General features: G+C 44.8%; 1 protein-coding gene across 3 annotated transcripts; it reads left to right on the forward strand.

Annotated features, from left to right (window-relative positions):
- The first annotated feature begins 7236 nt into the window (after window positions 1-7236).
- MBD2 (methyl-CpG binding domain protein 2) lies at window positions 7237-82372 on the forward strand. Of its 3 annotated transcripts, none has more exons than XR_012851045.1 (7): window positions 7237-7639; window positions 36972-37131; window positions 45100-45237; window positions 59559-59649; window positions 65092-65269; window positions 73640-73911; window positions 76406-76482. XR_012851045.1 is itself a non-coding variant. In XM_075841424.1 (7 exons), the coding sequence occupies exons 1-6, from the start codon at window positions 7530-7532 to the stop codon at window positions 76521-76523; spliced, it is 795 nt and encodes a 264-aa protein (XP_075697539.1). In that variant the 5' UTR covers window positions 7252-7529; the 3' UTR covers window positions 76524-76536; window positions 82307-82372. The 3 variants fall into 3 exon arrangements, 2 of the variants coding, with proteins under 2 accessions (XP_075697539.1, XP_075697532.1); XM_075841424.1 differs by lacking the exon at window positions 73640-73911 and adding an exon at window positions 82307-82372 and having other exon boundaries at window positions 7252-7639; window positions 76406-76536; XM_075841417.1 differs by lacking the exon at window positions 73640-73911 and adding an exon at window positions 81829-82214 and having other exon boundaries at window positions 7259-7639; window positions 76406-76536.
- The last annotated feature ends 61807 nt before the right edge of the window (window positions 82373-144179 follow it).

Consider the following 144179-nt stretch of genomic DNA (forward strand, 5'->3'; position numbering starts at 1 on the left):
TGTTTCTTTTCTGCTCTCGGACTTATTTATGACGAGACTGACAGGACTGCCTTTGCCGAGAGTCAGCTGGTGACCTTAAGTCAGGGTAAGAGACCTGTTGAGGAGTATTGCTCTGACTTTCGGAAGTGGTGCGTAGCTTCTCGGTGGAATGACCCTGCCTTAAGGTGCCAGTTTAGGTTGGGTCTGTCGAATGCCCTGAAAGACCTGCTAGTTAGCTATCCCTCTTCTGACTCCCTAGACCAGGTTATGGCTTTAGCGGTACGACTTGACCGACGTCTCAGGGAACGACAACGTGAACGTTTATGTGTTTTCTCCTCCGACTCCCCCATGATGCCTCCCGAAGCTCCGTTGCTTCTTTCCTCCCCGAAAGATTCAGAGATACCTATGCAACTCGGGGCCTCCGTGTCCCCCCAACAACGTAGAGAATTCCGCAGGAAGAATGGTCTCTGCTTCTACTGTGGGGACGACAAGCATCAAGTGAACAACTGTCCTAAGCGTAAGATTGCAGCCAGAGAACTTCCGCGTCTAAGTGATCATCGGGGAGGTTACTTGGGCGCACAGGTATTTCCCGTAAATATGAAACGTACTAAGATCTTGCTTCCCTTTCAGGTTTCTTTTGGTGGTAGGTCTGCTACCGACAGTGCCCTCGTGGATTCAGGGTCCTCTACTAATATTATGTCTGTGGAATTTGCTATGTCCCTTGCTATGCCTCTGATTGATTTGCCTAAACCTGTCCCGGTAGTGGGTATCGACTCCACTCCTCTTGCTAATGGTTATTTTACACAGCATACCCCTGTTTTTGAACTCCTTGTTGGCTCCATGCATTTGGAGCAATGCTCTGTACTGTTGATGCAGGGATTATCGTACGATTTGGTTCTAGGTCTTCCCTGGTTGCAGTTGCATAATCCCACGTTTGACTGGAATACTGGGGAGCTAACCAAATGGGGTAATGAATGTTGTACGTCATGTTTTTCTGTTAATTCGATTTCTCCCCCTAAGGAGGTGAATACGCTACCCGAGTTTGTTCAGGACTTCGCTGATGTTTTCTCTAGGGAGGCCTCCGAAGTGTTACCTCCTCATAGAGAATACGATTGCGCTATCGAATTGGTACCAGGAGCTAAGCTTCCTAAGGGTAGGATATTTAATCTTTCTTGTCCCGAACGTGAAGCTATGAGAGTGTATATCCAGGAATCCCTGGCCAAGGGTTACATTCGTCCCTCTTCTTCTCCGGTAGGTGCTGGCTTCTTCTTCGTGGGGAAGAAGGATGGTGGTCTTAGGCCATGCATTGACTACCGTAGCCTGAATAAGGTCACGGTAAGGAACCAGTATCCCCTTCCTTTGATTCCTGATCTCTTTAATCAGGTTCAGAGGGCCCAATGGTTTTCTAAATTGGATCTACGGGGGGCGTATAACCTTATTCGCATCAAAGAGGGGGATGAGTGGAAGACTGCGTTTAACACGCCCGAAGGCCATTTCGAATACCTCGTCATGCCCTTTGGGTTGTGTAATGCCCCTGCGGTCTTCCAGAATTTCATAAATGAGATTTTGAGAAATTACCTGGGGATTTTTCTGGTAGTGTACCTTGATGACATACTGGTGTTTTCCAAGGACTGGTCCTCCCACATTGAGCATGTCAGGAAGGTGCTCCAGGTCCTTCGGGAAAACAAACTGTTTGCCAAAACCGAAAAATGTGTGTTTGGGGTACAGGAGATTCCATTTTTGGGTCAAATCCTCACTCCTCATGAATTCCGCATGGACACCGCCAAGGTTCAGGCTGTGGCGGAATGGGTCCAACCTGCCTCCCTGAAGGCGTTACAGTGTTTTTTGGGGTTCGCTAATTATTACAGGAGATTTATTGTTAACTTCTCGGTCATCGCTAAGCCCCTTACGGACCTCACTCGCAAAGGTGCTGATCTCCTCCACTGGCCTCCTGAGGCTGTCCAGGCTTTTGAGGTCCTTAAGAAGTGCTTTGTCTCGGCCCCGGTGCTGGTTCAGCCCAACCAAGTGGAGCCATTTATCGTGGAAGTTGACGCATCTGAGGTGGGAGTGGGGGCTGTCTTGTCCCAGGGTACCAGGTCCCTCACCCATCTCCGCCCCTGTGCCTACTTCTCGAGGAAGTTTTCGCCAACTGAAAGTAACTATGATATTGGCAACCGCGAACTCTTAGCCATAATGGGCATTTGAAGAGTGGCGCCACTTCCTGGAGGGGGCTAGGCACCAGGTAACGGTCCTTACCGACCACAAGAATCTGGTTTTCCTAGAATCTGCCCGGAGGCTAAACCCGAGACAAGCTCGATGGGCGTTATTTTTTACCAGATTCAATTTTTTGGTTACCTATAGGGCTGGGTCTAAAAATATTAAGGCCGATGCACTGTCGTGTAGCTTCATGGCCAGCCCTCCTTCGGAGGAAGATCCTGCTTGTATTTTGCCTCCAGGTATAATCATTTCCTCGATCGATTCTGATTTAGTCTCTGATATTGCTGCTGATCAAGGTGCAGCTCCCGGGAACCTTCCTGAGAACAACCTGTTTGTTCCCCTGCAATTCCGGCTAAGGGTACTTAGGGAAAATCATGACTCCGCACTATCTGGCCATCCAGGCATCCTGGGTACCAAACACCTCATTTCCAGAAATTATTGGTGGCCTGGGTTGCCTAAAGACGTTAAGGCCTACGTCGCCGCTTGTGAGGTTTGTGCTAGGTCCAAGACTCCCAGGTCCCGACCAGCGGGCTTACTGCGTTCGTTGCCCATTCCCCAGAGACCTTGGACACATATCTCCATGGATTTTATCACCGATTTACCTCCATCCCAAGGCAAGTCGGTGGTGTGGGTGGTGGTGGACCGCTTCAGTAAGATGTGCCACTTTGTGCCCCTCAAGAAACTACCCAACGCCAAAACGTTGGCTACCTTGTTTGTCAAACACATCCTGCGTCTCCATGGGGTCCCTGTCAATATTGTTTCGGACAGAGGGGTACAATTTGTTTCATTGTTTTGGAGAGCCTTCTGTATGAAGTTGGGGATTGATCTGTCCTTCTCCTCTGCCTTCCATCCTGAAACCAATGGCTAAACGGAGAGGACTAATCAATCTTTAGAACAATACTTAAGGTGTTTTGTCTCTGACTGTCAATTTGATTGGGTCTCTTTCATTCCCCTCGCCGAATTTTCCCTTAATAACCGGGTCAGTAACTCGTCAGGGGTCTCTCCTTTTTTTTGTAATTTTGGGTTTAATCCACGGTTCTCCTCCGTTTCACCTGGTAGTTCCAACAATCCCGAGGTAGAGGTCGTTCATCGGGAACTGTGCACAGTCTGGGCCCAGGTTCAGAAAAACCTAGAGGTGTCCCAGAGCGTACAAAAAACTCAGGCTGATAAAAAACGTTCTGATAACCCCCTGTTTATGGTCGGGGATCTGGTGTGGTTGTCGTCTAGGAGCTTGCGTCTCAAGGTTCCGTCCAAGAAGTTTGCTCCCCGGTTTATTGGGCCGTATAAGGTCATTGAGGTCCTCAATCCTGTCTCCTTCCGGCTGGAGTTACCCCCGTCTTTTCGGATACACGACGTGTTTCATGCCTCCCTCCTCAAACGCTGCTCCCCGTCCTTGGCTCCCTCAAGGAGACCTCCTGTTCCCGTTCTCACACCTGAGGGGGTGGAATTCGAGGTGGCCAAGATTGTGGACAGCAAGATGGTCCAAGGCTCCCTCCAGTACCTGGTCCATTGGAGAGGATACGGGCCTGAGGAGAGGACTTGGGCTCTCAATGGTGACGGATCCGATGCCCGTGGTTTACGTTTGTCTCTGGTGTCCACCGGATCCGTCGTTTTGCCGGAAGCAATATCAATGGCGATGGAAACGGAAACCTCTGTCAGTTTGTATCTGTTCAGGGTCCCGTTCTGTCGGAAAGCTCAGACGGAACCTCAGAACGGGACCCCAACGCAGATGTGAACGAAGCCTTAAAGATCCAAAAACACTGAAGCAACGAAATTTGTGAAAACCAAAATTTGTGTCAGTCTTAAAACTTTTGGCCAGGACTCCAGGCTGTAACTCAGGTTATACAGTGACTTAGAATTGATGGCCTACCCTCAGGATAAGCCATCAATATCAGATCGGCGGGTGTCCAACTCTCAGCCCTTATGACGATGAGCCGTTTCAAGTGGCGCTACTTCCCCTTCCTTGCTTACACAGCTCCGTACTGTATAACGCCGTTCACTTAAATGGGGGGAAGCTGTAATAAAGTGCACAGCTGCTGCGAATGTGACAGCGTTTTGTTGTACGGAGCTGCGTCAGCAATGAAGGGAAAGTAGAGCTCGCCGGACCAATGCAGTCCCTCAAACAGTGGATTGGCGCGGGTGCTGATAATTGGTCGACAACCGATCAGATGTTAATGGCCTATCCTGAGAATAGGCCATCAATTTTACGTCACTGCATAATTAATCCCTTTAACGGATAATGGACAATGACCAGGTATGTCTGGTCCCCCTCCCTACCAGGGAACAGAGATTGGGGTGAATAACTGCCAACAGTGTGACATTGCTCAGGTCTGCCCTCTGCTGGGGGAAACCCTACTTAACGCCAATGTTTGATGTCATAGGGTCTCTGGTCTTGGAGGCTGTTTTTAAAAAACGGATATAATAAATATATGTGGACAGTACAATGGCTCAGTGGTTAGCGCTGTTGTCTGGGATCCTGGGTTCAAATCCGACCAAGGACAATATCTGCAAGGGAAAAAAAAATAAGACTAAACTCATCAGTAAATATCATAATATCTGTAATATTTGTCACTATTTACTTGTATATACAATATGGTCCCCAATGCTGATTTCAAGGACCATCTCCCATCTGTTTGGACATCACTGAATTTTGATTCTTCTGATTGTATTGATTTCCCCCATGTAAGCGGCAGCGGAATTGAATAAGTGTAAGGGTATGTTCACGCGGCCTATTTTCGGCCGAAAAATCGGAAGCAGAACGCCTCCGAACATCTGCCCATTGATTTCAATGGGAAAAACGGCGTTCTTTTGCGTTGGGCCGTTTTTTTACGCGGCAGTTTTGAAGGACGGCCGTGAAAAAGAAGTGCAGGTCACTTATTGGGACGTTTTTGGAGGCGTTTTTCATTGAAAAACTGCTCCAAAAACGTCCGTAAAAAACGCAGCGAAAAACGCGAGTTGTTAAAAAAACTTCTGAAAATCAGGAGCTGTTTTCGCCTGAAAACAGCTCCGTATTTTCAGACGTTTTTGCTCACTGCGTGTGAACATACCCTCAGGTATAGCTGTTTTTCCATTGAGTCAATGAAAAACGGCTCCAAAAACAGCTCAAGAAGTGACATGCACTTCCTATTTACGGGGCATTTTTTACGCGCCATTTTAAAAAAGGGGCGCGTAAAAAACGCCCCGTGGGAACGGTACGTCGTTTTTCCCATTGAAATCAATGGGCACATGTTTGGAGGCGTTCAGCACCCGTATTCTTAACTGTTTTTCGTGGCGTTCACGGTCCAAAAAACGGCTGAAAATAGGTCGCGTGAACATACCCAAAGCCCTCTTGCACATGACCGAGTGCCACCAAAGTGGTACCCGATAGGTTTCACGGACCCATTCACTTTAGTGGGCGAATAGGGTCCATGAAAACAGACCGGACTCTTCGATCTGTGGAAAGATAGAACATATCCCATCTTTTCAAGGATCAACGGGACTCGGGCGGCAACCACGGTCGTGTGCATTAGGGATAATGCATCTCCTTTCTTAAAGGGAACCGGTCACCAGCATTTCACCTGTTGAACTTTACATATCCCTCACTGGCCGCTGCTATCAAAAGTTAATTGCCGTTATCCCCGCTCCTAAACTCCTCCTCCAAATGTAAATAACGGACTGCAAATATTTTGCGCCTTTTATCGTAATAATCCGGTGTCCCTTTGTGCGCACACCCCAGAAGAGGACATCAATGCACAAGCGCAGGATTTTGTCTGCTGTGGGAAGGCGAGGAGCTGTCAATCAGAAGTAAGGAGGCGGGGTTAACTCGGAAAGATTTGAGGAATGAAGATATGACTCTTATGCTCATTAGCATACGGTGCGGGAACACAAAAAAACTGAATACTAAGGCATCATGCACACGACCGTAGCCATGTGCACGGCCGTGATCTGCGGGTCGGCAGGCAGACGGAGTGACACCCGCGAGCCGGCAGCAAATCTCCTGAGGATAGGCCATCAATATTTACTGGTTGGAAAACCCTATGATGTGTTCACTCAAAATCTGCATCAAAACTGCATGTGTGTGACCCTTCACTTCTACAGCACCCCCTATAGGTACAGCTTGTGTTTACATGATCTGTCAATAGTCCAGACGTCTCTAAGGCCAGGGCTCCACGGCGACCCATCGCGCTGCAATCTAATGCAAGAGCGCAGCGCAAACTTGTCTGCCATATGCGTGCCGCAATTATATGAAGTCGGGGGAAGGATCCTCAATTGGATTTCTGTGATAATCGAAAAGTGTTGGATTTTTTTTGGGGTTGCGAAATTGCAGGTGCATGACATCGAATGTGAACATGTGACGTCACGCGTTCCATACAGCAACACCGCATGTAATATCTCCATGCAATTTACTGCGCAAGTGCAAAAATTGTGCGCGTTTAAACACCGTGGAGCCTCAGCCTAAAGTTAGAGGCATCAGGTGAGCGGCTGTCAGGACATGCTGGGAGTTGTAGTTTTGCACAAGCGTAAGATTACAAAAAAATACCACAAAAAATGAGTGTTTTCTATATTTCACTAAACTCTGGCCGCAGCGTTTTTGAACTAGAAAAAAACACTGTAAAAAAAACGCCATCAAAAACGCTGTGTGTGTATCCTACATACTTCTCACAGCTGAGGGTTTGTTACAGTTGTACCCACACTAGACAACCCTCTGTGAACTAAACAGCTTAGATGCAGACTGAAACATTGCGCTGATACATTGTAACGAATGAGGAAAATGAAAAAGCAAAAAATTTGTCGTGGAGAAAAAAATGAAAATAACCAGTTAATGCGCAACACAGAAAATTCAAGTGTTATTATGAATATTGCGAACAGTTATTCGGCTATCACAGGCTGTGAAAGGGTTAACATAGCACTGTTTCTGCTCCACAGAGAATAAATCCCTGGCCATTCCTGTCAACATGTCTAATTAGACCAAGGTACAGCAGAAGAACATAAAGATCAACGCCTATTCTGATTAACCTACATCTCCCAGGAGCGTCAAACATCGATGTGCACGACGTGGACTCATGGGATTTGTAGTTTATGAAACGAATAAACCGTCGAGGCGCTTACAACACATAACGTAAACCTCGGACTACTTTGTGTCACTTCACAGAGAAAGGGTTAAACAAGTGCCTGTCGCCGTGGGCACACCAGACCTGTTTCCTGGTCTGGTATATCCTTCCGCCCATCACGCCGGGACTAGTTTGCGGAAGAGTATTGCGTTGCTAGGGGGCGCTGCAGCGACTAGACAGCCCAGTGTGAGGCGGGGGACAGTGAGGAGGTGCCGGGCGATGGTGTAGGACATAAGCCGGTCCATGGAGAAGAGGAAGATGGACTGTCCGGCACTGCCGTCGGGCTGGAAGAAAGAAGAAGTCATCAGAAAGTCCGGGCTGAGCGCTGGCAAGAGCGATGTCTACTATTTCAGGTAATGTAGTGTAGTTGGCATGATGGGCTCAGGGGTATAATGGGATTGGGGAGCTGGCACTGGTGCCCACAAAGTCATGACCCTTTTTTTTTCTTTTTTTTCTTTTTTTATGATCCAATATTTATTCTGTTTGTGCGACACGACAAGGCAATTAAAGTCCGGCGACACAAGTTTAGTGTCGTTCTCCATGGCGGTTGGCACCATCCTCGTTGCATTAATTATACTTCAAATCTGGGCGTTAAATCCGTCGCGTATTTCTGTGGCAGAAATCCGAGGCATACGTTGGCATTTCTTCGAAAATACGCACAAAAATTAGCCCCGTCCGTCGTCATTCTCTGTTACGTATTTTTGCGGCTGATTATTTTTCCGCCATATGGATAAAAATCTGAGCAGAAATTTTGCGTGGCAAAGGAATCATCTTCTAATGAAAAGTTCTGCAACTTTCTAATATACTTTGTGTTTCAGTTCCCCACCATTTCTAAGATCTCGGCTTGCTGTCAGTGAATGAGAACATTCTGGTTTATATGCAGAGGCTGATAACCCGTACAGACCTCATTCTTCTCACAGCTAGTTTTTCCGTTTTTCTATTCCGTCATAGGAACAGAAAAACGCCCAAAAAAACAAAAACGGAACGGATCTGTCGCATGACGGACACCAACGGCGCCTTCAAAAACCCATTGACTTTAATGGGTTCTTTTGGGGTTTCTGTCGTGTTGCCGGACAAAATAGCGACATATCCTAACCACGCCTCCAACGCAGATGTGAACGCAGCCTCAGCTGCACTGATACATAGTAGCAAACTCTCAGGACCGAAGCTGGGAGAAGTATTAACCCATTGTCGACATGTCAGATACATATAAGTGGCAGCTGCGAGATCATAGATAACTGATCCCGTCCGTTTAACCACTTAGATGCTGCTGTCAATTTGCGACCACAGCATTTAAGTAGTTAAAAAAAGGGGGACGACCGCCTCTGACAGCCCATCGCGTCACCTCCCTCATCGCGCCCCCCCCCCTGCGGTATGCCGATGGTTGTCTTGGAAGGTTAGGGGCCTACCAAAGGCGCTCAGGTCTGCCATCTTTGTGCTCCTATTAAGCCATGGCAGGAGCCTGTAAAATTCATGATGTACGTTAGTATTGTAGTATATCGTGCATGCGATCCAAAAATCACCGGTTCAAGTCCCCTAGGGCACTAATAAAAAAAAAAGTAAATTTTTTTTGTAATGTACAATAAAATATTAAAAGTTAATAAAAAAAAAAGTTTTCTCATGTACAAAAAACTGAAATTAATATAACTGGTATCGCTACGTCCGTAAAAGTCAGAACTATTACAATATAAAATTATTTTTTTTAAAAATGTAAAAAAACCCCGGACGCTGTTTTTTGGTCACCTTATCTCCCCCAGAAAATTGAATAAAAAGTGATCAAAAATGTGCATGTTCCCCAAAATGGTACCCAAAAAAAACTACAACTCCTCCTGCAACAAATAAGCCCTCCCACCGTTCCATCGTCTGAAAAATAACAAAGATACGGGTCTCAGAATATGATGACACGTTTTTTTTTTTTTAATAAATAGTTTTTTTTTTCCTTTTGGAAAAGTAGTAAAACATTAAAAAAAAACTACCGTATATAAATATGGTATCACCGTAACCGTATTGACCCACAGAATAAATGTAGCATGCCGTTTTTACCGCACGGTGAACACCCAAAAAACTAAACCCAAAAAACAATGGCGGAATCGCTGTTAAAAAGAGGGGATCATCAGCCGCCCCACGACGCGATCACGGGGTGCCGACGGTTGTCATAGCAGCCCGGGAGCCCAATGAAGGTTTCCAGGTCTGCCTTCTTTCTGCCTGTAAAAATGACAACTGCAATACATTAGATCTGACACTCGCTGGACTAATAAAAATGTTAAAAAAACCCACAAAGTTTTCAGTAGTGATAAAAAAAATATATAAATCTAACAAAAATAAACAAAATTGCTATGACTGCATCCGTAAAACAACAAATAAGCTGTATTCACCCCTCCGATCCCACGCAAATGGTTGAGTGGTCCTCACAGTCTTTGATCACCAGTGACCAGCTTGTTACCGCTGCAGCCAATCAGTGGCCTCCGCGGTCACTTACCGTACTGCCGGAATTCCTGCTCAGTGATTGCTGAGGTCACTGATTTGCTGCAGCGGTAACAAGCCGGCTGCTGGTAATCGAAGGCTGAGAGGACCGCCGGACCATCCGTGCTGGATCGGGGAGGTGAATATTTTTTTGGTTATTTGACATTTGCTGCTGTTATTTATTTTAGAAATCTGATAATCCCTTTAAAGTTTTGTAACTATTTATTACTCAATGATTGAAGGGTTGTCCTAACCCCGTGTCCCTAAGGAGCACCCTCAATGGAGATTATCTGTTGTTGGGGGTGGTGGGGGGGGGGGGGGGGGGTTGTTGGGTCCTAATCTGGGGACCGCTCTAATACATCTACATGTCCTAATAAAGAATATGAATAGGGGCTCTCCTGACAACCCCTTTATGTTTTACTTACAAGAAGGTTTCGGACGCCATGTTACGGTCAGGTAGTCATGCGCATCCTGAAGTTCGGTCACATGATTGGTCACATGATGGTCGCTCTTCCACAAGTGCCCGTAGAAGAATGATTGCCTTGTATGAGGACAAAAGTAATGATGCCAAATATCACATCCAGGGAACTATGTTGGGCATCACATGGCATGTCACGTGTAGCTGGTGTTATATAAGGGGGTGGATTTGGTTGTATCGGGCAGCAGCCTTGGGTCTCAATTGACATGAAGGGCATAGTGCCCGGCAGAGCGGACAGGAGCTATTGATGATCTTGGTTGCATTGTACCCGCCTTATATTTGGTCTCTGATCTGGTATATTAGCCGCACTATTGCTTTGCATCAGGTGTGGTCCATAGTGGGTGTTGCGATACATTATCCATGATGCAGAGGGTTTTTAGTCATGTGATTTGTAGTGACAATGCCAAGCACAATGGCTTGATGGTGGTGCTGCCACTATGTCATGGAATATAACCTGCTACAACCATATCTAGTGTTGCCAACTTGAGTTCACTGTGCTACATCTTGATATAATGCCAGCACTTGGGCAACATGTGGACTACTGGTGGGTGCTGAATCCTCGACCAGCATGTGGGCGGGCACCACCGTAGTTGGTTCTTCTCAACTTCTTGGAGGCCACTATGGCTCTGGCACAACGTCTGCACACACTTTTATTTCAGCTGGTCCACCACTTTTTGGTTCGGGAGTTTGGCTGCAGACATTGTTTAGTTGAGTTGCATGTAGGAGGCCTTCGAGACAGTTCTTTCAAGAATGTTGACCATTCCTACACTGTAGAAGGGTTTTGTTGCACGTGATGTGCCATTTTTTGCCCCCCCTCGGTGAATATTCCCCGCTGTGAACTGGTGGCCATTTTTACCTGCTGACGTGCATGGAGCAGAAGTGGCGGTAGCAATAATTGACACCATGATGGTGTGTGGAGATCCAGGGTGGTCACCTCTGACAATAGGACTTGATGCTAAGCAGCAGCCGGACCTCATTCAATTCCTGGCCTATTCAATTGCTAAGGGCCATTTGCTCTTCTGCGTCTTGTTTTCCGGGCACTGGTGGATAAACCTTAGGGCAGGAATACTTTAAACAAGTCTGTACTTCATAGACGTCAATGTTCTCCACCAGATTTCCATTTATATCAGACAGAGAAGGCAGAGGTGGCAATACTTATTACAGACCCTATGCAGGTGTTCACAAATGCTGGCACAGACAAAAGAAACACAAAAAAAGAAGATGTTCACTGCCCTGTTATATGCCCTTCATGGGCTGGCACAATGTAGGGAAGCTGAGAATGTGTAATGGCGGATACCTGCTAGGAATTACTGCTTGTGTCTTTTACACACAGAAGATATTAAAGGAGTACTCCACTTGAAACAAACAGGGTTATATCTAAAAACACTAGATTTGCTGAAACTTTTCATTGTATACGGTATGATTTTTTTCCCAGAGCAATGATCTGGGGGGGGGGGGGGGGTACTGTAGGGATAGGAGTGTGTTGAGGCTATACTTTCATGTCCATATAGGGTGCCATAAGCGCGCAATAGGTATGTCTAGATCAGGGTTCTTAAGCACGCGACCTGCGGGGCATGCGGCCCCTGAGGCTGTCATCTGCGGCCCATGGGACACAGTATAGGCTCTGCTCCGGGACTCTGTGGAATCCCCTGACATCGCTGTCCATATATAGACACGCGATGTCTGGGGCTTCCCCAGAGCCAGAGTCCCGGGCAGAGTGCTAGTATGGGCTCTTCTCCGGGACTCTGTGGAATCCCCTGACATCCACATATGGACAGCGATGTCTAGGGCTTCCCCAGAGCTGGACAGTGATGTCAGGAGCACATCTAGAGTCCCAGTAGGAGCGCTACTAGCGCTCTGCCCGGGACTCCAGCTCTGGGGTTGCCCCTGACATCTGGGTCCATATTTGAACAGCGATGTCAGGAGCAGAGCTGGAATCCCAGGCAGAGTGCTAGAAGCGGCTCTGCTCCAGGACTCCAGCTCTGGGCAAGCCCCTGACATCACTGTATGGACACTGATGTCAGTGGCTTCCCCAGAGTTCCGGAGCAGAGCCTATACTAGTGCTCCACTCTGGGACTCCAGCTCTGGGGTTGCCCCTAACGACATTCCGGTCCAGGAGGATCCCCTGATGTCGCTGTGTATGGACAGTGACGTCAGGGGCTCCTCCAGCAGAGGAATCCCTGGCCAAAGCGTCGGCAACGCTCTGGCTGGGGATTCCACTCCTAGAGGGAGCCCCAATGGAGCTATCTACTGGGGGTGTCTGTGGTACTATCTACAAGGGTTGTGTGTGGCACTATCTACAGAGGGCACTGTGGCAGCATCTGCAGAGGGCACTGTGGCAGCATCTGCAGAAGGCACTGGCAGCATCTACAGAGGGCACTGTGGCAGCATCTACCGAGGGCACTGTGGCAGCATCTGCAGAGGGCACTGTGGCAGCATCTGCAGGGGGCACTGGCAGCATCTGCAGAGGACACTGTGGCAGCGTCTGCAGAGGGCACTGTGGCAGCATCTGCAGAGGGCACTGTGGCAGCATCTGCAGGGGGCACTGTGGCAGCATCTGCAGAGGGCACTGTGGCAGCATCTAATCTAATCTGACTCCTTTCCATGGCCCTCCTTCTAGATTAGTCATCAGAATAAGATTCCCTCACACTCCTTCTCTTCATGTCTGTCATACACGGATACTGGCTGGTGATCGGCTCATGCAGCTTTATGTGTCCTACCCCATTTGTATAAAAATGGCCGGACCATTGTACAGAACAAACACTATTACACTTTGTGTCTCCCTTATGTCCTCATAGATTGTAAGCTCTTGCGAGCAGGGTCCTCACTCCCCAGGTTTGAATTGTAAATGAACTTTGTCACTATGTAATGTCTGATATTGTCTGTTTATGTTCCCTCTAAATTGTAAAGCGCTGAGTAATATGTTGGCGCTATATAAAGATTATTATTATTATTATTATTATTATTATTAATGAGGCCACTGTGGAATTATCTACAGAGGGCACTGTGGCAGTATCTACAGAGGGCACTGTGGCAGTATCTACAGAGGGCACTGTGGCAGTATCTACAGAGGGTACTGTGACAGTATCTATAGAGGGCACTGTGGCAGTATCTATAGAGGACACTGTGACAGTATCTATAGAGGGCACTGTGGCAGTATCTACAGAGGGCACTGTGACAGTATCTATAGAGGGCACTGTGGCAGTATCTACAGAGGGCACTGTGGCAGTATCTATAGAGGGCTCTGTGGCACGATCTAAAAAGGGACTGCCCAATCTTGACATTTGTGTGTCTGCCAAACGCTGCCAACTGAGCCGCCGGACTGCATTTAGCATACACTTAAGCCCTGTTCACACTGATTTTTTTGCAGGCAGAAAATTCTGCCTCAAAATTTCATCAGGAATTTTGAGACAGATTTTGATCTGCCTGCATGCCGTTTGCTGCGTTTGTCGCTCGCGGCCATTGAGCAACGCGGGCAAAAACTCAGCGAAAAACGCTTTCTCTGCCTCCCATTGATGTCAATGGGAGATCAGAGACGTAAATGCCCGAAGATAGGGCATATTGCTTATTTTTCCCGCGAGACGGTTTTTCCGCTCGTGGGAAAAGAAGGCCTCCGCCTCCCATTGAAATCAATGGGAGGCATTTTCTGAAGTTTTTTGGCTCGTTTTTCATTTTTCCGCGTCAAAAAACTCTGTGTGAACAGGGCCTTAAACTGGAAAACTGGATTGTTGAAATAAGCACGTGGAGAAATCTCCGTTAAGTTTAAACCTAGCGCTATTATTATAGTAATGTAGTTCAAATAACGAATTGATTAACAATAATTTTGTAATGTATCAAATTTGAAATGCGGCGCGTCAACTTCACATTTTGTTCTATATGTGGCCCACTTACCCGTCCGAGTATGTCCATATAGCAGCACTAACCGCGGTTCCCATTTTAGTATTCATTGCCTCAAGCATGTCTAGTAATCTTTCTAGGATGTCCTAATTTTTTTTAACCCCTTAGTGATCTCCAGTACACCTTTTTACGCCAGTCACTAAGGCCCTAAGCACACGACCGTATATTTTGGGTACGTAATTATGGACCCATTCATTTCTATTGGCCACGGACACCTTTTAGTATTTTTACGGATGGGTGTCCGTGCTGAAAAAATGATAGAACCTGTCCTGTTCTTGTCCGTAGTTACGGAACGGACTCCCCCATAGAAGCCTATGGGCGCTTCTGTAAATAGGTGCATCTGTAAACCGTCAGTATTTAGTGAAACATGTTGGTGACATTATTTGCAGCCTCCCTCTTTTTTTACGGATCCGTATATACGGGTCAAATACGGATGCAATACAGACCTTATTTACTGACAGATGAAAATACGGTCGTGTGCATGGGGCCTAAGGGGCCTTAGGCTAGGCCGCCACTTTATTTATGGCCTGCCAACGCCGATCTCGGGCGGTTTAACCCTTTAGATGCCGCGGTCAAAAGCGACCGCAGCATCTTAATTGGTTTACAGAGGGAGGGGCTAATAGGCTTTCTATTGAGCCCGTACACGCTCCGAGAAAAGCCAATCAGAAATTAAACAGCACCGCGCTCCACCGAGTGTTCCTGCCGCTTCATTTTAGCAATCGGTGGGGGTCTCAGTGCTCGGAACCCAACTGATGAAAACCTCTAACCTGTCGCTATAACATGTCAATAGTTCTTTTAAAAGTTTAATTACCCTTTATAAAAATGTACTGAAGTACTTTGAAAAAACAAAAAGACAAGTAAAAATCACCAAAAACACCTTTTAACTAATCAAGACATTTATTTTTGAAAAAAACAAAACAAAAACTACACATAATTGACACTGCAGCGTCTGTAACGTACCAAACGATAAAATAAACATGTTATTCATCCTTCGTGGTGAACGTTGTAAACAAAAAAAAACATGCTAAAATTGATGGTTTTTGTTAAAAAGCATTCAGAGTCACATGTACCCCAAAACGGTACCAATAAAAACCACCACTGGTCCCACAAAAAAACAAGCACTCTGACAGCTATGTCAACAAAAAAAGTTAAAAAGTGACCGCTCTTGAAATGCGACGATGAAAAAAACCCGAAAAAAATTAATTTGGTCCTTAACCCCTTCAGGACCAAGCTCATTTTGGCCTTCAGGACCAGACCCATTTTTTCAAATCTGACATATTTCACTTTATGTGGTAATAACTCCGGAACGCTTTTACCTATCAAAGCGATTCTGAGATTGTTTTCTCGTGACACATTGGACTTTATGATAGTGGAAAAATGTGGTCGATAAATTCAATATTTACCAGTGAAAAACACCAAAATTTGGTGAAAAATTGCAAAAATTAGCATTTTTCTAAATGTATATGTATCTGCTTGTAAGACAGGCAGCTATACCACACAAAATTGTTGCTAATTAACATCCCCCATATGTCTACTTTAGATTGGCATCGTTTTTTGAACATTCTTTTATTTTTCTATGACATCACAAGGCTTAGAACTTTAGCAGCAATTTCTCACATTTTCAAGAAAATTTCAAAAGGCTATTTTTACAGGGGCCAGTTCAGTTGTGAAGCGGCTTTTAGGGCCTTATATATTAGAAACCGCCAAAAAGTCACCCCATTTTAAAATCTTCACCCCTCAAAGTATTCAAAACAGCATTTAGAAAGTTTCTTAACCCTTTAAACGTTTCACAGGAATTAAAGCAACGTAGAGCTGAAATTTTCAAATTTCATTTTTTTTTGCAGAAATTCATTTTTATTCTATTTTTTTTGTAACACAGAAGTTTTTACCAGAGAAACGCAACTCAATATTTATTGCCCAGATTCTGCAGTTTTTAGAAATATCCCACATGTGGCCCTAGTGCGGTAATGGACTGAAGCATCGGCCTCAGAAGCAAAGGAGCACCCAGTGGATTTTGGGCCTCCTTTTTATTAGAAAATATTTTAGGCACCATGTCAGGTTTCAAGGGCTCTTTCGGTGCCAAAACAGTGGAAATCCACCAAAAGTGACCCCATTTTGGAAACTACACCCCTTGAGGAAATTATCTAGGGGTATAGTGAGCATTTTGACCCCGCAGGTTTTTTGCAGAAATTATTGGAAGTAGGCCGTGAAAATAAAAATCGTCATTCTTTCAAAGATTATGTAGGTTTAGCTAATTTTTTCTAATTTCCACGAGGACTAAAGGAGAAAAAGCACCACAACATTTGTAAAGCAATTTCTCCCGAGTAAAACAATACCCCACATGTGGTTATAAACGGATGTTTGGACTCACGGCGGAGCTTAGAAGGGAAAGAGCGCCATTTGGCTTTTGGAGCTCAAATTTAGCAGGAATGGTTTGCGCAGGCCATGTCGCATTTGCAAAGCCCCTGAGGTACCAAAACAGTGAAAACGCCAAAAAAGTGACTCCATTGAGAAAACTACACCCCTTGAGGAATCCATCTAGGGGTGTAGTGAGCATTTTGCCCCCACAGGTGTTTCATAGATTTTATTAGAATTGGGCAGTGAAAATAAAAAAAATCCTTTTTCTTCAATAAGACGTAGCTTTAGCTCCAAATTTTTAATTTTCTCAACAAATAAAGGAAAAAAAGAACCCCAACGCTTGTAACGCAACTTCTCTGGAGTACGGCAATACCCCACACGTGGTCGTAAAATGCTGTTTGGGCACACGGCAGGGCTCAGAAGGGAAGGAGCGCCATTTGCTTTTGGTGTACAGATTTTGCTGCATTTGGTTTCTGGTCGCTATGTTGCATTTGCAAAGTCCCTGTGGGACCAAAACAGTGGATCCCCCCCAGAAGTGACCCCATTTTGGAAACAACACCCTCAAGGTATTCACCTAGGGGTGTAGTGAGCATGTTAACCCCACAGGTGTTTTGCAGAAATTCGTGTGCACACGATGTGGGAGAATGAAAATGGGAATTTTTCCTTAGATACGCCAATATGTGGTGCCCGGCTTGTGCCACCATAACAAGACAGCTCTCAATTATTATGCGGTGTTTCCCTGTTTTAGAATCACCCTACATGTGGCCCTAATCTTTTGCCTGGACATTCGACAGGGCTCAGGAGTGAAAGAGTACCATGTAAAATTGAGGCCTAATTTGGCGACTTATAAAGTATTGGTTCACAATTGCAGAGGCTTTGATGTGAAATAATAAAAGAAACCCCTGAGAAGTGACCCCATTTTGGAAACTGCACCCCTCAAGGCATTTATTAAGAGGTGTAGTGAGCATTTTCACCCCACGTGTCTTTTCCATAAATGATTGCGCTGCGGAAGGTACAAATTAAAATGTTTCCCTAGATATGCTAATTCAGTGTCAAATATGTCATGCCCAGCTTGTGCCACTTTTTTTTTTTATATACACCGTTCACCGTACGTTATAAACTACATGTTACCTTTATTCTGAGGGTCAGTACGATTCCGGCGATACCAAATTTATAGAACTTTTTTATAACTTTTTGCACAATAAAATTACTTTTGGAAAGAGAATGTATTTTTTCTGTCGCCAAGTTGTGAGAGCCATAACTTTTACATTTTTTCGTCGATGGAGCTGTGTGACGGCTTGTTTTTTTGCGAGACGAGGTATAGATTTTATCGGTACCATTTTTGGATACATGCGACTTTTTGATCACTTTTTATTTCAATTTTTGGAAGACAGTGACCAAAAAAACAGTAATTATGGCAGTGTTTTTGAGTTTTTTTTTTACGGCGTTCACTGCGCTGGATAAATAACATAATATTTTTATAGTTCAGGTCGTTACGGTCGCTGCGATACCAAATATGTATGGCTTTATTATTTTTTTCTATAATAAATGACTTGATAAGTGAAAAAGGGCGATTGTGTTTTGTGTTATTATTTGAAACTTTTATTGTATGTTTAACAACTTTTATTTTTACTTTTTGTACACTTTTTTTTACACTTTTCTTTAGTCTCACTACGGGACTTGAATGTCCAACTGTTTGTTTGATGTTCTAATACATTGCACTACCTATGTAGTGCAATGTATTGGAACTGTCAGTTGTTCACTGACAGCAAGCCGATCAGGCTCCGCCTCTGGGCGGGGCCTAATCAGCTTACGTAATGGCAGACAGGAGTCCATTGTTAGGGCTCCTGTTGCCATAGTAACAGTCGCCAGCCTTGCCATCGCATGGCAAGGCTGCCGATTTTCTTCAAACCTCTAGGATGCAGCGATCACAATGGATCGCTGCATCGAAGGGGTTAATGCCAGGAATCGGAGCTAGCTCCGGTTCCTAGCGATAGATCGGGGTGTCCGCTGTAACATACAGCGGACCCCCACTGCTGATGACGCCGGCTCAGCTTCTGAGCCGGAAGCTGAGCCGGCGCCATCTTGCCGATGGTACCGGAAGCCTCCTGGGCCCCGCCGACGACGGGGCATAGGAGGATTCCGTTACTGGCTGATCGGGAGGTAAGCATTAGCCCTCCGATCGCCTTTGCAGCCACCGGCAACCCAGCGATCACGTTGCTGGGGTGCCGGTGGCTATAAACTCCTCACATGCTGCGATCTCTATTGAACGCAGCATGTGAGGGGTTAAGCGGTCGGATCGGAGGCTAGCTCCGGTCCTGGCCGATACCTCAGGGTGCCAGCTGTAACATACAGCTGTCACCCGGTGGTGATGTCGCTGGCTCAACTCCTGAGCCAGCTTCATCTCCATGACGTACATTTACGTGAAAAGGCGGTACGCCACCGATTTTAATGACGTTTATATACGTGATCCGGCGGGAAGGGGTTAAGGGCTAAAATTGTCTCGTCGTTAAAGCGGAATTCCACCCATCGTCTCGCACATTATATTGTCAGTGATGGAAATTTCCAAGCAGCTGTGGTGACTGGGGGTACTGCAGGGCATCGTGCTTCTTTGTTTTGGATGTTGGTGGGGACCCTCATGGAACCTCGTCAAAGTTTTTGGAGCAAAACCTGTTTTTTTTTAGCTGCCTTTCTGTGATTTGACCATTGTGGCCGATTAAATGTCTGTCGGATTGTCCAAAGTGGTCGAAATTTGGACATTTCGGACAACTTTTCATATCGTGTATGGCCAGCTTTAGGCCGGGTTTCCACGGGTCGGATACACTGCATAAAACTACACAGCGTATCCGACTTAGAACCAGCAGCACATTCCCTCCGAAAAACTGCACCACATTGTGGTGCAGTTTTGAGGGCGGCATTACCGCTGTGGAAAGCAGCGCTAGAAAACCCCCCAAAACGTTCATATTTACGCTGGCCGTAGTAATAGCGACGAGTCCCTCTGTTGAGGTGCATTCTGTCCTCCCGGGATGGCGCTGCAGCCCATGTGACCGCTGCAGCCTGTGATTGGCTGCAGCGGTCACATGGGATGAAATGTCATCCCTGTAGGTTGGCCTGGAGGAAGAACAGAAGAAAGAGTTTGTTATAACAACGCTCAGGTTACAAATATAAACTTTTAAACTTTTTCTCTTACGAGTTGTGATTGTTGCAGTGGAATCACTGTGATTCTGCCGCAAAAGTCGCAACACTTGACTAATTGTTGCTGGTTTTACATCCCCATTGAATTCAATGAGGAGAACCCGCAAAGGAAAAGCAACGAAAAATGTAAAATCCGCACATCTATAAATTTTCTGCTACTGTAAGGGTATGTTCACACGCTTACAAAAAACGTCTGAAAATTACGGAGCTGTTTTCAGAGAAAACAGCCTCTGATTTTCAGATGTTTTTGAAGCTGAAAATACGTCCGAAAATAGCGCCTCAATAGCACTGACAAACATCTGCCCATTGAAAGCAATGGGCAGACGTTTGTCTGTTCACACGAGGCGTAATTTACGCGCCGCTGTCAAATGACGGCGCGTAAATAGACGCCTGCGTCAAAGAAGTGACCTGTCACTTCTTTGGCCGTATTTGGAGCCGTTATTCATTGACTCCAATGAATAGCAGCGCCAATTACGTCCATAATGGACGCTGCGTTCAAGCGCCTGCACATGCCGTTACGGCTGAAATTACGGGGATGTTTTCAGGCTGAAACATCCCCGTAATTTCAGCCGTTACGGACGCCCTCGTGTGAACATACCCTTAATTTGGAGCTTCTTTTCATTTGGAGCTTCTTTTGAGGCGTTTTTTTTAAGCGTTTTTCATAGTATTCAATGGAAAATCAGCTCCAAAAAACGCCTCAAGAAGCGACATGCCACTTCGTTTTACAGAGCGTCTTTTTACGCTCCGTTTTTTAAAACAGCGGCGTAAAAAGACGCCCCGTATGAACTAAATGCTGTTTTTCCCATTGATTTCAATGGGCAGATGTTTGTAGGCGTTCAGCTTCCGTTTTTTCAGGCGTTTTTCGAGGCGTAAACACTCCGAAATACGCATGAAAACACTGCGTGTGAACATACACTAAATGCTGCAGGAACTTCCGCACAGAATTCACTTGTGGAAATTCCGCAGCGTTTACGCTACGCGGGATCCCGGCCTTATAGATGAAGGTTTTCATTGGGGAACTCCGTCTATATGTCCTGGTTGAGTGTATACAAAAGGGTTGTCCAAAGCGGGAAACCCCTGGAAGAAATATCGAGATGTTTTTCTGATTGTGGCCTATTATTTGCGTCTAAGGCCAAGTGCCCTGCGATTGGTGACGTCTGTTGGGGTGCAGTCACGCGGCTGATTTTGTTGCGGAAATTCATGCACCTGCTGCAGAAACAACCACATTCAATGAATAGAAATGATTTTCAGTTGCAGAGATTTCTACAACAAAATCTGCCGCATGTGACTGCACGCTTTTAGGTCAAAATGCAGCGTGTTTGGTGCGTCTCTGCGTTATTTGCGCACGTATGCCATCCTTATGTCAAGCGGTTTTGACGTTTACAAAATGAAATGAAGGAGGTGGTTTTCTTTTTCCCGTCATTTCTTGATCTACTGTTGTGCGAATCACGCACAGCACACGGATGTGCGTCCGTGTGCTGTCCGTGATTTTCACGCACCCATTGACTTTAATGGGTGCGTGATGCGCAAAAAAACGCTCAAGTATAGGACATGCAGTGAGTTTCACGCACCGGACACACGCTGCGTGAAAAACACGGAATGTCTGAACGGCCCCATTGACTTGAATAGGTCCGTGCGACCGTATCACGGACGAGAAATACGCTCGTGTATAGGCCTTACATGCAAATTTGCTGTGCAGATAATACAGAACCTGAAAAGTCAATTTCAAGTAATCTCATCTATGTGTTGAATAATTTTTCCGCACGGAAATTGACCTGCAGTGTGGACTTCAAAATATCCCCAACATGACAATTTATCTGACGCACCTAAAAATTCACAGCAGATAATCCGCACCTGTTTCCGCATCAAAATGTAAAATCTGCATCTAAAAAGTTATGAAAAAACGCAATATCAAGTGCAGATTTCCCTGCAGAATAATCTGTTTTTATCTGCGGTTTTGATGCAGCTTTCCTGCATCAAATTCTGCAACGTGTGCATGGAGCCTTAGGGTATGTGCACACGATAACAACCATTACGGCTGAAATTACGGAGCTGTTTTCAGGAGAAAACAGCTCCGTCATTTCAGACGTAATTGCTCGTACTCGCATTTTGCGAGGCGTCTTTGACGGCCGTAATTTGGAGCTGTTCTTCATTGGATTCAATGAAAAACGGCTCAAATTACATCCAAAGAAGTGTCCTGTACTCCTTTGACGAGGCTGTTATTTTACGCACCGTCTTTTGACAGCGACGCGTAAAATGTCAGGTCGTCGGCACAGTACATCGGCAAACCCATTCAAGTGAATGGGCAGATGTTTGCCGACGTATTGTAGCCGTATTTTCAGGCGTAAATCGAGGCATAATACGCCTCGTTTACGCCTGAAAATAGGTCGTGTGAACCCAGCCTTAGGGTATGTGCACACGTAGTCAACAAAAACGTCTGAAAATCCAGAGCTGTTTTCAAGGGAAAACAGACCCTGCTTTTCAGACGTTTTTTTACCAACCCGCATTTTTCGCGGCGTTTTCACGCAGTTTTCGCTGCGTTTTTTACGTCCGTTTTTGGAGCTGTTTTCATTGGAGTCTATGAGAAAACAGCTCCAAAAACGTCCAAAGAAGTGTCCTGCACTTCTTTTGACGAGGCTGTATTTTTACGCGTCGTCGTTTGACAGCTGTCAAACGACGACGCGTAAATAACAGGTCGTCTGCACAGTACGTCGGCAAACCCATTCAAATGAATGGGCAGATGTTTGCTGACGTATTGTAGCCCTATTTTCAGACGTAAAACGAGGCAAAATACGCCTCGTATACGTCTGAAATTTGGCCGTGTGAACATACCCTTAATGTTTATGGTGCGTTGCCCTCGCTTTTGTGCGGTCGGGATCATCTGTTGTGTTTGGAAGTTGAACATCTGCTATTAGGTGAGAACGGCAGTGATCTAATCCCCAGTCACTCCAGCAACAATGGCTGTTCGTTACAACATGTGGACGGATAATTAGGTTATAGAGGATCCAAGATTTTAGGGGGTCGGAGGAGTCTTAATCTGTCTAAAGCCTAGTGCACATCCTGTTTTAGCCCTACGTTTAGCATGTACGTTGGGTAAGTTCCCAAAGCACATGCTAAATGTGTCTATAGGGCTCCAATAACCCGACAGAGACCAAAAGAGGGTCCTTTTGGCCTCTGTCAGGCTGGTATATGTCGGTCTACCCTTTTTAATTATTGAAAATTTTTTTAAGGATTGAATAATGTCAGTCCCCAGGTAGAGCAACAGGTTGTGTTTGGCCTGGGGCTTCCAGCCCTAGGGAATCCCCTGATGTCATGGTCTATATATAGGAAGTGACCTCAATATCTCATCCTCATGTCTCTCTAATAATCCATCAGTAATTGTGATCCATTATATTCATTAGCTCAGGCACTTACATTCCGCACAGGTTGCACCAATGATATGTCTGCCCCTAATTTTTGTTATGGTGACACACCAGTGAATGCTCTGACTCACACTTATTGTGACCGGGACCATCCTGAGGGGCTTCATGATCCTTTCCCATTAGCACCCTATAGATGGAAAATGTAAATTGTGCTGATATACTGTGGTCACATCCTCTGCCCGATTGTTTTTTGGAAGGCCCCAAGGCCAGGAAGCCCTAAATCACAATACATTTTTGTCCTACGTCAGACGTTCTCATAGGTTTCAATGTTGGAAGGCCAATGTTAAAGGGATTCTCCAGGCATTTTATATCGATAGCCTATTTTTAGGATAGGAAATCAATATCAGACTGGTGGGGGACTGAGCCCCACTGATCAGCTGATTAATGGGGCCGCAGCCTTTTTCCAGTTTACAGTCACAACGCCGTACACATTCGTAGTGGCTGTGCATGGAATTGCAGGTCCGGACCCATTCAAGTGAAAAGGACTGAGCTGCAAAATCCCGGGCTGTGCCTGGTAAACAGTGAAGATGCCGCGGCATTCGTCAGTTGATTGGCAGGGGTGCCGGGAGTCGGACCCTCACTGTTCTGATATCAATGGCCTATCCTATATATAGTGATGAATATGGACAAAAAAGTTTATGATAAAAGAAGAAATAACAGCAATACAAGATCAATACCATTCAATGTTTAGATGCCGTAACATTGGGCAAAACAATATAAAAAAGAGCCACAGTGAATAAAGACTACCCACCACATGCCATAATGTACGCCCGCACCACACTACTCCGCACATGGTGACATTTTGTGCGCATTTCCTAAAAATATATAAAGATTTTTCCTGTACTGTATGGTTATTTATTTATTTTTAACCCTCAGGGATTTATAAATATCTTCTTCTGGTTGCATTCATTTCCTGCACTATGGACGTGCGTCACGTATTGTGTGTAATGTGCGGATATCTGCTGTACTATTGTGCTGGGAGGCTCAGTAACACATAGGCCAGGACCCCATTATCTGTCTCCTTGTGTTGTAGATGTCTTTTATAATGACTGTTACCTCCGCACCTCTTGTGTCTCCTCTATTCTTACCTCCGCACCTCTTGTGTCTCCTCTATTGTTACCTCCGCACCTCTCGTGTCTCCTCTATTGTTACCTCCGCACCTCTCGTGTCTCCTCTATTGTTACCTCCGCACCTCTCGTGTCTCCTCTATTGTTACCTCCGCACCTCTTGTGTCTCCTCTATTGTTACCTCCGCACCTCTTGTGTCTCCTCTATTGTTACCTCCGCACCTCTCGTGTCTCCTCTATTGTTACCTCCACACCTCTTGTGTCTCCTCTATTTTTACCTCCGCACCTCTTGTGTCTCCTCTATTGTTACCTCCGCACCTCGTGTGTCCTCTATTGTTACCTCCGCACCTCTTGTGTCTCCTCTATTGTTACCTCCGCACCTCTTGTGTCTCCTCTATTGTTACCTCCGCAACCTCTTGTGTCTCCTCTATTGTTACCTCCGCACCTCTTGTGTCTCCTCTATTGTTATCTCTGCACCTCTTGTGTCTCCTCTATTGTTATCTCTGCACCACTTATGTCTCCTCTGTTGTTACCTCCCCACCCCTTTTGTCTCTTCTATTGTTACTTCCGCACCTCTTGTGTCCCCTCTATTGTTACCTCCGCACCTCTTGTGTCTCCTCTATTGTTACCTCCGCACCTCTTGTGTCTCCTCTATTGTTACCTCCGCACCTCGTGTGTCCTCTATTGTTACCTCCGCACCTAGTGTGTCCTCTATTGTTACCTCCGCACCTCTTGTGTCTCCTCTATTGTTACCTCCGCACCTCTTGTGTCTCCTCTATTGTTACCTCTGCAACCTCTTGTGTCTCCTCTATTGTTACCTCCGCACCTCTTGTGTCTCCTCTATTGTTACCTCCGCACCTCTTGTGTCTCCTCTATTGTTACCTCCGCACCTCTTGTGTCTCCTCTATTGTTACCTCTGCAACCTCTTGTGTCTCCTCTATTGTTACCTCCGCACCTCTTGTGTCTCCTCTATTGTTATCTCCGCACCTCTTGTGTCTCCTCTATTCTTACCTCCGCACATCTTGTGTCTCCTCTATTCTTACCTCCACACCTCTTGTGTCTCCTCTATTCTTACCTCCGCACATCTTGTGTCTCCTCTATTGTTACCTCCGCACCTCTTGTGTCTCCTCTATTGTTATCTCTGCACCTCTTGTGTCTCTATTGTTATCTGTGCACCTCTTATGTCTCCTCTATTGTTACCTCCGCACCCCTTTTGTCTGCTCTATTGTTATCTCTGCACATCTTGGGTCTCCTCTATTGTTATCTCCGACGTCTTGTGTCTCTATTGTTATCTCTACACCTCTTATGTCTCCTCTATTGTTACCTCCGCACCACTTTTGTCTCCTCTATTGTTATCTCTGCACATCTTGTGTCTCCTCTATTGTTACCTCCGCACCTCTTGTGTCTCCTCTATTGTTACCTCTGCACCTCTTGTGTCTCTATTGTTATCTCTGCACCTCTTATGTCTCCTCTATTGTTACCACCGCACCCCTTTTGTCTCCTCTATTGTTATCTCTGCACATCTTGTGTCTCCTCTATTGTTACCTCCGCACCCCTTTTGTCTCCTCTATTGTTATCTCTGCACATCTTGTGTCTCCTCTATTGTTATCTCCGCACGTCTTGTGTCCCCTCTATTGTTACTTCCGCACCTCTTGTGTCCCTTCTATTGTTACCTCCGCACGTCTTGTTTCTCCTCTAACGTTACCTCTGCACGTCATGTTTCGCCACTATTGTTACCTCCGCACGTCGTGTCTCATCTATTGTTACCTCCGCACGTCGTGTCTCATCTATTGTTGCCTCCACACGTCGTGTCTCATCTATTGTTACCTCCGCACGTCGTGTCTCATCTATTGTTGCCTCCACACGTCGTGTCTCATCTATTGTTGCCTCCGCACGTCTTGTTTGTCCTCTGTTGTTATCTCCGCACCTCTTATGTCTCCTCTATTGTTACTTCCGCACCTCTTGTGTCTCCTCTATTGTTATCTCTGCACGACTTGTGTCTCCTCTATTGTTACCTCAAAACCTCTTGTGTCTCCTCTATTCTTACCTCTGTACATCTTGTGTCTCCTCTATTGTTACCTCTGCACATCGTGTCTCCTCTATTCTTACCTCCGCACCTCTTGTGTCTCCTCTATTCTTACCTCCGCACCTCTTGTGTCTCCTCTATTCTTACCTCCGCAAATCTTGTGTCTCCTCTATTCTTACCTCCGCACCTCTTGTGTCTCCTCTATTCTTACCTCCGCACCTCTTGTGTCTCCTCTATTCTTACCTCCGCACATCTTGTGTCTCCTCTATTCTTACCTCCGCACCTCTTGTGTCTCCTCTATTCTTACCTCCGCACATCTTGTGTCTCCTCTATTCTTACCTCCGCACCTCTTGTGTCTCCTCTATTCTTACCTCCGCACCTCTTGTGTCTCCTCTATTCTTACCTCCGCACCTCTTGTGTCTCCTCTATTCTTACCTCCGTACATCTTGTGTCTCCTCTATTCTTACCTCCGCACATCTTGTGTCTCCTCTATTCTTACCTCCGCACCTCTTGTGTCTCCTCTATTCTTACCTCCGCACATCTTGTGTCTCCTCTATTCTTACCTCCGCACCTCTTGTGTCTCCTCTATTCTTACCTCCGCACATCTTGTGTCTCCTCTATTCTTACCTCCGCACCTCTTGTGTCTCCTCTATTGTTACCTCCGCACCTCTTGTGTCTCCTCTATTGTTACCTCCGCACCTCTTGTGTCTCCTCTATTCTTACCTCCGCACCTCTTGTGTCTCCTCTATTCTTACCTCCGCACCTCTTGTGTCTCCTCTATTCTTACCTCCGCACCTCTTGTGTCTCCTCTATTCTTACATCCGCACATCTTGTGTCTCCTCTATTCTTACCTCTGCACCTCTTGTGTCTCCTCTATTCTTACCTCCGCACCTCTTGTGTCTCCTCTATTCTTACCTCCGCACCTCTTGTGTCTCCTCTATTGTTATCTCTGCACGACTTGTGTCTCCTCTATTGTTACCTCAAAACCTCTTGTGTCTCCTCTATTCTTACCTCTGTACATCTTGTGTCTCCTCTATTGTTACCTCTGCACATCGTGTCTCCTCTATTCTTACCTCCGCACCTCTTGTGTCTCCTCTATTCTTACCTCCGCACCTCTTGTGTCTCCTCTATTCTTACCTCCGCAAATCTTGTGTCTCCTCTATTCTTACCTCCGCACCTCTTGTGTCTCCTCTATTCTTACCTCCGCACCTCTTGTGTCTCCTCTATTCTTACCTCTGCACCTCTTGTGTCTCCTCTATTCTTACCTCCGCACCTCTTGTGTCTCCTCTATTCTTACCTCCGCACCTCTTGTGTCTCCTCTATTGTTACCTCCGCACCTCTTGTGTCTCCTCTATTCTTACCTCCGTACATCTTGTGTCTCCTCTATTGTTACCTCCGCACCTCTTGTGTCTCCTCTATTCTTACCTCCGTACATCTTGTGTCTCCTCTATTCTTACCTCCGCACATCTTGTGTCTCCTCTATTCTTACCTCCGCACCTCTTGTGTCTCCTCTATTCTTACCTCCGCACATCTTGTGTCTCCTCTATTCTTACCTCCGCACCTCTTGTGTCTCCTCTATTCTTACCTCCGCACATCTTGTGTCTCCTCTATTCTTACCTCCGCACCTCTTGTGTCTCCTCTATTGTTACCTCCGCACCTCTTGTGTCTCCTCTATTGTTACCTCCGCACCTCTTGTGTCTCCTCTATTCTTACCTCCGCACCTCTTGTGTCTCCTCTATTCTTACCTCCGCACCTCTTGTGTCTCCTCTATTCTTACCTCCGCACCTCTTGTGTCTCCTCTATTCTTACATCCGCACATCTTGTGTCTCCTCTATTCTTACCTCTGCACCTCTTGTGTCTCCTCTATTCTTACCTCCGCACCTCTTGTGTCTCCTCTATTCTTACCTCCGCACCTCTTGTGTCTCCTCTATTGTTACCTCCGCACCTCTTGTGTCTCCTCTATTCTTACCTCCGTACATCTTGTGTCTCCTCTATTGTTACCTCCGCACCTCTTGTGTCTCCTCTATTCTTACCTCCGCACATCTTGTGTCTCCCATATACTTACCTCCGCACCTCTTGTGTCTCCTCTATTCTTACCTCCGTACATCTTGTGTCTCCTCTATTCTTACCTCCGCACCTCTTGTGTCTCCTCTATTCTTACCTCCGCACCTCTTGTGTCTCCTCTATTGTTACCTCCGCACCTCTTGTGTCTCCTCTATTCTTACCTCCGCACATCTTGTGTCTCCCATATACTTACCTCCCCATGTCTTGTGCGGGTGACCCCCGTTGTGCAGGTGTTAGGTTGTGTTAGGTTCGGGTTTCCAGAGCTTAGACCCACATCTACCAGACGTTAACGGCATGTTCTGTAGATATGCCATAAATGTCTAAGATGGGAATACTCCCCTTTTTTTTTTTTTTACATCTACACATTTCTAAAGCCATAACTTTTTTGTTTTTTCCGTCAATGTATCCGTAGGAGTGCTTTTTTATTTGCGGAATGAGTTGTATTTATTAATGTCACCATTGTGAGTTACATATAATCGATTGTATAACTTTTTTTTTTTGGGGGGGGGTTTAGGGTGATGAAAAAAACCAGCAATTTCGCCATTGTTTTTTAGGTCTTGTTTTTATGCCGCTCACCGTGTGGTATAAATTACATGTTAACTTCATTCCCTGGGTCAAAGCAATTACGATACCACATTTATATATATTTTTTTTATGTTTTACTACTTTATCACAATAAAAATCATATGTTTTTTTTGTCGCTGCATTCTGAGAGCTATAAGATTTTTGTTATTTCATCGACGGAGCTGTGCGAGGGCTTATTTTATTTCGGAACGAGTTGAAATTTTCATTGTAATGTATTGCATTGTATTTTGCCTACAACAGCCTATTAGACCCCAGCCTTTAGAGCGGGGTGTCGACTGTATAAAACAGCCAACACCTGCAAGTGATAGCGTGGCACAGATCCTGTACCCACGCCATCACTACGACATACTATTATGGCAGTCTACAGAAGCAAAAGAGTACGTCGCAGGGCTGGAAGGTGTTAGGGTCCATTCACACAGTTTTTGGCGCTGATTTTAAAGCAGAAAGAGCGTCGGAATCAAAAAACGGCCAAAATCGCCCTCATTGATTTCAATTGGAGGCAGAGGCATAGTTGACTTCAATGGGTATTGTCAGGTTTCCGTGAGGGTGTCTATTGTTTATACCGCTATTTCCTCCAGTATTTTTTACTGGAACTACAGCGGAGATCCCAAATTGTGCCTCTGACACAGATGTGAACAAAGCCTAAGCAAGCCAAATTTGCATACCACTAGTAAAAGGGTTCAAAGATTGTTCCTCTGGAATCGCGTGACATTTTGCTCCCTCGTAACAATCCCTCTTTTTCTAGTTATATCTGACTCTTATTTGTAGAAATGCCTTGTACAGCCGAACAAATGAAAAAACAACAGCTATCTATAGGTGCTAAAGCCTGAGCTAAGCGGCCTATGAGGGGTTAATGGCTGAACTCTTCAGGGCATTGCATGAGAAAATCTTGTATTAGGATAGTCCAGAGAACTATATAGGACGGGTGTCACATCGAGAGGATTACCGGCACATCCGGGCGTGATTCATCACCTCATCACATGTCCAAAAAGGGATTTGTGGCTCTTACAGTAAAGGGACTGGAGATCTATATGTGACACGCCTGATATATTTGTTTTTCCTTTTAAAGGAGTTATCCAGTTTAGAAAATAAATTTTTATACACTCTATTAGGGAATTGTGAGTTATTAGAGGGGGTCCTCTGTTCAGGATCCTCATCTCATGGCCAGAGTGGAGAGAGGTTACAAAAAGAGTCTCTTTCTCTGGAAGACCTGTCCTGTCCTGTATTACACAGACAACACATTGACGTGAATGGACGCTATGTAATACTTAATTTCCCCTGTGGTGGCGCTGCAGGGAAACTGATCACTTACTGCCAGGTTTCCCCACAGATCACAGCTGATCGCTGGGTGACCCAGCAGATGGAGACTTTGAATCAGCTTATCGTCAAGGGACCCTTCTAGCAAGTATTGATTGTCCAAAGTGGAAAAACCCTTTTAAGTTTAAGTCCCTGTTCACACAGAGTTTTTTTGGCGCTCATTTTGACGGGGAAACCACATCGGAATAAGCGCCAAAAAATGTCTGAAATCGTCCCCCATTGATTTCAATGGGTGGCAGAGGCAGTTTTTTCTCCCGGGCGGCTTTTTGGCTGCTCGTGGGAAAAAAAGAGTCATGTCCTTTCGCAAGGCTCTTTTCTGAGCGTTTCTCGCAACGTTTTCGCGGTCCTTGCATTAGCATTAATGGCCACAGGCGAAAAACGCAGCGAAAAAAGCAGAAAAAAGCGCAGGCAGTTCAAAATCTGCCTCAACGTTTCTGAATGAATTCTGAGGCAGATTTTTTTCTGCCTGCAAAAAACTGTGTGAACAGGGCCTTACTTTGATAAGAGTTTCGGCCTACTGTGTGCTGTGGAAGCCTGCAGAAAATTTAGTTCCTAGCAGCTCTGTATACAAACCTGGTAATTTGTTGAAATCTACAACTCCTTCAACCTAAAAAAAAATCAGGTTCCCCCCATTATGTCCCTTCATATCCCCGGCATATCGCACTCACAGGGGTCCAGGAAGCTCAAATATAAAGAGCTTTTGGTGGGGTCCTCACACAGAAGAGTGGCCTTAGTTTCTTTGTGCCTATTTGTGACACGGAGGGAACGCTAGTCAGCAGTTATTTTATATCTCTATAAAGTGACTCGAAAGGGGCAGGGAATAAAAAATTTACTATTTAAAGGAGTTTTCTGGTTTATAAAACCAATTTTGTAATGAGGGAGGAGATTTTCTGTTTTTGAGTGGCGATAAGCTGTCCGTAGACATAGGATAGGCGTTGGCTGTACTGACTTTGTTGAAATCTAAGGGTATGTTCAAACAGCCTATTTTTGGCCGTTTTTGTAAACGGCCGAAAAATCGGAAGCAGAACGCCTCCAAACATCTGCCCATTGATTTCAATGGGAAAACGGCGTTCTGTTGCGACAAAGCGTTTTTCGCTGTGTTTTTTTACGCGTAAAAAACGGCAGCGAAAAAGAAGTGCAGGACACTTCTTGGGACGTTTTTGAAGCCGCTGTCCATAGACTCTATTGAAAAAAGCTCCAAAAACGTTTTTATGTCATGACATATGTCCTGGGCAGTAAAAGGGCTAAACTCAATGCTACTATTGGGCTATTCCTCATTCACACATGTATTCCGGATCCTTAGGGTATGTTCACACACAAACTCAAAAACATCTGAAAATACGGAGCTGTTTTCAAGGGAAAACAGCTCCTGATTTTCAGACGTTTTTGAAGTCACTCGCGATTTTCGTGGCATTTTTCGCTGCCTTTTTTACGGACGTTTTTTGAGCTTTTTTCAATAGAGTCTATGGAAAACGGCTCCAAAAACGTCCCAAAAAGTGTCCTGCACTTCTTTTTTGCGGGCATTTTTTTTACGCGTAAAAAAACGCAGCGAAAAACGCTCCATCGGAACAGAACGCCGTCTTCCCATTGAAATCAATGGGCAGATGTTTGGAGGCGTTCTGATTCCGATTTTTCGGCCATTTTTCGGGCATTTACGGCCGTGTGAACATACCCTTATTCTTTCCACATAGAATGGGTCCTGAATATAAAAACAATGTCACTCTATGCAGCTATTCACACCTCCATATTATTCTGCATCTTTCAGTACACAGCACGCTCCATCGGATGCAGTAATACAGATCCATATTTTAGATCCATATGACGGGGGTTTTATGGATCAGTATTTGTATCTGCAATATGAGTGATAATACTGACATAGGCCACGATCTATGGCTTTTGTCCCATTTTCCTGGGGAATGTCGCGCAAAATAGTTCTTAAAGGGGGTGGGGCTAATGCAATTGTCTCCCCCAAAATGGGTGTTTCTAGGAGGGTTTTTGCAGTCTACCATGGCACGGTATTGCATCATACCCACCAAGCCTACAGTTTTACAGAAGAAGGCTACTCGTTGTTAACCCTATGGGCATCTGATTGCCGGTATTGTATCCGAGCATCGACATGTTGGGTTCGGCAAGTTAATGAAAACTTTAGTAGCAACTTTTACTACCTCAGGACCCAACTTGATTTGCTGGCGAGACAGTAGGGAACTGGTCACACGTTTTCGCTGCATTTTTTATTCACGATTTCCTGTAATTTATGGGAATACAAAATGGCAAAAAAAACGCAGAGAAATTGCCCTATGTAAACATGCTCTTAGAGCTTCCATAGACATCAATAGAAAACAACCTAAAAAGTAAGGCACCAGTGACAAATGCTCAAACTCCTTGGGGGACATGTAAAGGAAAACTGGTGCAAAGGAAAAGTGAAGTAGTTATCCATGGCAACCAATCAGATTTCAGCCCTTATTCTTTAAAGGCCCTTTGGAAAATGAATGCAGCCACCTGATTGGTTGCCATAGGCAACTGCTCCACTTTGCAGCAGCTTTAATACATCTCCCCCGTTGGCCCACACTTACCAAGACTGGTGTTTATGTCAGTTTAAGTAAAGGATGCATTTGGAGTGATTTGCGCCAAATATATCAAAAGGCGCACGTCTCTCAAAATTGCATAAAATGTATTAACAGTCTGACAGTGAGAAAATAAATGAGCAGGCGCAGATTTGCGGCCCAAAAAATCTGCCACTTCCTCCTTTTCCACATAGTAGATGGGGCCTAAACTACATCTCCTTTAGGGTATGTTCACTCGGAGTGATTTCGGAAGTTTTTCAGGCCGTAAACGGCCCTAAAAACGGGCGAAGAATCGGAAGCAGAACGCCTCCAAACATCTGCCCATTTATTTCAATGGGAAAACGGCTGTTCAGACGGGGCGTTTTTTTACGTGTCACTTCTTCAGCCGTTTTTGGAGCCTTTTTTCATAGACTCTATAGAAAAACAGCTCCAAAAACGGCCGTTAAAAAGGCAGCGAAAAACGCGACATTGATTAAAAAACGTTTTTTATTTTGTGTGTGCACAAATGCTAAATGACGTGCATGATCACTTGATCACTTGAAACATTTTAGCGGTACAGTGTTCGCCAGTACTCTGCTTAATAAATGTGGACCGTTGGCTTCTGGAATTTGTCCAATCTTCTTCCTAAAGTTCCGAATCTTGGGACCAGTAAAGAACAATACACCGCGTTCCAAATTATTATGCAAATGTTATTTTTCGCTGATTTTCCTAAATAGTCGATGCAAATGACAGTCAGTATAATCTTCAAGCCATCAACCGTTGGAGTGTAATGCAAATTTTATTGAACAAATCTCCTAATGATTACAGATTTTTTTTTAGAAGTAAAAAACTCAAAATGCACTGTTTCACATTATTATGCACAACAGAGATCAAAACATTTTAAAGGTTGTAAAGAGAACTGAAATGGTAATCTGTTGAATTTGCAGCACCAGGAGGTCATATTTACAGAAATCAAAAGCTCTTTCAATCAAAAAAAACTTAACAGGCCAAGTTACATGTTAACATAGGACCCCTTCTTTGATATCACCTTCACAATTCTTGCATCCATTGAATTTGTAAGTATTTGGACAGTTTCTGCTTGAATATCTTTGCAGGATTTCAGAATAGCCTCCCAGAGCTTCTGTTTTGATGTGAACTGCCTCCCACCCTCATAGATATTTTGCTTGAGCATGCTCCAAAGGTTCTCAATAGGGTTGAGGTCAGGGGAACATGGGGGCCACACCATGAGTTTCTCTCCTTTTATGCCCATAGCAGCCAATGACAGAGGTATTCTTTACAGCATGAGATGGTGCATTGTCATGCATGAAGATAATTTTGCTACGGAAGGCACGGTTCTTCTTTTTGTACCACGGAGGAAAGTGGTCAGTCATAAACTCTACGTACTTTGTAGAGGTCATTTTCACACCGTCAGGGACACTAAAGGGGCCTACCAGCTCTCGCCCCATGATTCCAGCCCAAAACGAAGACCTCCTTGCTGACGTCGCAGCCTTGTTGGGACATTGTGGCCATTCACCAACCAACCACTACTCCATCCATCTGGACCATCCAGGGTTGCACGGCACTCATCAGTAAACACGGTTTGAAAATTAGTCTTCATGTATTTCTGAGCTCACTGCAACCGTTTCTGCTTGTGAGCATTGTTTATGGGGTGGCCGAATAATAGCTTTATGCACACTTGCAAACCTCTGGAGGATCCTACACCTTGAAGTTCGCGGGACTCCAGAGGCACCAGCGGCTTCAAATACCTGTTTGCTGCTTTGCAATGGCATTTTAGCAGCTGCTCTCCTAATCCTATTAATTTGTCTGGCAGAAACCTTCCTCATTATGCCTTTATCTGAACGAACCCGTCTGTGCTCTGCATCAGCCACAAATCTTTTCACAGTACGATGATCACGCTTAAGTTTTCTTGAAATATCCAATGTTTTCATACCTTGTCCAAGGTATTGCACTATTTCACGCTTTTCGGCAGCAGAGAGATCCTTTTTCTTTCCCATATTGCTTGAAACCTGTGGCCTGCTTAATAATGTGGAACGTCCTTCTTAAGTAGGTTTCCTTTGATTGGGCACACCTGGCAAACTAATTATCAAAGGTGTCTGAGATTGATTACAATGATCCAAAGAGCCCTAAGACACAATACCATCCATGAGTTTCATTGAAAAACGAATAATTAAATGTTTATGACACTTAAATCCAATGTGCATAATAATTTGGAACACGGTGTAGCACTGGTGGTCTAGGACCTAGGACCACCAGCTGATACCCTGAAGAAAGGGAAGGGGGAGACCATTACTCCTTTGAAACCAGTGGAGGTTTTTGGAAATACAGTAGCAAAGCCAAAGGAATCCCCAACCAGTGGTGGTCCCAGACTCCCGCCAAGTTACTTTTCTGACTCGGCCACAGATTGTCATCTGCACAATGAATATCATAGCAGGAGGAATCTGGTGGTACTTTAAAGTACTTTAACGGCAAGTTCACACAGAGTTTTTTGGCGCTGATTTTGACACGGAAACCGCGGCAGAATCAACGCCAAAGAACATCCGAAACAGGCAGAGGCGTGAAAAAAAAAGCGGCATGTTCTTTCTTGTTGCGTTTCCGCCTCTGACCTCCCATTGAAATCAAATGGAGGCAGAAAAAGCGTTTTTCGATGTGTTTTTTGCCATGGGCAAAAAACACAGCTTAAAATGCTGCGAAAATCGTGGCAAGAAAGTGCAGGCAGGTCAGATTTTTTCTGTCTGCAAAATCCTCCGTGTTATCAGGGCCTTACGATTTGACAATAAAACTTCTCTTAGGTCAGGCGGCGTAAAATCTGCACTGATTCCAACACGTTTGTCCACATCGGAAGTCATGCGAATCGCGCTTGTAAAAAGCCTCTCATTGTTTTCAATTGAAAACAGCATTGTTTTAAAAAAATTCACTTCTCGACCCGTTTTCCACAGCATATTCCGCCCCTAAAACACCATCGGGGAGCCACACGCAGATTAGCCCCATTGAATGGGGCTAATCTGTTTTCAGAGCCTTGGTAGAAATTTGAAGGTCAGCCTCGGATTTCTGCCACGAAATCTTGGCCACATCAATGTCAGATTTTTCCTCAGGATAAACCCTCTGTGAAAAAGGCCTTGCAATTTACAGCGAGGCTGATTCATCGTCCAGTAAACAGGCGGTGTCCGTTTTGTTGAGCTCCCCTTTTATACAGACCATACGTTGTACCCATCAATGCTTAAAGGGGTTGTACAGGTTTAGAAAAATAGAGCTACTTTCTTCCAAAAACAGCACCACACCTGTCCATAGGGTGTGTCAGGTATTGCAGCTTAGCTCCATTGAAGTGAATGGGGCTGAAATACAATACCACATGCAACCTGTAAAAAGGTGTGGGCCCCTTCTTTTGAACCCTACTTTTTTGACCCACCAAAAACATGCTGGAAACCAGGGTAGGAACGACCTCTGCCAGGCTATTTGTTTCTGGAGGTTGATTGCAAAAGCCCCTACACACTGGGTTGGACACAAACATTCGAGAGGCCCTGGGCAAGAACAGTACATCGGTTCCCTGCTCTTAAATAGCTCAGAGTATAGCACTCCCTTTAAAGGGGTTTCCACGATTAGAAAACCATGGCTGCTTTCTACCAAAAACAGCGCCCTTTCTGTCCAGCGGGTTGTGCGTGGTATTGCACCTCAGACCCATTCACTTCACTAAGGCTGAGCTGCAATACCACACACAACCCATGGATAGGTGTGGTGCTGTTTTTGGAAGAAAGCAGTGATGTTTCTCTATTCCCCTTTAAGTCTCTCTATCACATACACAATCCACCAGTAATTGGGAACCGTGACATTCATTAGTTCAGTCCCTCACATGCAATCTAATAGATGGTAGGAAGCTACAATTAGGGTGACAGTGGCCCCCTTACCTACTGAGCCCCTGTGCAACTGCACAGGTTGCAAATATGGTAGGTCCGCCCCTGAGACTGACCAATAGGCAAATGTTTGCTTTTTGTATTTATTTTTTCCTCATTTCTAGGTTAAGTGTTCCTTTTAAGAGAACGTTTCAGTCATGCCGAGATATATCTAAAGTCTAAATAATGCATAAATTAAATTTAATATCAACGTGGAGTTCACTTTTTAAGGTTTGGGTCTATAAAATGACGATGAATGGTATTGTTCTGTAAACTCGAACATAGAGTCATGGGACTTGCTCCTTAAGATACATTCCCCCCTGGTCTCTGAGGACAAATACTTATATATTTTCTTCTTTCTAGTCCGAGCGGTAAGAAGTTCAGAAGCAAGCCTCAGTTGGCCAGGTACCTGGGGAATTCTGTTGACCTCAGCAGTTTTGACTTCAGAACGGGAAAGATGATGCCCAGTAAATTACAGAAGAACAAACAGAGACTAAGAAATGACCCTCTCAATCAATCGAAGGTTTGTTAGAAGCTCCGATGACATTTACATGTACAATTGATAAAGTACCCCCAACACCGCCACCTTGTGATGGTGGCTGGTAGTGCAATCAAGGGGATCGGGAACATACCATTTTGGTTAACTTATTAAACAAGGATATGGCATTAGGTAAATCTTCCAATTGGAAAATCAAAATAGCCTTTCCTGTGTATGAAAGCAACAGATCCTGGCCAACAGTTTTTTTTTTTTTTGCGATACATGAACCAATAATACTTGTAAAGACACTGAATTTAGGATAAATGCCTCTACAATGAATAAGGTATTAATACTCTCCTGCATGCATCTGCACTGTACAAAGCCTATATAGGTTTCTATTTTTTATGACGGATAGATTGCATAATAAATGCATAAAATGCATCCTAAAATATGCTATGTACTCCATGGGTAGTCATCCAGACAGGACGTTAAGTGGTTACTAGGCAACCAGCATGCACTTCTGTATCTAAAGTATGAACATAATGTTCAAAAGTGGAACTTCCAGATTACCTTTACATTTTCGCATGTCTCTTGGTGTGCTGAGAGGACCTAAAACAAGCCTGTCTGGCATGGAGAGGCAGTCTATTGCATAGCATTTAAAACATCCTGTGTCCATGCTATTCCAATGGTGGCCACCGAGACAGGAAGTTTATACTGGGTGCTAGGAAACCTGCGGAGAAAGAGAGAGAATTTTTAACTGAATTCCTATTAATACTATTTCCCTATGTGTCAGTAACAAATCTGCTTTACTTGCACCACATGTCACGCTTGTGTGGTAGACTGTAAGTTGTATAATTTACGCACCACCATATTATGTCTCGTTCCGCACCGGTGAAAAGTACAGATGAACAAGGACACACATGGCTGGTTCAAGCAAAATAAATATGACATATCTTCAGCTGTTGCACCATCCCGTCTGACAGATGCTTGCTTTTTGTTTCCCCTACAACATTTGCATGACCCCCTACAGGACATTCTCCTCCGATTGTTGCTGGGACAGTAGTGACCATGTGGGACTGGTCTAAGTGATTTCCATGGATGATTACGACCCGGTATAGGTTTTATTCATTATGTATCACTGAGCTATATGCCTCTGTCATACGTTGTCGTTTTTGGCGATTCATAGCAATATTCCATTAGTCCGATCAGCATTGTGATGAGTGCAGGTTTTAATATCGTATCTGAAAATTACTGTATGCAAAATACGAGGGCTAAATGACCGCTTCTTGGGTTTACTTCAATTATTCTTCGGAATCGTACTTGCAAGGGATTCCTTGCAGGGTATGTCCACTTTTGTGCTGCATTTTTTTGTTATATATATATATATATATATATATATATATATATATATATAGATATAATTAACATACAAAAACAAGTAACTTTGTAAATAGTTGACATCATTTATCTTGTACTGATCGTAAAACAGCCCGTATTATACTCCAAAGCTGCATTCACAATTCTTCAGGTTGTTATTGGGATCAGTCAGCAAGCTTGTCGTCAGACACGCCTCTAACAGATTAGCTGAGCTTCTGATGCAGATGGGACAGTTCGTTTTTCCTACATCAGGTACAGTGTCAGGTATAAAGACGACACTTCCCAGAATGCAATTTACTGGAGTAAGCAATGTACAGACACTGAACCAACAGGGAATGCTGGGAGATTGGGGCTCTGAAGCCTGCAGAATTGTGTATGCGGGCCTGGCCAATCATACATCCTGTAACCCAATATGACAGCTGTAGCAGACTGTACAAGTTGACATTTAGGGTACGTCCACACACAGCGTAAACTGCAGAAATTCTGTCCGGATTTTCCGTGCGGAAATTCCACAGTCTAATACAGTAGCAGCGGAAAAATTCGCAGAAAACACGTGCGTAAATTGACCTGTGTTGCAAATTCTCAATCTGCGCATGGAGATTCTGCTGTTTACGCTGTGTGTGGACATACCCTTAAAGGGTAACTAAACTTTTAACATGTCATAGTGACATGTCAGAAGTTTTGACTGGTGGGGTCAGAGTGTTGAGTCCCCCACTGATCGCAAAAACGAAGCGGCAGAAGTGCTCGGGTGAGCGCTGTGCCGCTTCGTTTCTGATAGTCTTTCCGCGGAAAGCCAAGCGAGCGGTGTACAGACTCAGGCTTTCTACTGAGCCCGTACACCACTTGCTCGACTTTTGGAAGAAAAGAATGAAGGTTCCTACTAAATAACACAAAGCAGAGACCTTGCAACTGTGACAAATTGGCAGAGAAATTATTTTGGAAAATTGTACAACTTTTAATTATACAAAGAACGACATTGATTTTCTGAAACCGGAATACCCCTTTAGGACTGCTTAGCCACACCCCTTTGAAAAAACAATAAGGCCTCATTTACACGAGCGTAATATACGCGCGTGCTTTTCACGCGTGCTTTTCACGCGTGTCGTACGCACCTATATTACTCTATGGGGCAGTGCAGACAATGCGTGAATTTTGCGCAGCGCAAGTGCGTTGCGTAAAACTCACGACATGTTCTATAATCGTGCGTTTTTCGTGCATCACCATTGAAGTCAATGGGTGCGTGAAAACCACGCATGCCGCACGGAAGCACTTCCGTGCGAACTGCGTGATTCGCGCAAGAGCTGTCAAATGGATGAATGTAAACAGAAAAGCACCACGTGCTTTTCTGTTTACAAACATCCAAACGGAGTGTCAAATTAGAGATGAGCGAACCGAACTTCACCGGGTTCGGCCGAACTCGTTTTAACCGAACCCGGCAAAAAATTTTCCGGTACGCGACGTCAGGAGACAGTCACTGTCCACGGTGCTGAAAGAGTTAAACTGGTTCAGCACCCTGGACAGTGACTTCCGATCACAATATACATGAACGTGTAAAAAAAAAAAAAGAAGTTCTGACTTACCGATAACTCCCGGTTCTTCCTCCAGTCTGACCTCCCGGGATGACAATTCAGTCCAAGTGACAGCTGCAGCCAATCACAGGCCAAGCACAGGCTGCAGCCAATCACAGGCTGCAGCGGTCACATGGACTGCCGCGTCATCCAGGGAGGTGGGGCCGGATGACAAGAGAGGGACGCGTCACCAAGGCAACGGCCGGGAGACCGGACTGGAGGAAGCAGGAAGTTCTTGGTAACTATGAACGTCTTGTTTTTATTCACAGGTTGCTGTATATTGTGATCTGAATTCACTGTCGAGGGTGCTGAAAGAGTTACTGCCGATCAGTTAACTCTTTCAGCACCCTGGACAGTGACTGACGTCGACTAGCCTCATCTCTATGATGGCGGCTGCACGAAAATCACGCAGCCGCGCATCATACACTGATGACACACGGAGCTGTCAAGTGCCTTTTGCGCGCGCAAAACGCTGCGTTTTTTGGCCTGCGCAAAACGCACACGCTCGTGTAAATGAGGCCTAAGGGGAGGGTGGCACAAGCGCTACATGCAGCTTATTGTTCTTCCATCAAAATGGCGGACACCACACAGCCGGATACACTGTATGTCAATAGGGCCTGTCGGCTACCGGTGGTATTTGTGGTACTACGGATCCTGCAGAGCGGTGTGGCTTCTGTCACGAACAGAAGCCACAACACAAGTGTCAACTCAGCCTTAGTGACCTTACAATACATAAGCTTGTGACATTGTAACAGAAACGCCACCAACATCCAGTATGTGCACCTGTTTCTCACCAGAGCGACTTTCATTTCACATTGTGGTTTCTAGGGCGAAGGAATCACTTCTTCATTTTATTAATCAAGCAAATTGAAGCCTTTGCAATTTGGAAGGGAGGGGTTTATTTTTGGTTATTTTATGATTATTGGCACTAAGATCAATTTGTAAGAATCTCCATCTCCTATCTGGAGTCATCTGGCAGCCGCCCTGTCCATCCCTTCTGCCTGCACAGACATACCATTATATGTGTTCTTTGGATGGATGGGGGAGGGGCATTGGGTAGAGTCCTCGACCAACGTTAGACGAACAAACGATTACTGTACATTGATCGTACGATGCTTTTTACATTGTAATTCAGCATTTCATAAAGTTCCCCAATTTAAAGGGTTTGTCCGACCATTAAATATCATAATCATTGTATAGATCATAAAAAATGAACAATTTTACATGTGGTTTAAACAACCCAATAAAGAGTTATGACATTTACTTACATAGATGGTGTCACTTGGTGTTGAAAGTGCATAGCAATGAGCATGTACACCTATTGAACTGTGCTCTTGTGGACACACATGCTCAGTCACTCCAGAGCAGCCAAAATAAATAGCTCTCTGCCCTGCTTGTTAGGGAAGGTGCAGAGCCTCTGCAGTAACATGGCAGTATAGCTGAGGAGACTCCTCCTTCCCAGCTTGTCAGGGAAGGAGCAGAGCCTCTGCAGTAACATGGCAGTATAGCTGAGGGGACTCCTCCTTCCCAGCTTGTCAGGGAAGGAGCAGAGCCTCTGCAGTAACATGGCAGTATAGCTGAGGAGACTCCTCCTTCCCAGCTTGTCAGTGAAGAAGCAGAGCCTCTGCAGTAACATGGCAGTATAGCTGAGGAGACTCCTTTCTATTCAGCTTGTCAGGGAAGGAGCAGAGCCTCTGCAGTAACATGGCAGTATAGCTGAGGAGACTCCTTTCTATTCAGCTTGTCAGTGAAGAAGCAGAGCCTCTGCAGTAACATGGCAGCGTAGCCTTGCAGTCTGCTTATCACGAAAGGAGCAGAGTCTCTACAGTAGTATGGCAGTATAACTGAGGAGATTTCCTCTCAGCTTGTCAGGGAAGGAGCAAAGACTCTGCAGTAGCATTACAGTATAGCTAAGGAGGCTCCTTCTTTTCAGTTTGTCAGGGTAGGAGAAGATCCTCTGCTGTAGCATGCCATTATACCTGAGTATACTCTTTCTTCTCAGCTTGTCAGGGAAGGAGCAGATCCTCTGCAGTAACATGGCAGTATAGATGAGGAGACTCTTTCTGCAGGGAAAGTAAGATGGACTATATTTTCAGCTGCCAGAGAGAGGAGAGTGATTCTGCTCAGTGCCTCTCCCCCGGCACAGATTAGCAGCAGCACCAAGGGGGACATAAGGAAGCAAAAAAAGATGAGAAGTATTTTTATATGCTAGAAAGACTACAAATTAACCCCATAAATCTTAATAAAGTGTTGAGTAACTTTGTAAATACATTGTTTTACTGGTTTTGTAACGTTTTCAGTCATTTTATCTTTTCCTCCATTCATATATATGGCTGGTTTCAAATTCTGTCGGTATCACTTGGAAACAGACAGTAGTTTAGTTTTGCCCTTTGCTTAGCTCTACTTGTGTATTGTCGGAGCTCCCACAATGCATTGCTCTCTAAGAAACTAGTAAAATTGTGAATTGAGCCTTGCACATGAATTAAAGGGTTATTCCCGTCATCATAAATGCAGCTATTAAGCTCAACCTGTTAAAGTTAATAATTTTTGCAAATACCTTTCTTTATGAAAACGATGTCGTTTTTGTGCTATCCGTGCTCCATGTCGTTGTCAGCCCCTCTCTGTTTATTGCTCGTTGTCTAGGGATCCGGCCACCTCTGTTTTCAGATAGCGGTGGCCGCGCATGCGCAACGATATCCTCTCCGTCCTTAGGAGAGGATGTCATTGTAATCGTGAACGCACATATCAGCTCATGCGCATTAGATGCCGGCACGGCCACCGCTCGTCTGGATATATCAGCCGTCGGCTCCAGCTACGGCATGTTAGACCTGTAACCATATATGCAGATAAAAGATGATCTTCTTCCAAAAACTTTACCCAGCATATGTTATCATACCAATGCAATGGTATATAAGCATGAATGATGGTCTGCTTATATACATACCCCAGCATATGCTTTCACACATGGGCACTGTATCTTATACTTGCTGTGCTTAGATTAAAGCAAAGAAATATTGTTTCTCAATTGCCCACGGTATCTAAGCATAACATGTGCTTTGCTGAGATAAACGACCAGGCATATGGTATCATACCATGCACAGCTATGTAAACATAAAAGTGGGTGCCTTGAAAGTAAAGGTGTTAGTACATAAAACTATGTAGGGAATTGGGGGGGGGGGGGGGGGGTACGTCTCAACCACGCTTAGGGTATGTTCACACGGCTTACTTTCGTCGGTTTTTCAAGCCGTAAGCGTCCGAAATAATGGAAGCAGAACACCTCCAAACATCTGCCTGTGCCGACGGGACGTTTTTTATCTAGCAACATCGGGAGCGCGCACTGTGCAGAGCGGCTTGATTGACATCGAGCCGCCCACTTTTCAGTTATCAAGTTAGAAAAAAAGGTAGTTAGAGAAGGAATTATTAGTTTTTTTTTTAACAAGTATAAATTTATAATTTCATTTCTGATTAGGATGCATTAATAAAAAAAATTACTCAACTTGGGAATAACTCTTTAAGAAGAAAACATTATGGAATATGTGTCTGTGGGCGTGTCTATGACAACCAAAATAATATAGCCATTGTTTATGTTGCCAGATCTATTCAGAGAACTGGAAAATGGGGCACAAGGTAGTAGTTATTAAGAGTGGCTTGATTGTAAAATGTTCTGCAATTCTCTAATGTACTGTGTGAGTCATTGCCTTGTTGCTTTCACAATCTCTACTTGCAAGCACTGAATTGTAACCTTTAAGCCTCATTCACACGGCAGGGTTTCCCGGCCGGGTGCCGGCCGTTCATAAATCGGCCGGCACCCGGCTGCATTAGGAATAATAGACCCCTAATGGGGCTATTCACACGACCGATTTTTTGACGGCCGGGAAATCCAGCCGTCAAAAAATAGGACATGCTCTATCTTCGCCCGGGTACCCGGCCGCCCGGCTCCCATAGAAGTCTATGGGGCCGGGTATTACACGGCCATCACCGGAATGTGTTCCGAGTGATGGCCGGGTTTTCCGTAGCTTGCGCTCTATCTCCTCCTCCTCACAGCGCAGAGTTCATGTGAGGAGGAGGAGGAGTTGATGCCATTCTGACGAATGGCATCGCTGCACACTGTGTGGCAGGGCCGGGGTGTACAGCAGGTGGAGGGAGCTCTGCGCTGGCTCCCTTCCCCTGCTTGTTAAAATCACCCTGGCCCGGCGACACCTTCGATGGCGCCGCTAGCAGCTGCGGCTGCTACTACTGTAGCGACGCCACTATAGCAGAGCAGGGAGGTATCTCCCCGCTCTGCTATGTGCTAGCCGCACTTTAGCTCCTTGAAGGAGCGGAATCCCCGTGTTTTCGGGGATTCCGCTCCTGGACAGAGCGCTTGATGTCTCTGTCCAAATCTGGGCAGTGACATCAGGGGAAACTCCTGAAGCGGAATCCCCGAACACATGGGGATTCCCCTTCAGGAGTTGCCGCTGATGTCACTGTCCGGATCTGCCCGGCCCGGCACGGATGCAAAACTTTATGCAAACCGGCCGGGCAGAATGGCCGATTTTACCGGCCGGCACTCGGGCTCGGGAACGACCCGTTGTTTACTTTCAGTGGATGAAGATCTGCCTCTCAATTGATGAACACACAGTTGTGTGGCTCGTGACAGTACAGTTATCAGAGCTGTAATGAGCCATGCCATTGTGTGTCCATTACATGACCAGGACAGATTTACATCCTCTGGAAGTAAACAATGACGGTTCCTATTCATGTACTGCAAGCAGAGGTCTTAAGAAAAAAGTATGTAATTGATACCCCATGTATGATACATGACATAACTTCTTCTTATACATTGTATAAGCTTTATGTGCTGAAACCAGAAATATTCCTTTAATGGGTTCCAACGGATTTCCGTCATGGCGTCCATCATTTTGCCGGTTAAAGCGGTGCTGCACTATTTTTTTACTGCAATTTTTACGGGATCTGCGACTAATCTCCTAACAGAGCCTCCAATGCACATGTGAACACAGCCTCAGTTTGCTGTTTACATTTAGACTTTTCCTTCATCATCGGGAATAACTTTGTTTTTCTTCAACAGTTGAAACCAGACCTGAACACCACATTACCCATCCGTCAGACCGCTTCCATCTTCAAGCAGCCAGTTACTAAAATAACCAACCATCCCAACAACAAAGTCAGATCAGACCCCCAGCGTGTCATTGAACAGCCTCGCCAGGTAAGCAAAAGGTTAAAAGGTATTTCAAACTTTGGCCTGTCTGTTACTTTATATTATTTGTGTTCTGATATAGAGCTTCAAATGTATCTGTCATTTTAGGTGATTTTTCATAATAAGCTGTCATGTGTGTACATGAGGAATAATACTATTTCTGACCATAATACGACTCGTATATGGCAGTTAACAGTTTTCCCCTTTGCAGGCACTATCTCTAATTCTCAGTTTTCCCTGAGCTAGTGGATGGAGCCTAACTGCTATTATGGCTTCTATACACTGGCTACATAGAGAAGAGATACTGCTCCCATATCGCTTGTAACACACCCTCAGAAGCAGCAGCAGCAGCATGGAGGAGATTAAACAACAGTAATGAGCAGTGTAGCTGTGAATCCAGCACTGGGGTGAGATATAACACTTACAAGAAGTTGTAGCAGCATGGAGGAGATTACACAGCAGTAATGATCAGTATAGCTGAGAATCCAGCACTGGGGATATAACACTAAGGGTATGTGCACACAACTTCTTTTCAGACGTAATGGAGGTGTTTTACGCCTCGAATTACGCCTAAAAAGATGGCTCCAATACGTCGGCAAACATCTGCCCATTGCTTGCAATGGGTCTTACGATGTTCTGTGCAGACGAGCTGTGATTTTACGCGTTGCTGTCAAAAGACGACGCGTAAAACTACGGCCGCGTCAAAGAAGTACAGGACACTTCTTGGGACGTAATTGGAGCCGTTTTTCATTGACTCCAATGAAAACCAGCTCCAATTACGTTCGTAAAAGACGCCGCGAAAAACGCATGCACTTGTAAAAACGTCTGAAATTCTGGAGCTGTTTTCTCCTGAAAAAAGCTCCGTAATTTCAGACGTATTTGGCGTTGTCATGTGCACATACCCTTACTAGAAGCTGCAGCAGCATGGAGGAGATTACACAGCAGTAATGAGCAGGATAGCTGTGAATCAACCACTGAGGTGGGATTTAACACTTACTAGAAGCTGCAGCAGCATGGAGGAGATTACACGGCAGTAATGAATAGTGTAATTATGATTCCAGCACTGGGGGGAGATACAACTCTCCTAGAAGCTCCTGCAACGTCTCTGTGTGTCATCCTCTCCCTCTCATTCTGCTCCAGCTCCCCCCTTCCCCTCTCTATAGATTTCAATTGGCAGTTGTAGCCTGATCCCTCAGTGAGCTGATAATTCATCTTGTCTTGGAGAGTCGGACATTAAATTCAGAGTGAGTGAACAGTTAGGAGGAAAGGGGCTATTAAGTGGCAAAAGAGACATTTTTCATTAATAAGATATATTACAAACTTTCTTATATTGGCTTGTACTAGCAAAGTTTGTTCAAACGGCAGTGCCTATTTAAAAGATAATATTCTGTCTGCCTACCTGCATTTACCACTAGGGGGAGCTTACTTAAAGAGGCTCTGTCACCAGATTTTGCAACCCCTATCTGCTATTGCAGCAGATCGGCGCTGCAATGTAGATTACAGTAACATTTTTATTTTTAAAAAACGAGCATTTTTGGCCAAGTTATGACCATTTTTGCAGTTATGCAAATGAGGCTTGCAAAAGTCCAAGTGGGCGTGTTTAAAAGTAAAAGTCCAACTGGGCGTGTATTATGTGCGTACATCGGGGCGTTTTTACTACTTTTACTAGCTGGGCGTTCTGACGAGAAGTATCATCCACTTCTCTTCACAACGCCCAGCTTCTGCCAGATCACGCTGTGACGTCACTCACAGGTCCTGCATCGTGTCAGACGAGCGAGGACACATCGGCACCAGAGGCTACAGTTGATTCTGCAGCAGCATCAGCATTTGCAGGTAAGTCGATGTAGCTACTTACCTGCAAACGCCGATGCTGCTGCAGAATCAACTGTAGCCTCTGGTGCCGATGTGTCCTCGCTCGTCTGACACGATGCAGGACCTGTGAGTGACGTCACAGCGTGATCTGGCAGAAGCTGGGCGTTCTGAAGAGAAGTGGATGATACTTCTCATCAGAACGCCCAGCTAGTAAAAGTAGTAAAAACGCCCCGATGTACGCACATAATACACGCCCAGTTGGACTTTTACTTTAAACACGCCCAGTTGGACTTTTGCAAGCCTCATTTGCATAAATACAAAAATGGTCATAACTTGGCCAAAAATGCTCGTTTTTAAAAATAAAAACGTTACTGTAATCTACATTGCAGCGCCGATCTGCTGCAATAGGAGATAGGGGTTGCAAAATCTGGTGACAGAGCCTCTTTAATACTGTGTTATTATTCAGTTCAATGTATAAAAAGTATACAGTAAGCTCCCTCGAGTGGTGGCTGCAAGTAGCCAAAGTTTTATCATTCAAATCTATGTGTATCCGGGGGTTTTGTAACTCTGTTTCAGAAAACGGAGCTCCATCCTTTATAAAGGTACATTAAAGAGGTTTTCCCATCTTGGAAATGAATGGCATATCCAACTATCTCTAGATTGGGCCCCCTGACCTACATCATACCTTCTCTTGCTCTCACTGCTTTCCAGCCTCTGCCTGACAAGGTAGTTTGGACACAGCCATACCTCCGACCACTTTGTCAGCCAGTTGCCGGAGAGCAGCGAGAGCAAGAGAAGGTAGGATAGAGGTCAGGGGGCTCCATTCTAGAAATAGGTACAGGACCCACATCTATCGGACATTTATAGCATATCCTTTGGGTCCAAGGTGGGAAAACCCCTTCAAGAAATTAATCAACACAGGATTTTGGATCTATTGAGATAAAAATAAAAAACTAAATTGTAGGTGGAAATCACCCTTCTATAGGGGAAGCTGCCAGCATGACCACATTACTCCCGCAGCATATATTGTATGTAGTGTTATATGGCACCCATTAGGGCTGGGCAATTAATCGAAAAATAATCTAAATTGAAATTCAGCGCAATTAAATCGACGTCATCTTGTGAATTTCGGTTTTATCAATTATTTTTTGCCGGTTTAAACTGTATCTTCATCTTCAGGACGCAGATACAATGGAAACCAATAGTAAAACAGGAGACCTGCTCTACCATTCACTATGTATCGCTGGACATGAAGCAGTGACGTCCTCGCGCCTGTCTACCCCGTGCCACACAGACCAGAGGAGCAGAGAGATATCCTCCACTCCTCATTAAAACGGGATTAAACAGTATAATGCCCCCCATAGCTGCCCCCACAGTATAATGCCACCACACAGTATAATGCCCCCCATAGCTGCCCCCACAGTATAATGCCACCACACAGTATAATGCCCCCCATAGCTGCCCCCACAGTATAATGCCACCACACAGTATAATGCCCCCCATAGCTGCCCCCACAGTATAATGCCACCACACAGTATAATGCCCCCCATAGCTGCCCCCACAGTATAATGCCACCACACAGTATAATGCCCCCCATAGCTGCCACCACAGTATAATGCCACCACACAGTATAATGCCCCCCATAGCTGCCCCCACAGTATGCCACCACACAGTATAATGCCCCCCATAGCTGCCCCCACAGTATAATGCCACCACACAGTATAATGCCCCCCACAGCTGACCACCACTGTATAATTCCCCAATAGCTGTCCCCACCGTATAATGCCCCCAGAGTCTAATGCCCCCAGATGCCCCCCCAATGTCTATTGCCCCCCTTAGTTGCCCCACAGTAAAATGCCCCTATCGCTTCCCCCACAGTATATTGCCACCATACAGTATAATGCTCCCCATAGCTGCCCCATACAGTATAATTTCCCCCTTACAGTATAATGCTCCTCATAGCTGCCCCATACAGGATAATGCCCCCCATACAGTATAATTTCCCCCTTACAGTATAATGCTCCTCATAGCTGCCCCATACAGGATAATGCCCCCCATACAGTATAATTTCCCCCTTACAGTATAATGCTCCTCATAGCTGCCCCATACAGGATAAAGCCCACATAATAGGATAAGGCCCCCCATACAGTATAATGCTCCATAACTGTCCCATACAGTATAATGCCCCCAAAGCTGCCCCATACAGTATAATGCCCCCATACTGTATAATGCCCCTCATAGATGCCCCATACAGTATAATGCCCCCATACAGTATAATGCCCACATAGCTGCCCCATACAGTTTAATGCCCCCATACTGTATAATGCCCTCCATAGCCTCCACATACAGTATAATGCCCCCCGTAGCTGCCACATACAGTATAATGCCCCATATAGTATAATGCCCTGCATAGCTGCCACATACAGTATAATGCCCCACGCATTATAATGCCCCCCATAGTTGCCCCATACAGTATAATGCCCCCATAGCTGTCCCATACAGTATAATGCCCCACGCAGTATAATGTCCCCCTTAGCTGTCCCATACCCAGTATAATGCCCCCATATGTATGTAACTAATAGAAAAATAATAACATAATTGCTTACCTATCTCCGTTCCCACGACGGGTGGAGGATCCTTCTCCTCCCCTGCACTGTGCTGTGAGTGACTCGGCGCAGACAGGCGCGATGACGTCACTACATCACGCCTGCCTGCGCCCAGCCGCTCGCGGCACAATGAATGCTGGAGCCAGGGTCCAGCATTGAAACCAACTGAATGTGTTTCCTGTGGACGCAGATTCAGTTGGAAGCGGGACCAGCGCGGTCAGCTGTGTGGAGGTCAGTTATGGGGGGCACTATACTGCGTGGTGGCTGCTATGAGGGGCATTATACTCTAGGGGCAGCTTTGGGGGCATTATACTGTGTGGAGGGCACCTATAGGGACATTATACTGTGTGGAGGCATTTATAGGGGCATTATACTGTGTGGGGTAGCGTCAGGGGGTATATTATATATAGTAGTATACCGGAGGCTCAGGGGATAAATATTAATTCAATGGCGTAACATGCAAATATCATGTAAAAAGGGGTGTGGCCTAAATAATCGTTAAAATAATCATAATCGAGGTTACATGTTCAATTAATCGTGATTTTGATTTAGCCCATTATCGCCCAGTCCTAGCACCCATTGACTTTAGTTATTTGCATCAGCAGCTAAGTTTTTGCTCTGGATAACACTGAGGGCTCCTGAGCTGTGTACACCCCATTAATGATGTCCATACGCCCTAAAAGTGATAAATGGGACAATTACCTTTAAATATAATAAGACCAGAATTACTGGAAACTCCAGTGGGAAAGAAAATACTTGAATCTTAAATCTACATATAATGATGAGTCATTTTGCAATTATTTTGCATCACGTATCTTGTCACATCATGTTTTATGCCGCAGTCGTAATTCGAGTTCTTCTGTCCGCCCTTGGAATCCATTAGCATTTTAGTGACAGGCGCACCTCCTTAAACGCTTAGCTGAAATCCTCCAAAGTGATGTATTGTATTGTGGGATATGTCGTTTTTTCCCTACATTATCACTCCATCTTTTGCTACACACTACAGTAAAGCGTGCTCTGTTCTGACACTACACATGAGGTAGTTGGAAGATTAACCGCTTAAAGAAGACCTGTCCCCTCTCCTGACTTGTCTGATTTAGTAAATACTTGTATTCCCCATGAAATAACAATTCGGGAGCATCTTATCTATAAACTCTACATTGGGCCGTTCCTCTGTTTTTCCTCCTATAAATAAATAAATTGATAACTGGGTATTACCAGTTGGGGGTGTGTTCCTAAACAGACTGACAGTGTCCAATCAGAGCTCACAGAGTGAGACTGTGTAGTAACACACCCCTTTGACAAGGGAAATGGTAACACCCAGTTGTCAATTTGTTCATACATTTCTAGGAAGAATAACAGAGGAACGACACAACGTAGAGTTCTAAAAAAATATGTAGCATAATTGTTATTTCATGGGGAATACAAGTATTTACTGAAATAGATGCACCAGGAAAGGTGACAGGTGCTTTTTAAGGATGGCCGCCGTAAATTTATGGTGGGAGGTCTTGGTCCTTAAACCCACGTAAATGTATATTTATGGCGCAAGTTTAAGTTGGTTGTCCGAGCAATCGGATGGCTAAATGTTGGGCACCCAGCACGAATATGAGCTAATTTACCCTGTACCTGGGGCTGCTGTTTAATACCAGTTACGGTGGAAAACTATAGTGTAAAAAAGAAAAGAAATGAAACATTTTCAGTGGTATCTTCTGAACTTTTGGAGGGATAGATTATAATATATGTATATAAAAAAAAGGAAAAACAGAAAAATTAACTAGAATGTTGAAATAAGAATAATTTTTTGGGGCAAAATCACATTAATAGCCCAACAAATATAAAAGTTTTAGCCGTAAAACAAAAGCGTACTAGAAATGGCTAAACCGTGTCTGGTCCTGAAGGTTCAAGATACCCTGGCTAAGGTGAAGCTAAGAATTTTCAGCTCTGGCTGTGAATGGAGAATAAGGCACAATGTCAAGATTAGAACATAAGGAAAATGACTCTCCATCCTGTAATGTTTAGCTAGATGTAAAATGATGATCACAGGTCATTCAGGAAAATCACCAGGCAGGATCTCAGATATTATTATAATAACTTTTGTTGATTTTAGTGCTTTCGCTATGATTGCCTGTTAAAACGGAAATTCACATGTGCTTCCTTCTTTTTTTAAAGGAGACCTACCAAATGTACTACATAAAGGGCCCTTAAGTATACATTAAAATGCTAAAACTGTTTTTTAATATCTTCCGTGCTGAGGTATTAGAACCTGAAGGTACAGGACCAAAGCCTGAGGCTGCTGTGCTGCGGTGATCTTGTGACAACACAACTTCCTGTTGTGTTTTCTCTAAAGAAGCACTCCGGAAATGTTATTTTTTGCACCTATCATGCTAACTCACAGCAATGCAGAGTTATAAAACGTCCCTGGCGCACACTCTCTATACTATCTGTGTGAGTGCTGTGTTCAGAGTGTCCAGTGCATTCCTTCGAGATGCTGCTTCTCACTGCCTTCTCTGTAAAACCTGACATTAAAAACCTATCACGAGCAGGAGGCAGAGATGACAGCCTGAATCTGCATCACAAAGTATACACCGAGACTCCTCAGTGTGAGGACAGAAGTTCTATGTCACTGATCTATCACGTTCTGCACTTATATAGGACTCAGAACAGAGCAAGTGCAGTGTGATGAGACTCCGCCCACTCTGCAAACTCAGAAGAATCATGGGAAATGTAGTCTGCGTTAGGGCAACCATATCAGAGGGGAAGAAGGAACCAAGATAGTAGAAAACCCATAAATGGCACATCAACTAGAACAGGTATACACAAAATATACACAAGAGCCCCTACATTATTCTTCAATGGCCTATTCTGCACTATATAGGCAAAAATATTGCTGGAGTTCTGTGTTGTCAAAGACATCTTGGGATATTTACAAAAACCTGTGCAAAGGAAAACTGGAGCAGTCTTTGTTTCTACTTAGTTCACCAGTATAAAAATCGAATTGGTTGCTATATGCTACTTTGCACAACCACCCACATCAATATCCACACTATTGAAGCAAACTAATTTCCCTGGGGCCACACACCCAACTTGACATAGATCAGAACAGGAAGTGTTGTCATGGGGTCATCACAGCACAGAAGGCCCATGCTATGTGTCATAACAGATCTCTGCATAGAAGTGAGATATCAAAAAACTGTTTTCACATTTTAATGTGCACTGAATATATATATTTTTTTCGGTAGGTCTCCTTGAAGCTGCCCATTGATATCAGATTTTTGATGGCGGACCCAGACGATTTCAACGGGATCTGCCAATGATCTAATGTCTATGGAGGCTGGTAGACCCTCCCCCACTGCCTGTTGTTGGGGGCAGAGGGAGACAAGGATTGGACAGGTTTGGATTTTAGCTTGAGATGTATGGAGCCAGTGGGCTCTAGCGTCACCCCCTCTAATGACATAATATGCATGAGCTGAATGTTTCCCCACAGATTACAGATGATCACTGGGGGTCCCACTTTGTGATCTACTTATTGTTAGGGGACCCTTCTAACAAGTGAGATTGTCTAAAGCGGAGAACCCCTTTAATGGTCTATGTGATGGAAAAGACATCAGTGTAAAACTCTCTAGCTGTTCATACATTTGCTGAGCGGTACAAGAGCAAGTTCCCTGTCATCAAAGTGTTAATGAATCCAGGAGCTGACATGAAGGAAGCCACAGAGCTTTATACTTACACCCTGCTAATTTCCTTTGTGGTTAAGAAACTGATATCATTCAACAGAGATCACCTCTTAATGTAGCTTTATATACCAAGCTGGAAGAAGAGGATTCTCATAGATCAGCGTGTGACCTGGCATCCGAAAAGTCACTGATAATAATATATTTCACTAGGAAAAAAGAGGATCAGCCCGTAAAATAATTCAGTGTTACCTCCTTATTTCTTATAAAAACAAAACAAGTCTTCAATTCTGTGTTCATTAACTTCACAGCCATAACCCCTTAATGACAAAGCCATTTTTTACGTTTTTCCATCGTCGCATTCCAAGAGCTATAACCTTTTTATTTTTGCGTCGACAAAGCTGTATAAGGTCTTGTTTTTTGCGGGACAAGTTATATTTTTTAATAGCACCATTTTGGGGGACTTATTATTTATTGATTAACTTTTATTCACTTTTTTTTGAGGTGGAATAGAAAAAAACCTGAAATTTCGCCACTCTTTTTCACGTCTTAAATCAACACTGTTTACCGTGTGATATATATAACACAATAACTTTATTCAGCGGGTTGTTACGATTGCAACGATACCAAATTTGTATAGTTTTTGTATGTTTTACTACTTTTACTCAGTAAAAACGCTTTTTTTTCAAAATTATTTGTTTTTGTGTCTCCATATTTGAAGAGCTGTAACGTTTTTATTTTTTCGCCGATGCGGTTGTATACACTACACAACACAGGAGAGATAACAGATCTTCTATACTACACCACACAGGATAGCTGACAGATCCTCTATACTACACCACAAAGGAGAGCTGACAGCTCCTCTTTACTACACCACACAGGAGAGCTGACAGCTCCTCTATACTACACCACACAGGAGAGCTGACATCTCTATACTACACCACACAGGAGAGATGACATCTCCTCTATACTACACCACATAGGAGAACTGACAGATACTCTGTACTACTCCACACAGGAGAGCTGACAGATCCTCTATACTACACCACACAGGACAGCTGACAGCTCCTCTATACTACACCACACAGGAGAGCTGACAGATCCTCTATACCACACCACACAGGAGAGCTGACAGACCCTCTATACTACACCACATAGGAGAACTGACAGATCCTCTGTACTACACCACACAGGAGAGCTGACAGATCCTCTATACTACACCACACAGGACAGCTGACAGCTCCTCTATACTACACCACACAGGAGAGCTGACAGATCCTCTATACTACACCACACAGGAGAGCTGACAGACCCTCTATACTACACCAGACAGGGGAGCTGACAGCTCCTCTATACTACACCACACAGGAGAGCTGACAGACCCTCTATACTACACCACACAGGGGAGCTGACAGCTCCTCTATACTACACCACACAGGAGAGCTGACAGATCCTCTATACTACACCACACAGGAGAGCTGACAGATACTCTATACTACACCACAAAGGAGAGCTGACAGATCCTCTATACTATACCACACAGGAGAGCTGACTGATCCTCTATACTACACCACACAGGAGAGATGACAGATCCTATATACTACACCACACATGAGAGCTGAGAGATCCTCTATACTACACTACACAGGAGAGCTGATTGCTCCTCTATACTACACCACACAGGAGTGCTGACAGATTCTCTATACTACACCACTCAGGAGAGCTGACAGGTCCGGTATACTACACCACACAGGAGAGCTGACAGATCCTCTATACTACACCACACATGGGAGCTGACAGATCCTCTATACTACACCACACCACACAGAGAGCTGATTGCTCCTCTATACTACACCACACAGGAGAGCTGACAGACCCTCTATACTACACCACTCATGAGAGCTGACAGATCCTCTATACTACACCACACAGGAGAGCTGACAGACCCTCTATACTACACCACTCAGGAGAGCTGACAGGTCCGGTATACTACACCACACAGGAGTGCTGACAGATCCTCTATACTACACCACACATGGGAGCTGACAGATCCTCTATACTACACCACACCACACAGAGAGCTGATTGCTCCTCTATACTACACCACACAGGAGAGCTGACAGACCCTCTATACTACACCACTCAGGAGAGCTGACAGATCCTCTATACTACACCACACAGGAGAGCTGACAGACCCTCTATACTACACCACTCAGGAGAGCTGACAGGTCCGGTATACTACACCACACAGGAGTGCTGACAGATCCTCTATATAACACCACACAGGAGAGCTGACAGCTCCTCTATACTACACCACACAGGAGATCTGACAGATCCTCTATACTACACCACACAGAAGAACTTACAGATTCTCTATACTACACCACACTGAAGAGCTGACAGGTGCTCTTTACTACACCACACAGGAGAGCTGACAGATCCTCTATATTTCACCACACAGGAGAGCTGACAGATCCTCTATACTACACCACAAAGGAGAGCTGACAGATCCTCTATACTATACCACACAGGAGAGCTGACAGATCCCCTATGCTACACCACACAGGAGAGATGACAGATCCTATATACTACACCACACATGAGAGCTGAGAGATCCTCTATACTACACCACACAGGAGAGCTGATTGCTCCTCTATACTACACCACACAGGAGAGCTGACAGACCCTCTATACTACACCACTCAGGAGAGCTGACAGGTCCGGTATGCTACACCACACAGGAGAGCTGACAGATCCTCTATACTACACCACACATGGGAGCTGACAGATCCTCTATACTACGCCACACGGGAGACCTGACAGATCCTATATACTGCACCACACATGAGAGCCGAGAGATCCTCTATACTACACCACACCACACAGGAGAGCTGATTGCTCCTCTATACTACACCACACAGCAGAGCTGACAGACCCTCTATACTACACCACACAGGAGAGCTGACAGACCCTCTATACTACACCACTCAGGAGAGCTGACAGGTCCGGTATACTACACACAGGAGTGCTGACAGATCCTCTATATAACACCACACAGGAGAGCTGACAGCTCCTCTATACTACACCACACAGGAGATCTGACAGATCCTCTATACTACACCACACAGAAGAACTTACAGATTCTCTATACTACACCACACTGAAGAGCTGACAGGTGCTCTTTACTACACCACACAGGAGAGCTGACAGATCCTCTATAGTTCACCACACAGGAGAGCTGACAGATCCTCTATACTACACCACACATGAGAGCTGACAGATCCTCTATATAACACCACACAGGAGAGCTGACAGCTCCTGTATACTACACCACACAGGAGATCTGACAGATCCTCTATACTACATCACACTGAAGAGCTGACAGGTGCTCTTTACTACACCACACTGGAGAGCTGACAGATCATCTATAATACACACACACAGGAGAGCTGACAGATCCTCTATATTTCACCACACAGGAGAGCTGACAGATCCTCTATACTATGCCACACGGGAGACCTGACAGATCCTATATACTGCACCACACATGAGAGCTGAGAGATCCTCTATACTACACCACACCACACAGGAGAGCTGATTGCTCCTCTATACTACACCACACAGGAGAGCTGACAGACCCTCTATACTACACCACTCAGGAGAGCTGACAGGTCCGGTATACTACACCACACAGGAGTGCTGACAGATCCTCTATATAACACCACACGGGAGAGCTTACAGATCCTCTATACTACACCACACAGGAGAACAAACAGATCCTCTATACTACACCACACAGGAGAGATGACAGATCCTCTATACTACACCACACAGGAGAGCTGACAGATCCTCTATTCTACACCACACAGGAGAGATGACAGATCCTCTATACTACACCACACAGGAGACCTGACAGCTCCTCTATACCACACCACACAGGAGAGCTGACAGATCCATTATGCTACACCACACAGGAGAGCTGACAGATCCTCTATACTACACCACATACGAGAGCTGACAGATCCTCTATACTACACCACACAGGAGTGCTGACAGATCCTCTATATAACACCACACAGGAGAGCTGACAGCTCCTCTATACTACACCACACAGGAGATCTGACAGATCCTCTATACTACACCACACAGAAGAACTTACAGATTCTCTATACTACACCACACTGAAGAGCTGACAGGTGCTCTTTACTACACCACACAGGTGAGCTGACAGATCCTCTATATTTCACCACACAGGAGAGCTGACAGATACTCTTTACTACACCACACTACACCACACAGGAGAGCTGACAGATCCTCTATACTACACCACACAGGAGAACTGACAGATCCTCTATATAACACCACACAGGAGAGCTGACAGCTCCTCTATACTACACCACACAGGAGATCTGACAGATCCTCTATACTACATCACACTGAAGAGCTGACAGGTGCTCTTTACTACACCACACAGGAGAGCTGACAGATCATCTATACTACACCACACAGGAGAGCTGACAGATCCTCTATACTACATCACACAGAAGAACTTACAGATTCTCTATACTACACCACACTGAAGAGCTGACAGGTGCTCTTTACTACACCACACAGGAGAGCTGACAGATCCTCTATATTTCACCACACAGGAGAGCTGACAGATCCTCTATACTACACCACACAGGAGAGCTGACAGATCCTCTTTACTACACCACACTACACCACACAGGAGAGCTGACAGCTCTTCTATACTACACCACACAGGAGAGCTGACAGATCCCATATACTACACCACACGGGAGAGCTTACAGATCCTCTATACTACACCACACAGGAAAGCAGACATATCCTCTATACTACACCACACAGGGGAGCTGACAGATCCTCTATACTACACCACACTGAAGAGCTGACAGGTCCTTTATACTACACCACAGAGGATACCTGACAGGTCCGGTATACTACACCACACAGGAGAGCTGACAGATCCTCTATATAACGCCACACAGGAGAGCTGACAGCTCCTCTATACTCCACCACACAGGAGAGCTGACAGATCCTCTATATAACGCCACACAGGAGAGCTGACAGCTCCTCTATACTACACCACACCACACGGGAGAGCAGACAGATCCTCTATACTATACCACACAGGAGAGCTGACAGATCCTCTATACTACACCACACAGGAGAGCTGACAGATCCTCTATACTACACCACACAGGAGAGCAGACAGATCCTCTATACTACACCACACAGGAGAGATGACAGATCCTCTATACTACACCACACAGGAGAGCTGACAGATCCTCTATTCTACACCACACAGGAGAGATGACAGATCCTCTATACTACACCACACAGGAGAGATGACAGATCCCCTATACTACACCACACAGGAGAGCTGACAGATCCTCTATACTACACCACACAGGAGAGCTGACAGATCCTCTATAGTACACCGCACAGAAGAGCTGACAGATCCTCTATACAACACCACACAGGAGAGCTGACAGATCCTCTATACTACACCACACAGGAGAGCTGACAGATCCTCTATACTACACCACACTGAAGAGCTGACAGGTCCTTTATACTACACCACAGAGGATAGCTGACAGATCCGGTATGCTACACCACACAGGAGAGCTGACAGATCCTCTATATAACGCCACACAGGAGAGCTGACAGCTCCTTTATACTCCACCACACAGGAGAGCTGACAGATCCTCTATATAACGCCACACAGGAGAGCTGACAGCTCCTCTATACTACACCACACGGGAGAGCAGACAGATCCTCTATACTATACCACACAGGAGAGCTGACAGATCCTCTATACTACACCACACAGGAGAGCAGACAGATCCTCTATACTACACCACACAGGAGAGCTGACAGATCCTCTAGACTACACCACACAGGAGAGCAGACAGATCCTCTATACTACACCACACAGGAGAGCTGACAGATCCTCTAGACTACACCACACAGGAGAGCAGACAGGTCCTTTATACTACACCACACAGGAGAGCTGACATCTCCTCTATACTACATCACACAGAAGAGATAAAAGGTAGAATCATGTCTTAAAGTTTTTTTTCAAAGATTTGTACTTTTTACCCCAAATACCCTATACTTGTCATGGTAATGTATAATATTTAGCTTTTTGTTCTATTCAAATCACATTTTATAATATTTTTCTTCTGAATTTCCATACTTAATATATTTTTTCTACCAGCTTTTCTGGGAGAAGAGATTAGAAGGACTAAGTGCGTCAGATATAACGGATCAAGTGATAAAGTCAATGGAACTTCCTAAAGGACTACAAGGTAAGATGACAAGAAGTCATTAGCTTTGTCATTCTTATAGAAGCACTCCCAAAAAAATGTTTTGGACCCCTTTTGCGAATTATTGATGATATTGCACCAGTTTTACAGATCCATAATACTGACGGGATGTCTAATAAGTAAGAATTTAAATTGCATAAGACCGACCCTTTGAAAAATAGATGCAGCACTGATGACATACTGATGCAATACGGATTCTATATGGATTCATCTGTATTTCAAACATACTTCATAAAGGGTTACGGTATTTCTTTCATAGAACGTGATGATATATTACTAGGATAGGAGAAAGAAGGGACCACTGGCTGTGTAGGGGATTGCAGCATGGCTACCTTCCCTGCACAGCCGGTGGCCTGGAGCGCCGCTGTACAGGAAAAAATTTGCGACCCCTCTATTCTCAAAATCGATGGCGGTCCCCAGTTCAGCATCCTCATCTCTTGTGCAGAGCGGAGAGAGGTTACAAAGAGCGTCTCCTGCACTTAGTGGATCTGTCCTGTATTACATAGACAAATTGACACAAAAAGTGATCCATAGTGTAGTAAAAAAGAGAAGGGCATGAAAATCCACTGGGCGGACCGATCACCAGACATAGTTGTGCAAACTCTGGGATACGTGTGTAGGAATATTGTCGGCCCTCCGATCTAGGGTTGTCAGGATACCAGAATTTGGACTTCGATACGTCATGTAGTATTGCGATACTCTATAACAAAAATATATTTTGCCAACAATAATTATAATAAAAAAAAGTTCTTCCATTTTCTGATGTGAGGCACGCGATGTGATGAATTTTGAACCTCCACGTGCCTCACGTTAATAGTAATTAACCCCATCATCTTCCTCAGTCATAATGGACAACATTGGGTTAATGTGTGAGGTACATGATGGGGCTAATTACTAATAATGTGAGGCACAAGGAGGTTAAAAATTCATAACACCTCGTGCCTCACATTAATAAGTGAAAGAAAGCAGTTTTTTATTTTATAACCGTGTAAAACTCATAAATTACGCTATAAATTTATTACGGTCGCGACGATACCGAATATGTGTATATCTTATGTATTGAGACTTATTTTAATGTTTATTGTAAAATGTTTATTTTTTAGTTAACATTACTTTATTTTTAATTTTTTTTTATTTTTAAACTTTAATATACTGGCATATATCTATATGCCAGTACATTAGCATGTGTACTGATAGTACACAGGCAGCTGTTAGGACATACCTAAGTATGCCCTCACAGGAAATATGGTAAGACAGCCCTGGGGTCCTCCAATGGACACTGGGCTGTGTGCCCATATATGGTATGTCCCTCGATCCAAAGGGCATGCCACCTTCTCATTTAGCCCTTGAATGCTGCTTTGATCACAGCATTCAAGGGTATAGCGGCAGAGATGAGGTTTCTCTGATCTCTGCCGTTAGAGCGGGGCTGACAATAAGTGCATGCGTGATCAGCATGAGGTTATGCGGCCCCCGCTGCACTAATGAGCGCCGGCACTGAAGACAGAACATGGTGTCACGGTGCGGGGTGTGGACCCACTGGGCCGTACCGCATATCGGAAAGGCAGCTGGCCAGCCAGGTACAATACAGTGTCTATAGTCCAGAAAGGGTACCTGTGGCAATATAGACAGTAGCAATGATTCAGGCTTAAGATGAGGCTCCGGCAGCAGGCATACACCCAGTGGGTGTGACACAGTAGATGCAGACAAAGCTCGACTTCAACTCTAGATGGCACAGAGGCACGGTAGTACAGGATACAGGGTACAGGCAGCAGGAACGAGTAACACTGGGAACTGGAAAATACTAGGAGACCATTTACAAGAAAAACTAAGTTAACACAACAACTCTCAGACAATGATCAAGAGGGCAGAGCCCTTTTTATAGTCCAGCAGCATTCTGGGTTGATTGCAGATTCACTGCAACTAAAGGCGTACTGGCCCTTTAAGGCCATGCGGGAGCGAGCGCCCTGCGAGAGACAGTCACTGAACCAGGAAGTGAGTGCTGGCGTCTCTCAGGAGGGAGATGCCGCCGAGAACTCACATGTCCATGGCCGCGGCCATCAGAGGGTAAGTCAGAATGACGGTCCGCGGCCATAGACGTTACACATGGGGGTGTTTTGTAGTGCGCCCGCCATGTTCTGTCTTCAGTTCCGGCAATCATTAGTGCAGTGCCGGTCGCATCAGATCATGCTGACCGCGTGCACACTTCCCAGGAGCAGGGCAATGGCTGTATCAAACAGCCGCAGCCCCACAACATTCATGTATTACTATACTTAGCTGTGCGGTAGCACAGCTTAGTATCGAAATACATGAAATAACGGTATTGAACAGTTTGAGGGTACACGGTATCGAAACAGTATCGAAGTTTCGATGCATCGTGCAACCCTACTCGGATCAGTGTGGATGCTGCTCCGCCTGCAGACCTCAAGTCCGAGATCTTTAAGGCTATAACACCAAGCAAATGTTCACAAACTGACAGGTGAACATTTGCATGTACCTGAGGTAGAGGTCGGATCGACCTTGGAACGCGTTGTACGTTTATTAAATGACCTTTTAGTATTCACTCAAGTCTTTCTTATTCTGGTGGCACCCGGTGGATCCTGCATTTTTCTTTTCCTTGATGCATTACACAGACAACACATTCATATGAAGAGCGCTGTGTAATGCTTTGTTTCCCCTTTGGTGGCGCTGCAGGGAAATTGAACATGTAGTCTATGGGGACTCTTCGATACGGCAGGGGAGATGACTATAGTCATTTTTTTTTTTTGTAATCCCCTCTGCTGTCCTCTTGTTCTCCGCTGCGGCATTTCTGGCTGAAAATCTGCACCGAATCAAACACAATTTGCTGCAGACTTTCGTCCGAAATTCCCTGCTGAATTTGGGTTGGATTTGTTTCAGTTTTCTGCAGCAAATCTGACTTGTGTGCACATACCCTAACTACTGGGTTTCACCACAGATTACAGCTGATTGCTGGGGGTCCTAGCAGGAGGACAATTTCCGGGGGATAGGTCATCAGTTGTCCGGTAGTGGACAACCCCTTTGCTCATAGTTGAATGTTTATATTGACATGCATGTAAGAGCAGAACGGAGTCCTGGGAATGTACAGCACACGAGCCGCCGCCGCCGCAGCAAAACCTGTAAATATGGATTTTATAGTTATACAGTGAAGGAAATAAGTATTTGATCCCTTGCTGATTTTGTAAGTTTGCCCACTGTCAAAGACATGAACAGTCTAGAATTTTTAGGCTAGGTTAATTTTACCAGTGAGAGATAGATTATATTTTTAAAAAAAACAGAAGATCACATAGTCAAAATTATATATATTTATTTGCATTGTGCACAGAGAAATAAGTATTTGATCCCTTTGGCAAACAAGACTTAATACTTGGTGGCAAAACCCTTGTTGGCAAGCACAGCAGTCAGACGTTTTTTGTAGTTGATGATGAGGTTTGCACACATGTTAGATGGAATTTTGGCCCACTCCTCTTTGCAGATCATCTGTAAATCATTAAGATTTTGAGGCTGTCGCTTGGCAACTCGGATCTTCAGCTCCCTCCATAAGTTTTCGATGGGATTAAGGTCTGGAGACTGGCTAGGCCACTCCATGACCTTAATGTGCTTCTTTTTGAGCCACTCCTTTGTTGCCTTGGCTGTATGTTTCGGGTCATTGTCGTGCTGGAAGACCCAACCACGAGCCATTTTTAATGTCCTGGTGGAGGGAAGGAGGTTGTCACTCAGGATTTGACGGTACATGGCTCCATCCATTCTCCCATTGATGCAGTGAAGTAGTCCTGTGCCCTTAGCAGAGAAACACCCCCAAAACATAATGTTTCCAACTCCATGCTTGACAGTAGGGACGGTGTTCTTTGGGTCATAGGCAGCATTTCTCTTCCTCCAAACACGGCGAGTTGAGTTAATGCCAAAGTGCTCAATTTTAGTCTCATCTGACCACAGCACCTTCTCCCAATCACTCTCAGAATCATCCAGATGTTCATTTGCAAACTTCAGACGGGCCTGTACATGTGCCTTCTTGAGCAGGGGGACCTTGCGGGCACTGCAGGATTTTAATCCATTACGGCGTAATGTGTTACCAATGGTTTTCTTGGTGACTGTGGTCCCAGCTGCCTTGAGATCATTAACAAGTTCACCCTGTGTAGTTTTCGGCTGAGCTCTCACCTTCCTCAGGTTCAAGGATACCCCACGAGTTGAGATTTTGCATAGAGCCCCAGATCGATGTCGATTGACAGTCATTTTGTATGTCTTCCATTTTCAGCAACCAACAGTTGTCTCCTTCTGACCCAGCGTCTTACTTATGGTTTTGTAGGCCATACCAGCCTTGTGCAGGTCTATGATCTTGTCCCTGACATCCTTAGAAAGCTCTTTGGTCTTGCCCATGTTGTAGAGGTTAGAGTCAGACTGATTAATTGAGTCTGTGGACAGGAGTCTTTTATACAGGTGACCATGTAAGAGCTGTCTTTAATGCAGGCACCAAGTTGATTTGGAGCGTGTAACTGGTCTGGAGGAGGCTGAACTCTTAATGGTTGGTAGGGGATCAAATACTTATTTCTCTGTGCACAATGCAAATAAATATATATCATTTTGACTATGTGATTTTCTGGTCTTTTTTTTATATAATCTATCTCTCACTGGTAAAATTAACCTAGCCTAAAAATTCAAGACTGTTCATGACTTTGACAGTGGGCAAACTTACAAAATCAGCAAGGGATCAAATACTTATTTCTTTCACTGTATCTGTGTCTAGGAAAGCTGGGTGACAACCAATTGGGTGTCCCTTCAGCTTCCTTAGACTTTGTTACTCAGCTTCGCCATAATCTTGTATGGCTTTTCTGTTGAGTTTGACAATGCAGTGTTTCCATCACCAGTATTGCAGAATAACTAGGCAGGTTTGTCTGTCAGGAGTCTGGGTAAGCTGGGTGACACCTATAGGAGCTGCAATGGTGGATATGTTGGTTTGTCGCCTAACTTGGAGAGGCAACACAAGCAAAGGATACATTACTAGGTAACTTGTTGTTCAGGAGCTTGGGAAAGCTGACAACCAATGAGATTCCATCTCTTATTTTTCAGAGACGCTTTGGAAAATAAAAGCTATAACCTGATTGGTTGATATGGGCAATTACTCCACTTTCTCTGCACCAATTTTGATACATCTCCGCCTAAATGTATTTGATACCGCTGTAATTGTAACGACCCATAAATTAAAGTTAACATTCTATTTTTACCGCACAGTAAACAGTGGGGAAAAAAAGCAAAAAACAATGGCTGACCTAGTGTCGTGGTCACATGACATCGGTCACACTGTATTTCTTTGGATCTGCAATGTGTCTCTAATGTGCCCTGTGCTGGTATAATGTGTGGTATAAGTTTGCGGCTGAATTATTAAACCATTTTGCCATTTTTTCGATGCAGGTGTCGGTCCAGGAAACAAAGAAGACACCCTTCTTGCCGCCATCGCCAGCGCTCTGCACACCAGCTCTGCACCAATCACTGGACAGCTCTCTGCAGCCGTAGAAAAAAACCCGTCCGTCTGGTTAAACACATTGCAACCGCTCTGTAAAGCTTTCATTGTCACGGATGAGGATATCAGGTGAGAGCAGATGTCAATACACTGTAACACCAGGCTCCAACTTTGGCGTCTCCGTAAATGGTATATTGCATTAATACCTGTTATATGCTTTTTGGGGCACCCGTTATTTGATAGGGGATATGGGCGATGGGCGTATCAGGCAGAGCACAGGAGGAGGAGGGTACCCTGTCTATAGGGCTGCGGTGGATGAAGTCCTGAGCTCACAGAGGGGGGGGGGGGGTACCGCTTTTCCACTATTGTTCCATAGTTACATAATTGATAAGGTTGAAAAAACACACAGCTCCTTCAAGTCCAAACTATAATCCTACCGTGTTAATCCAGAGGAAGGCAAAACCACCATGAGGTTGATGCCAATTGCTGCATTAGGGGGAAAATTCCTCCCTGACTCCAAATATGACAATCAGAATAAATCCCTGGATGAACGTCCCATCGCCAGAATCCAGTACTCATAACCTGTAATATTAGATTTATCAAGGCATCAAGGTCCTTCTTGAATTTGTTTAACCCCTTAAGAACATAGCCTGTTTTGGCCTTAAGGACACAGCCAATTTTTTCAAATCTGACATGTGTCAATTTATGTGGTAACAACCCTGGAATGCTATTATGTATCCAAGCGATTCTGAGATAGTTTTCTCGTGACATATTGGACTTTATGTTAGTGGTAAAATTTGGTCGATATATTCAGTGTTTATTTGTGAAAAAACCCAAAATTCAGAGAAAATGTACAAAAATTTGCATTTTTATAAATTTAAATGTATTTGCTTGTAAGACAGATAGTAATACCACACAAAATAGTTACTAGTTAACATCTCCCGTATGTCTAATTTATGTTTGCATCGTTTTTTTAAAAGTCCATTTATTTTTCTAGGACGTTACAAGGCTTAGAACTTTAGCAGCAATTTCTCACATTTTCAAGAAAATTTCAAAAGGCTATTTTTACAGGGACCAGTTCAGGTCTGAAGTGACTTTGAGGGACTTATATATTAGAAAGTTCCCATAAATCACCCCATTTTAAAAACTAGACCCCTCAAAGCATTCAAAGCAGCATTCAGAAAGTTTCTTAACCCTTTAGGCGTTTCACAGGAATTAAAACAAAGTAGAGGGGAAATTTTCAATTTTCATTTTTTTTTTGTCAAAATTAATTTGCAGAAAGTTTTACCAGAGAAATGCAACTCAATATTAATTGCCCAGATTCTGCAGTTTTTAGAAATATCCCACATGTGGCTCTAGTGCGGTAATGGACTGAAACACAGGCCTCCGAAGCAAAGGAGCTCCTAGTGGATTTTGGGGCCGCCTTTTTTTAGAATATATTTTAGGCACCATGTCAGGTTTAAAGAGGTCTTGTGGTGCCAAAACAGTGGAAATCCCCCAAAAGTGACCCCATTTTGGAAACTACACAGACCAAGAAATGTATCTAGGGGTATAGTTAGCATTTTGACCCCACAGTTTCTTTACTAAACTTATTGGAAAGAGTCTGTAAAAATGAAAATCTCCTTTTTTTAAAAAAAACATAGAAATGTTTAATTTTTACAAGGAATAAATGAGAAAAAGCCCACAAACATTTGTAAAGCATCTTCTCCGAATTACGGCAATGCCCCATATGTGGTAATAAACTGCTGTTTAGACCCACAGCAGGGCTCACAAGGGAAGGAGCACCATTTCGATTTTGGAGAGCAGATTTTGCTGGAATAGTTTTCATTGTCATGTCGTGTTTGCAATGCCCTGGAGGGACCTAAACAGTGGAAACCCCCCAAAAGTGACCCATTTTGGAAACTACACCCCTCAAGGAATATTTCTAGGCATATAGTTAGCATTTTGACCCTACATGTTTTTTGCAGAATTTATGGGAATTATGCTGTGAAATTGAAAATCTAAATTTTTTATAATAAAATGTAGATTTAGCTCATATTTTTTCATTTTTACAATAGATAAAGGAAAAAAAAGCACCCCAACATTTGTAAAGCAAACGCTTCTGAGCACAGCAATACCCCATACAGTGAAGAAAATAAGTATTTGATCCCTTGCTGATTTTGTAAGTTTGCCCACTGTCAAAGACATGAACAGTCTAGAATTTTTAGGCTAGGTTAATTTTACCAGTGAGAGATAGATTATATATATATAAAAAAAAAAAAAAGAAATCACATTGTCAAAATTATATATATTTATTTGCATTGTGCACAGAGAAATAAATATTTGATCCCTTTGGCAAACAAGGCTTAATACTTGGTGGCAAAACCCTGGTTGGCAAGCACAGCAGTCAGATGTTTTTTTGTAGTTGATGATGATGTTTGCACACATGTTAGATGGAATTTTGGCCCACTCCTCTTTGCAGATCATCTGTAAATCATTAAGATTTCGAGGCTGTCACTTGGCAACTCGGATCTTCATCTCCCTCCATAAATTTTCGATGGGATTAAGGTCTGGAGACTGGCTAGGCCACTCCATGACCTTAATGTGCTTCTTTTTGAGCCACTCCTTTGTTGCCTTGGCTGTATGTTTCGGGTCATTGTCGTGCTGGAAGAACCAGCCACGAGCCATTTTTAATGTCCTGGTGGAGGGAAGGAGGTTGTCACTCAGGATTTGACGGTACATGGCTCCATCCATTCTCCCATTGATGCGGTGAAGTAGTCCTGTGCCCTTAGCAGAGAAACACCCCCAAAACATAATGTTTCCACCTCCATGCTTGACAGTGGGGACGGTGTTCTTTGGGTCATAGGCAGCATTTCTCTTCCTCCAAACACGGCGAGTTGAGTTAATGCCAAAGAGCTCAATTTTAGTCTCATCTGACCACAGCACCTTCTCCCAATCACTCTCAGAATCATCCAGATGTTCATTTGCAAACTTCAGACGGGCCTGTACATGTGCCTTCTTGAGCAGGGGGACCTTGCGGGCACTGCGGGATTTTAATCCATTACGGGGTAATGTGTTACCAATGGTTTTCTTGGTGACTGTGGTCCCAGCTGCCTTGAGATCATTAACAAGTTCCCCCCGTGTAGTTTTCGGCTGAGCTCTCACCTTCCTCAGGATCAAGGATACCCCACAAGGTGAGATTTTGCATGGAGCCCCAGATAGATGTCGATTGACAGTCATTTTGTATGTCTTCCATTTTCTTACTATTGCACCAACAGTTGTCTCCTTCTCACCCAGCGTCTTACTTATGGTTTTGTAGCCCATTCCAGCCTTGTGCAGGTCTATGATCTTATCCCTGACATCCTTAGAAAGCTCTTTGGTCTTGCCCATGTTGTAGAGGTTAGAGTCAGACTGATTAATTGAGTCTGTGGACAGGAGTCTTTTATACAGGTGACCATGTAAGAGCTGTCTTTAATGCAGGCACCAAGTTGATTTGGAGCGTGTAACTGGTCTGGAGGAGGCTGAACTCTTAATGGTTGGTAGGGGATCAAATACTTATTTCTCTGTGCACAATGCAAATAAATATATATCATTTTGACTATGTGATTTTCTTTTTTTTTTTATATAATCTATCTCTCACTGGTAAAATTAACCTAGCCTAAAAATTCTAGACTGTTCATGACTTTGACAGTGGGCAAACTTACAAAATCAGCAAGGGATCAAATACTTATTTCCTTCACTGTATGTGGTGGTAAACTGCTGTTTGGACACACGGCAGGGCGGAGAAAGGACAGAGAGCCATTTGACTTTTGGAGTTTTACTGGAATGGTTTCCATGTCACATTTGCAAAGCCACTGAGGGGCCAAAATAGTGCAAATTATAATGCAACTTTTAGATCCCTTTTTTTATTCTGTTTTGGGAGGGGTAGTGACTAAAAAACAGCGATTCTGTAATTGTTTTTTATAAAAAATTTTTTACGGTGTTCACCGCGCAGGTAAAATAGCATGATATTTTTATATTTCGGGTCGTTATGGACGCGGTGATACCACATAGGTGTACTTTTTTTCATGTTTTCCGTTTTTTCCTATAATAAAAACTTATGGGAAAAAAGGCTGCTAAAGTGTTTTTTAATGTGAAACTTTTATTTTTTTTACTTTTTGACCACATTTTTATTAACTTGTTTTAACTTTATTTTTGTCACACTTAGAGGACAGGCATGAAGCCCTGATCGCTATTCTAATACTCTGCACTACCTACATAGTGTAGTGCATTAGAGCTGTCTGCTATTCACTGACTCCCGGCGAGGCCTAATAGGCTTCTGTACTAAGAAGCCATTGTTAGGCTACAGTTGCCATAGCAACCATCCTCACCCCCGTTGGTGCCAATGGTTGCCATTAGCAACCATAGGGTGCGATCTAACCACCTAGATGCAACGGCGCCTAGCTCCGGTCCTGGCCATTAGAGCAGGATCTCAGCTGTGACAAGCAGCTGACACCCGCGCCCGTGGCAACCATCATGGTTGCCGACAGGCTAGAAGCCACTTAGATGCAGCGATCGAATTGATCTATGCGAATAAGGAGTTAATCGGCCGGATTGGAGCCTAGCTCCGGTTCTGGCCGTTACAGCGGGGAGCCTGTGCGATCACATACACATTCTCATGGAGCTGTAATTGGTCTTTCTGCTGTGACTGACCAATCACAGCAATCGCCGGCCAGGGAACGGTGAGATTGGTCCCCTGCCATTTTACTGTGCCGATCAACTGTCATAAACAGTTGACGGCACAGTTCTGTCACCCTGTCCTTTGACAGGGTGACATTTTTTAGCCAGGACGCATCGGGACGTACCGGTGCGTCCTGGTGCGGTAAGGGGTTAAATAATTAACCATCACAACATCCTATGGCAGAGCGTTCCATAGTATCACTGCTCTCACAGTAAAGAATCCCCATCTGTGATGGTAGGGGAACCTTTTCTCCTCTAGACATAGAGGATGCCCCCTTGTCCTTGTTACAGGCAGGGGTGTAAAAAGATCATTAGAAAGTTCTCTGTACTGTTCAATTATATATTTGTACATTGTAATTAGATCCACCTAAGCCGTCTTTTCTCTAAACTGAATAGCCCCAAGTTTGATAACCTTTCTTGGTACTGCAATCCGCCCATTCCCTTATTTTCCTTGGTCGCTCTTCTTTGCACTCGTTCTAGTTCAGCCATGTCCTTTTTATACACAGGTGCCCAAAATTGTACACAATATTCCATATGTGGTCTGACTAGTCATTTGTTTAGAGGCAAAACTAGGTTCTTGTCATGAGCATCTATTCCTCTTTTGATGCATCCCATAATTTTATTTGCCTTGGCAGCAGCTGCCTGGCGCTGGTTGCTAAAGTTAAATGTACTGTTTACCAATATGTCCAAGTCTTATTCAGTAGTAGTTTTACCCAGTGTTTTACCGTTTAATGCATAATTGTAAAATTTGTTTCCTCGTTCCAAATGCATACCCTTACATAATGTTGTATGTGTGTATAGCTGGGTGCACTGTGTGCGCAGTAGGTGTGTATTGTTTATATTGAAGGTGTGAGTGTAGACAAAAGACGTGCAGCTGACACGGTGTAGGAAGCCGCAGCACAAGAAGAGTCATTCATCTCCTTTCCCACATCCTGTTAGGTGAGAATAGGGAAATGTCCCCATTAATTATTACGTGTTAGGCGGGATTCACACGACCGGGTCGTTCCCGAGCCCGAGTGTCGGCCGGTAAAATCTGCCATTTTGCCCGGCCGGTTTGCATTAAGTTTTGCATCCGTGCCGGGCCGGGCAGATCCGGACAGTGACATCAGCGGCAACTCCTGAAGGGGAATCCCCATGTGTTCGGGGATTCCGCTTCAGGAGTTTCCCCTGATGTCACTGCCCAGATATGGACAGAGACATCAAGCGCTCTGTCCAGCAGCGGAATCCCCGAACACACGGGGATTCCGCTCCTTCAAGGAGCTAAAGTGGGGCTAGCACATAGCAGAGCGAGGAGATGCCTCCCTGCTCTGCTATAGTGGCGTCGCTACAGTAGTAGCAGCAACAGCAGCTGCTGCTGCTGCTAGCGGCGCCATCGAAGGTGTCGCCGAGCCAGGGTGCTTTTAACAAGCAGGGGAAGGGAGCCAGCGCAGCGCTCCCTCCACCTGCTGTACACCCCGGCCCTGCCACACTGTGTACAGCGATGCCATTCGTCAGAATGGCATCAACTCCTCCTCCTCACATTCACTCTGCGCTTTGAGGAGGAGGAGATAGAGCGCAAGCGCCGGAAAACCCGGCCATCACTCGGGACACATCCCGGTGATGGCCGTGTATTACCCGGCCCCATAGACTTCTATGGGAGCCGGGCGGCCGGGTACCCGGGCGAAGATAGAGCATGTCCTATTTTTTGACGGCCGGTTTTACCGGCCGTCAAAAAATCGGTCGTGTGAATAGCCCCATTAGGGGTCTATTATTCCTAATGCAGCCGGGTGCCGGCCGATTTATGAACGGCCGGCACCCGGCCGGGAAACCCTGCCGTGTGAATGAGGCCTAACAGCTTAGATACTCAGAGAGCATTCTTCTCTGTAGTATGATGTATTTTGTGTACAATGAGGTTCTCTGCAGTACAGCCACAAGGTGGCGGCCTGGAGTCATTCTCTGTGTGCTGATTTGGAAGCTTGTATTAAACAGAATGCAAGATCTGAATGTAAGGCTATGTTCACACGTTTAGCAAAAAACTTCTGAAAATACGGATCTGTTTTCAAAGGAAGATAGCTCCTGATTTTCAGACGTTTTTTTAGCAACTTGCGTTTTTCACTGCTTTTTTTACAGCCGTTTTTGGAGCTGTTTTTCTATAGAGTCAATGAAAAACGGCTCCAAAAACTGAAGAAGTGACATGCCATTTTCTTTCTGCGGCCGTTTTTCAAAACTGCATGTTGGAACAGAACGCCGTTTTTTCCATTAAAATCAGTGGGCAGATGTTTGGAGGTGTTCTGCCTAAGATTTTTCGGCCGTTTGCGGCCCGAAAAACGGCAGAAATTAGCCCGTGTGAACATACCCTTGGGGTCAGTTAACATAGTTTTTTGCCGCTGATTTTGATTCGGAAACTGCGTCGGAATGGGTGCCTAAAATGGCCAAAATCACCCCCCATTGATTTCATATCTCTCTCTCTCTCTCTCTCTCTCTCTCTATCTCTCTCTCTCTCTCTCTCTCTCTCCTCTCTCTCTCTCTCTCTCTCTCTCATTTATCTATCTGTCTATCTAGATCCAAAAAAGCAGGCAGCATTTGCTTGTATCGCTGGAGTGCTGCGTGATTCTTTGGATCTACTTGTTTTGTGTCTTATGGTCGTGACCCAGATGGGCTTGCACCCACACACTACTGAGGCTGTGCGGCTGACATCTTTTTGGATCATATCTATCTATCAATCTCATGACACAATGGACACAACTGATGTAACTGCACTTTAAAGAGACTCTGTCACCAGATTATCAAATCCCTATCTCCTATTGAATGTGATGGGCGCTGCAATGTAGAGAACAGCAACGTTTTTTTTTTTCCCAAGTTATGAGCAATTTTATATTTATGCAAATGAGCTTTTCAATGGACAACTGGGTGTGTTTTCTCGTTTTACCAACTGGGCGTGCATTGTGTTTTTACCAACTGGGCGTTGTGAATAGAAGTGTATGACGCTGACCAATCGGCATCATACACTACTCATCGTTCCCACTCAGCTTCTTTCACAGCAGACACAGCGTGACGACACCCACAGGTCCTTCAGCCTTGTCGTCGGACAAAGAAGATACATCGGCTCCAGGCGTCAAAAAGGTTAATATGCTCGTCTCTAGGGAGTTTGCTATGCTTACCTGCACTATACTCTCTGACGCCTGGTGCTGATGTGTCTTCTCTCTTCCGACGCCAAGGTTGAAGGACCAGTTTCTAAAACAAGTAAGCACGCCCAGTTGGTAAAAACACAATACACGCCCAGTTGGAAATATGAGAAAACACGTCCAGTTGTCCATTGAAAATCTCATGTACATAAATATAAAATAGCTCATAACTTGGGCAAAAATGATCGTTTTTTAAAAAAAAACAACGTTACTGTTATCTACATTGCAGCGCCGATCACATGCAATAGGAGATAGGGATTTCAGAATCTGGTGACAGAGCCTCTTTAAGCTCTGGTCTGGAGGGAATAGATACTGGGGGTCGAGGAACAAGTGAAGGTGGCCTCATATCAAAGTTTTCAACTTCATGTCAATCACTAGGATTTCCTAAGAGATCAGTCAGCCCTGGGTCCTAAAGAGACCTGCATCGTCCACGAGATCATATTTATCGTTAGAATAACCTGTGCAATAAGTATAGATTAATAAAACAATATCTGTGTGGCACACTACCGCTTCGTGTACGGGTATGATGTTTGGCTTACTGCACAAAAAGTTGTAAAAAATTTCCAATATCGTCAGTATATAAATTTATACCTTCAAATGCTAAAGATAAAAACGAGCTGCTGTGTTAATTTTACAGCCCAAGTCTGATGGAGTTCCCTCACCGCTAACACAGCAGTAAGCCCCGGCGCAGTATAATATCCATGGAAGCCGATGTCTCTTATGCCGGTGCAGACTCTTCCGCTCAGTGATACATCTTCGTGTAGGCATCTCAGGGGCTTTATCCTGTTGTTCCGTCAATTGTTCTGATAGAAGAAAGTTGTCAGATTTATACATCTCGAATACTAAGAATACGGCTACATTACAGAGACACACCGCTGGAATCGGATAAGCTGAGACGGCAATAAAAAGGTCGTAAAAATGCTTTTGGGTCGAGGGAGAAAATCTCCCCTGTGTCATCTAAATAAAGAGATATTATTGCGTTAAAATAAATATAGATTTCCAATGTCAGGACATAAACCTCCACGCAAGACGGAATACTGGATTTATGAAGGCCAAGCCTCTGCTCATTGTAACTAATGTTATTGATATACACAAGCATTCTTTAGGCGCCGCTGATCACCCCTGGAGCATTAGTCTGCCCCTCTGCAATGTGCATTAGCTGGTATTGGATTGCTTGATAGGGTTAATACAATGTCCAGTGCATCAGTGATAGGATAACATTTGCAATATGCTACACTCGCATATCTGGTACAGAATTTAGTTCTCTGCAAATACCTAATGCTGTATACCCTAGTGCTGTGGTTTGCAACCTGCGGATCTCCAGCCATGGTGAAACTAAATCTCTCAGCATTATGGCTGTTAATCTATACTGGAATTTGTTGTTTTACCACAGGCGGGACTGGATTCCCTAGAGGCACATTAGGCCTGTGCCAATAGGTGGCCCTGTGGGAAGGGAAAATGTATTACTAACTAAATAATATGCTGTAAGCTCCCCCTAGTGGAGACTGCAGGTAGTCAATATTTATGTCTATACAGGGCATTTGGAGCTCGGTATCAGAATTGTTTAGGTCCAAAATTCTGTGATAATTAGTTTCTTTCTATATCTTAATGGCTCGGTCCTTAAAGGGGTACTCCGCTTTGGACAATCCCCACTTTTTAGAAGGGTCTCTTGACAGTAAGCAGATCACAAAGGCTCCTCCTGCTGGAATCCCCAGCGATCAGCTGTAATCTGTGGAAAAACCAGGCAGTAAGCACCACAGGCGAAGTTAAGCATTACATAGTATCCATTGATATCAATGAATTGTCTGTATAATGCAGGACAGGTCCTACAGAGAGAGAGAGAGAGAGAGAGAGAGAGAGAGAGAGAGAGAGAGAGAGAGACACTCTTTGTAACCGTTCTCCACTCTGGCCAAGGGATGAGGATCCTGAACAGAGGACCCTCCCTCTATTAACTCAGAATTCACTAATAGGGTGTATGACGATTTGTGGACAACCACTTTAAGGAGTTAAGAAGAGTTGCTTATAGTGTGATTGTTCCTAATGCTGGCTGTATAGCGCCCGCACTGTGTTATTCTGTTGTAGTTGCAGCATTGATCGTCTCCTTGCTGCCTCCGGGACTGTGTAGATAAGCAGTTTGTGTGGAAGCCTCTGCTCATTAGTATTTAATGCAGGCAGGTCGTGTAATCAATAAATTAATGGAGCTTGCCCAGCACTACAAATCTCACTTGAAGGTGCCGTTTTGTTCCTCTTCTGTTCTGCCAAGTCCTCCGGAGTAGTCCCTGGGGTTGGAGCTCAGGAGTTCAGACTCTGAGTGACTGATCTGCGCTTCTTAGTAGTCTGTACACCCCATGTACTGTCTGCTCGCCCCGTGGTGGATGCAGTTATCCTCAAGTTCCGCTTACTCGGGCTACACTAATGGTTTATCTGCACAGAACCGAGGATGATGATCATTATTAATGCAGCGTCTGATGCCTGCAGTGCAGCAAAAGTGCTAACTTGTAATATACTATAGTTGTCTTAAAGAGCTAGTTCCCCTTTAAAAAAATGTCACATAGCGATGATGTACGTATAATGTAGGAGTAATATTGTCAGTACTTAGCTGTGCGGTTGAGCAGCGAGGAGGAATGAGAGTTTGGGACCCCTGTTCTCACGATCCGCGGAGGTCCCAGCGATCGGACAGGATAGGTGATAATTGTCTATTCTGGAAATACCCCTTTTACTCCTCCACTACCCTAGAACACCAGGAAAGCACGCATTAGTCCTCTATTACTCTAGACCATCAGGGAACTCTAAAATGAGTCTGAAATCTTTTTATCTCCCTTATTTCTTGTTGTCTAAACTTGTGTGAGGGACAGACTGGTTACTAGGGATGCATTGCCTAACAACGTCCGCCTTCAGGATCATCTGAAGAGGAGGCTAGATCAGATTAGTGTACAGTGCCTGGTATACAAAAACTTACCAGAATACTTATCACCAAAGAAAGTTCTGTGTAGACCGAGAGTCAGCAGGGAATGCTGGGTGATTTCAGCTCTGATGCCTGAGCAATTGTGAATTCGGCTCTGAACTGTAATACAGGGTGTATCTTAAGCTTGTAGCTAGACTTTTATTCACTCAGGGCAAAGGTTCAGTTCACTACCCTGGCCTTAACAGAGTGGTTTGTCGGTGCCTCCCTGGTTTCCAATATCAACCAAAAGAATTGTGAATGCAGCTCTGGAGTATATGCAAGTGTAATTCGGGATCAGATATTATAAGTAATGTAATATATGTACACAGTGACTATAAAAAGGTGGACACTCGTTTTAAGACCATATAGAAAGAACCTGTTGAATAACAAAATTGGTCTAGGTGCAGCACAATTACGGAGCGCTTCCCTATGTAACTTCTGTCTTATTGTATATTTCAGAAAACAAGAGGAGAGAGTACAAGTGGTTCGAAAGAAACTAGAAGAGGCATTAATGGCTGACATGTTGACACAAGACGACGAAACTACAAGTGACACAGAGGTTGATATGGAAATATAATTTTCTGTCTTTGGTAAGAGAGCAATAAAATGTGTATTTGTGGTTGTATACAGTTAGGTCCAGAATTATTTGGACAGTGACGCAATCTTCATGATTTGGGCTCTGCTGCCACCATATTGGATTTGAAATGAAACAACTGAGATGCAATTGAAGTGGAGACTTTCAGGTTTAATTCAAGGGGTTGAACAAAAATATCTTGTGAAACGTTTAGGAATTGCAACCATTTTTCTACACAGCCTCCTCATTTCAGGGGCTCAAAGGTAATTAGACAAATTCACATTACCATAAATAAAATGGTTTTTTTTTAATACTTTGTAGAGAATCCTTTGCAGGCAATGACTGCCTGAAGTCTGGAACCCATGGACATCACCAAACGCTGGGTTTCCTCCTTTGTGATGCTTTGCCCGGCCTTTACTGCAGCGTCTTCAGTTGTTGCTTGTTTGTGGGGCTTTCTGCCTTAAGTTTTGTCTTAACCCCTAGGCGCACCACGACGCAACTGTACGTCCATGTGGCCAGTGTCTTAGCACACAGGGACGTACAGTTACTGCGCAGTTCCCGGTGCACACTGTCGGGGACAGTGTGCACCGGGAACCAGGAGGCTAGCTGTCCCTGACAGCTGACACTCCACTGTATGCCGATCAGCGGCTTATTTTCGCTGATTTCGGCAATTAACCCCTTAATTGCGGTGATCGATTGCAATCGCCGCAATTTATGGGTTTCTAGCACATCGGCAGACCTCACAATAAAATCTTGAGGTTTGCAGATGGCTAGCATGGTGACCGGAGGCAAAGTAATAGCCTCCGTGTCTGCCATATACGGAAGCCTATCAGGACCAGCCTCCTGATAGACTTCCTGTCAGAGTCACAGGACGTCACTGCAGTTCGTGATGCACACTGTCGGCGACAGTATCTGTGACAGTGTGCATCAGGAACCGGGACGTCAGCTGTCCCTGACAGCTGACACTCCACTGTTGCCGATCAGCGGCTCATTGCCGCTGATTTTGGTATTTAACCCGATAAATGCGGAGCTCGATTGCGATCTCCGCATGTAGGGGGGTTTGTAGCACATCAGCAGCCCCCATGCAATTGTGGGGGCTGCTGATGCTTGTGATGGCACCCGGGAGCCAGACAACGGCCCCCGGGTCTGCCATGTATGGAAGCCTATGAGGACAAGCCTCTGACTGGTCTTCGTAGACTAACTGTCAGAGTGACTGTGACGTCACACTGACAGTTGGAATACGTTACACTACCTAGGTAGTGTAATGTATTCTAGCAGCGATCAAAGCTGCAGGTAAAAAAAGAAAGTGTAAAAAGTAAAGAAAAAAGTAAAAGAAAGTTAATAAAAATGTTTTACAAAAGTGTAAAAATAAAAGATTTTTTTTTCCTATAATAAGTCTCTTATTATAGGAAAAAAATTAAAACGTTAAAAAAATACACATATTTGGTATCAACGCGTTCGTAACGACCCAAACTATAAAACTATAATTTTATTTTTACTGCACGGTGAACGCCGCAAAAAAAACCCTAACTAAAAACAATGCCAGAATAACTATTTTTTGGTCACCACCCCTCCCAAAATATTGAATAAAAAGTGATCAAAAAGTCACATGTACCCCAAAGTAGTACCAATAAAAACTAGAACCCGTCCCGCAAAAAACAAGCCCTTACACCGCTTTTTTGACTGAAAAATAAAAAAGTTACGGCTCTCAGAATATGGTGACACAGAAAAAAAATTATTTTATAAAAAAGTGATTTTAGTGTGCAAACGCTGCAAAACATAAAAAAACAATATACATATGGTATCGCCGTAATCGTACCGACCCGCAGAATAAAGTAAAATTGTCATTTATAGCGCATTATGGACGCCGTAAGAAATAAAGAATTTAAAACGCCAAAATCACAGTTTTTTGGTCACCAAAGCTCTAAATAAAATGTAATAAAAAGTGTTCAAAAAGTTGTATGTACCAAAAAATGGTACCAATAAAAACTACAGCTCGTCCTGCCAAAAATAAGCCCTCACACCGCTCAATTCATGGAAAAATAAAAAAGTTATTGCGTTTGGAATGCGTGGAGTGAAAAGCTAAAATGGAAAAGCAAAAAAGGATCAGTCCTGCAAAGGTTAATTAATTTCTATTAAAAAAATAAATTATTACCACATGTGCGGTATTGTCATACTTGGGGGAGATTGTGTTACAAATTTGGGGCGACTTTTTCTCCTTTATCCCTTGTGAAAATGAAAAAATTCAACATTTTAGTGGACAAAAATGTTTATATTCATTTTCACGGCCTAATGCTACTAAATTCTGCAAAAAACCTGTGTGGTATAAATGCTTACTATACCCCTAGAAAAATTCCTTGAGGTGTGTAGTTTCCCAAATGGGGTAACTTTTAGGGTGTTTCCACTGTTTTGTTCCCTCCAGGGCGTTGCAATCGAGATATGGCACTAAAAACCAATCCAGCAAAATCTGCGCTCCAAAATCCAAATGGCGCTCCCTCCCTTCTGAGCGCTGCTGTGTGTCCAAACATCAGTTTATTCCTTGTAAATATTACAAATTTCTATGTTTTTTCAGAAAAAAAGATTTTCATTTTCACAGACTAACTCCAATAAATATAGCAAAATACCTGTGGGGTCAAAGTGCTAACTATACCCCTAGATACATTTCTTGAGGGGTCTAGTTTCCAAAATGGGGTCACTTTTGGGGAGTTTCCACTGTTTTGGCACCACAACAGTTTTTAAAATGGGGGTGATTTATTGGGGGATTCTAATATAAGGCCCTCAAAACCACTTCAGTACTAAACTGGTCCCGGTAAAAATAGCCTTTTGAAATTTTCTTGAAAATGTGAGAACTTGCTGCTAAAGTTCTAAGCCTTGTAACGTCCTAGCAAAATAAAAGGATGTTCAAAAAACGAACCAAATATAAAGTAGACATATGGGAAATGGTAACTAGTGACTATTTTGTGTGGTATTACTATCTGTTTTACAAGCAGATACATTTAAATTTAGAAAAATGCTAATTTTTGCTAATTTTCTAAAAATTTTGGTGTTTTTCACAAATAAATATTGAAATTATCGACCACATTTTTACACTATCATAAAGTAGAATATGTCACGAGGAAACAATCTCAAAATCGCTTGGATAGGTAAAAGCATTCCGGAGTTATTACCACATAAAGTGACACATGTAAAATTTGAAAAAAATCGGCTGTGCCACAAGGCCAAAACAGGCTGTGTCCTAAAGGGGTTAAGCAAGTGAAATGCAGCTCGATCGGGTTGAGATCTGGGGATTGACTTTGCCATTGCAGAATATTCCACTTCTTTGCCTTAAACTCCTGGGTTGCTTTCACAGTATGTTTTGGGTCATTGTCCATCTGTGCTGTGAAGTGACGTCCAGTCAACCTTGCTGCATTTGGTTGAATCGGAGCAGAAAGTCAATCCCTGACCACTTCAGAATTCATCCGGCTGCTTCTGTCTTCAGCCACAGACACAGAGGATTCACAAACAAACCGGTGAGAACCGTGATAGCCTTCTCCATACTTTATTCCTCTCATCATTCTGGTACAGGTTGATCTTACTTCCATGCTGTTCCTGAACTGTGCGGCTTCTTTACATGTTGTTTGGCAAAGTCTAATCTGGCCTTTCTATTTTTGAGGCTGATTAATGGTTTGCACCTTGTGGTGAACCCCCTATATTTGCTCTCATGAAGTCTTCCCTTTATGGTAGACTTATATACTGATACACCTACTTCCAGGAGAATGTTCTTCGCTTGGGTAGATGTAGTGAAGGGGTTTTTCTTCACCATGGAAAGGATTCTGTGATCATCCACCACTGTTGTCTTCTGTGGACGTCCAGGCCTTTTGGAATTCACAAGATCACCAGTGCGCCCTTTTTTTTCAAGAATGTACCAAACTGTTGATTTGACCACTCCTAACATTTGTGCTATCTCTTTGATGGATTTCTTCATTTTTTCAGCCTAGCGATGGTCTGTTTCACTTGGATTGAGAGCTCCTTTGACCTCATGTTGTGGGTTCACAGCAACAGCTTCCAAATGCAAATGCCACACCTGGAATAAACTCCAGACCTTTTACCTGCTTAATTGATGATGGATTAACGAGGGAATAGCCCATGCAGCTCATTAAATAGCTTTTGAGATAATTGTCCAATTACCTTTGGTCCCTTGAAAAAGAGGCAGCTACATATTGAAGAGCTGTAATTCCTAAACCCTTCCTCAAATTAGGATGTGAATACCCTCAAACTAAAGATGAGAGTCTGCACTTTAACTGTATATTCAATATGTTTTGGTAAACAGCTAAAATGCCAAAACTTGTGTCACTCCAAATAATTCTGGACCTAACTGTATATGTAAACACTGTATGGACAAAATTATTGGGATATCTACACATTCCACCTACAGGTGCTTTTATGACATCCCATTCTAAATCCATAGACATTAATACGGAGTTGGTCCCCCTTTGCAGCTAAAACAACTTCCACTCTTCTGGGAAGACTTTATACTAGATTTTGGAGTGTGTATGGGAATTTTTGCCCATTCATCCATAAGAGCATTTGTTAGGTCAGACACTGATGTTGGAGGGGAGGACCTGGCTCGCAATCCCATTTACGCAGAGTGTGGATGAGATTTGTTCAAATCTCATCCACTTTGCTGCTACTGTATTATGCTGCGGATTTTCTTCAACAGAGTATGTTGCAGAAAATCTGCAGTATTTACGCTACGTGTGAACTGACACCAATACTGATCAAATCTAAGTATTAGGTTTAAACGAGGCGTCAGAGGCATACAGGAGATGCTGTCTGGCAAATCCTTAATCCTGCAGATTTGACTGACAATGTTGTTCTGCAGCTTCTATGTACAGCGGATAAATATAGAAGCTGCAGAACAGAAACAAAGCAAAAGAAAATGACAAAATGGCACCAAAAGTTTCCAGAAGATTTTCAACTAAGAACATTTGTCACCTATACACTGGATAGTGCCCCACCACTTGAAACCCCACGATGGCTAAAACTGGGAACCCTACACCCTTTCCTTGAATGACACGAAAGTTGCACTTACGCAACATTTAATATCTATGGGGCAGGTGGGAACAGCCCAGCGCTATTCTTTACTATCTCTGTCCACCTTCTTTCTATTAATCGTGTGGATCCCAGTGGTGGGGTCCCCACCGAACATGCATTTATCACCTATCCGGTGGATAGATGACAAATGTTAATGGTGGGAAAACCCCCTTAAGGTTATGTTATACTTGGTGAGTGATGGCTATTCATATTAATATTTTTAAATTTTTTGCAGGTACGATGATTATCTAACAATACATGCAATTCCTGGGTCTAACCTTCCAATAATGACATGCATATTTATGTAGGACTTTTTTTTTTTTTTTTAACAATCCAATGCCTTCCTAAAATTCTATTTTTGATGTACATATCTATATTATTATGGAACAGAGAACGCTCTTTATTTTGTCTGCGAGGTGTCTGATTTTTTAATATAAAGCAATATTAATATTAATCCAGCCTCGTTTTTAAGTATAAAGTTTCAGGTAGCCAATGTCCTGAGCAGATTTTTTTATTCTTAATATAACAAACCCATGACGTGTCTTTTTGAATTTCTGATTGGCGTTTATAGTAATTACGATTTATTTAAATTCCTTTTTATACCTCAAATGTGAGAAATGTACATTTATTGGCATCTTTTATTTAAATATAAAAAATAAAGAATTTATATGCAATGATTTACGCCTGTTCTTTACTTTATATTCATCTATCAGTTTCCGCACTGGAGAGAAGACCTGCTGAAAGCTTAATCCAGCTTAATCCAGCTTAATTGGAGCCTATTACAGTGAAATTGCTTTATTTTTGAGCATTTGATAATCCAGGAAATCTGATAATCCGCCACTTGGAATACAAATATTTACTAAAACTAACATGTCAGGAGAGCTGACAGATCCTCTATACTACAACACACTGGAAAGCTGACAGATCCTTTATATTACACCAAACAGGAGACCTGACAGATCCTCTATACTACACCACACAGGAGAGTTGAGATATTATATATACACTACACCACACAGAAGAACTGACAGATCCTCTATACTATACTACACAGGAGAGCTGACATGTCCTCTATACTACACCACACAAGAGCTGACAGATCCTCTATACTACACCACACAGGAGAGATGACACAGATTCTCTATACTACACCACACATGAGAACTGACAGATCATCTATATATACTACACCACACAGGAGAACTGACAGATCCTCTATACTACACCATACAGGAGAGCTGACAGATCTTCTATACTACATCACACAGGAGAGCTGACAGATCATCTATACTACACCACAGAGGAGTGCTGACAGACCCTCTATACTAAACCACACAGGAGAGCTGGCAGATCCTCTATACTACACCACACAGGAGAGCCGATATCTCCTCTATACTACACCACACAGGAGAGCTAACAGATCCTCTATTCTACACCACACAGGGGAACTGACCTTTCCTCTTTACTACACCACCCAGGAGAAATGACGGATCCTCTTTAGTACACTACCCAGGAGAGATGACTGATCCTCTTTAGTACACCACCCAGGAGAGCTGACAGATCCTTTCTACTACACCACCCAGGAAAGCTGACATGTCCTCTTTACTAGACCACCCAGGAGAGTTGACAGATCCTCTTTACTACAACACACAGGATAACTGACAGATCCTCCATACCACATAGGAGAGCTGACAGATCTTCTATGCTACACCCCACAGGAGAGCTGACAGATCCTCTACATTACACCACATGGGAGAGCTGACAGATCCTCTATACGGCACTACACAGGAGAGCTGACAGGTCCTATAAACTACACACAGGACAGCTGACAGGTCCTCTATACTACACCACACAGGAGAGCTGACAGCTCCTGTATACTACACCACACAGGAGAGCTGACAGATCCTCTATACTATACTACACAGGAGAGCTGACATGTCCTCTATACTACACCACACAAGAGCTGACAGATCCTCTATACTACACCACACAGGAGAGGTGACACAGATTCTCTATACTACACCACACATGAGAACTGACAGATCATCTATACTACACCACACAGGAGAACTGACAGATCCTCTATACTACACCATACAGGAGAGCTGACAGATCCTCTATTCTACACCACAGAGGAGAGCTGACAGATCCTCTATACTACATCACACAGGAGAGCTGACAGATCATCTATACTACACCACATCACACAGGAGAGCTGACAGATCCCCTATACTACACCACAGAGGAGTGCTGACAGACCCTCTATACTAAACCACACAGAGCTGGCAGATCCTCTATACTACACCACACAGGAGAGCCGATATCTCCTCTATACTACACCACACAGGAGAGCTAACAGATCCTCTATTCTACACCACACAGGGGAACTGACCTTTCCTCTTTACTACACCACCCAGGAGAAATGACAGATCCTCTTTAGTACACTACCCAGGAGAGATGACTGATCCTCTTTAGTACACCACCCAGGAGAGCTGACAGATCCTTTCTACTACACCACCCAGGAAAGCTGACATGTCCTCTTTACTAGACCACCCAGGAGAGCTGACAGATCCTCTTTACTACAACACACAGGATAACTGACAGATCCTCCATACCACATAGGAGAGCTGACAGATCTTCTATACTACACCCCACAGGAGAGCTGACAGATCCTCTACATTACACCACATGGGAGAGCTGACAGATCCTCTATACGGCACTACACAGGAGAGCTGACAGGTCCTATAAACTACACACAGGACAGATGACAGGTCCTCTATACTACACCACACAGGAGAGCTGACAGCTCCTGTATACTACACCACACAGGAGAGCTGACAGCTCCTGTATACTACACCACACAGGAGAGCTGACAGCTCCTCTATACTACATCACACAGAAGAGCTGACAGATCCTCTATACTACACTACACAGGACAGCTGGTCTATCCTTAATACTGCACCACACAGGAGAGCTAACAGATCCTCTATACTACAATACACAGGAGAGCTGACATGTCCTCTATACTACACCACAAAAGAGAGCTGACAGATCCCCTATACTACACCACACAGGAGAGCTAGCTGATCCTCTATTCTAAACCACACAGGAAAGATGACAGATCCTCTATACTACACCACACAGGAGAGCTGACAGATCCTCTATACAACACTACACAGGAGAGCTGACAGATCCTCTATTCTACACTACACAGGAGAGCTAACGGATCCTCTATTCTACACCACACAGGGGAGCTGACATGTCCTCTTTACTACACCACCCAGGAGAGATAACACATCCTCTGCTACACCACACAGTAGAGTGGACAGATCCTCTATACTATACCACACAGGAGAGCTGTCAGATCCTCTATACTACACCACACAGGAGAGCTAATAGATCCTCTATACTTCATAACACAGGAGAGCTGACAGATCATCTCTACTACACCACACAGGCATGCTGACAGATCCTCTATACTACACCACAGAGGAGAGCTGACAGATCCCCAATACTACACCTCACAGAAGAGCTGATAGACCCTCTATGCTAAACCACACAGGAGAGCTGACAGATCCTCTATACTACACCACACCACACCACACAGGAGAGCTGACATGTCCTCTGTACTACACCACCAAGGAGAGTTGACAGATCACCCATACTACACCACACAGGACAACTGACAGGTCTTTTATACTACACCACACAGGAGAGCTGACCGATCCTATATACTACACCACACAGGAGAGCTAACAGATCCTCTGTTCTACACCACCCAGGAGAGGTGACACATCCTCTTTACTACACCATCCAGGAGAGCTAACAGATTCTCTATACTACACCACACAGGAGACCTCAAATGTCCTCTTTACTACACCACCCAAAAGAACTAACAGATGCTCTTTACTACACCATGTAATGACGGGGTAGGGAGACAGACAGGTGAGCCCTAATCTACCCGCCACTCAGTCCCAGCCTACTTGCAACGACCCGCCCTAGGCGATGGGGTACAACTGGGCGACGGTCCCTACACTCAATAAGTGCACAACAGACAAGGGTACACAGAAGCTAGGGAAACGGGGCAGCTGCCCACGGAGACAACGTGAGCAACAAGAGTAGTGAACAAGCCGAGTCAAATCAGGAGTGCACGAGGTACAAAACGCTGAGCAGGAGAGTGGTCAGTAAGCCAAGGTCAATAACAAGCAGAGGATCAGTAGTTCAAGCAGCAGCAGCAGAGCCAGGAAACAAGCAGAGCAGAATCACAGGCAAAGGAGGAAAAGGAAAGGCAGGTATAAATAGACAGTGGGCGGGAGCTAGCTCCGTCTGGCCAGGCTGTGATAGGCTCTCCCACTCCTAAGCCTGCCATCCTGAGTGGTGGAAGATGGAGTCAGTCTCACAGACATAGGAGCAGGTGCAGACTGATTACCCACGGGCGTCGACACAAAAGCTGTGTCTGGCAGATTTTTTACACACCACATAGGAGAGCTGACATATCCTCCATACTACACCCAACAGGAGAGCTGACAGATCCTCTATATTACATTGCATAGGAGAGCTGACAGATCCTCTATACTGCACCAGATAGGAGAGCTAAGAGTTCCTTTATACTACACATGGGAGATCTGACAGATCCCCTATACTACACCACACAGGAGAGCTGAAATATTCTCTATACTACACCAAACAGGAGAGCTAACAGATCCTCTATACTAAACCACACAGTAGAGCTGACAGATCCTCCATACTACAAAACACAGGAGAGCTGAAATTTTCTCCATACTACACCACACAGGAGAGGTGACAGGTCCTCTATACTACACCACACAGGAGAGCTGACAGATCCTCTATACAACACCACACAGGAGAGCTGTAGGGTTCACTATACTACAACACACAGGAGAGCTGAGGGATCCTCTATACTACACCACACAGGAGAACTGACAGGTCCTCTATGCTACACCACAGAGGAGAGCTGATAGCTCCTCTATACCAGGACACACAGGAGATCTTACAGCTCCTCTATTCTACGCCACACAGGAGAGCTGACAGATCCTCCATACTACACCACACAGGAGAGCTGACAGCTCCTCTATACTACACCACACAAAAGAGCTGAGAGCTCCTCTATAGGACACCACACTGGAGTGGTGACAGATCTTCTATACTACACCACACATGCAAGCTATCCGATCCTCTAGGCTTCACTACACAGGAGAGATGACAGATCCTCTATAATACACTACACAGGAGAACGGACAGATCCTCTATACTACACCACACAGGACAACCGACAGGTCTTTTATACTACACCACACAGGAGAGCTGACAGCTCCTATATTCTACACCACAAAGGAGAGCTGACAGATCCTCTATACTACACCACACAGGAGAGCTGACAGATCCCCTATACTACACCACACAAGAGAGCTGACAGCTCCTCTATAGGGCCGCACGCATGAGAGCTGACAGATCCTCTATACTACACACAGGAGAGCTGACAGCTCCTGTATACTACACCACACAGCAGGGCTGACAGGTCCTCTATACTACACCACACAGGAGAGCTGACAGCTACTCTATACTACACCATATAGGAGAGCTGAAATATCTTCTTTACTACACCGCACAGGAGAGCTGACAGATGCTCTATACTGTACCACACAAAGAGCTGACATCTGCTCTATACTACACCACACAGGAGAGCTGACAGATCCTCTATACTATGCGACACAGTAGAACTGACAGATCCTCTATACCACACCACACAGGCATGCTGACAGATGCTCTATACTACACCACACAGGAGATCTGACAGATCCTATATAATATACCACACAGGAGATCTGACAGATCTTCTATACTACACCACATAGGAGAGCTGAAAGATCCTCTATCCTACACCACACAGGAGAGCTGACAGCTCCTCTATACTACACCACACAGGAGAGCTGACAGATGCTCTATACTACACCACATAGGAGAGCTGACAGATCCTATATAATATACCACACAGGAGATATGACAGATCTTCTATACTACACCACATAGGAGAGCTGAAAGATCCTCTATACTATACCACACAGGAGAGCTGACAGCTCCTTTATACTACACCACACAGGAGAGCTGACAGATCCTCTTTACTACACCACACAGGACAGCTGACAGGTCCTCTATACTACACACAGGAGAGCTGACAGCTCCTGTATACTACACCACACAGCAGAGCTGACAGGTCCTCTATACTACTCCACACAGGAGAGCTGACAGCTCCTCTACACTACACCTCACAGGAGAGCTGAAATGTCTTTACTACACCACACAGGAGAGATGACAGATGCTCTATACTGTACCACACAAAGAGCTGACATCTGCTCTATACTACACCACACAGGAGAGCTGACAGATCCTCTATACCAGGACACACAGGAGATCCTACAGCTCCTCTATTCTACGGCACACAGGAGAGCTGACAGATCCTCCATACTACACCACACAGGAGAGCTGAGAGCTCCTCTATAGGACACCACACTGGAGTGGTGACAGATCTTCTATACTACACCACACATGCGAGCTATCCGATCCTCTATGCTTCACTACACAGGAGAGCTGACAGATCCTCTATACTACACTACACTACACAGTAGAACTGACAGATCCTCTATAATACACCACACAGGAATGCTGACAAATGCTCTATACTACACCACACAGGAGAGCTGAAAGATCCTCTATACTATACCACACAGGAGAGCTGACAGCTCCTTTATACTCCACCACACAGCAGAGATGACAGGTCCTCTATACTACTCCACACAGGAGAGCTGAAATGTCTTCTTTACTACACCACACAGGAGAGATGACAGATGCTCTATACTGTACCACACAAAAAGCTGACATCTGCTCTATACTACACCACACAGGAGAGCTGACAGATCCTCTATACTACGCCACACAGTAAAACTGACAGATCATCTATACTACACCACACAGGCATGCTGACAGATGCTCTATACTACACCACACAGGAGAGCTGACAGATCCTATATAATATACCACACAGGAGATCTGACAGATCTTCTATACTACACCACATATGAGAGCTGAAAGATCCTCTATACTACACCACACAGGAGAGCTGACAGCTCCTCTATAGGACACCACACTGGAGTGGTGACAGATCTTCTTTACTACACCACACTTGCGAGCTATCCGATCCTCTATGCTTCACTACACAGGAGAGCTGACAGATCCTCTATACTACACTACACTACACTACACAGGAGACTTGGCAGCCCCTTTTAGACTACACAGGAGAGCTAACAGAACCTCTATACTACACCACATAGGAGTGCTGACATGTCCTTTACACTACACCACACATGAGAGCTGACATGTCCTCTATACTACACCACACAGGAGAACTGACAGATCCTCTATACTACACCACACAGGAGAACTGACAGATCCTCTATACTACACCACACAGGAGTGCTGACATGTCCTTTATACTACACCACACATGAGAGCTGACATGTCCTCTATACTACACCACACAGGAGCACTGACAGATCCTCTATACTACACCACACAGGAGAACTGACAGATCCTCTGTACTACACCACACAGGACAACTGACAGGTCTTTTATACTACACCACACAGGAGAGCTGACATCTCCTATATTCTACACCACACAGGAGAGCTGACAGATCCTCTATAATATACCACACAGGAGATCTGACAGATATTCTATACTACACCACATCGGAGAGCTGAAAAATCCTCTATACTACACCACACAGGAGAGCTGACAGATCCTCTTTACTACACCACACAGCAGAGCTGACAGGTCCTCTATACTACTCCACACAGGAGAGCTGACAGCTCTTCTATACTACACCACACAGGAGTGCTGAAATGTCTTCTTTACTACACCACACAGGAGAGCTGACAGATGCTCTATACTGTACCACACAAAGAGCTGACATCTGCTCTATACTACACCACACAGGAGAGCTGACAGATCCTCTATACTACGCTACACAGGAGAGCTGACAGATCCTCTATACTACACAACACAGGAGAGCTGACAGATCCTCTATACTACACAACACAGGAGAGCTGACAGATCCTCGATACTACACCACATAGGAGAGCTGAAAGATCCTCTATACTACCTCACACAGGAGAGCTGGCAGCTCCTCTATACTACTCCACACAGGAGAGCTGACAGATCCTCTTTACTACACCACACAGGACAGCTGACAGATCCTCTATACTACACACAGGAAAGTTGACAGCTCCTGTATACTACACCACACAGCAGAGCTGACAGGTCCTCTATACTACTCCACACAGGAGAGCTGACATCTCCTCTATACTACACCACACAGGAGAGCTGAAATGTCTTCTTTACTACACCACACAGGGGAGCTGACAAATGCTCCATACTGTACCGCACAAAGAGCTGACATCTGCTCTATACTACACCACACAGGAGAGCTGACAGATCCTCTATACTACGCTACACAGTAGAACTGACAAATCCTCTGTACTACACCACACAGGCATGCTGACAGATGCTCTGTACTACACCACAAAGGAGAGCTGACAGATCCTTTATAATATACCACACAGGAGATCTGACAGATCTTCTATACTACACCACATCGGAGAGCTGAAAGATCCTCTATACTACACCACACAGGAGAGCTGTCAGCTCCTCTATACTACACCACACCACACAGGAGAGCTGACAGATCCTCTATACTGCACCACACAGCAGAGCTGACAGATCCTCTTTACTACACCACACAGGGGAGCTGACAGATCCTCTATATTACACCACACAGGAGAGCTGGCAGCTCCTCTATACTATACTACACAGGAGAGCTGACAGATCCTCTTTACTACACCACACAGGAGAGCTGATAGATCTCTTTAAATAAATAACTATCAAAAAGATTTGGAGCTTTTACCCCTCTCTCTAATTTATCGGATGAGCAAATCCAGATTACAGCACAAACGACAGCGCCCTTACTGCAAAGTTTTATTTATTCATGCGACGCTTCTGCTCCACAAACTTGCACCTTCCTCAAATGTAGTCACATATTTATACAATGTAATCACCTTTCACAAAGTACCACCAGCTAAGTGATTAGCTAATACAATAACCTTCCACTACATTATTAATAATAATAATGTTAATATACATCTTATTCAAACATATTACAGATTACAGTGCATATTTGCTGTGTTAAAAACTTTTTCATGGAGGCAGCTGGGCCAGTATCTGGGCTGTGCATCTGAGATTCATTATAATGATGCCACATGATTACAACGTTTGTAAATAGAGTTATTTCATATCAGCAGATAATCTTCTTAACAGTACAGTTTTGGATCTTGGTTATCCCCTAGGGCATCACCCATATGTCCGGCAAATGAAGCCGGATGGTCCACAGGGGCTCAGGAATCGTGTCCCAAGGTTTTATCCTCGGATACACACTCTAAGCCATATATCTACCCTGTATTATATGGTTCAATATAACGTTATAGCATTTCCAGATGCAAATCAGACACCACTAGATTCATCCATGGTTCATAGATGGCCTATCACTTGGTCTAATGGATGATTCTTTATGCCTTCACTCTATTTCAATTCGATCTTTGATTGCTACAATGCCGAATTAGCAAGGTTTCTTCACCATATGGCAGTTTACATCCTGTTCCATAAACACTATCAGTCACGCTAAAAAAAAGATAGATATAAACAATGTTGAAAAAATTTACGGTAACCCGTTAAGCCATTATGAACTAACTGTGCGCCACTCATTAGCTTACATTAAGCCTTTATAACGTGTTGTTATGTCAATGCTATTGCCTAGGAACTGTGCCCAAGTGAACATTACGGGAGAACGGCGTTGACTTTCCGTAAAAAGCAGTTGTTTTTTCAAAAGTATAAATAAAATAAAAAGCAAAAAAATAACCATATATGGTATTGACGCGATCATTACGACCCAAACAATAATGTTAATATGTTGTTTAAACCGCATGGTGAAAAACCACATGGAGAACACCGTACGAAGAAAAAGACAAGGCAAAAAAACAAATGTGGAATTGCATTCCACCCTCAAAATGTTTTTAATAAAAGTTAATCAATAAGTCCCATGCACCCCAAAATGGTACCAATAAAACTACACCTCCTCCTGCAGTATTGTTTACTGCGGGACGAGGTGTCGTTTTATTGGTACCATTTTTGGGTACATATGTCTACATCGACAAAAAAATAAAAACGTTATGGCGCTTGCATTGCGACAATGCAAAAAGAAAGAATTTTTGTTTTAAAAGTTTTATTCTGCAAAAATAGCAAAACATAAAAAACCTCTACATATTTGTATTCCCGTAATTGTACCGACCCACAGAATAGACATGTTATTTATGGTTGGTTACATACGGAATGGTATCAATTAAAAATGCAAAAAAACAATGCTGGAATAGCTGTTTTGGTTTTGTGTTTTTTTTTAAATTTTTTAACTCCCTCCCAAAAAAAGCCAATAAATGTTAATCAATATATTATATGTACCCAAAAATTGTTGCAATTGAAAGGAACAACTTGTCCTGCAAAAAAATTAGCCCTCAAACAGCGATGGAAAAGTAAAAAAGTTATGACTCTTGGAAAGCGACGATGAAAAAAAGGAAAAGGATTACTTGGTCATCAAGGGCAAAATAGGCCCGGACGTTAGGGGTTAATAATATGTTGTCCTGCCAGATTCGCCAATATGCATTCAACTTACAAAACACCCATTGCAAATGTATATGTATCGCAGACAACTGGCAAGTATACTTATAGTTATGGGTAAATAGCGCTAATACTACGTGCCACGCAGTGGCGGATTATCATTAGGGCGTTTCGGGCGGTCGCCCGGGGCCCAAGGCTCCCAGGGGGCCCAAGGCTCCCATGACCGCCCGAACCCCCTCATGCCCAGTGGCGTCGCTAGCACCGGAGGGAGCCCCGGTGCCAGGACCGCACCTGTCAGGCGAGGGGAGCTTCGCTTCTACTTAGCAGCCGTGGTCTGTGCTGCTTTAGAAGCTCCCCCTCCAGGCCGCCTTCCCTGCTCTAAACATCTCTCCTCTGCTGCTAGCTGTCGGGACATGGGGGAGGGGAGACTGTCGGCGGGCTCTGTGCTGTGAGCAGGAGAAGAGCTGCAGTGAAGACATAAAAGGTAAGTGCATGTGTGTTTAATGTCCATATTCATGTGTGTTTAATGTCCATATTCATGTATGTTTAATGTCCATATTCATGTATGTTTAATGTCCATATTCATGTGTATTTAATGTCCATATTCATGTATGTTTAATGTCCATATTCATGTGTGTTTAATGTCCATATTCATGTGTTTACAAGGTGTACTTTGTGTATAATGTGCATACTCGTGTGTACTTTGTGTACTATGCATACTTTGTGTATAATGTGCCTACTTTGTGTACTTTGTGCATAATGTGTGTACTTTGTGTACTGTGCGTACTTTGTGCATAATGTGTGTACTGTGCGTACTTTGTGCATAATGTGCGTACTTTGTGCATAATGTGGTACTTTGTGTACTGTGCGTACTTTGTGCATAATGTGCCAAATTTGTGTACTTTGTGCATAATGTGCGTACTTTGTGTACTTTGTGCATAATGTGCGTACTTTGTGCATAATGTGCGTACTTTGTGCATAATGTGGTACTTTGTGTACTGTGCGTACTTTGTGCATAATGTGCCTACTTTGTGTACTTTGTGCATAATGTGCGTACTTTGTGCATAATGTGCGTACTTTGTGCATAATGTGGTACTTTGTGTACTGTGCGTACTTTGTGCATAATGTGCCTACTTTGTGCATAATGTGCGTACTTTGTGCATAATGTGCATACTTTGTGCATAATGTGGTACTTTGTGTACTGTGCGTACTTTGTGCATAATGTGCCTACTTTGTGTACTTTGTGCATAATGTGCGTACTTTGTGCATAATGTGCGTACTTTGTGCATAATGTGCCTACTTTGTGTACTTTGTGCATAATGTGCGTACTTTGTGCATAATGTGCGTACTTTGTGCATAATGTGCCTACTTTGTGTACTAGTGTTTAGGTAGTGTTAGCAATAGTTACGGCGCGGCAGGGTGGTGGTGGAGAAGGGGGGCCCAAGTTTGGGTAACAGCCCAGGGCCCATGGTCTTCTTAATCCGCCACTGGTGCCACGGTAGATTCGCCTGTACTGCACTGGTCCCATACTGTACTGGTCCATCTGTCCTTCCGCAGTCATTATTCAGAGTTCCAGCATCATAGAAAAGACCATTCAAAGTCTCTCTCCCACTAAGCTAAAGCATCCGCTCTTAGTCTTGCATCAAAAGAACAGATTTTTCCTTCTCCTTGCCTGTGCCATCAAAACAGGAATAAACGCTTTAAAGTTGTCTTAGTGAGTAGCTGCAGGTCACCATCAAAGTGGGCAGTTGTAAGGAGCAGATGGTAAAAACAGAACCCTGGGATTCTTCTACTAAAACGCCTGCTCTTGATCGCTTGTCGTTAAATCCGACTGTGAATTTTAATTTGGTTATCGGACAGTGACGAGTGAATATGTTATACCCTGCGAGTGACCTTAAAAATGGGCAAGACTGAAAAGGGTTTATTTCCATTACAACACCATCTGAATTTGTATTGTATTGCTGAAGAGTTCTACTGTATTTTTTTTTTACTTTTCTTCCAGCTGACACCCTTATTCTTTACCTTTTCATGCAATAATTGCAAATATATTATTGACCTCTAGGTGACAGCATTGCACCATTTTAGGTGCTAGCATTAAAATTACGATCGTCCACATTTATTAATAATGGCATATTTTGCACCAGTCGAATCGGAGAGAATTGGGCCTAATTGATTAAAAAGTGCATGCCTCTTAACCCCTTATTAAATAAACCTGTTTGTCTCTTAATGAAGCAGTTCATTTTTTTAATTTTTGTCTCTGCGCATATCAGTAGCTATAACTTTTTAATTATTTTCACTACAGCTGTTTTAATACTTACTTTATGCAGGAGAAATTGTGTTTTTTTAGGCACCATTAAGGGGTCAATAAATCTGGTGTATTTGGAATTGTCTGACTGTTTTTACGCCTCCTATGAGCAGTCGTACATTTGCGCCACTAGTTTGGTCCTTTTTTAACGTTGTCTAAAATTTGTCGTGCATTTACACTTTGGCCACACACACTTTGCTCACCTGTTTTCTTATTTTGGAGTGAGAAAACACTGTCACAATTTTAGATGCAACTCTATTTTCCAAAATCAGGGGTAAACTGAATAATAAATGTCGACCAGTGTGTTTTTTGTTGCTTTTAATCGCAGACAAGAATCATTCCCCTGCATTAAGCCCCTTTTTGTACTTTTACATATTTTTCTAAAGACAAAAAGTGTCAAGAGATCACCATATAACTACCATTATTCTTCCCTCTATTAAAAAGAGCGTAACTACTATAATACTACCTCCTATATGCAAGAATATAACTACTATAATACTGCCTCCTATGTACAAGAATATAACTACTATAATACTGCCCCCTATATGCAAGAATATAACTACTATAATACTGCCTCCTATATGCAAGAATATAACTACTATAATACTGCCTCCTATGTACAAGAATATAACTACTATAATACTGTTTCCTATGTACAAGAATATAACTACTATAATACTGTTTCATATGTACAAGAATATAACTACTATAATACTGCTCCTATGTACAAGAATATAACTACTATAATACTTCCCCCTATGTACAAGAATATAACTACTATAATACTGCCTCCTATGTACAAGAATATAACTATTATAATATTGTCTCCTATGTACAAGAATATAACTATTATAATACTGCTCCTGTATACAAGAATATAACTACTATAATACTGCCCTCTATGTACAAGAATATAACTACTATAATACTGCCTCCTATGTACAAAAAGATAACTACTATAATACTGCTCCCTCTATGTACAAGAATATAACTACTATATTACTGCACCCTATGTACAAGAATATAACTACTATAATACTGCCTCATATATACAAGAATATAACTACTATAATACTGCCTCCTATATGCAAGAATATATCTACTATAATACTGCCTCCTATGTTCAAGAATATAACTACTATAATACTGCCCTCTATGTACAAGAATATAACTACTATAATACTGCCTCTTATGTACAAGGATATAACTACTATAATACTGCCTCCTATGTGTAATAATATAACTACTATAATACTGCCCTCTATGTACAAGAATATAACTACTATAATACTGCCTCTTATGTACAAGGATATAACTACTATAATACTGCCTCCTATGTATAAGAATATAACTACTTTAATACTGCCACCTATGTACAAGAATATATCTGCTATAATACTGTCTCCTATGTACAAGAAGATAACTACTAGAATACTGCCTCTCTATATACAAGAATATAACTACTAGAATACTGCCTCCTATGTACAAGAATATAACTACTATAATACTTCCCCCTATGTACAAGAATATAACTACTATAATACTGCCTCCTATGTACAAGAATATAACTATTATAATTTTGTCTCCTATGTACAAGAATATAACTATTATAATACTGCTCCTGTATACAAGAATATAACTACTATAATACTGCCCTCTATGTACAAGAATATAACTACTATAATACTGCCTCCTATGTACAAAAAGATAACTACTATATTACTGCTCCCTCTATGTACAAGAATATAACTACTATAATACTGCACCCTATGTACAAGAATATAACTACTATAATACTGCCTCATATATACAAGAATATAACTACTATAATACTGCCTCCTATATGCAAGAATATATCTACTATAATACTGCCTCCTATATGCAAGAATATATCTACTATAATACTTCCTCCTATGTTCAAGAATATAACTACTATAATACTGCCTCCTATGTTCAAGAATATAACTACTATAATACTGCCTCCTATGTTCAAGAATATAACTACTATAATACTGCCTCCTATGTTCAAGAATATAACTACTATAATACTGCCTCCTATGTATAAGAATATAACTACTTTAATACTGCCACCTATGTACAAGAATATATCTGCTATAATACTGTCTCCTATGTACAAGAAGATAACTACTAGAATACTGCCTCTCTATATACAACGAAAAAGGCCATACTTACAAATGGACACAGCCAGGCCAGAAATGCTGATGAAAGGGCGAGCAGGTGCTTTAAATAATAATAGCCACTCCCACTAGTCTTGAGGGGAATGGTGTGTGGTGCATGGGATGTGTAGTAAGAAATAATAAATGAATAGTGTGTGTGCAAGTGTAATACTATAAGTAAAATATAGGGGGCAGTAATAAATGAAGTGCCTCAATAGAAATAAATGGATAATGGGGTGCAAGTGAGTGAAACATGGAGGGATAGTGTGTACGTCATGAGGCACAACGTGTATAGCCAGGTAGAAGCCTATTTGTGACGCCTTGATAATTCATAGAGCGGGCTACCCTGCTTGCTATGCCAAACAACAACACACCATGCTCTCCCAGCATCAAAGACCCGGCTGTGTCCAAGAGAAGCGAATATACATAATAATGAAAAATACCTGGGGTATTGGTAATCATTTTGGCCAAAAGGACGCAAGCTCGCAATCCACGACAAGGATCCCCAGACTTGCGAGTCCCTAACTCCTAAACTGGAACAGAACGTTCCTGATGCACAAACAGAACCGATAAAAACACAGGGACATATACAAAAACACCGAAAAAGGCCATACTTACAAATGGACACAGCCAGGCCAGAAATGCTGATGAAAGGGCGAGCAGGTGCTTTAAATAATAATAGCCACTCCCACTAGTCTTGAGGGGAGTGGTGTGTGGTGCATGGGATGTGTAGTAAGAAATAATAAATGAATAGTGTGTGTGCAAGTGTAATACTATAAGTGAAATATAGGGGGCAGTAATAAATGAAGTGCCTCAATAGAAATAAATGGATAATGGGGTGCAAGTGAGTGAAACATGGAGGGATAGTGTGTACGTCATGAGGCACAACGTGTATAGCCAGGTAGAAGCCTATTTGTGACGCCTTGATAATTCATAGAGCGGGCTACCCTGCTTGCTATGCCAAACAACAACACACCATGCTCTCCCAGCATCAAAGACCCGGCTGTGTCCAAGAGAAGCGAATATACATAATAATGAAAAATACCTGGGGTATTGGTAATCATTTTGGCCAAAAGGACGCAAGCTCGCAATCCACGACAAGGATCCCCAGACTTGCGAGTCCCTAACTCCTAAACTGGAACAGAACGTTCCTGATGCACAAACAGAACCGATAAAAACACAGGGACATATACAAAAACACCGAAAAAGGCCATACTTACAAATGGACACAGCCAGGCCAGAAATGCTGATGAAAGGGCGAGCAGGTGCTTTAAATAATAATAGCCACTCCCACTAGTCTTGAGGGGAGTGGTGTGTGGTGCATGGGATGTGTAGTAAGAAATAATAAATGAATAGTGTGTGTGCAAGTGTAATACTATAAGTGAAATATAGGGGGCAGTAATAAATGAAGTGCCTCAATAGAAATAAATGGATAATGGGGTGCAAGTGAGTGAAACATGGAGGGATAGTGTGTACGTCATGAGGCACAACGTGTATAGCCAGGTAGAAGCCTATTTGTGACGCCTTGATAATTCATAGAGCGGGCTACCCTGCTTGCTATGCCAAACAACAACACACCATGCTCTCCCAGCATCAAAGACCCGGCTGTGTCCAAGAGAAGCGAATATACATAATAATGAAAAATACCTGGGGTATTGGTAATCAATTTGGCCAAAAGGACGCAAGCTCGCAATCCACGACAAGGATCCCCAGACTTGCGAGTCCCTAACTCCTAAACTCCCCTCAAGCCACTAGTGGGAGTGGCTATTATTATTTAAAGCACCTGCTCGCCCTTTCATCAGCATTTCTGGCCTGGCTGTGTCCATTTGTAAGTATGGCCTTTTTCGGTGTTTTTGTATATGTCCCTGTGTTTTTATCGGTTCTGTTTGTGCATCAGGAACGTTCTGTTCCAGTTTAGGAGTTAGGGACTCGCAAGTCTGGGGATCCTTGTCGTGGATTGCGAGCTTGCGTCCTTTCGGCCAAAATGATTACCAATACCCCAGGTATTTTTCATTATTATGTATATTCGCTTCTCTTGGACACAGCCGGGTCTTTGATGCTGGGAGAGCATGGTGTGTTGTTGTTTGGCATAGCAAGCAGGGTAGCCCGCTCTATGAATTATCAAGGCGTCACAAATAGGCTTCTACCTGGCTATACACGTTGTGCCTCATGACGTACACACTATCCCTCCATGTTTCACTCACTTGCACCCCATTATCCATTTATTTCTATTGAGGCACTTCATTTATTACTGCCCCCTATATTTCACTTATAGTATTACACTTGCACACACACTATTCATTTATTATTTCTTACTACACATCCCATGCACCACACACCACTCCCCTCAAGACTAGTGGGAGTGGCTATTATTATTTAAAGCACCTGCTCGCCCTTTCATCAGCATTTCTGGCCTGGCTGTGTCCATTTGTAAGTATGGCCTTTTTCGGTGTTTTTGTATATGTCCCTGTGTTTTTATCCTCTCTATATACAAGAATATAACTACTAGAATACTGCCTCCTATGTACAAGAATGTAACTACTATAATACTGCCCCTATGTACAAGAATATAACTACTATAATACTGCCTCCTATGTACAAGAATATAACTACTATAATACTGCCTCCTATGTACAAGAATATAACTACTATAATACTTCCTCCTATGCAGTGGCGGATTATCATTAGGGAGGTTTGGGCGGCCGCCCAGGGCCCAAGGCTCCCGGGGAGCCCATGGCCGACTGAACCACACATGATCGCACGGCCCCCCTCATGCCCGGTGTGGCGTCGCTAGCACCGGAGGGGGCCACGGTGCTAGCGGCAGCCACATTCACACATCAATGAAAAGTAACTGGGGCCTATGTAATAAACTACACGGGCCCCTGTTACTATAGTAACTGACAGTACTTACCCCTCCTCTTCCTGGAGCGCATCGGAGGTTCTACCGTCACAGCGCTGTGCGCAGCGCATAACGTCACGATGCTATGCGTCCCGACAGTTGATGGAGTGAGGACCAGCGGCCGAAGAGGAGGTAAGTGTAATTTTATTGTCTTGCTGATGGGTTGGGGGTCAGACCAGGGGCGGATTAAGGGTACCATGGGCCCCGTGCACTTTTTCAGGTCTGCCCACCCCCCGCGATTTATGTTTAGGCGGCTACAGACCTGGCACGGTTTTAATTTAGCTGTAAAAGCAGAATGAGCCATATAGAAGAAATAAAGCAGAATACTTTGAGACACTGAAGTGGTCAGGAGCTTTATAACTTTTTTATTTTTACGTCAATGGAGTGGTGTGTGAAGGATTCTTTTTTTGCGGGAGGAGTTATAGTTTTTATTGGCACCATGTAAAGTACCATATAATGGGTGAATTGGAAAAAACTGAGATTCCTCCATGGTTTTTTGGATTTCGTTTTTACTGTATATATTTACCTTCTCTTAAGGTAAAAGTAGATTTAACATATACTTTTACCTTAAGAGAAGGTAAATATATACAGACCCAGAACCAAGCTCAGCACATATATACAGCCCCAGTACCAAGCTCAGTACATATATACAACACCAGAACCAAGCTCAGTACATATATACAGCACTAGAACCAAGCTCAGTACATAAATACAGCCCCATAACCAAGCTCAGTACATAAATACAGCACCAGAACCAAGCTCAGTACATAAATTCAGCACCAGAACCAAGCTCAATACATATATACATCCCCAGAACCAAGCTCACTACATATATACAGTACAACGCCAGAACCAAACCCCCAGATGAAGGCTTCCGGGCCGAAACGCGTGTCAGGGTTGACGCCAGACCTGGTGTTTCTTGAGATGGGTAAGAGATAATTTCTGTGCCTTGTAACAGACCCTTACATATGGTGTGTACACACCTTTACTAAATTAGTTTATTACTGTTATGGGCTAGGTCTCATAGACATCATGTAGAGGCCATACAGGGTGAATATTTTATTATTGCTGCATCCATCATCTTATCACCATTTGTTTATGCACATTTGGCTGCTGTAATCACCTCTCAAATACAGTCCACATACAAGAGGTTGAGTAAGTTTTCCTACTTCTTTATGCTATTATCCATACATATACATAGGTGCAATATGCTATAGCGTTGGTCTTCTTGGTTTATACAGCGCCAATTTTTTGTACTGCATTTTCTGGTTGTCTATCCGCTCTGTGGCAATCATCTCTATGTTTTTTATGTGTTTTGTTTATTTTAATTGAGTCAATAAATTTACATTGTTTTAATTCATTATTGGTGTGTCAGACTCCAATCTTTAGGTTTTTGTTTTAACGCCAGAGCCAAGCTCAGTACATATATATAACTCCAGAACCAAGCTCAGTATATATATATACAGCACCAGAATCAAGCTCAGTACATATATACAGCACCAGAACAAATACAGTTCAGTACAGAGATCATTTGCAAATTCAGTTAAACCCCTGCCATATAAATTTGTACATCATAAAAAGACAGCTCCCAGTATAGCCTGAACAATGGTTAGGATATGCTGGGAGTTGGTGTTTAACAAAAAGAATGCTACCATCCGTCATCTTGCTGCAGATCGTACAGTGACTACAGTACTGATCAGTCACAGGTAGAATAAACATTTATATTGAGTGACTCACCGGTGACGCCTCACATTCTTTTTCTTTCTTTTTCTCTTTTCTTCTCCATCCGGTCCAGACCTCTATGATGACTTCTCCCGGGCACGGCCCATTTCTGCAATTTGCAGCTCAGATGTATTTGGCTCCTCACTTTTCCAACATTTCCGCACCTGCAAACGAAGATAAAATTCTCATGATGCCACACTCTATGCTTCTAACTATAATAGTATCATACAATGAATATTATAGTACTATACACTGTACTGCTGAATATAATAGTACTATACACTGCGCCCCTGAATATAATAGTACTATACACTGTGCTCCTGAATATAATATTACTATATACTGTACTACTGAATATAATAGTACTATACACTGTGCCCCTGAATAAAAAAAAAAGTACTATACACTGTGCCCCTGAATATAATAGTATTATACACTGTACTCCTGAATATAATAGTACTATACACTACTCCTGAATATAATAGCACTATACACTGTGCCTCTGAATATGTGTGTGTGTGTGTGTGTGTGTATGTGTGTATAGGAGACAGCATATCTATAGCACCACGACCCTACAAACTATGGATAAGATTAGATACAGTGGCTCAGCACAGTATCACACATGATAGGATTAGATACAGTAGCTCAACAGACAGTATCACACATTATAGGATTAGATACAGTAGCTCAACAGACCATATCACATATGATAGGATTAGATATAGGAGGGACCAGCTCGCTGACATTGCGGTTCCAGCGCTGGACCCAGAAAAGGTAAGTATAAGAATTGTTTTGCTTTTTTATGTGTTAATAATTATTTTTGTGTGTTTGTGTTATTTTACAGGTTCGGTTGTTGGACTATGTCGGTGTAATGACGGGGTAGGGAGACAGACAGGTGAGCCCTAATCTACCCGCCACTTAGTCCCTGCCTACTTGCAACGGCCCGTCCTAGGCGACGGCGTACAACTGGGCGACGGTCCCTACGCTCAATAAGTGCACGACAGACAAACAGACAAGGGTACACAGAAGCTAAGGGAAATGGGGCAGTTGCCCATGGCAACACAGTGAGCAACAAGAGTGGTGAACGAGCCGAGTCAAACCAGGAGTGCACGAGGTACAAATCGCACTTCCTGCCCCAGGTCCTGCATCGTGTCGGCCACATCGGCACCAGAGGCTACAGTTGATTCTGCAGCAGCATCAGCGTTTGCAGGTAAGTAGCTACATCGACTTACCTGCAAACGCCGATGCTGCTGCAGAATCAACTGTAGCCTCTGGTGCCGATGTGTCCTCGCTCGTCCGACACGATGCAGGACCTGGGGCAGGAAGTGAGTGACGTCACAGCGTGATCTCTCGAGAACACGGCTGTGTCTGCACTGCCAGAAGCTGGGCGTTCTGAAGAGAAGTGGATGATACTTCTCGTCAGAACGCCCAGCTAGTAAAAGTAGTAAAAACGCCTCGATGTACGCACATAATACACGCCCAGTTGGACTTTTACTTTAAACGCGCCCACTTGGACTTTTGCAAGCCTCATTTGCATAAATACAAAAATGGTCATAACTTGGCCAAAAATGCTCGTTTTTTAAAAATAAAAACGTTACTGTAATCTACATTGCAGCGCCGATCTGCTGCAATAGCAGATAGGGGTTGCAAAATCTGGTGACAGAGCCTCTTTAATGTTAGCAGAGAGGCTAACACTAACCCCCATTACCCCGGTACCCACCGCCACCAGTGGTACTGGGAAGAGCCGGGTACGAACCAGTACCCGACCAACTGTAGTGATGGTCAGGTACCGGGTCAGCCACAGGCTGGTAATATAAGCCTGGGAAAGGCCAAAAACAGTGACCCTTCCCCCCCTGGTAATGCTAGGCTGCTGCTGTTGTATCTGGTGGGGTCCCCCACATTTTTCATAACCAGCCAGCAGCAGCAGGTTAACATTACCAGGGGGGAAGGGCCACAGTTTTTGGCCTTTCCCAGCCTAATAATACCAGCTTGTGGCCGCCCCATTGCCCGACCATCACTACATATGGTCAGGTACTGGATCATACCCGGCTTTTCCCGACACCCCTGGTGGCGGTGGGTACCGGGGTAATAATGGGGGTTAGTGTTAGCCTCTGTACCGGCTAACACTAAGCCTCGCCTTAGTAATTAATAGAAATATTTGCCTGCCGGCAAAAGGCCCTTTTTAACAACTACAAGCAAGATAAAATAACACATTTTTATTAGGCTATTATAGCCAAGACACACTACATAGAAATTAAAAGTTATGTTCACTGCTGATAGTAACCAGCATAGTGCATTGTGTGCCAGTAGCAAGATTCAAAGTGTCAGTAGCAAGATTCAAAGTGTCAGCGGCTGCAGCACGCTGCACTCTGACCAAGGTCAAAGTCAGTATCAGAGATCAGCAGTATCAGAGATCAGCAGTAACAAGTTAAAATTTCAAAAGAGCCCCCCCCGACATGTTTCACTGCAGATGCAGCGTCTTCAGGGGTATCGGGGCTCTTTTGAAATTTTCACTTGTTACTGCTGATCTCTGATACTGCTGATCTCTGATACTGACTTTGATCTTGGTCAGAGTGCAGCGTGCTGCAGCCGCTGACACTTTGAATCTTGCTACTGACACTTTGAATCTTGCTACTGGCACACATTGCACTATGCTGGTTACTATCAGCAGTGAACATAACTTTTAATTTCTATGTAGTGTGTCTTTGCTATAATAGCCTAATAAAAATGTGTTATTTTATCTTGCTTGTAGTTGTTAAAAAGGGCCTTTTGCCGGCAGGCAAATATTTCTATTGATTGTTAATTAGCCCACCAACTATCTGGGTCTTGCTTCCATTATTATTCGCCTTAGTAATGGACGCTGTCAATCAGCCGGCGTCCATTACTAAGGCGGTAGTAATAAAATTTTAAAAAACAAACAAAGACAAAAAATATTTTATTGAAATAAAAACCACCCAGACAACCCTCATTAACCATTTTATGGATAATAAAAACGCCGTCATCTAAGTAGTCCTGGAATCTGACGTAGTCCAACGACCGAACCTGTAAAAAAACACAAACACAACAAAAACGATTAGTAACACGTGTGGTAGGCTTATATACAGGGCCTTGTATCACACAGGATCACACATGGGCCTTGTATCTAAGCCTACCATGTGATTGGCTTAGATACAGGGCCCAGCAGTCCTGTGATCCTGTCTCATGGGCCCTCTAAGCCTACAACATCGTAGGCTTAAAGGGATTGTCCAGTCCCTAAACATTGATGGCCTATCCTCTGGATAGGCCATCAATAGCTGATGGCTTGGGGTCCGTCTCTCGGGACCCCCCAATCACCTGTTTTGAAGGGGCCGCAGCGCTCGTACGAGAGCTGCTTCCCCTTCATTTCACTTACTCGCTCACACTGTGAATCGCCCACACGGATTCAGTGTGAGCAAGTGACCGGAATGAAGGGGAAGCACCAGCTCTCGTACGAGCGCTGCGTCCCCTTCAAAACAGGTGATTGGCGGGGGTCCTGGGAGTCAGACCCCAAGCCATCAGCTTCAAGCAGAAGGGGTATTAAACTTATCCTGCTCTTCAGCCGCTGCGGATGTCCTGACTCAGGATGGTGGTGATGTCATGCGCTGCGCACCGGAAACAGGAAGGTAAGTACTGTTGTTACTATAGTAACGGGCCACGGCTCCCGTTACTATAGTAACTTTTTTATTGTGTAGTGCGTAGTGTAGTGTATAGCTACGCCACTGGTTGGGTGAGCGGTCCCGCTTCACCCTGGTTCTCTGAACCGGCTGTAATTTTAACAGCCGGTAAGGGAGAACCGGGGCGAACTGGGCCCCCTTCCAGCCTCGGGCCCCGGGCGCTTGCCCATATTGTCCTCATAGTAATCCGCCTCTGGGTCAGACACCCGGGACCCCCGCTAATCAGCTGTTTTGAATGGGTTGCAGCCGCTCGTACGAGTACTACTTCCCCTTCATTCCGGTCACTTTCTCACACTGCATCGCCGACACGGACGTGTCAGCGATTCACAGTGTGAGCAAGTGAGGGAAATTAAGGGCAAGCAGCACTCGTACGAGCGGCTGCAACCCCTTCAAAACAGCTGATTAGCGGGAGTCCCAGGTGTCTGACCCCCAACCCATCAGCTATTGATGGCCTATACTGAAGATAGGCCATCAATGTTTAAACCTTTAAAGCCTACCGTGTGTTAGGCTTAGATACAGGGCCCCAGCTTATACTGCATAAGCATACTGTCTGCTGGACCCTGTATCTAAGCCTACATTAGGCTTAGATACAGGGTCCAACAAACAGTATCACACATGCACATGTGCCCTGTATCTAGGGCCCTGTATCTAAGGCCCTGTTCACATCACCTCTGCCCTTCTATTGAGGGGTTCCGTCTGGTTAACCCCTCAACGGAAAGGCAAATGGAAACCTTAGCTTCCGTTTGCATCACCATTGATCTCAATGGTAATGGAAACTTTGCTAAAGATTTCCGTTTGGGGGGGATATTAATTTGTATCTATAGGGGACTGTGTGTAACGCTCTCTACGGGGGGGGGGGGGAGGGGGGGGGGTGGAGTATGATATCTACAGGGGGCTGTGTGTGGCGCTATGTATGGGGGGGGGTGTAATATCCACAGGGGCTGTGTGTGGCACTATGTACAGGGGGCTGTGTGTGGCACTATGTACAGGGGGCTGTGTGAGGCGCTATGTACAGGGGGCTGTGTTGCGCTATCTATGGGGGGTGTGTAATATCTACAGGGGCTGTGTGTGGCACTATGTACAGGGGGCTGTGTGTGGCACTATGTACAGGGGGCTGTGTGTGGCGCTATCTATGTCGGGGGTGGGGTGTAAAATCTACAGGGGCTGTGTGTGGCACTATGTACAGGGGGCTGTGTGTGGCACTATGTACAGGGGGCTGTGTGTGGCGCTATCTATGGGGGGTGTGTAATATCTACAGGGGGCTGTGTGTTGCGCTATGTACAGGGGGCTGTGTGTATGTGGTGTTTTACAGTGTGTGGTATTATTATATTCAGGCGCGCAGTGTTTGGTGCTATTATATTTAGGGGTACAGTATGTGGCACCATGATAACTTTATTTTCATTTATAGGTATGGAAATGTTGGAAAAGTGAGGAGTCGAAGACATCTGAGTGGCAAATTCTGCAGAAATCAGTCATGGCCGGGAGAAGTCGTCATGTGCTCTGGACCGGATGTAGAAGAAGAGAGGAAAAAAACTACGAGAATCTGAGACGTTGTCACATGTGAGTCACTAGATTTATAGAGAATCTGTCACCTCTCCTGACATTTTTATTATAGGAAATCCTTGTATTTCACAAAAAGTGTTTCTGCAGTCTAGGACTGATAGACAATTCCCCTTGTCAGGAGGATGTGTCCCTGCACAGTGTGATACTGTCAGTATGTAGGGACACAGCCCTGTGACAAGTGGAATCCGTAACACCCATTTGTTAATGCTTGCCCAAAAAGGTAGTGTTAAAAATAGTTACGGTGCGGCAGGGCGACAGTGCGCAAGGGGGGCCCAAGTTTGAGTAACAGCCCAGGGCCCATCGTCTACTTAATCCGCCACTGCTGCTATGTACAAGAATATAACTACTATAATACTGCCTCCTATGTACAAGAATATAACTACTAGAATACTGCCTCATACGTACAAGAATATAACTACTAGAATACTGCCTCTATGTACAAGAATATAACTACTATAATACTTCTCCCTGTGTACAAGAATATAACTACTATAATACTGCCCTCTATGTACAAGCATATAACTACTATAATACTGCCTCCTATATACAAGAATATAACTACTATAATACTGCCCTCTATGTACAAGAATATAACTACTATAATACTGCCCTCTATGTACAAGAATATAACTACTAGAATACTGCCTCTATGTATATGTACAAGAATATAACTACTATAATACTTCTCCCTGTGTACAAGAATATAACTACTATAATACTGCCCTCTATGTACAAGCATATAACTACTATAATACTGCCTCCTATATACAAGAATATAACTACTATAATACTGCCCTCTATGTACAAGAATATAACTACTATAATACTGCCCTCTATGTACAAGAATATAACTACTAGAATACTGCCTCTATGTACAAGAATATAACTACTATAATACTTCTCCCTGTGTACAAGAATATAACTACTATAATACTGCCCTCTATGTACAAGCATATAACTACTATAATACTGCCTCCTATATACAAGAATATAACTACTATAATACTGCCCTCTATGTACAAGAATATAACTACTATAATACTGCCCTCTATGTACAAGAATATAACTACTAGAATACTGCCTCTATGTACAAGAATATAACTACTATAATACTGCTCCCTGTGTACAAGAATATAACTACCATAATACTGCCCTCTATGTACAAGAATATAACTATAATAATACTGCCCCTATGTACAAGAATATAACTACTATAATATACTGCCCCCTATGTACAAGAATATAACTACTATAATACTGCCCCCTATGTACAAGAATATAACTACTATAATACTGCCCCAATGTTCAAGAATATAACTACTATAATACTGCCCCCTATGTACAAGAATATAACTACTATAATACTGCCCCCAATGTACAAGAGTATAACTACTATAATACTGCCCCCTATGTACAAGAATATAACTACTATAATACTGCCCTCTATGTACTGGGAGGGTGCAGCGCCCAGTGCACTCACACAGGTCGCACACGCCTAAGGCCGGCCCTGACTATACTACTGCCCTCTATGTACAAGAATATAACTACTATAATACTGTCCCAATGTACAATGATATAACGACTATAATACTGCCCCCTATGTACAAGATTATAACTTCTATAAAACTGCTTCCTATGTACAAAAATATAACTACAACAATATTGCCCCTATGTACAAGAATATAACTACTATAATACTGCCCCCTATGTACAAGAATATAACTACTATAATACTGCCCCCTATGTACAAGAATATAACTACTATAATACTGCCTCCTATGTACAAGACTATAACTACTATAATACTGCCCCCTATGTACAAGATTATAATTACCATAATATTGCCTCTTATATACAAGAATATCATTTAAAAAATATATATATATATTTTGAAAATGTTGCAATAAAAGGTTTACAATGCATACATTTTCTGACACAAATCCAAACTTACCCCCCACCCTCAACATTAACACCACAGTCCCCATATCTCCTAATACTGAAAGAGTACTGTTCAGAACTCTCCCATAACACTGTATACCGCAGGGGTGCATGCTTACTGTACAGGGCCCCTGTACAAGAAGTGTGTGCGAGCCCCTGTCATGCATTATTCTCCCACTAGACACATACCACACGTGCACTTCTCACACAGTGGAGACATGCTGCACTTATGCCACTCACACAGTGCCACATGCCGCACATACATACTTCTTTTGCGAAATTCTGACCACTGGTACATTCTTGCCTGTATGTGAGAGACACACCTCTATATTAAGGCTACGCCGCTAATACTGTAAGGTCGCACCTATGCGAAACCGTAAAGCCCTCCCAAGGGAACAGAAATGTCTCTAAACAACCAGCTGCAGTCCGAGCCCTACAGTGGCAAATATAGCCCTTCCGCTCCAGGCCCCTTTGCAGCTGCACAGGTGGTATGTCCACCCCCGTATGGCCGGCTTTACTTTCCTCCTCTTGGATGTTGGTTTTAGACAATGAGAGTCTTTCTATATTTTCTCTGTTTAGGACATAAAGAGTTAACATTTTGCACAATTTCCACTGCTTAATGCACAGCTTCTCGTTTATAGCTTAGGATATGACTCTGAAACATCTGGTCAATATCACAACAACCATCTTCAATCTGTATTTATTTCACGGGCAGCCATAATTTTTACAACCTTCATCTGCAATGCTATAAAATGTGTCTGTTTTTCACCGTATGCTTTGGGAGCTCCGATCTGAAACCAGTGAATGAGTCTTTCAGGGGTTTTACGCATTGGACAATCCCTTTTTTGCTAGAAGTGTCACCAGTGATAAGATGATTACAAGGTGTACTGCTGGGACCCCCAGTGATCAGCTACGATCTTTGGGGTAACATAGCAAGAAGATTTCAGTTCCCCTGCAGTGCCATTACAGGAGGAATGAAACATTACACATTCAAGAGAAGTTTTATAGAAAATCGGTCCTTGGGCAGAAAGTTAACTAGCCCCACCTGCTTTGCCATTTTTAGAGTTTTGTCATAATTTTAGCCCACATAATACTGCCAAATAGTTCCAAGATAAGACTCTACTAGATAGTGCGCAAATAATATGAAGTATCAAAATAATACTTTCTTACCGGGGTTACGCCATAAATAATTTTCAAACCAAAAGTCCAGATATGTCTGTTTTAAAATAATTTTCAGTGTTTTTAGCATATAAAAATACCTTTCTCATCTTTTTTTGCTTTCCTGTGTCTCACTTGGTTCTGCTACTACACCGCATTCCAAATTATTATGCAAATGTTATTTTTCGCTGATTTTCCTAAATAGTCGATGCAAATGAGAGTCAGTATAATCTATAAGCCATCAACCGTTGGAGTATAATGCGAATTTTATTGAACAAATCTCCTAATGATAACAGATTTTTTTTTAGACGTAAAAAACTCAAAATGCACTGTTTCAAATTATTATGCACAACAGAGATCAAAACATTTTAAAGGTTGTAAAGAGAATTAAAATGGTAATTTGTTGAATTTGCAGCATTAGGAGGTCATATTTACAAAAATCAAAAGCTCTTTCAATACAAAAAAACTTAGCAGGCCAAGTTACATGTTAACATAGGACCCCTTCTTTGATATCACCTTCACAATTCTTGCATCCATTGAATTTGTGAGTATTTGGACAGTTTCTGCTTGAATATCTTTGCAGGATGTCAGAATAGCCTCCCAGAGCTTCTGTTTTGATGTGAACTGCCTCCCACCCTCATAGATATTTTGCTTGAGGATGCTCCAAAGGTTCTCAATAGGGTTGAGGTCAGGGGAACATGGGGGCCACACCATGAGTTTCTCTCCTTTTATGCCCATAGCAGCCAATGACACAGAGGTATTCTTTGCAGCATGAGATGGTGCATTGTCATGCATGAAGATAATTTTGCTACGGAAGGCACGGTTCTTTTTGTACCACGGAAGAAAGTGGTCAGTCATTAACTCTACGTACTTTGCAGAGGTCATTTTCACACCATCAGGGACCCTAAAGGGGCCTACCAGCTCTCTCCCCATGATTCCAGTAAAAAACATGACTCCGCCACCTCCTTGCTGACGTTGCAGCCTTGTTGGGACATGGTGGCCATTCACCAACCATGCACTACTCCATCCATCTGGACCATCCAGGGTTGCACGGCACTCATCAGTAAACAACACGGTTTGAAAATTAGTCTTCATGTATTTCTAAGCCCACTGCAACCGTTTCTGCTTGTGAGCATTGTTTAGGGGTGGCCGAATAATAGCTTTATGCACACTTGCAAACCTCTGGAGGATCCTACACCTTGAGGTTCATGGGACTCCAGAGGCACCAGCGGCTTCAAATACCTGTTTGCTGCTTTGCAATGGCATTTTAGCAGCTGCTCTCCTAATCCTATTAATTTTTCTGGCAGAAACCTTCCTCATTATGCCTTTATCTGAACGAACCCGTCTGTGCTCTGAATCAGCCACAAATCTTTTCACAGTACGATGATCACGCTTAAGTTTTCTTGAAATATCCAATGTTTTCATACCTTGTCCAAGGTATTGCACTATTTCATGCTTTTCTGCAGCAGAGAGATCCTTTTTCTTTCCCATTTTGCTTGAAACCTGTGGCCTGCTTAATAATGTGGAACGTCCTTCTTAAGTAGTTTTCCTGTGATTTGGCACACCTGGCAAACTAATTATCACAGGTGTCTGAGATTGACTACAATGATCCAAAGAGCCCTAAGACAGAATACCATCCATGAGTTTAATTGAAAAACGAATAATTAAATGTTTATGACACTTAAATCCAATGTGCATAATAATTTGGAACACGGTGTAATCTGTGCTGCTGGGGGTGGGACTCTGAGCAGAATCAGTTATACTACCACGCTCCTGCAGAGGCTCTGCTCCTTCCCTGACAACGGAGAAGGAGTCTCCTCAGCTAAACTGCAATGTTACTGCAGAGTTTCAGCTCATACTCTGACAAGCTAAGAAGAAGTCTCCTCAGCTATACTGCCATGTTAGTGCAGAGGCTCTGCTCCTTCCCTGACAAGCTGAGAAGGAGTCTCCTCAGTTATACTGCCATGATCCTGCAGAGGCTCTTCTCCTTCCCTGACAAGCTGGAAAGAAGGAGTCTCCTCGGCAATACTGCCATGTTATTGCAGAGGATCTGCTCCTCCCCTGACAAGCTGAGAAGAAGAAGGAGTCTCCTCAGCTATACTGCCATGTTACTGTAGGGACTCTGCTCCTTCCCTGACAAACTGAGAAGAAGTCTCCTTAGCTATACTGTAATGCTACTGCAGAGTCTTTACTCCTTCCCTGACAAGCTGAGAAGGAGTCTCCTCAGCTAAACTTTAATGCTACTGGAGAGGTTCTGCTCCTAACCTGATAAGCCGGAGTCTCCTCAGCCCCGTCAACGAGGCTCCATCCACTTTTTTAGAAAAGGGATATGAGCAGCATAAGCTGATTAAAAGTAGCAATTTTTTCTCTTTTGAGCAGTTTGTGAATTTTCTATGAAAGAAAAGTAGAAAAGTTAATAAGTTCCCCCCGAATTGTTTTGAAACTGGATTTGTGCTTTAACATCCACCTTACTTAATTTTGGAAAGGGACTTTGAGATTTACAACAGCAAACTTGTCACGATCTAGGGGTATGTGGACCCACTAGGCCGCTCTGCCGTAGTGGAGAGGCAGCTGGCCAAGTGACAGTCTATGCAAAAGTCTATACAAGTTCGTAGCACAAGGGTACCTGAAATAGTTCAGATGGTGGCAGGGGTTCTAGCACGGATGGTAGTAGGTGCAGCATGTTGTGCCAGATGTGGCGGATGACAGCAGGTGCAGTAGGTTGCGCCAGAGGTGTTAAATGACAACGGGTGCAGTAGGTTGTGCCAGACGTAGCGGAGGGCATCGGGTGTAGTAGGACACAACTCCAATCACTAGACAGGCTCAGGAACAATAACACAGCATGGGATACAGGATACAGGTAGCAGGGTACAGGAATACTGGGAAAGGCACAACACTAAGGAACCATTTGCAAGACTAACATGGGGAGTACAAACAGCGCTCAGGCAAGGATCAGAAGGGCAGGGCCCTTTTTATAGTTCAGGGAGATCTGGGAATAATTAATCAATTATTTGCATATGCGCACGCTGGCCCTTTAAGGCCGGGAACCAGCATGCACGCGCCCTCTAGTAGGCACTACGGGACAGAGAGGGCGCATGTGCTGGCGTCTCTGGAGAGGGAGACACCGTCAGGAAGAGGAAGGTATGCGGGAGGCAGGTAAGTGGAGGTCGCGGTCCGTGACAGCGGCAGTAACCGTACCCCCCCTTACGCCCTCTCTTGGGTCCAGAGCGAGGGAGGAATTTTTATGAGGGTACGGGCTTTGAGGTTCTCCTCTGGCTCAAACCATTTGCGAATTTCGCAGACGTATCAGAGATCACATCAACGACACGGCTAAACGAGCTGATTCTCCGACCGCACGCCATATTTGGGAATGTCATCAGGGCAACTCCGACCAATTGAGATTCCAGGGGATTGAATGGGTACGTCCCCATCCTAGAGGGGGTAACTGGGATAAACATTTACTCCAGCGGGAAGCAAGGTGGATATTTCTGTTACAGACGGTTAAACCTGGAGGTCTCAATGATAACATATCTCTTATACTTGTCTCTTATAAGGTGGAGCTGACATTTGGAGATGGTAGTTTATGTATATGGATCGGTGGTGATTCTTTATTTGTATTATCTATACATCTTACTGGCTTATATATTGTTTCGTTTTCGCTGTTAGAATCAATTGTCTCTTTATGACCTCTCATCGATATCACTACAAATTGCTTCTCCTATATATACGCCATTATTAGGAATTATAGCCGCTTGGTGATTCCCATAGCTATATGACAGTAAGTGTCGTTTAAAATGCCCGGGGAGGAGTGATTTGGATGAGCTCGTGAATGGGCGGTGCGTCTGATGACATGGCGTGCTCTGATTGGGTGTTTGAGGTAATCGTCCAGCCTCCCAAGGGCCGGGCTAAAAGCTTAAAAAGCTGGCGTTCTGTTGCATTGCTGCGGTCAGATACCAGAACCGCGCTGTTAGGAGAAAAGCTCTAGCAGACACAGGGCGGAAAGACAATACTGCACAAAAAACTGATGTGCAAATCTGCCCTGTCTCAATATACATGCCTCTGAAGAAACGTTCTCTATAAAACAAGGACGTGGAAACACATTAGGCGTTCAATCTTTGTTCAGTGTGAATGCACACTTGTTATCAGGTGGACAATATTTATCTGGTGTGAATACACACTAGTTCTATGAATGTAATGCTGAATTGAGGCGTGTGAATGCACACTACCTGCATGTGCTGATGCTCATGTCAGTGACAAAGTGCTCTGTGTTGTAGATATTGATGACTAGTGTGAATGCACACTTAATATACCATATTGACTTAGTGTGAATGCACACTTAATTTATTATATTTGTTTAGTGTGAATGCACACTTTTGTTTAAATATACAGTTCCTTGTAAGTGTGAATGCACAATACTGCTTGAGGTACTGCACTGTTTGTCATGGGCGTTAATGCACAAGAAATTTAGGTGCTGTGGCTCATTTCAGTGAATGCACACTGTGTCGCAGGTGCTGCGTTTCTATTACTGAGTGTTCACACACACTTTGCTGCTAGGTATCAGATCTTTACTCGGTGAGAATGCACACTTTGCTATTTAGTCCAGGTAGGGACAGAATTTGTATGTTTTAACTGGATGTTTGGAGTAGCGCTATAATAATTTAAATCAATATATTGGCACCCTTATCTAGTCTTACCTATATGGTTAGCCTGGTGTCTATAGAAATTATTGTATATTTTTTAAGCGTTCTTGTCGAGGCTATACCTTCTATTTTGAGTTACGTGAACGCAAAAATTTCAAAAACTATATTTCATTATCTACTTCTTAAATAAAATTTCAATACAATTGGGAATGGCAGGTTTCTTAACCCCTCAATGACCAGCCTATTTTAGACCTTTATGACCAAGCCATTTTTTGCGTTTTTCCATATTTCTTTATCTACTTACTCCTCTGGCTCCCAGGATCTCTCCTCAGGACCAAACCCTCTCCAGTCCACCAAATAGAAAGTCCTTCCTCCTACCGTCTTGTAGTCCAGGATCTCCTTGACCTCAAACACATCAGATGAACCGCTGGGAGTAACCACAGGACCAGGAGTTTTAATGTAGCGGTTCTGGACCACAGGTTTAAGGAGGGACACGTGGAAAGAGTTGGGAATCTTGAGCATAGGAGGCAACCGAAGTTTATAGGATACAGGGTTTATCCTTTGCAGGATTTAGAAAGGACCGAGGAACCTGGGAGTGAATTTGTGAGAAGGTATTTTGAGTCTAATGTTTCACGAGGACAGTCAGACTTTGACTCCAGCAGAGAATTGAGGAGGAACTTTTCTTTTTTTGTCGGCCTGCTTTTTCATGCAGGCCACAGATTGGAGAATGGCAGCCTTCGTTTGCTGCCAGATGTGAACAAAAGTCCCCAATGAAGAGTTAGATGCCGGTACTTGAGTCATGGTTGGCACAGGAAGAGGATGCTGACTGTACACAATGAAGAAGGGAGACGAAGTAGTAGACTCACTAGTGTGATTGTTGTATGAGAATTCTGCCCAAGGCAGAAGTTGTACCCAATTGTCATGTTGAAACAAATGACGAAGGTAGTTCTCCAAAATTTGATTGGTCCTCTCCATCTGACCATTGGACTGTGGGTGGTAGGTGGAGGAGAAGTCCAGCTTAATATCTAGCAGGTTGCACAGGGCTTTCCAGAACTTGTACGTGAACCGTATACCCCGATCCGAGACAATGTGCAGAGGAAGTCTGTGCAGATGGAAAATGTGGAGAATAAACAGGTTTACCATGGAGAAGAGCAGACGGAAGAATGTCTCTAATTTGCAGAGGGTTAGCGGTAATAATCCTAGAAGGATCTATAATATAATATGAATCACTAGTCTCAAATGATCGGGACAGGGCATCAGCCTTCAAATTCTTATCAGCAGGACGGAAGTGAAGCAAGAATAGAAATCTGGCGAAGAACAACGACCACCTGGCTTGGCAAGGATTTAGTCGTTGTGCTGACTGTTGGTACGTGAGGTTCTTGTGATCTTTATAAATGGTAATAGGGTGAACCGCGCCCTCCAGCAAGTGTCTCTAATCTGCAAATGCCAACTTGATGGCCAGCAACTCCCAATCACCGATGGAGTAATTACGTTCAGCCGGAGAGAATAGTTTCGAAAAGAAGCCGCAAGCCACCATCTTGCCCTTGGAGTTTTTTTTTTACATAGTTGTGCTCCAGCACCAACTGAGGATGCGTCCACCTCCAGAAAGAACTGCCGAGATGCATCAGGGTGATGAAGAACGGAGGATGAGGTGAAAGAGTTCTTGAGGTTTATAAATGCTGACTCTGCCTCCAGAGGCCAAACCTTGGCTTTCACCCTCTTCTTGGTGAGGACGGAGATTGGGGCAGTCAGAGACGAGAAGTTCGGGATAAATTGCCGATACAGATTTGCGAATCCTAGAAATCGTTGTATGAACCAAAGCCCCTGTGTACGTGGGCACTATAAGACAAATTTCACCTTCTCTGGATCCATCTTGAGTCCACGGTTGGACATTATGTAACCCAGGGAGGGCAGAGTGTTCCTCTCTAACACACACTTCTCGAGTTTAGCATACAGGAGATTCCCCCTTAATCGAAACAGAACTTGGCGAACATGCCTCCGGTGGGTCGTCAAATTAGATCAGGATGTCGTCCAGAAAGACCACCACACAGACATACAGCAGATCCCGGAAGATGTCATTCACGAACTCCTGGAACACAGCTGGAGCATTACACAGTCCAAAGGGCATTACGAGATATTCGTAGTGACCGTCTCGGGTTTTGAATGCGGTTTTCCACTCGTCACCTTTGCGGATACGGATCAAGTTATAGGCCCCGCGTAGATCCAGCTTCGTGCACACCTTGGCCCCGCAAATTCTATCAGAGTTCTGAAATGAGTGGCAAGGGGTACTTATTCTTGACCGTGATTTGGTTCAAACCACGCTAATCGATACAAGGACTAAGAGATACATCCTGCTTTTTCACAAAGAAGAATCCGGCTCCCACCGTGGAGGAAAACTTCCGGATGAACCCTCTCTCTCCAGATTCTCCTTAATGTAGGCAGACATGGCTAGGGTCTCTGGCAGAGAGAGGGGATAGACTCACCCATGGGGTGGTGAGGCTTCAGGAAGCAACTCGACAGGGCAATCGTAGCTGCGATGGGAAGGAAGAGTCTCTGCCTCCTTTTTTGCTGAAAACCTCTGCAAAACTGGCACAGTGTGAAGGTAGATTGGAGAGTGACTGAGACAGTGGAAGCAAAACTGGATGAACTTGTAGCAGGCAGCGGTTTAGGCATTTGGGGCCCCATTGGAGGACTTCTCCATAACTCCAGTTGAGAACCGGAGTGTGTAAACGAAGCCATGGCAGGCCCAGCAGAATAGGGTTGATAGCTTTAGGCAATACAAGGAAGGCGATCTGTTCTGAGTGAATAACTTCGACTTGTGGTGTCAATGGTTCTGTGATGAACACAATTGGATTGGGCAATGGTAGACCATTCACAAAGGCAACAGCCAGAGGTCTCTCCAGAGGAACTGTGGGTAGATGTAACCGATCCACTAGATCCTGCTGGATGAAATTTGCAGCTGCTCCGAAATCAAGATAGGCAGAGGAGGAATGTGATGTCTCTCTAGATATGATGGTCACAGAAATAGATAGTTTGGAAGAGGTTTTAACGTTTGGAGACGTCCCCTCTAGAGTTGCCTCTCCAACCAATTCTAGGTGCTGGAGTTTCCCAGCTTCTGTGGACATTGGTACACAAAATAACTCTTAAGGCCACAATACAGACATAAACCAGAAGAACGTCTGTGCTGTTTCTCCTGTTTGGACAGCTGGACTGTGTCTACCTGCATAGGTTCTTCAGGTAGCGCACTAGGGGAAGGCAATAGTGGTCTCTGGACTGAGGGTGCTAGTCTGTGAAACCAGCTATCCTGTCGCACCTCCTGAGTGTGCTCCCGGATCCTCATGTCAACCCGAGTGGCCAACAGGATGGGGCATCCAAGGTGAAGGAAGGTCGCGGGCAGCAAGCTCGTCCTTGATGTGTGAGGGCAGTCCCTGCCAAAAGGTCTCCACCAATGCCTCATTGTTCTATGCCAACTCTGCTGCCACGGTACGGAAGAAGATAGCATACTCTCCTACTGTGGAACCCCCTTGCTTGAGGGTTAGCAGAGTGGCTGTGGCAGAAGATGTTCGGCCCGGCTCCTTGAACACAGTACGGAAAGACTGCAGGAACAAGGCTAGGTCCGAGGATTCAGGTCCCTGTTGTTCCAAGAGGGATTCGCCCATGCAAGGGCCTTGCCAGTGAGGAGGGAAATAATAGACGCTACTTTGGCCTCCTCAGAGGGGAAGAGATGAGCTCGTAGCCTAAAATGAACCGTGTATTGGTTGATGAACCCTCTACAGGCTCTGGGATCACCGTCATAGCGAGGAGGAAGAAGCAGTGAAACTGTGGATTCTGAACAAGCAGGAGGAGCAATGGGCAGTGGAACAGCAACAGTCGATGGAGGAAGAACCGGAGGTGGAACAGTGAGTTGACCCAGATGGGCCATGATGGAATTTACAGCCTCATGGAGTTGATCCTGACGTGTCCGTAGGTCATGCATCTCTGTCTGTATCCTTTGAACTGCGGTCTTGGGGTGGCCATCGGGTTTCATGGCCTGAGCGTACTGTCACGATCTATTGGTATGTGGACCCACTAGGGCGCTCCGCCGTAGCGGAGAGTCAGCTGGCCAATTCACAGTCTATGCAAAAGTCTGTAAAAGTTCGTAGCACAAGGGTACCTGAAATAGTCCAGATAGTGGCAGGGGCTCTGACATGGATGGTAGTAGGTGCAGCAGGTTGCAACAGATGTGGCGGATGACAGCAGGTGCAGTAGGTTGCGCCAGACGTGGCGGATGACAACTGGTGCAGTAGGTTTCGCCAGACGTGGCGGATGACAACAGGTGCAGTAGGTTGCACCAGATGTGGAGGAGGGCAACGGGTGTAGTAGGACACGACTCCAATCACTAGACAGGCTCAGGAGCAATAACACAGCAGGGGATAAAGGATACAGGCAGCAGGGCACGGGAACACTGGGAACGGGACAACACTAAGGAATCATTTGCAAGACTAACATGGGGAGTACAAACAACACTCAGGCAAGGATAAGAAGGGTAGGGCCCTTTTTATAGTTCAGGGTGATCTGGGAATAATTAATTAATTATTTACATATGCTTGTGCTGGCCCTTTAAGGCCCCGAACCAGCGCGCGCGCCTTCCAGTGAGTGCTACGGGACAGAGCGGATGAGACGCCGGCAGGAAGAGGAATATCTGCGGGAGGCAGGTAAGTGGAGGTCGCGGTCGGGGCCGCAGCCGTAACAAAACGTATATATATATATGCACAGGGTCGTCTCTACCACCGGGGGGGGGGGGGGGGCACGTGACCTCACAGGTTCGGCTACTTTGGTGAGGGTGGGGGCACGACAACACTCCTAGAACTTGTCACTTTTGTTCAGCTGCCTGTCTTTGAGTAAAAGCAAGCAGGAGGGCAGCTGAATAACAGTTACAGGTCGAGTGAGCCCAGGGGAGCTGATATTGTTACCACCTTGGCTCCTATTCAGCTCCGGGGCGCCACTGCACTGGTTCATGAAAGCCGTCACGTAATGTCACACAATGTCCTGACAGTGGGCGACATCAATACACAGTAGGGCGGTGCCCTGAACTGAACAAGTATATGCAAGTGTTGGATCTTGTCTGTGGTCCGATTATTTTTTCCCCTCTGGTCTGGGTTCTGAATAATTTAGGGGGTCTGATAAATGTAGGGTTTTACATTTCATTTAGGGGGTCTGGTCTGGGGTATAAAATTTTTTTTCTCTTGTCTGAGGTCTGAATTTCTTTAGGGGTCTGATTTCATTTAGGTGTCGTCTGGTCTGATGTCTAAATGAATGGAGAGGTCTGCTCTAGGGTCTGAAATAATTTATGGGTCTCGTTTGGGGTCTGATTAATTTAGGGCGTCTGGTTTCATGTCTGAATTTCTTTAGGGGTCTGGTCTGGGGTCTGAATTTGTTTAATGGGTCTGATTTAATTTAGGGGATTAGTCTGGGGTCCGAATTTGTGTTGCTTTAGATGGTGGGGAGGTCTGCAGAAGCGAGAGAAAAAAGATGTCTGGGCAGCAAACTCTGCAGTCTTCGGCAGTAATAGTCATGGCAGTCTGGGCTGGATGGAGAAGAAAAGGAAGGACAACGATTCCAATTAGACAAAGCGTCACCTGTAAGTCACCGGAGTTATATATTCTGCCTCAACCGCGTCTGATCAATGCTGTATTCACTTGTATAGTCTACATATTGATAATACTCTGAAGAACGCCTGTGTAGAACTGGTATCTTACCACTATATGATTACCGTATGGTGCAATTATTGTTTATATTGAGCTTTATATAGTAGGAGCGTAGACATATCTCTATCTGAAGAGCGTGCGTATGCTGGTCCCTTACTATGTGATTAGGTGTTTCTTTGTTCCAGTATTATTTTTCTTCTTGTGTTGACTGTGTGGCTTACATTGGAGTGCATCAAAAGGGGCATAGATGCACATGACCAGAACCAGGAGCGTCGCTAGCACCGGAACTCCGTGGCCCAAGCCCTGGTTCTTTAGCCCGGTGTCCCAGATCCCCGGGCGACTGCCGCTACAGTGATCGTACTTGCGACCGGGCAGCAGTTGCAATTGCGGCCGGGCCTCTGCCCCCCGCACCACACCTGCAAAAATAGAAACTGGGGCCTATGTTATAAAATACACAGGCCCCTGTTACTAAAGTAATAACACATACGTACCCTCCTTCCCGAGCGCAGCAGTAGTGCTGACGTCTTCACGCATCATGACGTCACGACGCAGGATGGTGTTGAGTGATCCGCTGCACCCAGAGCCAAAGTGGAGGGTAAGTGTAAGAGTACTGCCTGCTGTGGTCCTTTATCTAAGCCTGCCTTGTGGTAAGCTTAGATACAGGGTATAACAGACATTATTACACATGGACCCTGTATCTAAACTTACCATATTGTGGGCTTTGATACATGACCATGTATGATACAGTCTGATGGGCCCTGTATCTAAGCCTACCACATTGAAGGCTTAGATACAGGGCCCCAGCAGACAGTAATCTTGTACTGTATAAGATCACTCTCTGCTGGGGCCCTGTATCTAAGCCTAACATGTGGTAGGCTTAGATACAGGGTCCAACAGACAGTATCACACAAGGGCCCTGTATCTAAGCCTATCACCTGTTTTACTATTGGTTTTTTTGTGTGTTTGTTTTTTTACAGGTTCGGTCGTTGGACTACTTCGGATTCGAGGACTACTTCCATGATGGCTTTTTTTATTTTCAATAAAATGGTTAATGAGGGTTGTGTGTGTTTTTTTTTGTTTCAGTAAAATATTTTTTCTATGTCTGTATTTTGTTTTAAACTTCATTACTACTGCCTTAGTAATGACCGCTGGCTGATTGACAGCGTCCAATACTAAGGCGGGGCTTAGTGTTAGCTGGTGCAGAGGCTAACACTAACCCCCATTATTACCCCGGTACCCACCACCACCAGGGGTACCGGGAAGAGCTGGGTACGATCCAGTACTCGACCATCTGTAGTGATGGTCGCGTACTGGGGCGGCCGAAGGCTGGTATTATTAGGTTGGGAAAGGCCAGAAATAGTGTCCCTTCCCACCCTGGTAATTCTAGGCTGCTACTGCTATGTTGTATCTGGCTGGCAATCAAAAATGGGGGGGACATATATACACACGCACACACATTTTTTTGGGGGGGGGGGGGGGTGAACATATGTTTGTACATACTGCTGGGGCCCTGTATCTAAGCCTATGATGTGCGATACTGTCTGCTGGAGCCATGTATCTAAGCCTATCATGTGTGATACTGTCTGCTGGGGCCATGTATCTAAGCCTATCATGTGTGATACTGCCTGCTGGGGCCATTTATCTAAGTCTATCATGTGTGATACTGTCTGCTGGGGCCATTTATCTAAGCCTATCATGTATGATATTGTCTGCTAGGGCTATGTATCTAAGCCTATCATGTGCGATACAGTCTGCTGGGACAAGGTGGGTATGTGGGACTACCTACAGGGGACTGCATGGCACTGTCTACCAGGGGGCTGTAAGGCAGGGGGACTGTGTGTGGAACAATACAGGGGGATTGTGACACTGTATACAAGGGGCATTGTGTGCAGGGCTGCCATCAGGAATTTCTGGGCCCCATACTGCCAATGAGTCTGGGCTCCCACCCCCCTCGTTATTAGGAGGGAGGTAGGGAACATTAAAAAGAAAACTCTTTGGAGGAGCAGGGCAAAGACAGGAGGTGGGTGTCGGAGGGCAAAGGGGAGAGACTAAGTGCCAGGGCTGGGAGTACTGAAGGTAGCAGTGGTAGCCAGGGGGGAGACGCAACCTCACAGGGGCTCTGTGGAGTGACAGGGAAGAGACAAGAGACAGCGGCTCTGTGGGGGGGCAAAAAGGGAAAGTGAGTGTGTGTGTGTGTGTATAGAATCTGTCAGGGTGTAGGAGGGCAATATAAACAAAAATCATTGCACTGAAGCCCTATACACAGCAGAGTCACTCACCAAAATGTAGTCCCTAAGATCTCCCACCGCCACGGGCATGCCTGGATGATGCTTTTGCATTCTCTTCACACGCTGCACACACGTTATCTGTGTAAAAACCACACAACAAAATTAATTCAGACACCAAACCAGAAAAAAATTCAGATCCTAGACCAGACCTGTTTGGTAATTCAGACACCTTTCCACCAGACCCCTACCTGTGGCCAGAGTTTAGCATTTAGACTTTTATCTACAGGGGAGTGTGTGTGGCGCTATCTACAGGGGGCAGTGTGTGGAGCTATTTACAGGGGGGCTGTGTGTGGAGCTATTTACAAGGGGTTGTGTGTGGCACTATCTACAGGGGGGTGTGTGGCACTATCTACAGGGGGGTGTGTGGCACTATCTACAGGGGTGTGTGTGTGGCACTATCTACAGGGGGTGTGTGTGGCACTATCTACAGGGGGGTGTGGGGCACTATCTACAGGGGGGTGTGGGGCGCTATCTACAGGGGGGTGTGTGTGGCGCTATCTACAGGGGGTGTGGAGCGCTATTTACAGGGGTTGTGTGTGGCGCTATCTACAGGGGGCTGTGTGTGGCGCTATCTACAGGGGGCTGTGTATGGCGCTATCTACAGGGGAGGTGTGTGGCACTATCTACAGGGGGTGTGTGGCACTATCTACAGGGGTGTGTGTGGCACTATGTACCGGGGTGTGTGTGGCGCTATGTACAGGCGGGTGTGCGTGGCACTATGTACAGTGCTGTGTGTGCCGCTATCTACAGGGGGCTGTGTGTGGCGCTATCTACAGGGGGCTGTGTGTAGCGCTATCTACAGGGGGCTGTGTGTGGCGTTATCTGCAGGGGTGGGTGTGGCGCTATCTACAGGGGGGGGGGTGTGGCGCTATCTACAGGGTGGGTGTGGCGCTATCTACATGGGATTGTGTGGCGCTATCTACATGGGATTGTGTGGTGCTATCTACAGGGGGCAGTGTGTGGCACTATCTACAGGGGAGTGTGTGTGTGTGTGTGGCGCTATCTACAGGGGGTATGTTTGGCACTAACTACAGGGGATTGTGTGGCACTCTCTACAGGGGATTCCAGTCCAGGAGGAGACCCTGACCTCACTATCCATATATGGACAGTGACCTCAGGGGCTACCTCTAGGAGAGAAATCCCCGGCCAGAGTGTCGGAAACTCTCTGGCCGGGGATTCCGCTCCTGGATGGGTGAATGGCAGAGCAGGAAGCTGATACTTTCCTGCTCTGCCATAGTATTCAATTGTATCTGCATCCTGTGGACGCAGATACAATTAAATATGGCAGTGGCTGAGACACGTCTGGGACAGTAATTTGCTGGGATTGCCTCTGTAGATTCAGGACAGTCCCTGCAAATTCAGGACTGTTGCTAACTATGCCTCCGGTATAAGCTTTCTCCCCCTACCCAGGTATACTCTCTCCTTCCTCTACCCCTCCCCATGTATAATTTCTCCCCTCCCTTCAGATATCATCACTTTTCACCCAATTATTACCCCCCCCCATTGTATAATGCCTCCTCCAGTGGAGGGATGTCACGATACCAGAATTTGGACTTCGGTACCGATGCTTTGTGTAGTATTGCGATTTCGATAACAAAGCGATACTTTGCCAACAGTAATAAAAAAACAAAACAGTTCTTCCATTTCTTATGTGAGGCGCGAGGTGTGATGGTAAATTTAACCTCCATGTGCCTCACATTAATAGTAATTAACCCCATCATGTTCCTCAATTATAATGGGTTAATGTGTAAGGTACATGATGGGGTTAATTACTATTAATGTGAGGCACATGGAGGTTAAATTCATCACACCTCGTGCCCCACATTATTATACTGAATGTGTATATTTTATGTATTGAGACTTATTTTAATGTGTTTTGTAAAAAAGGTGTATGTGTATTTTTTTTAATTTAACATTACTTTATGTTTTTACTTTATTTTTTAAACTTTAATGTACTGGTATATATCTATATACGGATAGTACACAGGCAGTTGTTAGGACAGACCTGAGTATGCCCTAACAGGAAATATGGTAAGACAGCCGTGGGGTCCTTCATTGGACCCTGGGCTGTCTGCCCATATATGGTATGTCCCTCAATCGCGTCACAGGGATTCCTGTGACGTGATCCAAGGGGCATCCCCCCTTCTTATTTTCCCCTGAATGCTGCAGTCAGCTTTGATCGCAGCATTCAGGGGAATAGCGGCGGAGATGAGAGGTTTCTTTGATCTCTGCCTTTATAGAGTGGGACTGCGGCTGTGTAATACAACCATTGCCCCGCCCTGCACGCGGTCAGCACGAGGTGATGCGGGCGGCGCTGCACTAATGAGCGGCGGTTCAGGCACTGAAGACAGAACATGTGGGGGTGTTTTGTAGTGCGCCCGCCATGTTCTGTTTTCAGTGCCGCCGCTCATTAGTGCGGCGCTGGCCGCATCACATAATCCTGGCAGCGCACATGTCAGGACTCCGGAGCAGGGCAGTGACTGTATTACACAGCCACAGCTCCGCTCTCATACATTCATGTATTACAATATTGAGCTGTGCGGCCGCACAGCTTAGTATCGAAATACATGAAATAACGGTATCGAACCGTTTGGGGGTGCACGGTATCGAAACAGTATCAAAGTTTTGATGCATCATGCATCCCTACTCAAGTGCCATCCTCCCTCCATTATTATCTCCTTCCCACTCTAGCATCATTTCCCTCCCTACCCAATGCCATCTCCCTGCCCCATTATCATCTCCCTGCCCCATTATCATCTCCCTGCCCCCATTATCATCTCCCTGCCCCCATTATCATCTCCCTGCCCCCATTATCATCTCCCTGCCCCCATTATCATCTCCCGCCCCCATTATCATCTCCCTGCCCCCATTATCATCTCCCTGCCCCCATTATCATCTCCCTGCCCCCATTATCATCTAACTCTACCCCATCCCCATAGAAAGCAAAAATCTTCCCCACGTCTGTATTAGTTCACACTGCAGCATAGGGTTGTATCACTCAGCTCTACAAGGCTCTTTTCTCCTGTCCTGTGTAAACAGAGGGAGAAGACAGGTTTATTGTCAGATGTTACACAGGACGGGAGAGAAGAGCTGTAGAGCTGGTACAATCCTATGTTGCGATGTTAACATAATACAGAGGTGGGTAAGATATTTACTTTCTATGGGGGCAGGAGGAGATTTTTTCAGGAGGCTCCGGGCAGCAGCAGCCGGACACAGATATAACTTAGTACTCACTGAAGGCGACGACTGCTGCTGCTGGACGTATCCTCCGAGGCTGAGCTCATAACTCCCGCTGCTGTGATGTCTCCTCCCCACACGCTGTCACGCTGTTGTGGAGGAGGAGGGGCGGGCACATCTCACTCTCCAGCGGGCCCTTACGGTTTTATTCTGATGTAATGAACGTGTAATGGGCGTACCAGCCTCCTGCAGCCTCATGACATGATAGGGGTCGCAGCCCCCTCGCCTCCCGCGGAAGTTATAAAGGTTCCGGTCCCCACCATCTCCACGAGCCTTAGGTGTCCATTTGTGCTCTCAGCCCCTTCTGGGCCTCGTGTTTTCCCCCGTTTGTATGACGTCAGGCCGCTTGCAGCAAAGGTTAGACATATGTCTTAGAAACAATGTGTAGAAACCGTAATGTTAACAATGACCACTGGGGGGCAGTGGTACACAGCAGGAGTGAGAAAACAGACAGGCCATTAGGACAGAGAAAAAGGAGGAACCAAAGAACGGGAAGGAGAGAGAGGGAAGGGGGAATTGGCGGACCCCAGGAAGAGGAAGGAGAGGGGAGGGGACTTGGAGAGAGGGAAGATGCAGAGCTGAGTGGGGACAAGAAAGTGACCAGGCTGCCACCATTTGTAGGAGAAGGATCCTTGGCTCAACGTTCCTGGAGGAGGACTAGCTGGACATTCACTACAACTCAGCAGTGTCAGGAGACACAAGGGAAAAGACGTCATCTGCATCAACAGAGGAGCAGAAAGCAGAGGTAAGGGTGGTATGCCGCGTGGTAGTGAGTAGCTCTCGCTCTGACCCGCGGAGGCGCACGCGGTAATATATCCGCCGGACTCACGCCGTAGCCAAAGGGCAAGGGGCATAGCTTCCACCTTTGGGGATTCCGCAGTGTGAGTGGTAGCACCACAGTGATCCGCAGAGACGGCCCATTTCCTTCTTGAGACCCGCCGGGCCGGGTCAGTGAGCGCCAGGCGCAGCCACCCAAGATCGGGTAGGACTCCCACGAGGGCGAGTGCCTCAGCAACTGAGAGACTTGATTTGAATACTGTATTGTAGTTATTTGGCCTGTTTGAAATTGTGATTTTCAGTAAACCGTTGATTTGAAAAGAACTGAGTAGTGTTGTGGTGTCCACGTTTAGTCTTACCTAACACGTGGCGTCACGAACAGGATGAGCCAACCAGGAACTTCAGCGGAGCCTGCCATCAGTGCCCCAGCCCCACCCCCAATTCTGTTCCCTATGGGGGCAGCCATGTTAAATGTGGCCAAATATGACGGAAAGAGCGTGACGCTGATGGATTGGGCCGAGAGGCTAAGAGCAGCGGCCCGACTCTACCAAGTACCTCCCCCACACCAAGCGGATCTCGCGTTGAGCCTGCTAGAAGGAGATGCTCGTGCAGCAGTAGTAGTCCTCCCAGTCAGTCAAAGAGCGACCCTGGAAGACATCATCGCCAGGCTCGAAAACCTATACGGAGACACTACCTCAGTTACCGATTTACGGAAAAAGTTCTATACCCGTAGTCAACGGGAAGAAGAATCCGTCCAACAGTACTCGGTCGCACTCCAACGATTGTGGAACCGACTTAGCAAGAAAGATCAAGAGGGGTGCGCGGCTGTCCCCGACCCTGACAGGGTGCTGCGGGACCAATACGTGTCTGGGTTGAAGAATAGAGTGCTAAGAAGGAGCCTCAGAGACTATATACGGACGGAGCCGCATACCGCCTTAGTGGACCTAGTTCGAGAGGCCATAGAGTGGCAGCGCGAGGGAGAGGATGGTGCTCACGTTAGTGTACACAACTCTACCGAAAGGGGACCGCCTCCGAAAATGGACCTTGCCAGGGATGTGAGGGAGTCCATGAGGGAGATGAGAGAAGAGATCAACCAGCTGAAGGCGGCAAGTTCTACCCGGGAGGACCGTCCTTGGCAGAGAAGATTTGATCCGGCCGAAATTCGCCGGTGTTGGGAATGTGGCCGACCAGGACACCTGGCAAGAGACTGTCAGGCCCCTAGGATGGAACGGCCACCTTTAAACTAGAATCACCCGCGGCTGAGGGCCAAGCGGCGGGGACCTCCAATTCCATCGGCCCGAATGATCAATATCACCGTATCGCAGGCAGATCGCCCATCTTACAGGCCCGGATAAAGGGGATAGACGTGAGTTGCTTGTTAGACACGGGCTCTGAAGTTACGACGATGGCAAAGGAAGTGTATGAGAGACACTTTGCGGGGTCTGATGAGTTGGAGAACCCTTGGCTCACCTTGACAGCTGCCAACAACCTCCCCATCCCAGTGGTTGGAATGACCTGGTTAGATATTGAGCTGTTCGGAAAATCAATCCCCAGACAGGCCGTATTGGTCGTGCCTAACTATGCCCGGCCGGGTGTTCCCGTAATCATCGGCATGAACATACTACGAGAGTTAGACGGACTCCTGTTGCTGGAGATGGGAACCGTCTACTGGGAAAGAGTCGGCGGGAACACCCGAGTGCAACAGTCTCTTCAACAGTTACAAAGAATCTGCCGACAAAAAGAAAGAGTAGCCCAAGAGGAAGGACAAGTGGGTACCATTAGGTCACCCCGAGGAAAACCCCTTCAACTGCCCCCTAGACAAGAGTTAACGCTACCGTTGGAGGTGAAGACACATCTACGGTTGAGGAATGCTACTGTGATAGTAGAACCACTTAGCGACGCCTCTCCAGCCGCCAACTGGATGGTGGGAAGGACCGTGTGCCGAATAGCGCAGGGCTGCGCCACCGTTCGGCTGATGAATCTGGATGATGTGGTGACCGTCATCCCTCCCGCCATAGCTCTAGCGGCAGTACATGTTATATGACCTCAAGATATAACTGAGTCGGAACCCCACGGGCCGTCCAACGAGCCAGAGCCCGAGGAGACAGAGGAGGCCGGAGGGACACTGACCTGGCTGTGGCAACAACTAAAATTGCAGGGGGTGGCCCCCGACCCGGAGTCTGAACAAGCACTACGGGCACTCCTACAACGCTACTTGACTGCTTTTGCTTCTCACGAGGAAGATTATGGCTGTACCGACGCTATAGAACACGCCATTCACACTAGGGGTGCAGTCCCAGTGCGGGAAAGATACAGAAGCATACCACCTGCATTGTACCAGGAGGTCAAAGACCTAATCCAGAAGATGTTAGAGGGCCAAGTGATCCGGGAAAGTACAAGCCCGTGTGCCAATTGTGCTAGTGCGGAAGAAGGATGGCACCCTACGATTCTGTATCGATCATCGCCGGCTGAACGCATGCACACATAGGGACGCTTATCCCCTCCCGAGAGTGGAAGAGTCACTCACAGCACTACGTCAGGCTCAGTATTTCACTACCCTCGATCTAGCCAGTGGGTACTGGCAAGTTCCCGTTCGAGAGGAAGACAAAGAGAAGACGGCATTCATCACACCAATGGGGCTATTTGAGTGTAACCGGATGCCATTCGGGTTGAATAACGCCCCAAGTACATTTCAACGGTTGATGGAACACTGCCTAGGAGACATGAACTTCGAGTCCATCATGATTTACCTAGATGACATCGTAGTGTACTCCAGCACCTTTCCAGAGCACCTGGGTCACCTGGAGGCCGTACTGAGCCGGTTGACGAGGTTCGGGCTGAAACTAAAACCGACTAAATGTCGGATTGCGAGACAGAAGATCAACTACTTGGGACATGTAGTCAGCCCAGAGGGGGTGGCACCTGATCCTGGCAAGATTCAAGCCGTCATGGACTAGCCACCACCCAGCACGTCTACCGAAGTGAGAGCCTTCCTGGGGCTGGTAGGATACTACCGGCGATACATCCAAGATTTTGCCAAGATTGCCGGTCCACTCCACGAACTGTTACGGGGACAGCCGGCAGAACGGCGGGGGAAACAGAGTACATCGGTGGCCAACCGATGGGGCCCGACTCAGGAACAGGCCTTCCAACAGTTAAAGGAGCGATTAACGACTGCGCCCATCTTGGCATTCGCCGACTATTCACAGCCGTTCCAACTCTATACTGATGCTAGCCTGCACGGTTTGGGAGCGGTGCTGTCACAGAAGAAAGATGGAGTGGAAAGGGTGATTGCGTACGGTAGCCGGAGTCTGAGGCCCGCCGAGCGGAACCCCCTGAATTACAGTTCCTTTCGCCTTGAACTCCTAGCTGTAGTCTGGGCCGTTACGGAAAGATTTGCGGAGTACTTGACGGGAAGCCGGATAGAGATCTATACTGACAATAACCCGCTTGCTTATCTACACACCGCCAAACTGGGTGCACTAGAGCAGCGCTGGGTTCGATTATATAATTCGCTATAAGCCTGGGCGCAACAACGGCAATGCGGATGCCTTGTCCCGGAACCCGACAACGAACCCTGTCGGGGATCAAGATGAAGAAGTGGAAGAGGTGGAGATCCCGCCATTGCGGGTGGCAAGCAGGGTCACGCAACTGGAGGCCAGGAATGGAGGGCCCGAAGTGGGTGAACTGTACAGTCGTCTAGAGTGGCAGGAGAAACAGAGGTCTGATAAGGACCTACAACATTTACATGGGTGGCTTCTGGCCAGACGGCGGCCGACAGGGTCCGAACGTGCTCAGCTGACACGAAGGGGATGCCAAATTGCAAGACAACAGGAGCGGCTGCTCCTTCGAGGTGGAGTCATTTACCGCCGGCTCTGGATGGCGAAAGAGCAACGAGTCGTGTGGCAATTGGTGTTGCCGATCAAAGAAGTAGAGTCAGTTGTGTAGTTGTGTAGTTGTGTAGCACTATATACAAGGGGAGGGGGCCTATGTAGCACTATATACAAGGGGAGAGGCGGCTGTGTAGCACTATATAGAAAGGGAGAGGGGGCTCTGTAGCACTATATACAAGGGGAGAGGGAGCTGTGTAGCAGACTAGACAACAGGATAAGGAGATCCTTTCGTTACAAAACATCAGTGTAAATAAAAAGGACCGATTAATGTCAAATCACATTTCTGATAATAAAAGTGAAAAACTGACAGGCAAGTTAAAGTGTATGTTCACAAATGCCAGAAGTCTAGCAAGTAAAATGGGGGAGCTGGAGGCCTTGATACTGGAAGAAAATATAGATATAGTTGGTGTTGCTGAAACATGGCTGGACTCTTCACATGACTGGGCTGTAAATCTACAGGGTTTTACACTTTTTCGTAAAGACAGGACAAAAAGGAAAGGTGGTGGTGTATGTCTGTATGTGAGAAGTGATATGAAGGCGAGTGTGAAGGCGAGTGTGAAAGAGACAATAGTGGGTGAAGACTGTGAGGAGGTTGAAACCTTGTGGGTGGAACTAGAAAGGGAGGTAAACACTGAAAAAATTACTTTTGGTGTAATCTATAGACCCCCCAATATAACTGAGGAGATGGAAGTTCAGCTATATAAACAGATGGAGCGGGCTGCACAGGCGGGTACTGTAGTGATAATGGGAGATTTTAATTTCCGGGATATTAATTGGTGTCATGGTTCGGCTTCAACTGCAAAGGGGAGACATTTCCTCAACCTGTTGCAGGAAAATTTTATGGGCCAGTTTGTGGAAGACCCGACTAGAGGTGAAGCTCTGTTGGATCTGGTCATTTCTAATAATGCAGATCTTGTTGGGAATGTCAATGTTCGTGAAAACCTCGGTAACAGTGATCATAATATAGTTACATTTTACCTATACTGTAAAAAACAAACGCAGGCTGGGAGGGCAAAAACATTTAATTTTAAGAAAGCCAATTTCCCCAGGATGAGGGCTGCAATTCAGGATATGGACTGGGAAGAACTAATGTCAAATAATGGAACAAATGATAAATGGGAGATTTTCAAATCTACTTTGAGTTATTATAGTGCAAAATTTATTCCTACAGGTAATAAGTATAAACGACTCAAATTAAACCCCACATGGCTTACACCTTCTGTGAAAGGGGCAATACATGACAAAAAAAGGGCATTTAAAAAATACAAATCTGAGGGTACAGCTGTAGCCTTTGTAAAATATAAAGAGCTTAATAAAATCTGTAAAAATGTAATAAAATTAGCAAAAATACAAAATGAAAGGCAGGTGGCCAAGGATAGTAAAACAAATCCTAAAAAATTCTTCAAGCATATAAATGCAAAAAAGCCAAGGTCTGAACATGTAGGACCCCTAGATAATGGTAATGGGGAGTTGATCACAGGGGATCAAGAGAAGGCAGAGTTACTAAATGGGTTCTTTAGCTCTGTATATACAACTGAAGAAAGAGCAGCTGATGTAGCCGGTGCCAGTGCTGTTAATATATCGGCTGATATACTGAATTGGATGAATGTAGAGATGGTCCAAGCTAAATTAAATAAAATAAATGTGCACAAGGCTCCGGGACCAGATGGGTTACACCCTAGAATTCTTAAAGAGCTTAGTTCAGTTATTTCTGTCCCCCTTTTCATAATATTCAGAGAATCTCTAGTGACTGGTATAGTGCCAAGGGACTGGCGCAGGGCAAATGTGGTGCCTATTTTCAAAAAGGGCTCTAGGTCTTCCCCGGGTAATTATAGACCAGTAAGCTTAACATCCATCGTGGGGAAAATGTTTGAGGGGCTATTGAGGGACTATATACAGGATTATGTGACAATAAATAGCATTATAAGTGACAGCCAGCACGGTTTTACTAAGGACAGAAGTTGTCAAACTAACCTAATCTGTTTTTATGAAGAGGTAAGCAGAAGTCTAGACAGAGGGGCCGCTGTGGATTTAGTGTTTTTGGACTTTGCAAAGGCATTTGACACTGTCCCCCATAGACGCCTAATGGGTAAATTACGGACTATAGGTTTAGAAAATATAGTTTGTAATTGGATTGAGAATTGGCTCAAGGACCGTATCCAGAGGGTTGTGGTCAATGATTCCTTCTCTGAATGGTCCCCGGTTATAAGTGGTGTACCCCAGGGTTCAGTGCTGGGACCACTATTATTCAACTTATTTATTAATGATATAGAGGATGGGATTAATAGCACTATTTCTATTTTTGCAGATGACACCAAGCTATGTAATATAGTTCAGACTATGGAAGATGTTTGTGAATTGCAGGCAGATTTAAACAAACTAAGTGTTTGGGCGTCCACTTGGCAAATGAAGTTTAATGTAGATAAATGTAAAGTTATGCATCTGGGTACCAACAACCTGCATGCATCATATGTCCTAGGGGGAGCTACACTGGCGGATTCACTTGTTGAGAAGGATCTGGGTGTTCTTGTAAATCATAAACTCAATAACAGCATGCAGTGTCAATCAGCTGCTTCAAAGGCCAGCAAGATATTGTCGTGTATTAAAAGAGGCATGGACTCGCGGGACAGAGATGTAATATTGCCACTTTACAAAGCATTAGTGAGGCCCCATCTAGAATATGCAGTTCAGTTCTGGGCTCCAGTTCATAGAAAGGATGCCCTGGAGTTGGAAAAAATACAAAGAAGAGCAACGAAGCTAATAAGGGGCATGGAGAATTTAAGTTATGAGGAAAGATTGAAAGAATTAAACCTATTTAGCCTTGAAAAAAGACGACTAAGGGGGGACATGATTAACTTATATAAATATATTAATGGCACATACAAAAAATATGGTGATATCCTGTTCCTTGTAAAACCCCCTCAAAAAACAAGGGGGCACTCCCTCCGTCTGGAGAAAAAAAGGTTCAAGCTGCAGAGGCGACAAGGCTTCTTTACAGTAAGAACTGTGAATCTATGGAATAGCCTACCGCAGGAGCTGGTCACAGCAGGGACAGTAGATGGCTTTAAAAAAGGGTTAGATAATTTCCTAGAACAAAAAAATATTAGCTCCTATGTGTAGAAATTTTTCCTTCCCTTTTCCCTTCCCTTGGTTGGACTTGATGGACATGTGTCTTTTTTCAGCCGTACTAACTATGTAACTATGTAACTATATACAGGGGAAAATTGCTGTGTAGCACTATATGCAGGGGGGCTGTGTGGCAGTATCTACAGGGGATTGTGTGACAGTATCTACAAGGGTCTGTGGGACACTATCTACAGGGGGTCTGTGTGGCACTATGTGTGATGCTATCTACAGGGGGCTGTGTGTGATACTATCTACAGGGGGGGGGGGTCACGCTATCTACAGGGGGGGCTGTGTGTGTCGCTATCTACAGGGGCTGTGTGGCGCTCTCTACAGATGGTTTGTGGCACTATCTACAGGGGGCTCCAGTGCTAGGGACAGCCACATTCACTTGTATATGCATCCTCAGGACGCACATACAAATGAACACTATAGGCTGCAAGTCACAATAGGCCTGCAGACTATAAGGTGCTGGGAGTCGCGCAGGCCGTTGTTATGACGTCACATCATCACCCTGGTCTGCGCATGCGTCCCACCGGAGAGGCAGTGTAGCGCTCCGTCTGTCGTGGGAAAGCAGCAAGGTAAGTACAATCTTATTTTTTTTTTAAGGAACTGTGTGGCAGTATATACAGAGGGGGGGGGGGCTATGTAGAGCTGATTACAAGGGGAGGAGGGGGGCTGTGTAGCGCTATATACAAGGGGAGAGGGGGGCTATGTAGCGCTATATACAAGGGGAGGAGGATGGCTGTGTAGCACTATATACATGGGGGCATTGCAGTGTAGCACTATATACAAGGGAAGGTGGGGCTGTGTAGCGCTATATACAGGGGGGAATTACTGTGCAACGCTATATACAAGGGGAGGAGGGGGGCTGTGTAGCACTATATACAGGGGGCATTGCAGTGTAGCACTATATACACAAGGGGAAGAGGGGGTCTGTGTAGCACTATATACACAAGGGGAAGAGGGGGGCTGTGTAGCACTATATACACAAGGGGAAGATGGGGGCTGTGCAGCAATATATACAAGGGGAGGGGGGCTGTGTAGCACTATATACACAAGGGGAAGAGGGGGCTGTGTAGCACTATATACAAGTAGAGGGGGCTGTGTAGCACCATATACAAGGGGAGGGTGGCTGTGCAGCACTATAGACAAGGGGATGGGGGCTTTGTAGCACTATATACAAGGGGATAAGGGCTGTGTAGCACTATATACAAGGGGAGGGGGGCTGTGTAGCACTATATACAAGAGGAGGGGGACTGTGTAGCAGTATATACAAGGGGAGGGGGCCTGTGTAGCACTATATGCAAGGGGAGGGGGCCTGTGTAGCACTATATACAAGGGGAGAGGCGGCTGTGTAGCACTATATAGAAGGGGAAAGGGGGGCTGTGTAGCACTGTATACAGGGGGCCTGTGTAGCACTATATACAAGGGGAGGGGGCTGTGTAGCACTATAGACAAGGGGATGGGGGCTTTGTAGCACTATATACAAGGGGATAAGGGCTGTGTAGCACTATATACAAGGGGAGGGTGGCTGTGTAGCACTATATACAAGGGGAGGGGGTCTGTGTAGCAGTATATACAAGGGGAGGGGGCCTGTGTAGCACTATATACAAGGGGAGAGGCGGCTGTGTAGCACTATATAGAAGGGGAGAGGGGGAGGTGTAGCACTATATACAGGGGTAGAGGGGCTGTGTAGCACTATATACAAGGGGAGAGGCGGCTGTGTAGCACTATATAGAAGGGGAGAGGGGGAGGTGTAGCACTATATACAGGGGGCTTTGTGTGGCAGTATCTACAGGGGTCTGTGTGGCACTATCTACAGGGGGGTCTGTGTAGCACTATCTACAGGGGGGTCTATGTGGTACTATCTACAAGGGGGTCTGTGTGGCACTATCTACAGGGGGTCTCTGTGGCACTATCTACCGGGGGCGTTTGTGTGGCACTATCTATAGGGGGTCTGTGTGGCACTGTCTACAGGGGGCTGTGTGTGATTCTATTTACAGAGGGGGGTCACACTATCTACAGGGGGGGGGCTGTGTGTGTGTCGCTATCTACAGGGGGGGTCAAGCTAACTACAGGGGGATGTGTGTGGCACTATCTACAGGGGCTGTGTTGCGCTCTCTACAAGGGGTTTGTGGCACTATCTACAGGGGCTGTGTGGCACTATCTATAGGGGCTGTGTGGTGCTCTCTACAGGGGCTGGGTGGCACTATCTACAGGGGCTGTGTGGCACTCTCTACAGGGGTGTGTGGCACTATCTACAGGGTGTGTGTGTGCGTTGCTATCTGCAGGCAGTCTGTGTGGCGTAATCTACAGGCGGTCTGTGTGGCGCTATCTACAGGGACAGTGGTGTAAGGAGGTATTGTTTCATTCATGCCTATAATTGCTGTTTTACTGCTGTACTTGTAATATTATACCGTAGTATTTAAAAAAGTAATTTAAAACTAATTTAAAATAAGTTTTCTTATTCTCTTATTTAGTCGCTATATTAGCGTTTACTGGGGGTATTATTTTTGGTCATCAGATCGCCCATCATTGATGGAGACTTTCCCTGCTCCCTAACTGCCCTGCTCAGGAGCTGCCAAGAGTTAGGCCTCATGCACACGACCGTGGTGTTTTTCTGGTCCGCAAATTCCAGGACCGTGTTCCGTGCAATGTCATCCGCAGTTCATCCGTATGTAATCCGCAGTTCATCCGTATGTAATCCGCAAAAATGCGGATGAAAAAAAAAAAAAAAAAAAAAGGACTTTTAAACAGGATGCCAAAAGCTTGGTCAAACCCCCTTTAGAAGGTCACATGATCGCTCTGGAGCCATTTCCTGCTGCATTTTTCCTGATCTTTGCTTTGTGCGAGTTCTGTGAGATTGCGCTGCTGATATAGCTGTGGTTTTTGTCAGTTACTCACTGCGAACATGTCTTCTGATGATGTGGATGATGTACTCCTGCACTGGCTCCTCTCCAGGCGATTTGGACAGCAACCACCAATGCTGGATGAAGAACCGAGGAGGAGGAGGAGGAGATATTGGGTTCACCCCATTATCTCCCAACGGCTTAGGAAGGGGCATTTTAACATGCTGTACTCAGACCTGCGGCAGCACCCGGACAAGTTCCTCAGCTACTGCCGTATGTCCGTGCAAACTTTTGACTGTCTGCTGGCGGACCTTCGTCCTGGACTCATCTTCCAGGACACCACCATGAGACGTTGCATTTCTCCAGAGGAACGCCTGATCGTCACTCTGAGGTAAGAAAACCTCAATCCCCTTCTACGACATGTCTCTACCCTGCAAACAATATTAGTATACTTGTCCCCTGTGCATATTGCCGCCTTGCCACCGTGCTGCAGATATTTTTCCTGTATGTGCATATTTTGTTATATATGTTTTGTTTTTTTTTACAGATTTCTTGCTACCGGCAACTCCTTTGCATCGCTACATTTCCAGTTTCTGCTGGGGTGCTCCACTATTTCGAAGATTGTCAAGCTTACCTGCGAAGTCATCTGGCAGCAACTTCGAGCAGCAGTTATGCCAAAGCCCAAGCCAGAGGACTGGATTCGGATTGCCGATGGCTTCTTACAATCAGCACAGTTTCCCAACTGTGTTGGTGCGCTAGATGGTAAGCACATCCGCGTAAAAAAGCCTGCTCACTCAGGGTCACAGTATTTCAATTATAAGCAGTTTTTCTCGGTGGTGCTGTTGGCCTTGGCTGACAGTGACTATCGGTTTATAATTGTCAATATTGGTGCCTATGGAAGCTCTGCGGATGCTGGCATCTTCAGGGCTTCCAGAATGGGTGAACGTCTAGCATCTAACCAGCTCGACCTTCCGGAACCTAGACAGCTTCCAGGATCTACAGGACCACCAGCACCCTTTGTCATTGTGGGTGATGAAGGTTTCGGACTGTCCCCTCACCTGATGCGTCCATTCCCTAGGCGTGGCTTAGATGAACAGAGGCGCATTTTTAACTACCGCCTTACCCGTGCAAGACGGTATGTGGAGTGCGCCTTCGGAATTCTAAGCAGCAAGTGGCGTGTGTTCCAGAGCTCCATTCAGATGAATCCTGAAAATGTGACAAAGGTTATACAAGCGTGTGTTGTTCTCGACAATTTTCTGAGGATTCATGAGTCGGCAGTGGACGCAGAGCTGAACCATTTCTCAACTAATTACATCCCTTTGGACTACACACCACATGGAAGACCTGGAGTGTCTGGACTGGCAGTCCGTAATTTGTATACAGACTATTTTGTATCACCTGAGGGAGCAGTTCCTTGGCAAAGGGATGTGCTTCGTCTGCCAAATTAAAATTTTAGAGGGACTGTTGTATTTCCTGTTTATGTTACAAATGTTAGTAGTTAAAGTTGCAGTAGTAGAGTAGGGACTCGCAAGAGAATGAGGACCCTTGACGCGGGTTGCGAGCTAATGTATTTCTGTTTTTTTTTTTAAATTCTTTATTAATTAAAAAAAAAAAAAATGCGATTATTTGCATTTGGCAGAAATGCAAACCAATACCTCATTATGTTTTGCAATAATAATAAAGACAAACACATAATTAACTATAAACTTATTTTATTTCTTGCATAAAATAGTGTCAACAAACATAACCAAAACTATGTTATATAACTAAATTATAAATTGTAAAAGGATTGTGAAGGTGCAGGTTCATGATGTGGTCGTGGAACTGCCTCCCCCTGCTGCATGTGCCCATACTGTTGTTGTGAAGGTCCTGGCATGCCATAAACTGAACGATCGTCACTGAATAGCGGCATTGAGTCTTCATATGACGGCTGCTGGATGCCTTGCGCGGTTGCTGCAGGTGCTGGAGGGACAGAGTGGAAGGTGCTTGCATCACACCCCCGTCTATGAAACTCGATGGCCTGATGCATTGCACGTGGGTCAGGATGTGTCGCAAATATTTCCACGACTTCCATTAGTGCTGTTTGGCACCTTATCTGTCTGGAAATTGGCACTCTTTTAAGAATATTAGAGAGAGCGCGACAGAAGGTGCCCTCTTCAGTTTCAGTAGCTCTTTTCTCCAAGTGTTCTAATACACGCAAGTCGACTTCCTGCCTTGGCTCTGTACGTGTTGGACCTTTGGCAGAACGTCGACGTTTACCTCGGGGTATAATTTCTTCGTCCGCGGCACAGACTGTATTATCCACTGTTGTTGGTTCCGCTGTCACAGGAGTGGAAGTGGACCTAGCAGTCCCCAAAGCTACGTCAGGCTCTTCAATTTGAGTCTCATCAGAGTCTTCTTCTTCCTCCAGATTATCCTTGGTTCTGTTTGAAAATGAAAACATAATGTTAGGGAATTTTTGTAGTAATTTAACGTCATGTCTACAGCTGGGCAAATACACTATGTATGCATCACTACATGCAGAGCCCTAACTAGGAAAGACAGGGCCGCATAGCAAACTTTTGACTGGGGCCATCCCTCCACTGGGTGTCACCCCCCCCCCTTGTAGATAGTGCCTTTTTTGCTGCCCCCCCACCCCTGTAGATAACGACATACAGCCCCACACTGTACACTGTATGGCATTATCTACCGGGGGACTATATGGCGTTATATATAGGGGGACTGTACGGCGTTATCTAGTGAGGGGGCTGTATGCGGCTAACGCCATACAGGCCCCCCTCCCCGCCCCCCGGACAAATGCCACCTATAGTGTGTCCTACAAATACATGCGTTATCGCTGGCAGCGATAGGGTGAAGGGGGGACTGAAAGTCCCCTTAAGTTCTGCCGTCTGCACAGCTCCAAAAAATTGAAAGGAGCGCTGGTTATGTATGCGCACAAGCACGACTTTGGCTCCATTCATTTTTACGGAGCTGGCGAAAGTACGAGGTTTGGGATGGAGAAGTTCAGGGTACTTTCTGTCCCCCGTTCTCCCTGTCAATGCCAGCGATCACACATGTATCCCCTATCCAGTGGATAGGGGATACATGTCTGTTGTTTAATGGCAGAGCGGGGAGATACCTCCCTGCTCAGCCGTAGTGTTCAGTTGCGTCCCGCTGTAGCCGTCATAGCGGCTGCTAGCGGAGCCTCCGGACATGGTGGAGTCCCCTCATGCCGCGGTCCCCGTAGCAGTCGCTACGGCTGCTACAGCGGTACTTACACAACTGGCTACATGGGCAGACTACAATGATCAAAGTATATAAGCAATACTTACGGGCCAACCTGCATTACATCCAGAAGAAACGAAAGTTGTTTGGTGTACATGTATGGCTTTTTTTTCAGACGTCCGTCTCCGCTCTTCCCCTTGTCATTCATCTCACGCTTTAATTGGTCTCGGCACGTGTTCCAGCGTGTTTTGACGTTTTCGACTATGATATAAAATAAACCAATCACAGATCAACATTTTAGAAGAGTACATTACTAGATATTAGGAAATGTTGTTTATTAGATGAAAATGATGCTGCAAATTTTTGTTGTTTACGCAACAAATCTGCACCTACATTTGCATATTTGACAGGTAATTCCGACGTTGCAGAAACTACAGCAGACTTGCCACGTTTTCCATGTGCCCACACGACAGCGTCCGTAACGGCTGAAATGACGTTGCTGGTTTCAGGAGAAAACATCACCCGTAATTTCAGCCGTAAAGGCATGTGCTGGCGCTTTAACGCCGCGTCCATTACGGACGTAATTGATTTTCATAGGAGCCCATGAATAACGGCTCCAATTATGGCACAAGAAGTGACAGGTCACTTCTTTGACGCGGGCGTCTATTGACGCATAAATATACACGCCGCTTGAACACACAAACGTCAGCCCATTGCTTTCACTGGGCAGATGTTTGTCAACGCTATTGTGGCGTATTTAGCGGGCGTAATAGAGGTCAAACACCCCCCAATTACGTCCGTAATTAGTGTGTGGGAACATACCCTCATAGTGACATGTCACGTTTTGATCGGTGCTGTTCAGAGCCATGAGACCCCCACAATCTCACGTGCACTTCTGCAGCTTCATTTCAGCGATTGGTGGGTGTTTCAGTGATCCAACCGCCACCAATCAAAACGTCAGGCATGTCATTATGACATGACAGGAGTACTCAGAAACCGCATCAAGGTGTGAAACTTACCCATGCGCTTCTTTTGCACTTTAGTTGCCTTCTCCCACTCGGTAAGATGCACCTCACTGCAGACCTCCTGCCAGGCAAGATCTTTCAGATTCCTGTCTGCATATTCTTCCACCCGCTTATTCCACAGACAGGGCTTGTGCTGGACCAGGATGATTAGTTTCTCGACGTTTATTGAAGCCATGCTGCTCTCTGCTGCTTTCATGCACTGTCTCCAGACTTCACGACGACAGAAGTCATTCCCGGTCGTCGCCTAGCAACACTTCCGCAAATCCGCAAACTGCGGATGACACACGGCGGTGTATCCGCAATTTCCACGGGCCCATTGACTTCTATTGGCATGTCCGCAGCGCATTTGCGGCCTGTAATAAGACATGTCCGGAGTTTCTGCGGCACGGATGTGCGGACATGCGGAGAGCCGTGAAAACACGGATAGTGGGTATGGCCACATAGAAATGAATGGGTCCGCAATTAACCCGTGGATTTGCGGTGGAATTGCGGACGCAAAAACACGGTCGTGTGCATGAGGCCTTAGAGGGAACATTGGACACAGTGTATGGTGCTATTATAATCATGGATAGTGTATGGTGCTATTATAATTAGATGTGTAGTGTGTGGCATCATGAGAATTTTATCTTCGTTTATAGGTGCAGAAATGTTTGAAAAGTGAGAAGCTGAAGACATCTCAGTGGAAAACTGCAGAAATGGGCCGTGGCCGGTAGAAGTCGTCATAAAGTTGTGGACTGGATGGAGAAGAAAAGGGAAAAAGAGAAAAACAACTAGAATCTGAGATAGTCACCGGTGAGTCACTTAATGTATTAATGTAAATGTTTATTCTGCCGCTAATCAGTACTGTAGTCACTGTATGATCTGCAGGAGATGATAGTTGGTATGATTTTTTTTTGGTGAAACAGCAACTCCCAGCATATCCTTATTATTGTTCGGGCCATGCTGTGAGCTGTAGTTTTACGCCATACAAACCTATACGGCAGGGGTTGCACTAAATTGAGCTGTATTTGTGTTGGTGTTGTATTTATGTACTGAACTTGGTTCTGGGGCTGTATATATGTACTGAGCTTGTTTCTGGTGCTGTATTTATGTACTGAGTGTCATGTCCATGGCCGCGGGCCGTCAGGCTCACTCACCTCCTGACGGCCGCAGCCATGGGTCTGCGAGCGCTGGCCACAGTCTCCTCCTCAGGAGATGCCAGCACTCACTTCCGCTCACCTCGTGCCCGCTCTTAAAGGGGCAGCGCGCGCACCAGACTTTAATGTCAAATTAGTCCATGAGTACCCTGGACTATAAGAAGGGCCCAACCCCTTTCCATCCCATGCCTGAGCGTTGTTGTCTTACCCAAAGTTAGTCTATGCAAATGGTCTCCTAGTGTCTTCCAGTTCTCAGTTTTTCCCATACCTGTATCCTGTATCCCGAGCTATCTGGTCAAGTGCCGTGCTGAGCTGTAGTCGTGCTGTGCTGCATACCACACCTGTCCTGCTACTCCACGCCTGACGTCTGCCTGCTGCCTAGTCCCAGCCGAGCCTGCCTTGCTACTGTCCGAGCTGCCACAGGTACCCTATACAAACTATAGACTGTTACCTGCGCCCTTTTGGCCAGCTGCCATACTGTCAATAAAGTACGGTCCAGTGGGTCCACGAACCCAATGTGACACTGAGCTTGGTTCTGGTGTTGAATTTATGTACTGTGGTAATACATGACCTGACAATATTTCCAAAACATTCCCCTGTATGTTTTTTTCAGATGCAGCAAAATGCGCACGCTATATGCTAATTACTCATTAAAGGGTCATGGAGAGTCACACAGTCCTGACTCCTTTCCATGTTTAATTGACATCCCCCTGGCTGCTATACATCACTACCAGTCTCTTCCAACCTTCTCGGATGCGCCCTTGCCTTGTACTACTTGGGCACGCACCGTGCAGCGAGTTGTATTCTGCCCGGCTGCACTGTGCATGCCAGTACAAGTCAACAGTGCATCCGCAAGAGTTGGAGGAGGCTGCTAGTGATGTAGAACAGCAAGGGGGATGTCAATCAAAATCTCCGGGAGCGCCATTTCAATTCTCGCCTCAGGCAGCAGTAAAGCTAGAATCGGCCCTGCATACACAGATATTGTCTGGTGACCGGCTCATGCTGCTTTATGTACTACCCCATATGTATAAAAGATGGCTGGACCATTGTACTTAACAAGCATTTTTTGAAATTTTGTATCTCTCTTATTTCCTTATACAGTAGATTGTAATCTCTTGCAAGCAGGGTCCCCATTGTAAATTAGTTATGTCAATATGTAAGGTCTGATATTGTAAAGTGCTGCGGAATATGTTAGTGCTATATAAATAAAGATTATTATTATTATTATCAGCACAGGCACAGCTATTCGGTCCTATTGAAGTGAATGGGGGTCGAATCCCCACCGATCAAACATTGATGACCTAGTCTATGGAAAGGTCATCAATGTGTAAGGCCCGGAGAACCCGTTTAATCTTTAAGTTCTTTTTTTTTCCTTTCTTACTTCTTGATCTTTCACCTCTTGTATAACATCATCCATTCCACATCTTCCTCATCCCTAATTCATTCATTAATTTTTCACTTAAAGAGGCTCTGTCACCACATTATAAGTGGCCTATATTGTACATGATGTGATTGATGCTGTAATGTAGGTAACAACAGTGTTTTTTATTTAAAAAAAACTATCTATTTTCACCAAGTTATGACCTATTTTAGCTTTATGCTAATGACTTTCTTAATGCCCAACTGGGCGTGTTTTTACTTTTGACCAAGTGGGCATTGTGGGCTGACCAATCAGCGTCATACACTTCTCTCCATTCATGTAATCAGCACATAGTGATTCTGCGTTGTTCACTATGTGCAGTCACATACTCACACATTAACGTTACTGAAGCGTCTTGAGAGTTAATAGACATTCCCTCCAGCCAGGACGTGATGTCTATTCACAATCCCGACACTTCGGTAATGTTTTTGCGGGACTTACAGCACAGCAAGCGTGATCTCGCTGTAAGCTGTCATTTACAGCGTGATCTCTTTAACTGGTTGCCGACACAGGACGAGAATGCTTGTCCTGAGCGGCGAGTACTTGGCGCATTAGGACGAGCACTCTCCTCCTGTGTGACAGCCGTCTGCGAGCGCGATCGAGAGCGGGGCAACGGCTGTAATACAAAGCCACGGCCCGCTCTGACAGTAGAAAGGAGAGAAACGTCCACTATCCGCCGTTAACCCTTTGAATGCCACGATGAAAGCTGATGTCGGCGTTCAAGGAGAGGGGACTGCACTTTGATCGCGTCACAGAAGATAACTGTGACGCGATCAAAGCCCACAACTTGTATGGCTAGACAGCCCAGGGTCCATTAAAGGACCCCAGGGCTGTCTGAACATATTTCCTGTTGTTAGGGCATACTGAGGTATGCCCTAACAACTGCCTGTGTACATTCAGTAACAGGCTAATGTACTGGCATATAGATCAACGCCAGTACATTACAGTTACAAAATAAAAATGATAAATCCCTTTGTGGGATTAAAAAAAAAAAGTTAAATGAATGTAAAAAAAAATGAATAATAAATAAATAAAAAGTAAAAAAATACACAGAAACACACATTTTTTTTATAATAAATAAACTTTTGGTATCGCCACGACTGTAAAAAC

Source organism: Rhinoderma darwinii, chromosome 1 (genome assembly GCF_050947455.1).
Source record: "Rhinoderma darwinii isolate aRhiDar2 chromosome 1, aRhiDar2.hap1, whole genome shotgun sequence".
In the NCBI taxonomy this organism is placed as follows: domain Eukaryota; kingdom Metazoa; phylum Chordata; class Amphibia; order Anura; family Rhinodermatidae; genus Rhinoderma; species Rhinoderma darwinii.

Coding starts and splice junctions, on each gene's coding strand:
- MBD2 (XM_075841424.1), top strand. CDS start 7,530: ATGGAGAAGAGGAAGATGGACTGTCCGGCACTGCCGTCGGGCTGGAAG. Junction 7,640..36,971: donor AGCGATGTCTACTATTTCAG/GTAATGTAGTGT, acceptor TCTTCTTTCTAG/TCCGAGCGGTAAGAAGTTCA. Junction 65,270..76,405: donor GTCACGGATGAGGATATCAG/GTGAGAGCAGAT, acceptor TGTATATTTCAG/AAAACAAGAGGAGAGAGTAC.